Source organism: Panthera tigris, chromosome C1 (assembly GCF_018350195.1).
Source record: "Panthera tigris isolate Pti1 chromosome C1, P.tigris_Pti1_mat1.1, whole genome shotgun sequence".
In the NCBI taxonomy this organism is placed as follows: domain Eukaryota; kingdom Metazoa; phylum Chordata; class Mammalia; order Carnivora; family Felidae; genus Panthera; species Panthera tigris.
This window is the reverse complement of record NC_056667.1, coordinates 192,225,555-192,369,733: the sequence shown is the minus strand read 5'-3', so window position 1 is coordinate 192,369,733 and position 144,179 is coordinate 192,225,555. Positions and strand designations below refer to the sequence as shown.

The following is a 144,179-nucleotide window of genomic DNA, read 5'->3' as shown; positions in this document are numbered from 1 at the left end:
GCCTTTAAAAATATTTTTATAATTCACCCAGCTTCTTTTAGTTGTTGCAGTGGGAACTTTGGCCTGTCACAACCTATTCTATCCTACCTGGAACCGTAAGATCTGCCCTGTTTTTAAGTTCAAAATAAACTAAGCAACACAAGTTTCTATTTTTCCTTGTACTTTTTTAATATACTGCTTGGCTGTAATTCCTAGAATTCTTATGATCTACTGATAGTGAGGAGAATGTCGTAAAAGCTATAGAAGCACAACACTAATGAGAACAATACCTCATTTACTTCATGTCTGTTGCATACACAGCTGTGCCCGCTTCGTTAGAAAAGGGACAACGTAAAACTGCCATCCTTCTGTCAGCCATTTTTCTTCTCTTCTATTTTAGCCACATGTTAGTTTACTGGAAGAGTATTGCTAGACGGGTTGACTCCTACATAGAAACAAATCATGTTTTTTTTTAAATATACTTTTTAAAGTTTATTTATTTTTGAGAGAGAGAGAGAGAGAGAAAGAGAGAGAGAGAGCACGAGTAGGAGAGGGCAGAGAGAGAATGGGGGGAGAGAATCCAAGCAGGCTCCACACTGTCAGCACAGAGTCTGGAAACAAATCATGGTTAAACAAAAGCTGAATCATGGAGATTTCATGAAAGTTGATCATTGTAATGAATACAACTTTGAGGTGAAAATCAGGAACCAAGTTTTAAAACTTAGACATGATAACTAACACACATCATATCGTATTTTGATATTATTTGATACTTCACTTTTACAACGTGAAGAATTTAAGAATTTCTATAAGATAGCTTCCATAATGTATAGGCTTTTATAAATAAGATAAGAAATTCTCATTATATTCCAAAAGCTAAATAACCAAATATAATTCAGCATTTAAAACGCCCCAGTTATCATTCTACCTATGAAGCAAAGCTTCATTAGTCATCAAAAGTAGTTAATAATCTTAATAATTTACTAGTAAATTTTGTGTATCTTTCTGCAAAGTAATTTAATTATCATGCAAAAACAGAATGCAAAAGTTAAACACATGAAAAAATTAACCAAGGCGTGGGAAAAACATCTGTAGAATAATAAACTTATTTAATAAGTATACCTGAATCATGTTTAAATACTCAGCTTCAAGAATTTATCTCAGCACTGGTGTAAACATGGAAACACAGAGTTTCCTTGTTTTGAATTAGGTCCCTGAAATTATGAGTGTCATCAAGCACTGAGATGCTGGGACAATCTCCACTCCCCGACTCACAAAACACATTTTCAGCTTGGTTCTTGACCTGATGTGAGAGCATTTGGATAAAGATCGCAAATTTTCTTCTCATTTGTACTTTTGAACATCTCTTCTTTATGGCATAGTTGGAAAACATTTGCTGTGGACTGAGTTGTGCCCCTCTCCACCCCCAATTCGTATGTTGAAACCCTAATCCCAATGTGGTGGTATTTGGAGATGGAGCCTTTGGGAGATAATTAGGTTTAGATGAGGTCTTGAGAGTAAGGGCCTTATTAGATGGGATTAGTGACCTTATAAGAATAAATACCAGAGAGCTTGTGCTCTCTGCTCTGTGAGGACACAATGAGAAGACAGCCGTCTACAAGCCAGGAAGAGAGCTCTTCACCCAAACCCGATCATTCTACCACCCTGATCTCACACTTCCAGCCTCCAGAACTGTGAGAAAATAAATTTCTGTTGCTTAAAACACTCAGTCCATGGTGTTTTGTTATGGCAGCCTGAGCTAAGACAACTGTGAAACAAAGTATTTATGCCATGATAGGTGAGTAGGTTGAGTAGAAAATATTGGCCGACTTGCTCTCTCAGGCACCTTCTGCTCTCCATCTTAGAACCCAACCATTCTGCCTATGCCCTTGCTCTCTATGCTTTTTCTCTCTGGCCTGCTTGTGACATTATCAGACAGTACTGAATTTTCCCTACTGTCTACTTCCTCTTTTTTTATCAAACTTTTGATGGTCTCTGAATGTGTCAAAATTGCAGCCAATGACAGGTGTTATTGTTCCCTTTATGCTAAAAAGCCATCTGCCCAAATCACTCAGTAGGTAAAACAGATGACAAATAGGACTAGGGATGACTATGAGGAATGAATAACCTAAAGAGAGAGAGAGAGAGAGAGAGAGAGAGAGAACCTGGAGAAAAGAAGAAGAAGAAAAGAAAAGAAAAGAAAAGAAAAGAAAAGAAAAGAAAAGAAAAGAAAAGGAAAGAAAAGAAAAGAAAAGAAAAGAAAAGAAAAGAAAAGAAAAGAAAAGAAAAGAAAAAAGAAGGAGGAGGAGGAGGAAGTAGAGAAGAAAGCTAGCAGGAATATAAAATGTTTTCCATTTTCTTAATTCCAGGAGCAAAAGAAACCAAGAATTTATTTTATCCTAGGGAGGGCTCAATGTCTAAATCAAAGTGACCTTTTACACTCTCTACTCCCAGTTAACCTCCTTGAGGAATGAGTTTATATATAGAAAAATTACATGCACAGGAAATATGCACTGATTAGAGAAAGGGCTACATGTGGTATCAATACTCAAGCCTGCGGAAACATCTGAAGAAATTAGGGAGATATTTGTTCCACATGCAAAATGACATTATAAAGAGAAACATTATGACTAATGGATATAAATGATAACTTGACTTTGGTGCTTAAGAGAACTTTGTGTCTTCTTCCATAGACTTTTTTTGGAGTCAGCGTTGTTTCAAGTCAGGTAATTCTAGAACCTCCTTGTTTCACCTGATCTTCTCCAGCATCATAACTGGGCAGAAAGCCCTAAAAAGTAGAATCTCTAGATAAGTAAAAAACAGATTCTCTCTCTCCTAGGGCCCTGGGTAAGGATGCATAGTCACCCAGGCCATCTTCTGCTCGCATTGCCTTCCTTGCCTGGATTATTGGACCCACTCTGGGTTCAGGAAGAGGCACAGAGGAAAAAGTGAGTAATTTCTAAGTATGCAAACACTTTAGTATGGAATGCATCAAAGGTTTGGGGGGAGGACTTCAATTTCTCAGTATAACACTGTTTTCCTATTTTATCAATCATTGATTCTCAGTGAGTATAAGAATTTAGGTGAAATCAAACTTCCAAACTGTTTACTTCTGGCAATCTTACGTGCTGCTGAATAAAGAAAATTTGTTGTATCTGTTCTATAAATAGATAACATTGCATATGCATGATCTCTATAAAAAACGCTGTAAATACATTACTACATTATTTAAGATATGGTTTTATTACCCAGACATTCTAGGATTCATTTACTATTCCATTCCTCTCATTAATATTCTTCCTTCCCTGAAAGAACTGAGTTGCAGTCTAGTTTGTTCTTCTACTTTGTTACTTTAAAGTTTCTCTCACCTGTAAACTGAGGTTATTCAAAAACATTATTTGGAAGCACTAAGCACTTTATTTAACTATAACCACCAAGCTTCAATCTGTGAGACGTTAAGGACAAGGTCATTTCTAGCAACAGCTACAGCAACGCAGGGCGATCACTGAGAATACACTAATACCTGCCTAGATTATTCATAGTTCAATAACCATTCAGCCACCTTGACCCATACCTTTCTACCTTTTTGGGTTTTTTGCTTTAGTAATTTCTTCACACTAATTTGGGGTTCCATTCAACCTTACTGACTCATGAAAAAATATGGTATGGCAACTATCACAAAGCACAAAATTCCAAGTAAGTCTTATAGTTATTTATTTATTTTTTCATTCCTCATTTCATTGTCAACTTTCACATGGACACTGTTACTGGCTGATTCAACTTCAAAGTGTTCTCCCAAGCTTTCCTGTCTGAGAATGATATGCACATGGGAGACCTGAAGTTATGGTTCATCTACCTACACTATTAAAGTCCAATTAAAAAAAAGAGAGATTAGAGAGGGAGGGAGCCAAAACATAAGAGACTCTTAAAAACTGAGAACAAACTGAGGGTTGATGGGGGTGGGAGGGAGAGGAGGGTGGGTGATGGGTATTGAGGAGGGCACCTGTTGGAATGAGCACTGGGTGTTGTATGGAAACCAATTTGAAAATAAATTTCATATTTAAAAAAATTTAAAAAATAAGTTTAAAAAAATAAAATAAATAAATAAATAAATAAAAATAAAGTCCGATAGTTCACAGAGTCCAAAAGCAGCTAATCAAACACTGCTCTCTGCCTAAACTCTGTGCATATGCATATGAAACCAAAACATGTTTTAATCATCACATAGCCAGTTATCTCACTTCTCGCCCCTTTGCTGGTATTTTTAATTGGAATTCATATGTGTGCTTTCCCCTCCATGTCACACACCTGAATTTCTAATATCTTAAATGCAAACTGGATGAAACTAATAAAGTGCCAAAATAAGAATCAGGATGCAAAATTTTTCGTGAATTTCAAATTTCCCAAAAGGCTATTACTCAGCCCTCATATGCAGAGAGGACTAATTTATTTAATCATAGGTTGGTAGAACCCTGCTATAGAAATAGTTGCTTGGAAACATGAATGCTATGATGGGCCATTTTGAAGCACGTTATTGAACTACTGTTAAACTATAACCACTGAGCTTTAAATTGCTATGCTGGTAAGAAAAAGGCAATTTCCATCAGCGGCTACAGTAGCCGGGGTGATCATTGAATACACATTAATATCTGCCTAAATTATTCTTTATCGTCACTTTCAGATGGCAGCATTCTATGCGCTAATCAAGAGCTGTTTGGCCACCTGGACCCATGCATCTCTACCTTTTTTTTCCCCTGCTGTTTGTTCCTTTTCTGAATATGTTTTCTGCATAACATTTACTCAAGATACAGAGGAGCATGTGTTGCAGAACAAAGGCAACAGCTGTCTAAGTGCTCATGCCTAAACTATCGATGCCCTCTAGGAGTCCTCTGAATGTCACTCAGGGGCCATCCTCTGATCCAAAAGCTACTACAGGTGCTGTTGGGAACTGGTGTCTCATTATGTTAATATTTACACTAGAACAGCAGTTGTAATTTTTATTTTTGGCTTAAGTACATAATTTACATATAAATTTACAAATTAGAGGAGCCATCTTGAATTAACACATCTAAAGATAGGCTGTGTCAACCAGAAGCAGTGGGTCAGAAGGCTGGTAATTTTCAGAATGGTCAGTTTCAGTCAAAAAAGTATCAAACACATCCCCAGAGCTTCCTTCATTAGCAGTGTTAGCAAGTGTCAATGTGTGCTCTGGAAGAGTCTTTGTGTGTTTTCTATCTTCTTTTCCAAATGGAGATTTCACACACTTAACCTATTACCACCAACATGTTGGGAGCAGAGTATGAAGAGTTGATTTTTCAACTTAAGGTTGAAAGGTTCTAAACAGCAATAACTACAATGTGCTTCCACTCAACATTATGCAACCATCCCACATACAAATGCAAATTGTTTACTATCTCCCAAAGAGGGGAGACCTAAATTCCTAACAATTTCTGCCTTTATTTCCAAGTGATTGTCATGCTTCTTGTAATTTAGTAATGATTACACACTGATAATGAGAAATGTACAAAGTTATAAAGATAACCAGTACTGACACCAGCTGAAGAGTATATAAAATGTTAGAGGAAAGAAAGACATTAAATAAATTGGTTAATATATATATGTGTATATACATATATATATATATATATACACACACACACACACACACACATATACATATACACCTAAGAATAAAGAAGAAATTATAGATAAGTATAAATCCTAGCTCCATTGTGCTGTATGCATTGATTTCCTGTCACTATTCTTTAACCTTTATGATTGGTTGAGACAGTACTAGGAGATGCCCAAGGGGATCTTTTTGATGTGATATGAATTTCCCTCCAATCTCATTTGTGGCAGCCATATTTCCCTACAATTTTCAGGATCAAACAATCCAGCCAACACAGTAACCCTTTGCTCTTTTTTTTTTTTTTTTTTTTGGACTTATAGTTCAATGCCATGAAAAATTGAAAAATTACCAGCTATTCTCAATTGCCAATTCAACAGAAACATTATTGTATCTCCTTGTGCAAACAGTGTCCCTTGGGCACTAAGACTACATCAATCAGCATAGCCCAAAGTTCTCGATTTAGAAACAGAAATAAATTCTGTTAGAGGTTATTAAATGCAACTGTGAAATGCATGAGTCCTGCTGCTCTTTTTTCCAGACTTGTTTGCAAGAACACAAGGCTAAAACATAGCAGAGCCAGAGAAAAACCCATGGAAAATGCCTTCTCATTCCATAGCTTTGGGTAATCATGAATACCAAAGGTTTTTGGATGAGCTTTTAAAGACATAAAGTGCAAAACATGTATTCTAAAGATGCATTCTAAGATATAGTCTAAACTCTCTTTTGTATTCTTTCAAGGATTTTGTTTTATATAAAATGTTATTATTAATGGGGTAAGTGACGGAAATCATTTTTATTTCTCCATGTGAACAAAGATTTTGAAATGAACAAAAAGGATGTAGTTAAGGATTTTGATTTAAAATAGAATAATTAGGGATAGAGCTAGAATAAGTAATGGGAGCCAAATCAGAATCTTTCATCATTGTTACATGTTCATTGAAGTAAAAAATTTTTCTGGGCACCTGGGTGGCTCAGTCAGTTAAGCATCTGATTTCTGCTCAGGTCATGATCTCACTACTCTTGAGTTTGAGCCCCATGTGGGCTCCTGCCGACAGCTCAGAGCCTGGAGCCTGCTTCGGATTCTGTGTCTCCCTCTCTCTCTGCCCCTCCCCTGCTCTCTCGTTCTCTCTCTCTCAAAAATAAATAAACATTAAAAAATGTTTTAATTATTTCTGACACATTCAATTCTTCTTTATGAAAGCTACTTTTTTTCATTTTGGAAATTTCATTTGTTCTTGTTGGTATTACTTTTTCTTGACTGAGTAAATCGAGAGAGACGGGAAAAGAAGACACAAACAACCATCGCTAGAAATCCACAAGTTCAATGAGCCATCTCTGGCATGAAATTTTTGTTTTAGTTCTATGGACATTCAGTTATTAGACACCTTTCAGAGACAGTGGCAAGTATCTATTTGTATATTATAAATTGGGTACAAAGCACCATAATCATTAAGAATAATAGGAGAAAATACTTTCTGAGGATTAGAAAAAGCTTTCTGAGTTAAATCCTCGGGCTAACAGATTCAGGGAATTTTCCAAACATTTGAAAATTAAGCAACCCACTTCTATATAATTAGATCAACAAAGCAATCATAATGGAATTTAGAATATATTTAAAACTAAGCGATGATAAATAGATGGTATTATCATAAAATGCAGTTAAAACAGCATTTAGAGATTTTTTAGATTTTTTGGTATTTTAGTTCTTAATGTATGTGTTAAAAAGAAGAAAAGTTGAAAAATCAATGATTTAAGCTTCTATCTCATAAGCTAGAAAAAGCAGAGCAAATTAAACCCAAAGTATATAAAGGGAAAGAGATATTTTAAAAACTGAACAGAGACCAATAAGATAGAAAGCATATATGCAATAGAAAAAAATCTAGATATACAATAAAAAAGATAAACTCAATAAAAATGTGGTCCTTTGAAAAATTTAACAAAATACGTAAGTGCTAGCAAACCAAAGGAGAAAAATGAGAGAAAATACAAATTACCAATAGCAGAAATATAAAAGGCATCATCATTACTGATCCAACAGACATGAAAAAGTCTTTAAAAGGAATGAATAAAACGCTATTTATCAACAAATTCAGCTATTTAGATGAAAGGAAAATTACCTTGAAAAATAAATTTCTAAAACTGCCAAAAAAGATACAAACATATAAATATTCTTAATCTACTAAAGAATTTGAGTTTATAATTTCAAAACTTTTCCACAAAGTAAACTTCAGCCCCAGACAGTTTCTCATTCACAGAGGAATCTCTTCAAATATATAAAAAAGAAATAATTTCACATAGTCCTACGCAAATTCTCCCGGAGAATCGAAAAAGGGAAAATACTTCCTCATTTGTTTTATGAGACCACATTAACTCTCACACACCCAACCTGGAAGATGGACCTGTGAGGTAAAGAGCAGTGAGTTATGTGGATATGTATAGCTAAGTAGAGGCCTTAATAGCCTATATTTTACCAGGATTGAGAATCATTTGCTAGGAGAAGGCAGCATGTGGCTAGAATTTGGAACTTGCTTTCTGTCTGTTGATTTCCCTTACTGTTTGAAAAGCTTCAAGGATAAAAGAAAAGAAGAATTCAATATAATATTGTTTAGTGTAGGACAGTACTCAAAGAGCTAAACATTGCCCTGTGAATTGATAAGATTTACCTATTTTGAATGTTGAATCTGTAATTATAGCTTTTTGACATTAATCAGAATCAATTTTCATAAACATGTTGTAAATATTGCATCCAATTTTAGGGTTGTACCTAGTTAATCTGATCTATTCTATAGCTTTATTTTGCTGATTACAATAACTTAATAGAATCTGTCATTTTAAACTCATTAGCAAAGCCTCAATATTTTTTATGATCAATCATGATCTACTTTTTTATCATTTTATTTCCATCTGCTTTCACATTTTAAGATATGTTAATTTCTAATAATTAATTAACATAAAATGATATACTGTCCCTGGAAAATGGTTTAATGGCTTAAATAATTATAATTTGATTGGAGAGTTGGTAGGATTTAAGGAAATCTTGGTGAAAAGTTGTAGTTATAAACAGGAATTTACTTTTCTGAAAATAGTGCTCCCATTAATTTTGTGAATGGCATTGGAGAAAAAAGGTTGAAGCACTGACCAATGATTCATTTCTTGAATACTGAGGGGATTTCTTGAGAAAAAAAGATTGCAGATGGCCTAGTGTAGTTTCTTTATAAACATGCTGATAATTGACATCATAGCAGTTAGACTAATTATGTTAACATTATTAGCATAACCAGAGAAACAATTAAAAGAGCCTGATAAAATATATCTTAGTTGCAGGTCCCAACTTTAGGATCATTTATGATAAATAAAACTAAGAGGTGTGGATTTATGGGCATGACACCTTAGAAAATGTCATAAAAGCTAGCTGACTAGGGTATAAAATAGGTAAGTTTCAAAAACTAAATGTTCCCACTATATGAGATAATAAATTTTACCTTACATTGAGACACCACCACCAGTGAGTGGGTGTCTAATCAAGGAAGATAAGATCTGGAGAGCTGCTCTTGAATTCTCTGCCAATGCCTTTTGATTGTATCCCTGAAATTATTAGTAAACCTTAATGCTAGGTAAGATCTGACTTGAGTGAATCAAATCTGACAGTTAGTATTGTGTTGGATATGACTCCCTCAAAAATCAATTTAAGAAAATAAATTCACTATTACAAACATTCCATTGTGAAAAGAAAGCTAAATTGGATAAGACATCACACAGCATGGTGAGGCTGGTGTTAAAAAAAGTATGATAGGCAAATAGGTGTATATATACATACACAATAGGAGATGGAAATTCTCATCCAAAGTAATACTCAAATAAATTTTTAACCACTAAGTTTTATTTTTTCCATCTTTAAGTATTTTTTTTCTAGAACAAAAATTGTAGATAAGGATAAAAATAATGATCTAGATCTCAGTTCTGGGCACGGGGGACACTTCTGGTTTAATGCTAGTTTGTTGTGTTATTGCTATAGTGATAACCAAGTGTGGGACTAGAGACTGATGAGTGCCTTTTCTGTTACTGACGTGATAAAACTGCCATGAGTATTATGATTTTTGTTTGGCATATTTATACAGATGGTGATTTGTGCATGGTACCTCTATTAAATCCCACTTCGCCTATAAAAAATATCAATGATCACTATTACATAATCTACAGGAAGATGATAGAAATTAAATTTAACAAAGGTAAAAACTATAACTTATTAATTCTATGCCTGTGCAACTCAAAACTCTCCATATTAATATATATACAAATGCTCAAAATTTTTCTATATAATACATACACTATTAGTCAAACTATGGCTTGTTAAGCCACATGTAATGTTTTATTTCATTTCTTTTAATTAAACTCCAGACTGTATTCAAATTTTATTAGTGTTTCCCCTAATGTCCTATTTCTATTCTACAAGCCCATTAGGATAACACATTATTATAGGTATCATGTCTCTTCAGTTTCTTCTGGCCTACTATAGTTTCTCAGTCCTCCTTGTTCTTCATGATCTTGAGAGTTTTGAGGAGTACTGGTTGGGTATTCTGTTGAATCACCTTCAACTTGGGCTTATCTGATTTTTTATGGTTACAGTAGGGTTATAGGTTTTTTAAAGAGATACCACAGAGGTGAGGCAACCTTCTTATCACATTATATGAAGATACTATCAACATGACTTATGACTGATGATGTTAACCTTTATCTCTTGACCAAAGCAATGTTTGTCGGGTTTTTCTACTGTAAAATTACTTTTTTTCCTCTTTACACATTCTAGGTTTTTTGAAGGAAGTCACAGATTCCAGCTTGCACTCAAGGGGGTTGAGAAAAATTAGAGTATCTAAATAAATTATTTGGAATTCTTCTGTAAGGAAGATTTATCCATTCTCCCGTATCTATTTATATAGTGATTTATGTATTTATACCAACATGGATTCATATATATTTATTTCATACTTTGAGATATAACTCAGTACTATAGTATTTATTTTTTGCTCAAATTATTCCAGCTTGGCTATTGATAGTTCTTTCAGGTGGTCCCTTTGTCCCTTTGACATAGCCCTATCTTTTTGTTTTATGAGAGCTTCTTTATTTTATGGCACCATTTATTTTGCTGTTTAAGTGCCTCTTTCATTTGTAATTCATTATTACAGGAAATCAAAATCTATGAAAGAACCTTTCATTAGAGTCTTATTTTCACATGGTAGAGACAAAGTATAAGCTTAACAATACTCCCGCTTATCTCTCTTATAAGTACAATAAGTCCAGTGTTCATAAATCAATAAACATTTGAAAACTTCTTAGTAAGAAGGTGATTAACTATTTATATAGATCTTTGGATGAGAAACGGCAATTGTGTCTATAGAACAGTTTACAAATGGAACAGTGACACCTAGAGGTCCCACTTGACATTAACTGAAAGATCTTGAATGTTCACATTAATTGAAGTCACATCTTTTTCAGCCCAGATTCCCTGATGAGGAAGGAGCAAAAAAGACAGAAATCCTATCTCATTATGAACTTGAAGACATTATTCTCATACTTATTGGCAAGTGTAAAATTGTGAAGAGTTGGCATTCTTCACAAAAACAGTAAATCATGAAAAAAAGCAAAGACAAGTTGCTTTAGAGTGATCAAAAGATAACATTATATTGACTGAAATATAATGTGAGACACTAGTAACATATCTATCTCCCAAAGAACAAATTTAGAGTGTGCACATTATCTCATCTCTTTAAAAACAAGGACATGTCAGACTATCTAATTGTACTTAAAGATACCGAAGTAGAAGACGTTCAAGATATAAATGGCTTGGAAATCAAAAAATCACTGAAGCAATTATACTTCTACCAATGTTCAGATATTTTAAAGATCTTTCCTAAACAATTAGCAGCTGTGACAAGAGGAAATCATCAGCCCACAGCATTAACAGGAAAAAAAAAAAAACATGTTTTTTTTTAAATCTATTGCATAAGTAGGCACAAAGGCAATGAAAATTTCATTAAAAGAAGTGCAATCCGTGGAGATCTAACTCATGGAGACAACAAAATCTTTAAAAGAACACACATGCTTTTATAGCTCTAAGAAACCGTGCACTTTAGTGAAGGTTGATTTGCATAATCTAATTTAACAAAAACTTATCAGTTGTTTGATGTGTTCACTTCATGTTTATAAGGTGCCATCATAAACTACTAGCTGGAGAAGATATTTTGAAATATTCTTATTTCAAATTGTTTTGTTCTTTTTAAAATAGGATACGAAAGCACCACTCAAGGCTATGATAAAGTGGCCATAGTACACCTTCCTTGGATGACAACTAGAAAAAAGGCAAAAAAAGAAGAAGAAGAAAGGAAAGCAAAGCAAAGCAAAGCAAAGGAGAGGGAAAGAAAGGAAAGGAAAGAGAAGGAAAGGAAAGAGAAGGAAAGGAAAGGAAAGGAAAGGAAAGGAAAGGAAAGGAAAGGAAAGGAAAGGAAAGGAAAAGCTAGGTGCTTGAAGGGATGAGAGAATTGTTGAGATGACCAGAACTTCGAATGAGAAAGTCATGCAGATGATTGAATTGCACAGAGAGGAAAGCCAACATTCTGAAGTGGCTGTGTTCTTTCAGTATTTGCAGATACTGGGCTGAGGTCAAGAGGCTGAGGACGCAGCAAACAAGTCAGGTAATTTCCACTATGAAACACCAGAAAACTGGCAGAAATTATGGAAGTTTTTTGAGTCTGAAAATATAAAAACTGGAGACATGAAGGTTAAATAAGGAGGAATATTGGAGAATCGATCTCTCTGCTGGTTTAACTGTGACAAAATGATGTATTCTAAAGCCGGGCAGAAAGCAGTTTAAATAGAAGCCAAGCTAAACATTCAGAAGAGCAGGATGTAGTTTTAAGCAACATCATACTACTCAGGAGAACAGGTGCATGGTAGAGTGGCCACTGTGACTTCCCTAGGGTTTGCAATCCTTGGAAGGCTACACCCTAGAGAAAGGGAGGTGAGGGACAAACTACAAGTGGACAAATCCTTATCAAACTTTAATGCAAGTTGGAGTCTTGTGGATTCTTGGTTAGATTAAGGGGACCCACCTCCATTCTATCTCCCTAATGAAGAGGGAAAGTAATGTTACCCACCACTGCTAAATTATTAAATGGTATATAGTTTTTAATTCACAGTTATGACAAGGGATTGAAGAAATAATTAAAACCCAGGACATAATAGAGAAAATGGAAGTAATAAAGAATATAAATGACCCAGATATTGGGGTTATCATAATAAAACTTACATTTAAGGGGCGCCTGGGTGGCTCAGTCGGTTGAGCGTCTGACTTCGGCTCAGGTCATGATCTCACAGTTGACGAGTTCAAGCCCTGCATCGGGCTCTGTGTTGACAGCTCAGAGCCTGGAGCCTGCTTCACATTCTGTGTCTCCCTCTCTCTCTGCCCCTTCCCTGCTCATGCTCTGTCTCTCTCTGTCTCAAAAATAAACATTAAAAAAAAACCCTTACATTTAACTATGGTTTTCATCATCAAAACAGCCAAAAGATATATAAGATATGAGTTGGAAAGTATTCAGAGTCAAAGAAATTAAGAATAAAATGGAAATGACATAATTTAAAATTACCATAAGTTACAATTTTTAATAGATAGGGTCAAGGAAAATTAGACACAGTAAAAGAGAGTATAGTTAACTGAAAGACAGGTCAACAGAAAATGTTTAGATGAAGAAGACAGAAAAAAGACTAAAATACGAAGAAATGAAATATTTTTTTCAAAAAGAAAAACAGTTAAAATGTCAACCACCTATGTAATTGCAGCTCTAAAAAGAGAAGACTTAGGAGACACTGAAAAGAAGCCATATTAGTATACATTTAGGTACATGATATTTAAACAGAGGAAAATGAAAAACAAATAATATATAAAAGTAGCTACAGAAGGGAAGACACATTCTCTCCAAGGAAGCACCATAACATTTATAGTAGACTTTTAACACAAATGATGTAAGTCAAAGGACCACAGAATAGCATCTTTTAGTGATAAACTAAAATAAGTCTCAACCTCTATTTCAATATTCAGTGAAAACAAACTGGAAAACGACAGGAAATTAAGATACTTTCTATCAAAAAATACTGAGATAATTAAAAGTAATACTCATGGAAAAGTTTCAAGCAGAAAAAAAAACAGTGCTAGACTGAAGCACATATATACATAAAGAATAAAGAGGAATGGAAAGAGAAAATGTGTTGGTATACATAAGTGCCTATTAACTGTATATAGCAAAACTAACAAATTGTGTCTAATGTAAAACATATGAAGAATTAAATGCACAAGAATATTAGCACAAAAATTAGGTGGTAGTGAAAGTGAATTAGAGTTATAAAATCCCGACATTGTTTATGAGGTGGTAAAATTATTTATATTAAACTTTAATAGCCATGGATGCATGAGGCAATCTTTAGAATGACCACTAATATATAGTAAGGTAATAAATAACTTGTGATTATTATAATAAAAAGGAAAACATAATGATAAAGTTAATGATGGATTATTTGATTATTCAGTAAAATATAAGGATGGAGGTAAAATGTAAAAGAAACAAGTGAAACAAATAGAAAAAATAATAAAATGATAGCTCTAAGAGAAAAGATGTTATCAATTGCATTGGTATGAACAGACTCATTTTGCTCATCAAAATGGCAAAATAGCTTATATTGGATTTGCCCTCCTGCAGATATTGATTGTAGTCTCTGGGAAAAAAAATAATTGATGGTACTGGAGAATGATGAATGCAGGTAGAAATGGAAGTAAATTTTACCCTTTAAACAAGAAACTGCACTTTGTAAGATTGAGATTTGTGTAGCTTTTCACTGGTATACACTCTTTAAACTTCACACTGTGGAAATGCTCAGAAATATTTAATGCCTTGAAGAGTCAGAAAGATAGAGCTCGGGGCTGCCAAAACAATTGCAAGTCAACTAAGGGGAGAATTTCCAGTGGGAAGTAGCCACAGTAAAAGGAACCACAAAATCAGTTTTTAAACTGTATCCAAATTCGGGGCTGATTCCTGAATTATATACCTGCATAGAGTAAACTGACAACCTGTAAGTAATAAATGAAAGGATAAAGAACCTGAGTTGAAATCTCGCCTGCTACTCACCACAGGGAGACTGTTTAGAGTTTGAACTGAGCCACATTAACTGCCAGAATGAATAGAACTATGTAGAAGGTAGCAGACTCTGGAGTCTTGGTAACCTTCATACACACTACATGAGCAGTTAAAAATTTCTAGATATGAGAAGCAACAGGAAAATATGACCCATGTGCAAAAGAAAATAATAGAAATCAACCACAAGATGACCCTGGTGAGGAAATCATCACACAGGTCTTCAAAACTATTAAAATTTGAATGTTTAGGGATTTAGAGAAAAAGGTGGTCATAATGATAGCACTGGTAAATTTTAGCAGAAAAAAATAGAAACAACTTTTAAACACCAAATAAATATTATAGAAATGAAAAGGAGACTATCTGAAATATAAAATACAGTTAGAGGTCTTAAGACATTAGAGATGATAGAATAAATGTGAAATTGAAGACAGGGAGAGAGAGGGAGAGAGGGAGAGGGAGGGAGGAAGAGAGAGGGAGGGAGAAAGTAATTATTGAGTCTAAAAAGCAAAGAGAGAAAATGTTGAGAAAAATCAAGGTTCAATAGACTCTAGGATAGTATCAAGCAGTTTACTATACGTGTAACTGGAGAGAGCTGTACTTCAGAGCTGCTACAGACTACATCTTGTGTCATGCAAATCCACTCCTTCTTACACATTGGGTAGCAACTTCTGTGATCCTTATTTCTTGAGAGGAACTTGGAAAAGGGAGGGTAGTGGAAAGAAGTAAAGCTCTCATGATTGCAGATCGTCCCGGACTACACCTAATACTCATCCTCTCCCTCCTGCGTTATCATTCTGAGTTCGTCTAATTCTGACCTTTCACCTCTACAGTTCTTGTCTTACCTGGGAGAGCTACTTAAACCCTCATTTCTGAGGACATCTGGGCCATTGGTTAATATACTCTTTTGCGGGAAGGTTTGTTATTTATGTCCACTCACAGTCAGGCAAGGGAGTAGTAGGAGTTCCATGCATACCCCTCCCTGCCTCCATTGTATAACAAAACCTGCCTTCTCCTCATGTTCAGAGTCATTTATCTTGTCAAGTCAGCAAGGCTGATTGGACCACAACCTGCTTCACTGCCCTTTCCTATGCCAGGCTCTTCTCAAATATGAGTCTTCTATTTCACCCCACATATAAGAAGTATTACTAGATGTTGAATGTGCTTTTTCTAGAACCTGAAGAAGTTTGGAAAGCATCATGCTTCTTACTTTATAGTAGGGATTGCAAAATGCAGCAATTTGCTTTTTGCTTTGGAAGAGATATCTTTATATGCCCCTACTGCTGGATTTCTAAAATCTTCACTGAAAGGGCAGGTGTCTGGATCTTTGAACCATTTATCTCTCATCCTCTGGAGCACATGTGTCTTACTGAGCATGTTAGCCACCTCTTAATAATCCTGCCCCATCAAAATAATGTCATCAACATTATAAATCAGTGCGATACTCTGTAAGAAATCTGAAGACAGTCCAAACTGCTTCACACTTCCTCCAGAAAACAGAGGCCAAAGCAGAGTTAGAAATGCAAGACATTTATTGGGGCTAATACATGATAAAGTGGAGAATTAGCAGGAATAAGGAAGAAAGATCTCAGACCATGATATATGTCTATCGTCTGTGAAAGGAGAGGGGGAAGAAAGGAAGATCGGGTAGAAAAAGACTCAAACCATGTTACCACACTTCAGAAAATCACAGTCAGCTGAACGTGGGAATTCAGAGCAAAGATTTTCCTTTAGAAAGTCTAGTGGGGGGCATAAATGGCCAGACCCTACTATTCCTGCCATGCTCAATGAGTCGCTGGAGCTACTCAAAGGGAGTGTGTCCTTTGCCAGAATTCTGCATCAGATGCTAAAGGTACTGCAGCTGGAGAGTATCCACAATTTCATTCCTCTTGGCAGGTTCTGTCTTGAAAGGAGATTTGAGTAGTGTACCCCCATGGCTGTCACAGTGCTGTGCTCACAACCTGCAGACCTTATACATTGTATGTATCCTAGGTTGGTTCCCAACTACCAGCATAGACATCTCTCTCTCTGAAGTTTTTCTTCAGGACTATGGGGGCTGCTTTGTCTATGGGGACAGACAGATAGAGGTGCTGAGGAATTAACAGCTCCTAGAAGCAGCCCCCAACCAGTGACACTTGGAAGATTGTATCTAAGTATCTCAGCCTCCTTATCTTGGGTGAGATGATTCTGAGGCATGTATCTAAATGACATCCTTGAGTTTCTCTACAGAAATTACATTGCAGTTGCCTACTTTGGTTATTGCCTTAATAATATGCTCTTTGTTGGCTGCCTTCCCTTCCTTTATGACTTGTCAACTTCCTTTCCAGTTGTATTCATCACACTTTCCAACTACACAGAAATAGCTAGATTGATAGATTGATTGATCCATTGATAGAGATAGATAGATAGATAGATAGATAGACACTTTAAGGAACTAGCTCACGTGAGTGCGGGGGGAGGGGGTAACAAGTCCAAAATTTTCAAGGCAGGCTGGCAGCCTCAAAATTGTGGCAAGAGTTGATGTTGGAGTCTTGAGTCCAAAGGCTGGAAAACTCATGCAGAATTTCTATGTTGTAACATGGAAACAGAATTGCTTCCCCTTCCTGGATCCTCTGACTGCTTTCAAGGCCTTCAACTACTTGGATGAGGCCCACCCATGTTAAGGAGGGCAATTATTCAAAATCTACTGATTTTAATGTTAATCACATCTTTCAAATATTTTCACAGCAATATCTAGACTGTGTTTGAACAAACAACATCAGCATTATAACCTAGCCAAATTAACTCATAAAACTAATTATCAACCCTTGTCCTACACTCTTCCAAAAAAAAAAAAAAAAAAAAAACACAAACAAAACCAAAAACAAAACAAAAACTTTGCATTCAAATCCTGGTCTCAGGGTTTTCTTTCTAGAAGATATAACAAAAGCTTTATGTTGGCAATACCTGCAAGTGAATTCTGGGTTTCTGAAAATATTGACAAAAAATAGAAATCCATAACTTTAGATTTCCGTTAATAAAATACATAAATATGGATAATATAAAATGTTAATAAAAACAAAAATATGAATAAAGTTGGCCTCTGTATATTTTATAATGCAAATAAAATTATACTATGACACTTTTGAATTTTAAGCCTTACTCACATCCAAATTCAGCAGCTGATTATTTCAGTATGTTGCTTCTCAGCATTTAGGTATTATTTACAACTTAACTTTTGAAAATAATATTCTGGTGAAGAATAAACCATAGAATTTATATTTCACTTTTGTGGCTTTTTTTGGTCAGGGATTTAAAAACCTATACCATGAAATTATAAATGTAAAAATTATAATGTCAAATACATATCCTCGAAGCTAAATCTGATGACCTACTGTAAATTAAGTAGTAAAATTGAAACTCACTGGGTAAAATGTCTAGGAAACACCTCACACAGCATAATAAATAAACAGAAAATAACTTTCCTGCATGAAAAGCTGGAGAAAAATTCAGGTTTAATGTGCTCAAAGTGTCGAGTGATCTGAGATTGTGGGGTCATGCCTTTAGACTTAATGTTTCTATTCCACTTTTAACCATTAGTGCAATGTTTGCCCAGTGGTTGATCTGAAATTGGTCACTGGTCATATTCTTTTCAATGTTGCAAAAACAAAACTTAAAAGAACACTCTTTCCTTCTGTAAATATTGACAATGGGCTTAAAAAAGTACAAAAGTCAGGGCACTGGGTGGCTCAGTCAGTTAAGTGTCTGACTCTTGATTGAAGTTCAAGTCATGATCTCACGGTTCATGAGTTCAAGCCCCACGCCAGGTTTTGTGTAGAGCAGAGAGCCTGCTTGAGATTCTCTCTCTCCCTTCTTTCTCTCTCTCTGTCCCTCCCCAACTCATGCTATCTCTCTCTCTCTCTCTCTCAAAAATAAACTTTTTTTTAAAAAAAAGGTGCAAAAGTCAGTGTGTCCAGCTAGAATATAAATTAAAAAATAATTATAAAGACTTACCTCAACCCAATATACTGTAAATGATTCCTTATAGTCACATCCATAGGTCATTCAACCTTACAAGTACTGTTTCTTATTTCTTATATATTCAGTGAAAGTTATACAAAAGTATACCATCATATTTATTTCAGTAAAAGAGGAAATAAATGGTGGGAAAGGTAGCATGTTGAGGAAAGATATAGGAAAAGAATATGCTATAGTTAATTCTTCAATTAGGTGTATTTTCACAAGACTACCTGATAAATGTACTAATTCAATAGAAATTCCAGCAATTGAACTAAATCATGTTTTCAATTTTAACAATTATTTATTTTACTCATTTTTTGGTCCAACCATTACCATCAACTACTTACTTTTCATCTCATAGACAGCCATTGGCCATAACATAAAATTATGTATTATAAGAAGAATCATTCACATTCAGAATATAATGGACTTGACTATTATTGTAAAGAATAATTCTTACTGATACTAATCTCATATCTGATATTAAATCAAATTGTGCTAACGCTCCTTTGCTCCTTTCTGCCTATGTGGGTACTATTCTATTTTTAAAGCCTGCCCCCTCCAGTTTAAGTCCCCTCCTTGATGTAAAATACTTAAATGGTGTTTGCACACAGTACATGATGCATACAATTTCTTTAGTGGGTCTAAGTTCATTTCTAGTTTAAAATATAATTATCATCTGACAGCTTACTCTTCTCTTTATTTTCTCTATTTCTTAAACACACACACACACACACACAATTATTGTCAATACATGCACCAAAAAAAGCATGTTACGTAGACTAGATGCATCTTCTATGGAAAGAAATCATATGCTTTACTATTTTTGTCATTATTAGTTACATCCTATAAGTTCTCACAAAAGCCCACTTTTTGGTTGCATAATCCCTTACACTGTCTGTAAATATTGCTCATGATATGATCAAATGTGCTGTCAATGTTAAGAAAATCAAGAGCTTCCATGCCCATGTAAATCTTTTAATATGAAATGGAAGTCCAGGGCCTTGTCTTCTGTAGGTACTTGATAAACTTAACAAGATTTGATTGAATGTATGAATAAGATGCAGGAAGACAATTTCATAATCCAATGCAAAAGCCTATTCTCAATAGCGATGCTGATTCTTTCTCATGCTGCTCCTTCCCTTTTCCCCCTCTCTCAAGGAATTTTTCACTTGTATTCTCCCCTCTCTGTGTCCTTGGAGGCTGTACATACAGGCTCCCTTGCTGGCTGGCTTGAGACTGGGTTCTACCAATGTAAGCTATGTACAAAACAACCAGAGAGAGACAAAGCTAGGGGCATTTTGTTGTTGTCGTTCCATGCCTTGTCTCAGGGAGCTTCTCTGAACACAACTACATTCTTCTGTGATTGTAGCTCCTGCAGGGCAGACTGTCTTCCATGGTTGGTGATTTGACAAGGTAATTGTAGCTCCATTTCCTCCCCTGAAAGGTCTAGTCCCAGGAGTGCTAAGAGAGGACACCATTGCTAATTCCTGCATGTATCAACATCTCTTTCTTTTTCCTTAGCCCTGTGTACTCTTCTGTAAGTAGTCCCTTTATTAAACTCTCTCCATTTAAATAAATTACCTGACTTTTTTACCTCCTGAGACCCTGACTGGTGAAAAAATAAATCACACTTCTTTCTTTTATACCTTTTTAGTGATACCTTAACCATATTAAATACCAATCTGTCCTCGAATTTAAAGAATTAAGTCTCAATTATCCCTCCGGATTTCATTTGACAAAATGGAGATTTGGGACAGCTCTAGTATTGTTGTTTAGATTTCATGAGATGTTATTTCTTATCACACAGTGTCTTCCCCAAGATGTTTCATTTAGCCTTCAAGTAGTTATATTGTAAGTGCTCAGTGTTATAATGTACAATGGCCAACAGGAGACAAAAATTTCTGCTTAATATGTCTTTCCTAAGATTAAATGGTTATTTTGCTGTGATTAATAGCATTTCTACTGTATAATAAAGCAATATGCTTTCTCATTTATGATTCAATGTGTACAATTTAACATTTTTAGAATGGTTAAAATTCTATATTTTTTTAGATTGAAAATTCTGAATGGTCCTTCATAGATGTGGTGTATATATATACATATATATATGTGTGTGTGTGTGTATATGTGTATATATATGTGTGTATATATATATATACAATACATACATATATATATATATATATACAATACATACATATATATATATATATATATATATATATATATACACAATGGAATATTACTCAGCCATCAAAGAGAATGAAATCTTGCCATTTGCAACAACATGGGTGGAGCTAGAGTGCCTTATGCTAAGTGAAACCAGTCAGTCAGAGAAAGACAAATACCATATGCTTTCACTTATATGTGGAATTTAAGAAGCAAAACATAAATATATGGGGAGGAAAAAAAGAGAGAGGGAAGCAAACCATAAGAAACACTTAACTATAGAGAACAAACTGAGGGTTGCTGGAGGGGCGGTGGGTGGGGGATGGGCTAAATGGGTGATGGGTATTAAGGAAGGCACATGTGATGAGCACTGCATGTTGTATGTAGATGATGAATCAGTAAATTCTACTCCTAAAACCAATATTACACTACATGTTAACTAACCAGAATTTAAATAAAAACTTGAAACAAAAAAAGATCACAATAAAAAATAAAATTATTTTAGACATTCATAAAAATGCTCCTTCATAGTCTAAGTATAAATGTACATTCATATAACAAAATTTTCTGCTTAAGACCAGGACCACAAAATCTCGGGGAAGAAGTTTGTAAATTAATAAATTTTTGTTTCCATTTGATGTCATTACTTTAAATCCTGTAACTAATTGTCTTCCAACTGAACTACATGTTGTGTCTATTTCTAAAGTTTGTTTTCTATTCCATTTTTCAGACATAAAAATTCTTCCTTTAAATTAAAAAAAAATGTAAAACATAAATTTTTAAAATGTATTATATGATCCTATATGCCATATAATCTATTTTTCTCTCTCCTATTTGTTCAGTTTTTCTTAACTTTTTTGGTCTATTTCTCTTGCTGCCTTTTCCCTTCATTTTTACTTCAAAGATATTTTTATGATTTTTTTTGAAGCTACAATGTCAGAAATGCTTTTTGTGACATTTACCTGTCAAGGATTTTGTATGTAGCAATTTCTTCAAGAAGGTTCTAATACCATTTCTAAAAAAAAAAAAAATGAGCATAAGAACACTTAAGGGGTTTAATTCACATTTCAAGTGCAGAATTATCAGTTTAAAATATAAAAATATAACTGAAAAATGGAAGAAATCACATGTTCTATAATAATCATAATAATCATAATAATCTATAATCATTAATAATAATCTATTGATAATCTATTAATATTAATAATCATGTTCTATTAAAAATCATTAATTTATTTATAATAATTAATAGAGAGGGTACTGTCTAGGAGCAATAAAATGCTAATACCCCTGAGTTGGGTGAATAATTAAATTCAACTAATCTAAAACAGAGACGTAGGATATCTTATGTTAGACCTCTAGTCAAACTTTAACACCACAAATGGGTATCACCTGTATGAAATCAAATGTCTCTGAGTAACTGAGTGACTTTTTTCCATTTTACTTTGAATTCCTGATCTTACTGTGCAAATAATGATTGTCTCAATCACTGGGACACCATTAGGTGTCAAAAGCAAAAAATCAGAAACCAATGTGAGCTTTACCAAATTGAAAAATGCATTTTTTTCATTAAAGGTATTAACAGACTGATGGTGGGCATAGGAGCACATCACATGGGGAAGTAAAAACCAGTCCAAAATAATTCAAAGAATAGAGTCCATAAGTCTACATTCTTAAGACATTAATATGATTGAGATGCTGTGCTAGATAACATGAGATACCAAAATTGTATGCTCTGCTACCAAGTGAAACATCAATTTAAAGAGATGCTTCAGGGACGCCTGGGTGGCTCAGTTGGTTACACGTCTGACTTCGGTTCAGCCTACGATTTAGGCTTACATTATAAGGGCTCTGTGCTGACAGCTCAGGGCCTGGAGTCTGCTTTGGATTCTGTTTCTGTCTCTCCCATACTCACGCTCTGTCTCTCTCTCTCAAATATAAAAAAACATTTTTAAAGAAATGATTCAGATAAAGGTTTCCCCTTTATAATCATACTATTTAAATTTTTTTAACGTTTATTCATTTTTGAGAGACAAGAAAGACAGAGCATGAGCGGGGGAGGGGCAGAGAGAGAGGGAGCCACAGAATACAAAGCAGGCTCCAGGCTCTGAGCTGTCAGCACAGAGTCGGGGCTCAAACTCACAGATCTAGAGTTCATGACCTGAGCCAAAGTAAGATGCCTAATCAACTGAGCCACCCAGGCGCCCCTATAGTCATACTATTTAATTACCTCTGTGGGTTGGGGAACAAGTGCAAAAACAACAGCTAAAACCTCAAAAATTCCCCCCAAATAAATTTGCATAACGTAAATTTGCTTCTGGTGATTCATGTGATAACATAAAATTTCAAATGCACACAACCAAGTTTTACAAAAATATCCAATCTCCAATAATTTAGACCCCATCTAGCAAAAATCATGTTTGTTTCTATAGTTTTATTGGAATTTATAAATTCCAATTTATAATAAAATAAAAGCAATAAAAGCAGATGTTTTCATTTAAACTCTAACTTTTCTAAGAGCATCTGTATTATAAAAGTCCTTCTAATTGGTTAGGCTTCTTTGTAATGCATTTTTACATTATCAGCTTACATAAAGAAGCACAGAATTTCAACCAATAGCACATAATGCTTTGCATATTATTTGGCAAAAGTATAATCATTGCTGATGGGAAAGTACTAGAAGAAGCATAAAGCTATATGTTAATAATATGGTGTAAGGTTGGCCTGTTGTTCCAATGCGTGAGACAACAGTAGAGTGTCCATTCAATTCTAAATAGTGCATAAATATTGCATTAGGCATTTTCAAGTTGTAAGGAACAGGACGTGGCCAGGTAAACTGTTTGGCACTTATTATCTGAACACAACGAACTAAGAAAATCCAAACATCTTTTGATGCCTTGGAGAACTGAAACAACAATTGAAACCATTCCAGTTACTATGACTACCCTTGTGACCCAAAAGAAACCCTGGACACCTGCCTGCCATCTTTTTAGAAGCCAGTTTTTGATTCCTCCCACTCTATTGATTTCCCAGTAATTATGACCAAGTTTCTTTCCTGTTTTTGACTCTACCATTATCCTTGATTCTGTAATACAGTTCCTTATTCTACTCCTCTCTCCTGAAGTCAAAAGAGAGGTATGAATGAGTATCCTTATAGTCTCCATTTCATACGAGCAGAGTTCTCAAACTCAGTCACCTCACCGTCTATGGGCTCTGGATATCTAGCCTATATAGACAATGTCTGTTGGCTAAAGAGTTTGGTCAATCAGCTGTGCCCATGAAAGCCAAAACACATGACAAACTTTTGGTGAATTGTAAAGAAACTGCTTGGGGCCACATTATTCAGATGGGAGCACAACTCCAGCAGGCACTTAGTGTTTTGTGGGTTTGTTTCCTGCACAGTTATGCAAGGTTCTGTATTACACAGATTATAAAAATGATCAAGGAAAATTCCTGTTTTTCAAGGAGATTTCGGTCTTGACCCATTATTCAGAGTCTTCAGTGTAGGATCTCACACTGTCTTCATAAGAGCTCTAGGTTTTCCTTCCTCTGTAGGTTTATAAAATTTCCCTTCCTGAAATAATCGGAGTTTGATTTATCATAGGGCATACAAATTTTTTAAAATGGGTAACCACCTGACTTCTTAAAATGACATGTATCACTTTACCTAGGAAACTGTGTGTTATCTATTTATTTATCTATATCTATACAAATACAAATACACTAAATATTACAGAATTCTCGACCATGTGTCATATGGATTTAAGCATTTGAAAGATAATAATCAGGTTTTAACAAACTATGAGAGAATTCTAGAAGGTGTAACACGTGCATTTCCATGGCATAGAAAAACAGTTATTTGGAGAATTAAACAACTTGCCTTAATTTTTTTAAAGTGTGATGCTGTTATTTGCTTATGTTAAACAGTTACTGAATTGAAAATTCATGGTTTATATCTAAGAAATCAAAGTTTTTGTAAATAATATCATTTTCCAGGTCTAACATATCTCTTAAGTTCCAATAAATTATGGAATTCTTTACATTAGAAAATATTCATGTTCCTATATAAGTAAACATTCTTGATTAGCATATAACGAGTATCGTGCCTCTGTCAAGAAAATAAACCTTTATGAGTTGTTACCTTACATTTCATGCTTGTTTCATGTCCATTGTCCTCACTGAACTCTAAGTTCCTTCAGTCAATGAGCAGTATCTTTATAACACCAGTGCCCAGAGTACTTAAGACATGCTACTTTCTAAATTTAGTTGCTTTTGGGCTTCTGGGTGGCTCAGTTAAGCATCTGAATTCGGCTCAGGTCATGATCTCACAGTTTGTGCGTTCGAGTCCCGCATCAGGCTCCATGCTGACAGCTCAGAGCCTGGAGCCTGCTTCAGATTCTGTGTCTCCCTCTCTCTCTCTGCCCCTCCCCGGCTTGCACTCTGTCCCTCTCTTTCTCAAAAATAAATAAACATTAAAAAAAATTTTTTTAAATTTAGTTGCTTTGAAAAATAAATGACTTCAGTAATAAGCAGAGTTAATATGCATTTGAGATTATTGGATTTCACAGTTGTGTTAAGTCAAAGGTTATAGGTAATCTTTGAAAAGTCAGTGGAGTCTGATGGGGCCAGGAAGCAGTGGGTGAAAAACACTTAGTCAAAGTAGCAAAGACCTTCTCAAAGTTCTATAATGAAAAGAAGAGAGAGCGAGCTGATTTAGTGTAAGATTGAAGGAGACTTTGTTTGAGGAAAAGGTAACTGAAATCTGTGTATATAGCGAGGAATGAGCAGATAAAGCAGGAGAATTTGAAGGTATGAAAAAAATAAGACCTATTACTTTGGGGAAAAAATAAAATCCAGCAGGAGATGAGAGAGAAAAGGATCAAGAGCAAAAGAAAACACAGGATAGATTCTTCCTCCTTTGGAACGGGACTAAAGATAATAAGAATATATTACGAATGAGTGTATCCACTTCATATGTTGAATAAAATATTATATGAATATAATTTCTTAATTATATTTTGTCTTGTTTCACTGGCTAATCTGAAAAGTAGAAATGAAAATACAATTCTGAAATCTTTTCTCCCTGACAACCAACAAATTCTTAATTCTTACATATAAATTATATATGTATATACATGTGTATATATGTATATATACATACATATATATGTATATACATATATATACACATGTATATACATATATAATAAACATGTGTTATATATATTCGTGTATATATAAACCTTTCTTCTGGAAAAATATTATGTAAATATTTTAGTATGCAACTTTAAAAATCTGTGAATATGACAGCTAATACGATTAAAATTAAAATGTGTAAACCTTTCTATAAGATCATTTAAGCATGAAGTCTTCTGAGTCAGCAGCTTACTCACACTGTTACATAAATGAATAAGCTCAGAAACAGAAATAGCTTCTTTACACACAATTTTAGCTTTCCTTTTTGCTTAATGGATCTTGGTTAAGAAAAGACAAACAAGTTAAAAACCATTTCAGCGTGAATTACCCAGAAATATATCGATGAATATATACGTGTGTACTCACATACACACACATGGCCATCACAGATAATTTTGAAGACTTTTTTTAAAAAATGAGGAAAGCCTTTGACATTAAGCAAATAAACCGTGGTTGATTCATTCCAGAGTAACTCTATATTCACTCAGTAGTTTTTAGTGGCAATCTAGTGCAGAAAGCTGTTGTGAAATACTGTAGTGAAAGGCACACACCGTGCTGAAGAGAAGCAGCCGACAAAACCCTGCTCCCGTGGGGGAATGAGGCATGCCACCAGAAGCAACACTCAGCCCTAGACTAACCCGGAAGGCTCTGAGCATGTCCACCATGGCTGGAGAGCTCATATTTCTCAAGGATATTTTACCCGCTTTCTTTGTGCCACTTACGCTTGCATTCAACTTCAAATGCACAAAGAGATTTTTTCTCTCTCTTTTTGCTCTTTTTCTTGTGTCTTTCTGAGATGCTGGATGCTAACTGAATCTACTGCAGTGACTGCTTCACAATACATGTAAGTCAAACCATTATGCTGTATACCTTAAATTTATGCAAAGATGTGTGTCAATTGTATCATACTAAAACTAGGGGGAAAAGAATAAAACTAATTATCCCTCAACAGCAGTAATAATAAATGCACAAAGAGACACAGTGACCATGAGATCCTGCCACGTAGTCTGTCCATTAGCATTAGAACGAGGCTTGATATGCCTGCTGCCTACGGAGCTTAGGCAGAAGCACAGGAAATGTCCAGCAAAGCCCCGACACAACAGTGGCAGGGCCAGCCAAAGTGGGACGTGAATAAACAGGGTTACCAAGACACTAACAAGGCGTCCCCTTCTTTCAACTGCATGTCCTGGAGACTCCTGAGGAGACCTTTGTGCAGCACCCTGCTGTTGTCCTTTGGCACGTGGAGTGATACTGCTGGAGGTGATCATGGCTGTCAGATTGTGTGGGACAGAGGCCAATGTCAGCAAAAAAAGGAGCTAAGAATGGGCTCCTTCTAAGCGGGCTCTGTGCTGACAGCTCAGACCCTAGAGCCTGTTTCAAATCTTGTGTCTCCTTCTCTCTCTGCCCCTCCCCTGCTCACAGGGGAAAGCTCTCACTTTCAAAAACAAACATTAAAAAGAATTAAAATTGGAGTGTTTTCTTGTATGAAAACCATACTTCCATAAATGTCACTTAAAAACGCTCTAATCCTTTTATTTTCTTTTTTTAATTTTTTTTCATGTTTATTTATTTTTGAGAGAAAGAGGGAGACACACAGAGAGTGCAAGCAGCAGAGGGACAGAGAGAGAGGGAGACACAGAATCCGAAGCAGGCTCCAGGCTCCGAGCTGTCAGCACAGAGCCAGATGTGAGGCTGGAACCCACGAACCGCGAGATCATGACCTGAGCTGAAGTCTGACACTTAACCAATTGAGCCACTCAGGTGCCTCCCCAAAAAATGCCCTTATCCTTTTAAACATTACTGTGTGATTTCAAGGGGAGCTGAAAAGAAGTAGCTTAATAGGAAAAATAGAATTATTCAATTAGGAAATGTTCAGTTTAATGAACAATGCCACTCCAATAACTTTTGTTCTAAGTTTTTCGTATCATAATTTTCTAAAATATGGAAAGCTCTGCCTCCTGGAGAGGTAAAACAGATGGCTAGTGCAAATAAGAAAAATGCGTAACTCTGTACTAGGTTGAATCATATCTTTCATGGGACAAAATATGTTTTTAAGACGCGTATTTCTTAAATGGTTTTATATGAAAAATCATTACCGGTGGGAAGATTTTTGTTACAAAGCACTTTATCATCATGAAGTTCTGCGTTTTACTTAAACCAATAGTATTTATTTCTTCTGAACAAATCATTGACTTTAACTGAAGGATGAAGAAAGTCACAGTATTCCAAAGCCTGGGAAGAACTGGCTTCTTTAAAAATCAACTTATTTCCAGAACAGTAGCTGAAGAAGTAACTGTAAATGATCCACTGAATTCTTTTCACTCAGCATGTTTGTACCTTCAAAAAGTTATTTATAATTTCTATGATGTTCATAATCCAGACACATAAAAGACATTATCATCTTCAAATATCATCAGCTTTAAAGATGACTAAATCAGAGGAAATATATATTTAAGGACAAATATAAATAAAAATCATTAGTGTAGATTGCCATATGATCCCATAATTCCACTACTGGGTATTTACCCAAAGACAATGAAAACGCTAATTTAAAAAGATATATGTATCCCTATGTTTATCACAGCATTATCTACAACAGCCAAATTATGGAAACAACCCTGGTGTCCATCAACAGATGAATGGATAAAGAAGATGTGGTAGATAGATAGATAGATGATAGACAGATAGATAGATAGATAGATAAATAGATACGGTATACATATGGTGTAGATAGGTAGATGTAGTATATACATGATGTGGAATATTACTCCGCCATAAAAAAAGAATGAGATCTTGCCATTTGTGACAACATGGACAGACCTAGAGGATATCATGCTAAGTGAAATAAGTCATACAAAGACAAATACAATGATTTCACTGATATGTGGAATTTAAAAAAGAAAACAAACAAGCAAACAGAATGCAGAACCAACCCTATAATACAGAGAATAAACTGACGGTTGCCAGAGGGGTGGGGGGGGGGTGGGAGGATAGGCAAAATGGGTGAAAGAGAGGGAGATACAGACTTCCAGTTAAGGACTGAATCAGTCATGGGAATATAAGGTAGAGCACTGGGAATATAGTCAATGGGATTGTAATAGTGTCGTATGGCGGCAGATGGTAGCTACAGTTGTGGTGAACAGGGAATAATGTATAGACTTGTAGAATCACTGTTATATGCCTGAAGCGAATGTAACATTGTGTCATTATACTCAAATCAAGAAAAAATAGCATATAAATACAGAAGCTACAACTTACAATACCTAAAATGATATTTCCTACCCCTCTGGATTTCAGCCCATACCAAACTGTTTCCAGGGTGTATTATGATCAAGAAGAGGAATTCTAAACTGTTACTCTGATTACTATTTAGATTCATACATAAAAATTCTTTTTATTAGATGTACCTTAGGATGGAGAATGAAAGGAGCACATATTTGAAAAGCACAGAACAGTGTTTTAGCGTGTATGGCCAACTGGAAAATGATAGATAACTAGTAAATAATAAATAGTAAGTAATAATTACTAGTAATAACAAATAACGAATAAATATTGGCATATCTCAAATTAAAAAACAATCTTTATTCAAAGGAATAAGTAGAAAAGATTGTGTGGTTCTTTACTATCCGGTAACTGTAGATGACAACAGAATTCTGCTGCAATTGTCTCCCATTTATAAAAATAGGCATTGATATAGATGACATAGATTAGCTCTAGATGATGATAGATACAGCTAAGATATAAATATAAGCTTCAGATGAAAAGTTTTTTCCTGAAAAAAAGTCAAACTGATTTTAAACATTTTAAATCGTCTTTTTTTTTTTTAACATTTATTTATTTTTGAGACAGAGAGAGACAGAGCATGAACGGGAGAGGGGCAGAGAGAGAGGGAAACACAGAATCAGAAGCAGGCTCCAGGCTCTGAGCCATCAGCCCAGAGCCCGACGCGGAGCTCAAACTCCGGACCGCGAGATCGTGACCTGAGCTGAAGTCGGACGCTTAACCGACTGAGCCACCCAGGCGCCCCTAAACATTTTAAATCTGGAACCCATATGTAAGTGAAATTTGTAGAAACTCTCCCAAAAGAAATAACAATGTTAGAATAAAGGAATCTCAAAATAAGTTTAGAGGAAATTGCATTATTTGGAAAGAGAAAATACAGCAGAAGTAATGCCCATAAATACCTACAAGGGCCAAGTGATTTAAAGGAGTCAAGTGAACAAGGTACAAAAAAACAACCATAAAAAAATCTTTGGAAGCAGAGCCAACAGAAGCAAGAATGTATCCCAAGAGGGCGGTCGTCATTGAATTCTGCAACACTGGCCAGTGTTTTCTTTGGTAATACAGTCCTTTGCTCCCAGAGTTTCTGAGTTTTCATTAGAAATCCAAAATCTGGGTTTATTGTGTGAAATTGCCTCACTTTTTAAAATGGTAGCAGTTATTGCCTACTCAGATTCCACTTCACTCCGTCCTTCTATGCAAAACTGAGACATAAGCCCAGATAGGACATAGGATTCTCCAGCTTACAATTGTTGGTCTACGCATAGTCACATAACTTAAGGACATTAAATACCTAAAGAAATCAGTGACAGGAAGGATAAAAACAGACGTCTAAGAAAAGGGTAAACAAATAAAAATCCCTACAGAAAGATAAGCAATAAGGAGAATATGTAAACAGATATTTTGGAAAGAAAAAGAAAGAGAATGAGTAGACTGACAGATTTCAAATAATCACCAGAGTTAAAGCAAGACCTGTGCCTTCAAACTGAGTTGATTCATAGGTTTAAACATGGGAAAAAATGACGAAATAAATCCGTACCTAGACAAAAGTTTTGGCAATATATTTGCACTATAAAGATTATAAGGATAAAAAAACAACAACAAAAGTACAAATAAACAAACAAAATCAGTATTCTAAAAAGAATTACAAAATGTAAATATCATGATGTTCTAAGATATTTTTTCTGCAGTATTAGATGCCAAAATACAATGGGAAAATTATTACAAAACTTTTCATTTAAACGTTGCCACTAGGGGCGCCTGGGCAGCTCCGTCGGTTTGAGCGTCTGACTGACTTAGACTCAGAGCATGATCTCATGGTTCATGAGTTCGAGCCCCACGTTGGGCTCTATGCTGATGGCTCGGAGTCTGAAGCCTGCTTCAGATTCCGTTCTCCCTCTCTCTCTGCCCTTCCTCCGCTCATGCTCTGTCTCTCTCTCTCTCAAAAATAAGTAAACATTAAAATAAATAAATAAAAATTTTTAAAAGTTGCAACTAAAGAATTTTATAAACAAATTCCAACAGTAACACATTTTACTATTAACAGATTTACACAAGATAATGCTTATTTAAAAAAAAATTACTTGAAGATGTTCAAAGGTACAGAGTTTCTTAGCAGTATAATAACTATCATAAGATCAAAAACAAGATGGAGACAACAAGCAACCATTGGATGAGTGGAAAATATAAACAAGTATGTGGTTACATGAAGGTAGAAGAGATAAAATGTGACAGGAGAAATGATGTATATCAGGGGACCCTACTAGTTCAAATATTTGGAACTGATAACACAGGTCAAGCAAAGACTAGGGAATAATGTCTCAGTAAAACAAAATGCGGAATGACCCTTGCTAAGTTATGTAACTCTTTAATAGGCATTTATAGTAAAATGAATAATTATATCTACAAGATCCATGAAGCTCTTCTTAACTAAATACCATATATATATGACATAGTATAGAAGTGGCTCAAAAGCACAGACTGAGTATGCATGCATATCTCCCTTCTATCTATATTTCCCAGCTGACTTAAATTTGCTGTTGATCGTTTCTATGGTGAATAGTATTTTAAATGTTCTAACTGACCACTGCTGAAACACAGAAAGGTTATTGACTTTTGCTATTGATTTTTAATCTAGCCAAGTTACCGAATTCTTTTATTAGTTATATACACGTATAGTAGATTCTACTGGCTGTCCTATGTCACAATCATATTACCTGTAAACAGTATTTCCTTTAAGTTATTAAATTTACATTACCTATGAATTATTATTGTCAAATAACATTTTTTCAGGAACATATTTACAGTTTTCAAGGCCTAAATTTATACACTCAATTGATTTCACTGTTGAACCCATCATTCTTGAGAATTAGATTTTTTTTAAACTTTGGTTTTGATTCAAAAGTCAGTCAGCTGAGGTGAATATTTCTGTTTGCTTTTTTTTAAAGAAAGATAAATTTGGAGGTCTACATGTCTGAGGCTGCCTTCTTATTGTTATTTGCTCTCATACATGAATGGCAATTAGGCTAATTATAGAATTTTTATAGTGAATAATTCGACATCTGAAATGAAGGGTTATCAAATAAATACAAAGTGAGTAAAAATGATTGTATTTTGCATAGGTATTTTCTCTGTACTGTGTAAGGGAGTTAAAACTTAGATCATAGTTTTCCAGAAATAAGTCTCAAGGAAATCATTTTGAATCTTTGAAGACAGTTTTGAAAACTATGAGCCCAAAATGGTGAATCTCATTTTCATAAATGACCTCTAGAGAATTGAAAGAAAGTTCATTTATATTAGCAAACTCTGCCCAATTTTTGTCAAATCTAACATTTTCAGAACATATATATAAATATACATATTTGTAGTTATATAAACGAGAACAATAGTTTGGTTCAATAAAGGACCAGTATTCTTGGTGAATACCAAATGACATTATTTCATGGAAAATGCCCTTTTTAATACACTTATGTGGGTCATCATACTATTGGAAGTCAGATTTTGAATGTGTGTAATACATGTTGGCCCATATTTTATCTAATGGTCATAGTTTATTTGTAGTATTTGTAGTATTTTCAGAAAGGGAAGGTTTACCATCACTGAAAATGCATGCAGTTTCCTCTTTGAAGGAATTTAATTATTATTTCTAAGTTTTTTACTTGTTTCCATGAATTTCCTAGGGAAACGCTTATATAGAATCTAAATTATGGCATTTTTCTTTTTCTTTTTAATTGTTTTTTTAATGTTTATTTATTTTTGAGAGCAAGAGAGAGAGACAAAGTGTGAGTGGGGGAGGGGCAGAAAGAAAGGGAGACATAGAATCCAAAGTAGGTTCTAGGCTCCAAACTGTCAGCACAGAGTTTGAGGCGGGGCTCCAGCTCATGAACTGTGAGATAATGACCTGAGCCACAGTTGGATGCTTACCCGACTGAGCCACCGAGGTGCCCCAATCTTTTTCTTTTTAATATTGACGCCTCTTATTCACTATCCTTGGCTTATTACGTTGGCTAGAGCGTCAAGCTAAATAGAAGTGGAGATTAGAGGAATTGCTAATTTATTCCTGAATTTGATGACTTACTTCACATGGTTCACATTTATCTGGTTTGTCAGATTTCTGTTACATACAATTTACAAGGTGATAGAAGTGTTCTATTTTTGGTCTGCTTAGAGTTTTAATAATTTCTTTGGCATTATATTTATCATGCAATAATAGATTTTCTCACATTGAATTTCTCTTTTGTCATTTTTGGAATGAATCTAATTTGTTCAAAATGAATTAATATTTTAATACAGTATTTAATTTTTTAATATTTTATAGTTTTTACATCGACATTCATAATTGGTATAGTTGTTTAATTTTTGCATATGAGTGTTCTAGTTTCCTGTAATGAATTGAGAGATTTTCATCTTCCTATTTCTCTTTTTGTTGTTTTTCTTGTTTTTCTCCTAGTCACACTATTGATCAAAGTTCTTTTCAGGGGATCTAATTTTTCTTTGTCTCTGGATGGGAAGTTTGTCATTTCTTTTTTGTTTGTTTTTCATTTTTTCACTTAAAATTTGTAAGATAACATACACACAAGTGTGTACATATTTAAAAATCATTTTAAAGCAAATAGTCATGGAAACAACCAGATCAAGGAAAAGAACATTTACATATTCCTAAGGTCCTACTAATCAATATTCATTTTTTCCTTCTCTGGTCTTTCTACTCAAGGTAATCACCATCCTAACTTTGTGACTATTAATTTTACTGATTTTCCTTTAGAGTTCTGTCAATTATAGATGCTTATCTAAAAAATACATTATGCCTGTCTTTGAAATTAATATAAATGAAATATCCTGTAGAAATACACTTTGTGTAATGCCCTTTAAGTCAGCATTTTGAGGAGCACCATTCATATATATAACTGTACTTCATTCATTTTCATCACTATATAAAATTGATTGTATGAATGTACAATTCATAGGTCCATTCTCCTCTTGATAGATACTTAGAATAATTTCAGTTTGGGGCTACAATAGTTGTGAGCTATTTTTAGTTATGTGCTCTTGAAACAATACTTTCAGAGCTTTTTTTTTTTTGCATGTATCTTGGTATAATTATGCAAGCGTTCCTTTAATATACACACACATATCCTACAAGTGAAATAGCTGGTTTATAAAAAATGCAAATCTTCAAACTTACTAAATAATGCCAAATTTTTTTCTAAAACCTGCTATATCAATTTATTGAATTGAAGAGCCCAACCCAGGACTCGATGCCATGACCCTGGAATCATGATCTGAGCCATAATCAAGAGCTGGATGTTCAACTGACTGAGACACCCAGGCACCCCATTAGTCATATCTGATTTTAATTCTCTGTACATAATCATCAATGTTATTGAAGGCCTTTTTCATATGTTTTGTTTTTCATATCTCCTAAAGAAATCAAAGATATATCACACATTAGCTTTCTGTCCTTGTAGTAAAAAAAAAAAAAAAAAAAAAAAAAACAGCATGAACTTTGAAATTTGACAAGTTTTGTTTCACATGCTGGCATTGATTTTTATTAAATGGAACTACATTTTTGTTTTCAATGAGGTTTTAGGGCTAAAATTATGCTGAGGGAAAAAAAGGACACAAAAGAGTGCATTCTGTATGGTTCTATTTTTATGATGCTCTGGAAAAACTGAATGCATCAAATATATGACCTTGAACTAGTCATGTTAATTCACTGAGCCTAATTACTTTCATTTAAAATGGGACAAATAACCACTTCAAGGGTTATTTTGGGAATTAAGATGTATAATGTATATAATAGCATCAAACACAAAACCTAATCCATATTAGAAGATGAATCAATGCCCCTCTATGTCTTTTGCTTTCTTTTATTTTTCTGTTGCTTTACATGACAAATATCAGACATCAGTGCAGTTAATGTCTCTTATTACTTGTTATCTGGATGACTCAGATATGAAAGAAGACTTCATTTAAATGTGTTATTTTACATGGATTTTTTTATTTTTTTTAATTTTTTTTTCAACGTTTTTTATTTATTTTTGGGACAGAGAGAGACAGAGCATGAACAGGGGAGGGGCAGAGAGAGAGGGAGACACAGAATCGGAAACAGGCTCCAGGCTCCGAGCCATCAGCCCAGAGCCTGACGCGGGGCTCGAACTCACGGACCGCGAGATCGTGACCTGGCTGAAGTCAGACGCTTAACCGACTGCGCCACCCAGGCGCCCCTTACATGGATTTTTTAAACTGTAGGTTGATTTTGTACAAGAAAACATCTTTGAAAACAGCATGTCTCTTGGTACTATTTACATACCTGAAAAACATTATTTTTTGCTGAAAATATAAATTTTTACATTTTTTGATAATATGTTTACATTGTAGTTTCTCAGGATTATGCAAAACTGGGCCAAACCAGCCATTCAACTGCCTTCTAGTTCTAATTATACATGAATTCCCATCAAATTTCCAATTTTCCTGGATTTTAGGGACAGCTGCTGTGATGTATAGAATATCCCTAGGTTACTGCTTATGCCAATCAAACACACATGCACTCATATGATCAAGAGAGCTTAGAGAAAAAAAAAACAGTAACTCTGAAAGCTGGAGATACCCTCTTGCCTTTCTCCATTTCATATGCATGAGTTACAAACAGAACCTGGCTAGCTGCTTTAGAACTTTGTACTACTAGTGGTGGAAATATCGTTAGGGAATAAGAAGCATCAAATCATGTAAAGGTGCTTCTGAAAACCTGCACTCATTCTGAGATTTAGATAACAATTTTTAAAGCTAAATAACACAGAGTTGTTAAGCATTGTTTGGTTGAATATATAAATCCTATCATTTTTTTTAAATTATAAATTATATAATGGAAATACAGAGCACTTATTTTGAATTTCTACCTTCAGAAAATCATTTTCACTATGTTGTAAATAAGAACTCAGAAATGCATCTGGTGGCTGTGTCCACACAAATGGAAAACTGAAACTACTTCCTTACCTGTGAAGAAAAAATGTTCTGATAAATAAAAATAGTCCATGTCACTAAAACTATTTCAAAATAAGTCAGGTTCTTTATTATTATCTTCCAGGAAACATAGACATGGCCACAGTAATACTAATTCATTCACCCTTTCCTTTCTCTCCTTCCAATATCCATCTTTATCTTCTCTACTCTAGCTCCCATCTCCAACTCCAGAAAGTCCTCAGTCCTCATGCCTTTGACTCCTTTTTTAATGTGTTTCCCCCACATGTTTCCCCCACTGTGGAAGACCTACGGACATGTTCTGTGTCATGTCATCCTCATGACAACCTTATGTCATGACATCTCAGGACATCTCTACTTTACAGATAAGGAAATTGAGGCTTTCTGAATTGCCCAAGTGGAGAGTAAAAACTAAAATTCAATTTATTGACTCCCAAGCCTATATTCAGTGCCATTCTGCTCTTTTCCTTTTCTAATGAAATGTACCTATGGGCCCTTACACTTTCAAGGCATTCACATTAGTATAAATAATTATAATAGAGACAGATGTGAAGGCGAATCTGGTTCTGGAAAAGAGTCAAATCTTGTTGGAGCCATGGTTATAAAATTAAGTAAATCAGAACACTGAATGCTATGCTATTGGGTAAGAACTCCCTTTTATGTACCCAAAATAATGAGGCAGAATTTCCATGTGATTCATAAAATGGTTCTAAAGATGTCTCAAGGTCATGATGTATTTGTATTCACGTTTGGAGGCATTAAAACACTAGTTCAAATATAGATTCTAAAGTATACATGTCAGGGTGCTGGGTGGCTCAGTCAGTTGAGCGTTCAACTCTTGGTCTTGGCTCAGGTCATGATCTCAAGGTTCATAAGTTCAAGCTCCACATTGGGCTCTGCACTGATGGTGCAGAGACTGCTTGGGATTCTCTCTCTCTCTCTCTCTCTCTCCCTCTGTCTTGCTGCCCCTCCTGTCTCTCTCTCTTTCTCTGAAAATAAATAAGTAAACATAAAAAATTCATTCACTCCTTGCATATAAAATATACAAATCAATAGTGTGTGTATTTGGTTTTTGTAGGTTAATAATTGTGACATTAAAAGTGATCATCCAGGGGAGGGGACCAAGATGGTGCAGCAGCATGGAAATTCTCTGCTCCTCTCATCCCTGAAATGCAGCTAGATCAGCACCAAACCATTTCGCACACCTTGAAGATTGATCTGAGGACTAACACAACAATCTGCATCATTTGAGCCACAGAACTCAGCAGGTACATGGTGCCAAGAGGTGAACTGGGGAAGAGAGAAGCCACAGAGGGTAGGGAGCTGGAAGGAGGTGTTGCTTGGCAGACTGACAGCATGGTCACAGACAGTGTAGAAGCCGGGAGTGGATGGAAGCTGGAGACAAAGGAGGGGTGCTTGATTACAGGTTGGCAAGAGCACAGAGTTCTGATGCTAGAGGCTGAGAAGCTGGATGATGCCATTTTCACCTCTCCCAGACACGTGCATACAGGCTTACACACACCACAACAATCTACCCCAGTAAGCTAAGCAGTGCCGCCTAGTGGAGAACAGAGCCATTACACCAAGACTAATCCAACTATGCCAACCAAGCCCTAGAGGACCACCATAAGTCTCTCCACCTGCTTAGTTTACAGACTATAAAGTGCTTCATAGTTTGACCTCTAGGGGAAACTACATGTAATTTCATTTAGATTTTATTCTATTTGCTGGTCCGTCTATTATTTTTTTTTCTTTTCTTATTCTTTGATACAGAAGGAGAAAAAAATATTTTTATTTTCCATATTTATGAAAAAGATTTTTAATTTCTTTTCTACTGTTTTTTAATTATTTTTATAATTTCTTAGCCTATTTTACTTTCTTCATTTCATTTTATTCTATTTTATTGTATATATTTTAAAAATTTTTAAACTTTTTCTTACATTTTTCCCCTTTTTTTCTTTTCTTTCCTTTCCCTTTTTTTCTCTATTCTATCAAGATTCTTTCAACAACCAGACCAAAACACATCTAGGATCTAGCTTCCTTTATTTGATTTTTTGGGGGTATTGTTTTTAATATTTTTTATTTTATTTTTTATTTTGTTAATTCTATTTCTTCCTCCAAAATGACAAACAAAGGAATTCACCCCAAAAGAAAGAACAGGAAGAAATGATAGGAACTCAATCAACACTGATATAAGCAAGATGTCTGACCAGAATTTAGAATCACGATAATAAGAATACCAGAAGGGGTTGAAAAAAAGCATAGAATCCCTTTCTGTGGAGATAAAAGAAGTAAAATCTAGTCAGGACAAAATTAAAAATTCATAACAGAGATGCAATCTCAAAAGGATGCCATGGTGGCAAGGATGGATGAAGCACAGCAACAAATCAGCTATATAGAAGACAAACTTATGGAGGATAATGAAGCAGGGAAAAAAAGGAAAACAAAGGCAAAAAATCATGATACAAGAATTAGAGAACTCAATGACTCATTAAAAAGGAATAACATCCAAATCATGGGGGTCCCAGAAGATGAAGAGAGAGAAATAGGGGTAGAGGTTTATGTGAGCAAATCATAGCAGAAAACTTTCCTAACCTGGGGAAAGACACAGACATCATAATCCAGGAATCACAGAAAACTCCAATTAGATTCAACAAAAACCGACCATCAACAAGGTGTATTATCATCAAATTCACAAAATACACAAACAAGGAAAGAATTATGAAAGCAGCAAGGGAAAAAAGCCCTTTACCCATAAGGGAAGACAGATCAGGTTTGCAGCAGACCTAGCCACAGAAACTTGGCTGGCCAGAAAGGAGTGGCAGGATATAGTCAATGTGATGAATCAGAAAAATATGCAGCCAAGAATTCTTTATCCAGCAAGGCTGTCATTCTTCAAAGGAGGGAGAGTGTCCCAGAAAAACAAAAACTAAAGGACTTCATGACCACTAAACCTACCCTGCAAGAAATTTTAAGGGGGACTCTCTGAGGGGAGAAAAAATGTAACAAAACAAAAAGACCAAAAGAAACAAAGACTATAAGGGGCCAGAAACACCACTAGAAATTCCAACTCTACAAGAAACATAATGGCAATAAACTCATATCTTTCAGTACTCACTCTAAATGTCAATGGATTAAATGCTCCAATCAAAAGACATAGGATACCAGAATGGATAAGAAAACAAGATCCATTTAAATTCTGTTTGCAACAGACCCATTTTAGACCTAAAGGCACTTTCATATTGAAATTAAGGGGATGAAGAACCATCTATCATGCTAATGGTCATGAAAAGAAAGCTGTAATAGCCATATTTATATCAGACACACTAGATTTTATTTTATTTTTATTTTTTTTAATGTTTATTTTTGAGAGAGAGAGAGAGACAGAACACAAGCAGGGGAGGGGCAGAAAGAGAGGGAGACACAGAATCTGAAGCAGTCTCCAGGCTCTGAGCTGTCAGCACAAAGTGTGATGCAGGTCTTGAATTCATAAGCCATGAGATCATGACCTGAGCAGAAACCAAGAGTCAGACACTTAACTGACTGAGCCACCCAGGCACCCTGAGACAAAGTAGATTTTAAAACAAAGACTGCAACAAGAGATGAAGAAGGGCAATTATTTCATCATTAGGGGTCTATCCACCAGGAAGATCTAACAATTGTAAACATTTATGCCCCCAAAATAGAAAACCCAGATATATAAATCAATTAGTTACAAACATAAAAAAAAACTCATTGACAATAATATCATAATAGTAGAGGACTTCAATACCCCACTTACAACAATGGACGGATCATCTAAGCAGAAAATCCATAAGGAAACAATAGCTTTGAATGACACACTGGACCAGATGGACTTAACAGATATTATCAGAACATTTCATCCTAAAGCAGCAGAATACACATTCTTCTCTAGTGCACATGGAACATACTTTAGAATAGATCACATGCTAGGACACAAATCATACCTCAAAAAGTAAAAAAAGATAAAGATCATACCGTGCATATTTTCATACCACAACACTATGAAACTCAAAGTCAACCACAAGAAAAAATTTGGAAAGACAAAAATACTTAGAGACTAAAGAACATCCTACTAAAGAATGAATGGATTAACCAAGAAGTTAAAGAGGAAATTTAAAAGTACATGAAAGCCAATGAAAATGATAACACCACATCCAAAACCTCTCAGATGCAGCAAAGGTCAACTTAAGAGAGAAGTATATAATAATCTAGGCCTTCCTAATGAAAGAAGAAAGGTCTCAGATACACAACCTAACCTTACAGCCTAAAGAGCTGGGAAAATAACAGCAAACAAAACCCCCAAACAGCAGAAGACAGTAAATAAAAAAGATTAGAGCAGAAATCAATACTATCGAAATAAAAAAAAAAAAACAGAACAGATCAATGAAACCAGGAGCTGGTTCTTTGAAAGAATTAACAAAATTGATAAACTCCTAGACAGTTTGATCAAAAAGAAAAAGGAAAGGACCCAAAGAAATAAAATCAAGAATGAAAGAGGAGAGATTACAACCAACACAACAGAAATAAAAACAATAAGAGAATATTATGAGCAATTATATGCCAATAAACTGGGCAGACTGGAAGAAATGGACAAATTCCTAGAAACATATACACTACCAAAACTGAAACAGGAAGAAATAGAAAATTTGAACAGACCCAAAACCAGTAAGGAAATTGAATTAGTAATAAAAAATCTGCCAAAAATCAAAAGTCCAGGGCCAGATGGCTTTCCAGGGGAATTCTACCAAACATTTAAGGAAGAGTTAATACCTATTCTCTTGAAACTGTTCCAAAAAGTAGAAATGGAAGGAAAACTCCCAAACTCTTTCTATGAAGCCAGCATTACCTTGATTCCAAAACCAGACAGAGACCACACTAAAAAGGAGAACTATAGCCCAATTTTCCTGATGAACATGGATGCAAAAATCTTCAACAAGATATTAGCCAACTGGATCCAACAATACATTAAAAAAATTATTCACCACGAAAAGTGGGATTTATACCTGGGATGCAGGGCTGGTTCAATATCGGCAAATCAATCAATGTGATACATCATGTTAATAAAAGAAAGGAAAAGAACCACATGATTTTCTCAATTGGTGCAGAGAAAGCATTTGATAAAATACAGCATTTCTTAATAATGATAATAATAATAATAATAATAATAATAAAAACCTTAAGAAAGCAGGGATAGAAGCATCATACCTTGAGATCATAAATGCCATATATTAGAGACTCACCACTAATATTATTCTCTATGGGGAAAAACTGAGAGCTTTCCCCCTAAGATCAGGAATACGACAAGGATGTCCACTCTCACCACTGTTATTCGACATAATATTGGAAGTCCTAGCCTTAGCAATTAGACAACACAAAGGAATAAAAGACATCCAAATCAGCAAAGAGGAAGTCAAACTTTCACTCTTCACAGATGACACAATATTCTATATGGAAAACCCAAAAGATTTCCACCAAAAAACTGCTAGAACTAGTTCATGAATTCAGCAAAGTCACAGGATATAAAATCAATGCACAGAAAACAGTTGCATTTCAACACACCAATACTGAAGCAACAGAAAGAGAAATCAAGGAATCAATCCCACTGACAATTGCACCAAAACCCATAAAACACTAGGAATAAACCTAACCAAAGAGGTGAAAAAATTATACACTGAAAACTATAGAAAGCTTATGAAAGAAATTGAAGACACAAAAAAATGGAAAAATATTCCATGCTCCTGGATAGGAAGAACAAATATTGTTAAAGTGTCGATATTACCCAAAGCAATCTACCTATTTAATGCAATCCCTATCAAATTAACACCAGCATTCTTCATAGAGCTAGAACAATCCTAAAATTTGTATTGAACCAGAAAAGACCCCAAATAGCAAAAGGAATCCTGAAAAAGAAAACCAAAGCAGGAGGCATCACAATCCCAGACTTCAAGCTATACTACAAAGCTGTAACCATCAAGACAGTATGGTACTGGCACAAGAACAGACACTCAGATCAATGGAACAGAATAGAGAACCCAGAAATGGACCCACAAACATATGGCCAACATATGTTGGCCAGATCTAATGGAAATCTAATTTTGACAAAGCAGGAAAGAATATCTAATGGAATAAAGGCAGTCTCTTCAGCAAGTGGTGCTGGGAAAACTGGACAGCGACATGCAGAAGAATGAACCTGGACCACTTTCTTACACCATACACAAAAATAAACTCAAAGTGGATGAAAGACCTAAATGTAAGACAAGAAGCCTTCAAAGTCCTCGAGGGGAGAGTAGGAAAAAACCTCTGACGGCCGCCACAACTTCCTACTCAGCACGTCTCCAGAGGCAATGGAAACAAAAGCAAAAATGAACTACTGGGACCTCATCAAGATAAAAAGCTTCTGTACAGTGAAGGAAACAGTCAGCAAAACTAAAAGACAACCGAAGGAATGGGAGAAGATATTTGCAAATGACATATCAGATAAAGGATTAGTATCCAAAATCTATAAAGAATTTATTGAACTCAACACCCAAAAAACAAATAATCCAGTGAAGAAATGGGCAAAACATGTGATTAGACACTTTTCCAAAGAAGACATCCAGATGGCTAAGAGACACATGAAAAAATGCTCAACATCACTCATCATCTGGGAAATACAAATCAAAATCATAATGATATACCACCTCACACCAGTCAGAATGGCTAAAATTAACAACTCAGGCAACAACGACAAATGATGCCGAAAAAGGGATACTCTTTTGCATTGCTGGTGGGAATGCAAACTGGTGCAGCCACTCTGGAAAACAGTACAGAAGTTCCTCAAAAAATTAAAAATAAAAATACCCTATGGCTTAGCAGTTGCACTTCTAGGTATTTATCCAAATAATACAGGTGTGCTCTTTCAAAGGGGCACATTCGCCTCAATGTTTATAGCAGTTATATCGACAATAGCCAAAGTATGGAAAGAGCCCAAATGTCCATCAACAGATGAACGGATAAAGATGATGTGGTATATATATATACAGTGGAGTATTACTCAGTAATCCAAAGAAATGAAATCTTGCCATTTCCAACTACGTGGATGGAACTAGAGGGTATTATGCTAAGAGAAATTAGTCAGAAGAAGACAAATATCATATGACTTCACTCATATGTGGAATTTAGGATACAAAACAGATGAACGTAGGGGAAGGGAAGCAAAAATAATATAAAAACAGAGAGGCTCTTAAATATAGAGAACAAACTGAGGGTTGCTGGAGGGGTTGTGGGTGAGGGCATGGTTAAATGGGTAGATGGCATTAAGGAAGACACTTGTTGGGATGGGCATTATGTATAGGGAATGAATCACTGAACTCTACCCCTGAAATCATTATTGCACTACATGCTAACTAACTTGGATGTAAATTTAAAAAAAAGGAAAGTATTATTTCTAAAACAGTGTCAACTTTACATCGATATAGTGGCATTAATATGTACTCAATTGTGATACTTATTAGAAAATCTAAGACCCTCTTTAAAAAACGTGATCATCCATACAATGTGCTTAGCAGGATATTAAAGTACTATGAATATAGTAAATACTTCATACATGCTTCCATTGGCATTAATAATAATTACAACCAATTAATTACTTTGAAATCATGAATTATATATCTGTATCTGCAGCTAAGTAAGAATTAAAAAAGTAAAATCAGACTACTTTAACAAGAAATAAATAAAATAACATAAATAACATAGATGGATAATATTAAACCAGAAACCAATGGTTTTCTTAGAACCATTATAGAAGAAAGCAACATAGGAACTACAAATACTCAGCCACATATGAACTTAAACTATCAATAGATCTGAAGCAACTTCTTGTATCTGAACGTGGAAAGATGTTTATCTTCCAGACAGAATTAAGCAATCAGTGGTTTAATAAAAAATCTTGATAATTAATAGGTGATTAGGAGAGATAAAAAAGATTAACATGTTTTAAAAAAGAAAGAAAATAAATGTGTTCATTAGTGATGGATAGGTTAAATATGGATGAGCTAATGGGGTCTTAATGAATCCATATGCCATGGATTTCCCACTAATTAAGAAATCAACAAAGATGACCAAACAAAATGTGTGACATTTACAAACCATCTTTCAAAATTACTTCAGAAGTGTTAAGTTACTAGAGAAAATTTTTTCTGAATTATACCAAAATATACATGTACCTCACTAGGGTAGTCTTCTCCCATTGGCTTATGGCTCTTTTGTGATGGTGTCCAGAGCAGTGGTTCTCAAACTTTAGTATGTGTAAGAATCCCATGGAAGGCTGGATAAAACATAGTTCCTGAGCCTCACTCCCATGTTCCTGGTTCAGTGGGGCTGGGATAGGGCCAAGATTTGCCTTTCTAACAAGTTCCAGGTGATGTTGATAACTGCTAGTCTTGGGACTAGGTTTGAGGACCACAGTTTTGGAGTCTTTGTATAAACAAAGTACATGCCCTTCAGAACAAGAACACAAAGAACATAAACATAAAGCAGGGTTGAGGTCACAATAATCTAAAGAAATTTGATACGAGAATGGCAGAAACACTCCTTCAAGGAAATTTTTTCCACTCCAATGTCACCTTGCAGTTACAAATACATCTTGTGAAAAACACTTATGCAGAACTTGGTTTATGATCTTGCTCTAACAAGCTATAATGTTTATTTTTTGAACAATTAAAAATATGATTTTGCTGTCAAGCAGTCTTCCTAAGGTATATGAAACACAACAGGTTTTACAGGTTTTTTGTGTCCTACATTTTGGCTCTCATTGTGGGCAGAGGGAAATAAGCTGATGTAAGCCAAAAACACTTCTAACCTGTCAAGTTATTTTTTAAGAACTTACATGTTTATAAGAGAAAAATAACAATCTTGGAAGGATGATTTTCTGCTCTATAAATAAATATGATTACTGGCTTTTTCACTCTTTTTATAGTTTTATTAGTTATATTTTTATTGTTCTTTGGAGATATTTTAATGACAACTTGGGAGTAAAGGCAGTATGAAAACCTCTTCCTGATGAAGTATTCATTATTATTAACAGAAGGCAAATGTTAATGTATTGAAACAGAATGAGACAAAAGGACTCAAGTTCCTGGTCAGATGCTTTGGTTCTAACTAATGAAATAAACGCATGTTACACAGAATGGCTTCTGGCTACCTTATCAGATTTTCCCTCTTGTTTCAGCCTATTTCAACTGAATTGAGCCCATGTTAGCACTATGCACTTAAAAAGATGGAGAAGACTCTTTTAGGTGAGTTGTATCAAGGTAAGAACAGAAGTGGCACCAACTGCCCTTTTCCCTATGCTCTGTCCTCAGGATAGGGCACTTGTCTGGCCCAGTCATTTTCACTGGGAATGAATATGGCTGTGTACAGATCACATGTTAGTAAGCATTCTTGGATTACAAATGGTTGTTTCAGGGAGTCTCACTGGGTTCTAATTAGACTTCAAAAAATAGTCATTCTGTCCTCTGAATTAGTCCTTAGTGTTACAGAAGATTGGGCTCACTTATTTCCTATATCTGGTCTCTCAAAGGCCCAAAAGACCTTTGTTTATGAGAAGCAGATTTTCTCATAAATGTTAAATCTGAAGTGGGAGTTTTTCTTTCATTAACTCACTTTCTATTAAGAACGAGTTAGTGGGGTATTAATGGCTCAACTACTTTATCTGTTTATATGATCCTTGTAGCCTGGCTTTCGTATTCATTTTAAAGGAAAAAGTACTCAATATCTAACATATTCAACATCGAGTTTAATTCTCATTATCTAAAGTTTGATAACCGTAAGAGATATTCTGTGGAAAAGTCCTCATAATAAACATGATCAGAGCCTCATAGGCTTCATTTCTGTTTTCTATTTTCTTTATTTCACCAATATTAAATAATCACAGTCAGAACTTTTTTGTAGTTTTTATTTACATTCCAGTTAGTTAACATACAGTGTAAAATTAGCTTCAAGTGTACAATTTAGTGATTCAACACTTCCATACATCAGCTGGTGCTCATCACAAGTACACTTCTTAATCCCCATTACTAATTTCACTCATCCCATCACCCACCTCCCCTCTGGTAACCATCAGTTCATTCTCCATAGTTAAGAGTCTGTTTCTTGGTTTGCCTCTCTTTTTTTCCACTATGATCAATTGTTTTGTTTTGTAAATTCAACATATGAGTGAAATCACATGAAATTTGTCTTTCTCTGACTGACATATTTCACTTAACCTAATACTCTCTAGCTCCATCCATGTCATTGCAAAAGGCAAGATCTCATTCTTTTTTTATGGCTGAGTAGTATTCTAGTGTGTCCACATCTTTATCCATCAGTCAATGGACATTTGGGCTCTCTCCAGAGTTTGCCTATTGTTGATAGTATTGCTATAAATATCAGGGTGCATGTATCCCTTTAAATTAGTATTTTTGTATCCTTAGGGTAAATATCTAGTAGTGTAATTGCTAGATCATTGGGTATTTCTATTTTTAACTTTTTGAGGACCCTCCACACTGTTTTCTAGAGTGTCTGCTCAGGTTTGCATTCCCACCAACAATGCACAAGTGTTCCCCTTTCTCCACATCCTCACCAACACCCGTTGTCTCTTGTGTTGTTAATTTTAGCCATTCTAACTTATGTGAGGTGATATCTCATTATAGTTTTGATTTGCATTTCCTTGATGATGAGTGACATTGAGCATCTTTTCATATGTCTGTTGGTCATCTGTATGTTTTCTTTGGAAAAATATCTATTCGTGTCTTCTGTCCCCTTTTTAACTGGATTATTTGTTTTTCTGGGTGTTGAGTTTTATAAGTTCTTTATATATTTTGGATACTAACCCTTTATCAGACATGTCATTTGCAAATATCTTCTCCCATTCCATAGGTTGCCTGTCAGTTTTGTTGATTGTTTCCTTTGCTGTGTAGAAGCTTTCTATTTTGATGATGTCCCAACACTTTATTTTGCTTTTGCTTCCCTTGCCTCAGGAGACATATCTACTAAGAAGTTGCTGTGGCTATTGTCAAAGAGGTTACTGCCTGTGTTCTCCTCTAGGATTTTAATGATTCCATGTCTCACATTTAGGTCTTTAATCCATTTTGAGTTTATTTTTGTGTATGGAGTAAGAAAGTGGTCCAGGTTCATTATTTTGCATGTTGCTGTCCAATTTTCCCAACACCATTTGTTGAAGAGACTGTCTGATATTCTTTCCTGCTTTATTGAAGATTAACTGACCATATAGTTGTGGATTCATTTCTGGGTTTTCTAATCTGTTCTTTTGATCTATGTGTCTATTTTTGTGCCAATACCATACTGTATTGATTACTATAGCTTTGTAACATAAATTAAAGTTCAGAATTGTGATACCTCCAGCTTTGATTTTTCTTTTTCAGGATTTCTTTCACTATTCAGGGTCTTTTGTGGTTCCATACAGATTTTAGAATAGTTTGTTCTAGCTCTGGAAAATGCTGGTGTATTTTAATAGGGGTTACATTAAATGTGTAGATTGCTTTGGGTAATATAGATATTTTACCAATATTTGTTCTTCCAATTCACGAGCATGGAATGTTTTTTTTTTCCATTTCCTTTTGTCCTCTTCAATTTCTTTCATAAGTGTTCTATAGTTTTTAGAGTACAGATCTTTTACCACTTTTGTTAGGTTTATTCCTGGGTATCTTATGGTTTTTGGTGCAATTGTAAATGGGATCAATTCCTTGATTTCCCTTTCTACTGCTTCACTATTGGTATATAGAAATGCAACAGATTTCTGCATGTTGATTTTGTATCCTGTGACTTTATCAGTAAAACATCACATATCAGTTCATGCCATAGTTTGGTGGAGTCTTTTGGGTTTTCTACATAGAGTATTACGTCATTTGCAAAAAGTGAAAGTTTGACTTCTCCTTTGCTGATTTAGATGACTTTTATTTATTTGTATTGTCTGATTGCTGTGGGTAGAACCTCCAGTACTATGTTAAATAACAATAGTGATAGTGGGGCATCCCTGTCTTGTTTCTGACCATAAAGGAAAACCTCTCAGTTTTTTCCCATTGAGGATGATATCACCTGCAAGTTTTTCATATATGGCCTTTATTATGTTGAAGTATGTTTTCTCTAATCCCACTTTGTTGAGTATTTTATCATGAATGGATGTTGTACTTTGTCAAATGCTTTTTCTGCATCTGTTAAAAGGATCATATAGTTTCTATCTTTTTATTAATGTGGAGTATCATGCTGATCGATTGGTGGATATTGAACCATCATTGCAGTCCAGGAATAAATCCCACTTGATAGTCATGAATGATTCTCTTCATGTACTGAAAATTTTTGCATCCACATTCATCAGGGATATTGCCCTGTAGATCTTTTTTTTCTTAGTGGAGTCTTTATGTGGTTTTGGTATCAGTAATGCTGGCCTCGTAGAATGAATTTGGAAGTTTTCCTTCATTTCTATTTTTTGGAATAGTTTGAGAAGAATAGGTATTAACTCTTCTTTAGATGTTTGGTAAAATTCACCTGTGAAGGCATCCAGTCCTAAAGTTTTGTTTGTTGGGAGTTTTTTGATTACTGATTCCATTTCTTTGCTGGTTATTGGTCTGTTCAAGTTTTCTATTTCTTCTTGTTTCAGTGTTGATAGTTTATATGTTTCTACGAATTTATCCGTTTCTTCCAGATTGTCTAGTTTGTTGCCATATAGTTTTTCATAATGCTCTCTTATAATTGTTTGTATTTCTGTGGTATTCTGTTCTCCTTTCTCATTCGTGATTTTATTTATTTGGGCTCTTTCTCTTTTCTTTTTGATAAGTCTGCCTCGGGGGTTATCAATTTATTTTATTTTTTCAAAAAACCAGCCCCTGGTTTCATTTATCTGTTCTACTGGTATTTTTTGGTTTCTACATCATTTCTTTCTGCTCTAATCCTCATTATTTCTCATCTCCTGGCTTTAGGCTTTGTTTTTTTTTCTCTTTTCCTAGCTCCTTTAGGTGTAATGTTAGGTTGTTTATTTGAGATTTTTCCTGCTTCTTAAGGTAGACCTGTATTGCTACATACTTTCCTCTTAGGACCGCTTTTGCTGCATCCCAACGGTTTTGGAACACCATGTTTTCATGATCGTTTGTTTCCATGTATTTTTTATTTCTTCTTTGATTTCCTGGTTGACCCATTCATTATTTAGTAGCATGTTGTTTAACTTCCATATATTTGTGGTCTTTCCAATTTTTTTCTTGTGGTTGACTTCAAGTTTTATAGTTTTGTGGTCAGAAAATATGCATGGTATGATCTCAATCTTTTTGTACTTGCTGGGGCCTGACTTGTGACCTAGTGATCTATTCTGGAGAATGTTCTGTGAATAACAGTCAGAATTTTGAAAGACATTCTTTGCAGCACATCTTCAGAACTAATGCATTTCAAACATGTTATGAGCAGAATTCAGTATATCTTACTCTCTTCCAGATTCCTTTTTCTGGAATTTCTTGCCATATATTTTTACTTCTATTCTTGTATTTTTCATTATTTAATAAAATTGTGAACAGCTAGCAGACTACTTTGAGTGTATATATTTCTTATTTTCCAGTACATTTTGTTCTTGAATTAATTGAAATAAATTCCCTTTTAATTCTTTAGCATGAAGCTGAGCCAGAATCCTGGTTATTGATACAGCAATTCCACAGAAATCCTAGCTAATAGATATCTTTTATTAATTACTTAGAGTATTCAGAAACCATGTCAAGTACTTTACATGCATTACCTCATGTAACTCTCATAGCAACTCCATGAACTAGGTATTATTATATACTCATATTTTAAAGATAATACTACAGTAAGTAACTTGCTCAAAGTCTCAAAACTCTTAATGACTGACCCATGACTCAAACCCAAATTATTTTTATTCTGAAACACATGTTTCAATGAATACCATGTACTAGGGCTATTTTCAGGAATTTGAGGCTGTACATATATTTTTGAAGTGAGCAGTTATCTCTGGAGTATGATAGAAGACCTCTCACTGTCAAATATCTCTTCCATGAGTCTATGGTAATTCAAAAATTTATCCTTCAAAATGCATTATTTTAATTAAAGCTTTTCCCTTCTGTTTATGCCTATTACTGGCAATAAATTACATCTTATATATTAATCTGTTCTCTATTATCACCTCTTTCTCTTTCCTCTGACAGATTTTTTCCCCTTGTTTAAGGAAGCCTTCTAGCTGGACTTTTGTTTCCACATTTCCCTGTTTTCCTCTCCTTATCTCAGGATATCAGGATATCTTATATCTTCATGGGAGGCCTCTGAGCAGAGAAATCAGCCCAGAGAAGGTAGGTTTCTGAACTTGCAGCCAACTCTCACCCAGAGAAGTCCTGCCTTTACCTGCTTCAGGTATTGAGTAACAGTACTTGGCATACTAAACCTCTCCCCTTCTACTACCTCCTTCTTCTCTGTTTAAACGGCTAGAGATAACTTGATGTTACTTTGTTCAAAACTTGGAATCTTCTAAAAGGACCAGAATCCATTGGCTGAGCAGTCCTATGCACTAATAAACCATATAACTGAGCCTCTGGGCTTTTTCTCTGAGACATTTTCTCCAATGGCTTTGCTAATCATAACGCTCATCACCTTGTCTCTTGAACCAAGAAAGATATGCTCATACTCCACAAGGGGACCAAAATTTATCTTACAATGAACCTGTGTAATTTATAACAAAATCTAAGGTTTTATTAACATTCTTTTCCAGAAGTGGCTTTCTTCAATATTACCATTTCCATAGTTACTGCTTTTCCCTAACAATTAAACTTTAGACAACTAATAATTCTTTAATATCTGCTCTGTGTTATAATTTAACTTTTAAAACAACTTTGAAAGGTAGACCTTACCATACTCATTTTTCAAATAAAGTACTTGAAGTTAAGAGAGTTTAGATAATTTCCCCAAGAGAACACATACAGAGCTTTGATAACAACCATAAAAGCTGGACTAGACCATAGTGACTTTAGATCCTATATACTTTCTCCTACATCATGCTTAAAGTTGTTTTGCAAATAACAGCTTCATTAAGATTTTGATCCCAAAACTTGCAGATTATTACTTAAGGATGTCTACATGCAAAATAGGTTGTGTTTTAAATGAAAATTATGATTTAAAATATTTAAACTGGAGAAATATTAACTGAATAAGAGCCCCAAGAAAAATCATATGAATTTCTAAATAAATAGTTAGCAAAAGAAAAGATGGATTAAACACAAGGAAATGAAAACTTATAAGTCAGAGCAAGAAACACTTTATTTATGATTCATCTCCTGACTCACTCTCAAGTAGGGTAAAAAACATCTTCTAACCCGATATGTATAAAAGGCACAGTGTATTCATTTGGGAAAAGTAATTTTGAAATCTCAAAAAAACTTAAAATACTTCAAAATATATAGCACAAAATAAATTGGAAAATAAGTTTGCTAAGTTTCCAGTCTTTGAAAAAACTTTAGAAAAATTGATCCACATATGTCTAAGAATAGAAAAAAAATTATTGCCATTTAATTTAAAAATTTGAAAAACAGAGATATCTGGGTGGCTCAGTGGGTTAAGCATCCAACTTTGGCTCAGGTCATGATCTCACAGTTCGTGAGTTTGAGCCCCACATTGGACTCTGTGCTGACAACTTGGAGCTTGGAGCTGGCTTCAGATTCTGTGTCTCCCTCTTTCTTTCTGCCCCTCCCCCATTCATGCTCTGTCTCTCTCTTTCAAAAATAAACGTTAAAAAAATGAAAAACATTTGATAACTGAATGACAAATCTAAGCAAAACATTTATTGAAAATTATTAGGAGATTAGAATAAGAAATGTTTCTACATGGACATTATATCATCATTGTCCTCCACTTGGTAATACATATCTTTGACAAACTTATTTTGCAATAAACCAATTGTTAGAGTTCTTAGTGTCATCAGACATTAGGTTTACCAATAATGCTTCGCAATAGTCCCATATTCTAAAATGTGGTCTACATGGACTAAATTTTATTGTTTCAACTTTCAAGATATTAATTGACATAAATATATCTTTAGAGTTTTGGAAACAGTTTCTAACTCTTATATAAAGACAAGGAAGATAAAACAACCTCATTCAAGTGATGTAATTATAAGAAGGCAGGATGTGTTATAGATTTAGCAAGTCAGCATCCTGTATATCCACATACTTCTCACTGAAGGCTGGTGTCTGGGCTTCCATTATTACAGATGGTTTATATGGTATGAGTTGTCCCTGGGTGATGTTATATTAGTTACGATTCTTGGGCTTTGGCTAAAATTTTTAAAATTGTATTTAGAAAGATATACAGGGTTTAGACAACTGATAGAACAGGCATGAAAAGTTAGTCAAACACTTCACAGTTCAGAAGGATCAACTAGCAAAGCAAATCTCTTTCGTCAGGAATAAGGCTCGTCTGGATATATCCGCTATCACCGGACTTTGATGTTTCTGCCACTGGCCACGTCTCTGCTGCTGTCACCAGTGAATTATCCACTTGAGCTTCACCTCCCAGCAATGAGCCAAGTGTGGGACTTAAGCCTTAGCTCCCTCAGAAAAGCAGTGGGAGGACTCTGCTTTTCTGGATCCCATAGTGAAGGGTAGGCCATTTCCTATGTATCAGTCAGGACTGAGGCAGAAAAAGAGAACCCTCTCTGAGTGTTTCAATTGGAAGAGGTTTAATTTTTAAAAAAGAAGAAGAACTAGATGCTTATGAATAATGAGAAGAGTTTCTAGTCCTCAGATTTTTGCTAGCCTTTCAACATGCTGGAGGTAGATAATGTGGCTTTGGCCATAATCTTATGAGATTGTTTATTATCAGTCGCTTGCGTTTCAGCACCCACATGTAGGATTTGAGGGGTTATGCCTAGAGACTGCTGTAAAATCTCGTATTTGACAAAGGCTGTGAATTTGCCAGCTGCTGCTAGAGGAAGGGATAATGACCTTTGCTTCACGTCTACCTTTCAGATGTGGTGTGAATGCCTAATTAGCGGGGTTTAAACACAACTCTGCTGACAAAAAAAAGTCTCCAAAATGTAGCTCCCAAGTGTTCTCTGATTTGGGGATAGGCACAGAAGGGAGCGAGTGTATTGTCAACCCATAGTTCTATATTCCTTCACAGAGACTAGACATATATACATAGAATCATCTCCAAATAGAAAGACAGATCTCACACTGGAGGAAAAGACTACAGAAATACACATCACAATGTAATGCTCACATGTTCTTCATCTCATGTGTATTTTCTGAACAGATGATAATATCCAATAAAAATTTATTTTTTAAATTACCAGTTAATCTCTCTATTCCAGCCATTTTCAGATACAATCTTATGGCACAGATACCACAGCTCTATGGAAGCTCTATTTTTTACTAATATGATTGCTATGTGTTAGTATAACTAGGGAAAACAATACTGAAAAATACAAACGTACACACCCACTCTCTCTTGTCCTCTTCCGTCCATTATATACAAAGATTGCTCTTGGATCTTTGGCTGCGCCTTCAGATAGTATTCTTATATTTGTTACATTTTGGACATGTGGTCTGCCAGAGATAAGCTATTTATTTCATGGTTTTCCTTAGGCAATCTTAGTTTAATTATTTAAACTCACTCTAGGCTATACATGAATTCATTATTCTTTGTCTGCTAGATTAACCATTCTAGACAACCACGGTTTTTCAGAAATTCATTTATAATACACAGCCAATCCAAGGGACCCTAGTTGCCTTAAACCTCATTGTGAGCTCCTTGTGAAATGTAAAACTATTTTAATTCAACCTTTCACCAACATAGAAACTGGCACATAGTAGGCACTTAATAAATATTTGATGAATGAATGAATCAGTAACAGTAAACTAGCCATAGCCAGGACTTAATCATTGGTTGATCTATATTTATTGTTTTATGTAACATAACTCCAGATATAAAAACATGTGACACATGACATAAATCCAAAAAAAATTTCTTTTTAAGTTTTTTTTTTTTAATGTTTATTTTTGAGAGAGAGAGACACATACACACAGAGTGCAGGGGGAGGCGGGGGGGAGGGTCAGAGAGAGCAGAAGACACAGAATCTGAAGCGGGCTCCAGGCTCTGAGCTGTCAGCACAGAGCCCAGTGCGGGGCTTGAACTCATAAACGGTGAAATCAGATGCGAGCTGAAGTCGGACACTTAACCAACTGAGTCACTCAGGCACCTCCCCCAAAAATTTCTTTTTAAGATAAGTATCCTTTCAAATTTTTGCTTTCAGTAACTTTCTATTGTACGTTAAATTATTTTGACTTATATATTTTCATACCAGTATGAATTATTCTTTTTAATTCTTCAGTTCCTCACAAATGTTATTGCTACTTTGGCAACCACCTTCTATGACAAATTGTAAACACTAAAACTCAAATTACTTCTCAAATTATCTAATCTTTAATCTGAAGGCCCAGGGAGACATTTATTATTTTAGAGTGAATCATTTCCAAGACGAAACTCCCTTGTTGCCTCCCAGATTCTAAGATCTAAACAAATCATTAATTCAATAAAATGCAAAATAAAATTACAAATTAAAGGATAAGAGCATTTTTTTTCTTGAATCTAAGTCAGTTTTATAATACAAACAATAAGAGCCTTTCGCTTAGCTAATGATGATCATTTTTTAAGTGATAATAAATAAGTAACTTTCCCTAAGAAGTAACTTTATTTCCAAGTTGGCTAGCACTTAATAAATCTGACCAATCACCAGATAGTCTTAACATGAAAAAAAGTGAAACTATAGGGCACAGATGAGGCTCAGTCAGTTAAGCATCCAATTCTTGATTTCAGCTCAGGCCATGATCTCAGGGTTGTGAGATGGAGCTCAGTGTGATGAGCGCTAAGCTTGCTGAAGATTCTCCCTCCCTCTCTGCCCCTCCCCTGCTCTCATGCTCTCTTTCTCAAAAAAAAAAAAAAAAAATTATATATAAGAAATAAATGAAACTATATATTCCATAAATTCTTCAGCTGAATTGTCTAACAAACATCTTATCTTATAAATTTATCAACAATAGAAATTGAATGATGATAAAAACAAATAGTTATTAAAAAATGGAGTATACAGTCCCAATAAAAACTCCAACAGGAAAGAAATTGCCAAACCAATTCAAAAATCTATATGGAAATGCCAAGGAAATACGTTTGTCACGTTAATAATAATGCTACCTTCCGGGGCGCCTGGGTGGCTCAGTCAGTTGAGCGTCCGACTTCGGCTTGGGTCATGATCTCACCGCTCCTGGGTGTGAGCCCCGCGTCAGGTTCTGTCCAGCTCTGTCCGGCTCTGTCGGGCTCTGTGCTGACAGCTCAGAGCCTGGAGCCTGCTTTGGATTCTATGTCTCCCTCTGCCTCTAACCCACTCACAGTCTGTCTCTGTCTCTCTCAAAAATAAATAAACATTAAAAAAAATTAAATAATAATAATAATGCTGCCTTCCTATCCATGGAAATGGTATAATTCTCCAGTTACATCTTCTTTAACATCTCAGCAATATTTAATAGTTTTCAATTTATAAGTATTAAATATTTTTGTCAAATTATCACTATTTCATATTTACTGATGCTACTGTGTTTTTGTTATTTTTATTTCTATTTCTAAATGCTTTTATCTAATTTATAGTAATAGAATTAACTTTTGTTTATTGATTTTACACCCTCCAATCTTGCTAAACTCCTCTATTAGTTCTAGGAACTTTTTTGTAGTTTCCATAGAATTTCAGCATAGATGATTAAGTCTCTCTGAGTCCAGTTTTATTCACATTCTTTCTTTTACTTGCCTTATTGCTCTGGCTAAAACCATTTCTAGAACATTAACTACACGTGGTGACAGCACATATTTTTGCCTTGCTTCTAATCTTCAGGAAAGTATTTAATCTTGCACCATTAAATAGGATACTAGCTATGTGGGTTTTTATAGATGTCCTTTATCATATTGAGGAAGTTCCTTCCTGTTCTTATTTACTGAGTTTTTGCATTTTTGTTTTTGTTTTTCCTCATAAATGATATGGGGTTTTGACAATTACTATCTCTGTGTTTCATGAGATGACCATATTCTACTTTTCAGCTTTTTTTTTTTTGTCTGTTAATATGATGGATTAAATTGATTGATTTTTAAATGCTAACACAACCTTATGTTCTTGGGTTAAATGTCATTTATTTAGTCATGAGGTATTATATAAAATACCAGAAGAAAGTGTTTTCCTCTGAAAATGTTGACACCAAACGATTTTTTTTAACTTAGTAACTTCAAAGAAATGTTATTGCAATATGACTATATTAGACATTTTGGCCTGCTGTAACATAATAAGAGAGATAGTTTGCTTATACACAACACAGAAATTTATTGCTCACAGTTTTGGAGGCTGGGAGGTCTAAGATCAAATCACCAACAGATTCAGTGTCTGGGGAGAGCTCCCTTTTTTGGTTCATAGATAGCACCTTCTCATTGTGTCCCCACATGGCCAAAAGGGCAAGGGAACTCTTTGGGATTTGGGATTTCCTTTATAAAGGCACTAATCCACTAATACCATTCATGAGGGCTCTGCCTTTATAACCTAATCACCTTCCAAAGATCCCACCCCCAAATGCCATTGCACTGAGGATTTGATTTCAACGTATGAATTTAGGAGGGGGCACAAACTTTAAGGCTATAGCAACGACAATGGCCATCCTACAGCTTTATCCATGATGTATAATACCTTGTATAATATGGCTGGAAGAGAATTCTCAACTCTCTTAATTAACTATGTCCAGAATCTTCCCTTTTCTATTATATCTGCTTTAGGCTTACCAAAGAAGGTAAATTAAAATTAAAAGCAAAACAGAAAACTTTTGAAGTTAAAATTAACTTTTAAGTTTGCTTCCATGAAATATATTTCTATGGTGTTGATAATGGCCTAGTCAGTTAACTCAAAATATAAATGCATAAAATATTTTCTTTAAATGGGAATTCTTGGCTAAAGAATCTGAATGCCTAGACTAACCCTTCAATCACCACTAAAAAAAAGAAAAAGCAAAACATATTTTCCTGCACATCAATGAGTAATATCACCACATAACCTTTAGAGATAAAAACTAATATACACCATATACAGAAGCATGTATGGGAGGTTAAGAGTAACATAAGTTAGGGATCATGCAATGTTACTACTTTTAACCCCAAATTGTGATTTAGCAGATACTGATGCAGCTTTATACAGGGAATATCTACAGAGAACTAGCTGTTTTAAAAATGAAAGTGATTCCCTTCTGAATGGTAGAAAAGAAGGCAGACAACTTCTTTTGATGGAAGGAATACAATGGTAAAAAATAGATGACACCCATGCAAATTGCCTTATCAAGGCTGTGAAAAAACTTCTTTAATTTTTTAATTAAGTTTATTTATTTATTTTCAGAGAGAGAAAGAGCAAGTGGGGTAGGGGCACGGCAGGGGGTGGGGGGTGGGGGGGTGGTAGAGAGAGAATCCCAAGCAGGCTCTACAATGTCAGCACAGAGACCAATGCAGGGCTCAAACTCAAACCATGAGATCATGACCTGAGCCAAAATCAAGAGTGGGATGCTTAACCAACTGAGCCACCCAGGCACCCCAAAGAAACTTTAATAATAGTGAAACTTATCTTCTTTACTTTTCCATTGTTTCTTTCCCTGACTAAATTTCCTTAACATGGAAGGATGCCCTCAGCCAGCTATGTAAGCCAGCATCTGGTCCTACCCTCTACCCTTGTCAAGCACCTTAACCCAGTTTACATGGCACTAAATGGCAATGTTAAGTGGATAAGAACCCTCTTCCTACTTCTCCATTGCTTCAGCAGCCTCTGGGGAGCCAGTTAGGGAAAACCACTTTCAAGGAGGCTATGACTAAATATGCTTAGTAGAAAGAGAAAGGGAGAGATGCACAAGCAAAGGAGAAAATTGTTGTGAGTAATTGCAATATGGTGATAAGATCTCTATTCTGTTCATACTTCCTGTGTGGGGTTGTTCACTATAAATTGGTAGCTTCAATGCATAAAGCTACCCCGTACCTAAGACAGAATACTGGGAATGGAACAGAGGAAAGCCAGTTCATTTGAGAGGGTGGGTATGATGCTGCTGATCATCCCTCTCTTTTCTGGACTTGGAGATAAAGTTTTCAGTTTGCCTTTTCTTTGATTCTGGTACTGTCTTAAGAAAACAACAGCTGAGTGTCAACATGGTCCCATGTCTTTGGGAGAAAAGGGAGGGTGGTTGTATGGACAGTGCCTTCACTTATAGGCACCATAGCAACAGTTTTGTTTGAAAGTAGAAGTTACTCAGGAGTGCATTCAGGGCTGCCTAGGGGGCGTCCAACTCTTGATTTTTGCCTCAGGTCATGATCTCAGGGTTGTGGGATCGAGCTCCAACTTGGGTTCTGACCTGGGTGTGGAGTCTGCTTAAGATTCTCCCTCTCTCCCTCTCTCTGCCCCTCTCCCATACTCAAACTCTCTCTCTCTCTCTCTCTCTCTCTCTCTCTCTCTCTCTCAAATAATAATAATAACAAAAGAAAGTAGAAGTTACTCATAAAAGAATTTCCTTTATTTTCCCTGCAATGGGTAGAAGGGTAAAATAAAATTTGGAAACCATGGGTTTGATTCATATATATCTGAGTTTGCTGAATCAGTTGGTAAAGGAGGCTTATCGATACTGTATTTGTAGGGAAGTCTGAGGAGCTCCCTTGGAAAGAACTCATCCATGAGCAAAGAAGTAACTGGCCTAGGAAGAAAACTGAGTTTATTTGCCAGAGGTGAGAAACTATTACAAAGTCATTCCTAGCTATGGTACTGGGAATTGCCTTACATGACCTAAAGGGACTTCTGTCTGAATCCAGTAGAGAGCAAAGATGCTGTGAGTGAAAAGGAAACAGACTTCCATTAAAAACTCTCTCGGGCACCATATTGCCGGCAGCCATGCCAGAGTATCCTACTAACAGAATGTGGTGGACCCAGGAAAGAGCATAATGACTGACTGAGGAACTCAGAAAGCCTGGGTGCCCACAAGGAATCTCAGAAATGATTGGTAGAGGTGGGAGACTTTAAGAACATCCGTTCTGAGCAAGATGAATTGAATTATTATTTAAATTAATCTATTATAAAAATAGAGAAGGCAGGACCTCTGACTATAGATGCAAGTAGGTGGGAGGCATGACTGTGGGCATCTATGGAAATCCTCTCCTGCTTGCCTTCATTTCCCAGGGAAGATTAGAAATTAGGTCATCATCTGAGAGGGGGTTGTGGTGCTGGAGGAATAAGGAGAGAATAATGAAATCATCACTTAGGAGAAAAGGAGAATGAATCTATCAGGAAAATGTATGTCAGGAAAATGTAGTCTGATTTCTGGGTAGCACTAAGGGCCCACATGAGGCTAGTGAGCATGAATGAAAAGTTAACCTACCAGCAGGTTGTGAGTGTTTCCACCAGCTCTGGGTTCCTCTGTACCCCTGCTGAGAAAAGGGTTGAAGTGAAGGGCAGAGGCGGTTCCAAAAGTACATGGAGCTCAGGGACCTCTCTTCACACCTAGTAGGATTCCACAGTAGGTCACCTTGTTTGCAAGCATCAGTTCAACACTTCCAGAGTAATAGCATGGCCAGTCTCTACAATTCTGTCGGTTGGTCTTAGTATGACTGTTATCTCTCCAGCTCTTGTATCTGAGTTCAAAGTAAGAGGAAGGAAAAATGCACATGGCAAAAAAAATGCCTGTCTGCCAGGGCGCCTGGGTGGCTCAGTCGGTTAAGCGTCCGACGTCAGCTCGGGTCACGATCTCGCGGTCAGTGAGTTCGAGCTGCGCGTCGGGCTCTGGGATGATGGCTGGGAGCCTGGAGCCTGCTTCCAATTCTGTGTGTGTGTCTCTCTCTCTCTCTCTGCCCCTCCCCTGTTCATGTCTGTCTCTCTCTCTGTCAAAAATAAATAAACATTAAAAAAAAAAATGCCTGTCTACCAATAAGGGGGAAAAGTAGGTACTTAATGAAAAAAAATCTCATGAGAGTCCCTGGATAAAATAAGTGGCCTACAGGGAATGAATAGGCAGTCTTAGGGAAAAGCTTCTTTGACACCATGAATTATAAGAGTCTCACCAAGGACAGGAAAATCTCCCAGGGCTTCCTTTTTATTAGCACCTGCTGCTAAGACATACAGGAAAGAGAATAATACTCAGGGCCAATGGTCTCCAACAACAGAGTTACTGTGATTTATCAGGATGGAAGAGAAACAGCCAACTACAGGAACAACTAATGGGGGCACAGGAAAGGACTGACCTTTCCTCCTTCCATGTGGATCACTAATGCTGTGGACACAGAACATGTTAGGTCCAGGTTTTCTCTTGTGCACCTGGAGCAGGATGAATAGGGCTTCCAAAGACAGGCTGTTGACATGTGTGGTAAGGGCAGAATAAACACTAAATGCCTACTGTTTTGATTACGTTAGTAAAGTCTCACCCAAATTTGAGAGTTGCTTGAAAATCTGTGAGCAACCCCAGGGGGATAAGAATAGATGGCAGAAGAGAAAAACATAAACTCTGAAAAATAACTTTTAAAAAATTATGGGAAAAATATATAGCAGAAACCAAACCTATTCAATTATGATTGTGTGCAACCCCAGCTAAATTCTGAGGAGGAAAAATAACAGGGAATGAATATAACCCACAAAAGAGATAGAGAATCCACTATAACAGCAGCAACACCCTATGTGATAAGGGTGGAATTTGCCATAAACATGCCATTTGGAGAAAATTGAAAAGAACATTAAATCTATGAAAAAAGGGATGATAGATAATTAAATAAAAGAATGAGATGAGTGGGATTGTAGATACACCAAAAAAGAAAAGAAAAGAAAAAAAAACCAAATGTGTATTTCTCAAAGGAGGGAGTTAAAAAGTAGAACTTAACTACCTGCCTCATACAAATGCTGCATTTAAAGCCCCAAAGGATGGAAGTCAAAGAATGAAAAAATATGCTTGGCAAATGCTAAGGAAATCAAAGCCCAACTCACCAGGACAATGTCAGGTAAGTTCGAGCTCAAGGGGGGAAAAAAGTTAAATAAGGGGGAAAAAAAGTCATTGAAAATGATAAAAAAAAAAAAAAGAGCAATTCACAATGACAATGCACCAGTCAGACATAATAGTGGACAAAAGGGAAAAAATGCCATAGTGAATATCAAAATAAATCTCGGGGTAGTAGGAGACAATACCTCTCACTTATTAGCCTGTAGCAAATCAAGTAGGAAAAGATTTATGAAAGGTGTAGAAAATCTGAATATGATTATCCTGGCTAGTTTAAGTTGAACACAAAGAACATACTGTTTTTGAAGGATATGAGAAAGGGAAACTGACCCCTCAGTTTCTGACTTCATTTTTAGGAAGGCTCCATCTCTGCTGTTTTTCTGCTAGGCCCCATTTATTCATGTTCTACATTTCACCTTGATTCTGAATAAACCATAAAAATGATTTCCCCCTCCAAGGGGGAAACAAGAAAGTTAATCTGAGTTTCATCCTGGGCCCCCAACACCGGATCCAACTGGATCCCAAACATGGGATCTTTAGCTTAAAACTTTAGGACTTCAGCTTCAAACAAACCTTGGCCCATGCTGGCATCAATAGACCCTACCTTCAGTGATTTATGAAATAGCACCTACTACTCACTTGTCACTTGCCTTTGATCGGACATTACCCTGGATTCCTGAAGGATCACATACCCTAGACCCCTTTCCAATATAAACTCCAAACCCCAAGCGATGACAAGACTTACTCTCTTTTTTTTTTCTGAGTCTCCCAGACACTCCATGTACTAATATCTATCACTTACCCTATTCAATAAACTCTGCTTTCACTTCCTTCTGGCTCATCTTTGATTTTTATCCTACGGGAAGCCAAGGTCCTCGGGGTCCTTGGACGGGCCCACCTACTTCAGATCCACAGGGTTTAGAGAAAAAAATGATCATACACTGAATCAAAAGAAAAAAGTCACTGAATTCAAAAGGTAGAAATATGAGAAATTGTGTTCTCAGATACAAGGCAATAAAATGATCAAAATATTTTAAGAATCATTAGAAACAAACTCGAATTTAGAAAATAATCTCTGAACATTGAGGTCAAGAAAAAAAATACAAAATTCAGGATTTTTATAATATATACTAAAAACCACTTGTACTTGATAGTCTTAAATCTTGCTTGATAAATAAGAAATAATAAAAATATATAAACTATTGATCTCAAAAAATTAAGAAAAATCACAAGTAAATCTATGGAAAGTAAAAGCAAATCGTAAACATAAAAAAAGCAAATTGTAAAGGATACATAAAAATAAGTAACTTTAAAATAAAAAAAGAATTAGGACAGATATATAAAACTAACATTTTGTGTCTGAAAACAAAAAGAAAAAAAAGTAGCAAAATACAATGATCACCAGCCAGCCACATGAAGTAAAAAAGAGTAAAAACCAAAGTATACTAAATAAAAAAAGTAATGGGAAATAACCAAATACATGGGGAATATTAAAAAATAATAATAAAAGTACCATGCAAATTGCAAAGCAAATGAATTTTACCATTTGGATAATACAAATTATTTCTAAGAATCAATAGTGGTAGGAATCAACTTTAATGAAGCCCATTAGAGTTGACTAACTGTTCCTTACCAAAAAAAATCTAAAGCCCCAAATTGTTTCAAAGAGAAATTTTCCTAAGCCTTCAAGAAACACTATATGGCCATACAGTTTAAACATTTTAAGTGGTAAAAAGTAAAAGAAATCCCCCAATGTTTTATAAAGCCAGAATAACACAGACACCCAAAGCTGAAAATTACCACAAAGACAGAAACCTATAGGTAAATCACATTTATGAACATAGAGAGAGCAAATCTGAATAAAGTATTAGGAGATATCTCTTAGCAGTATTTTGGAACTAGAATGTACCATGATGAGGATGAACAAATTCCGAGAATACAAAGAAAGTTTATTTTGTTAAGAAATATTTTCATTTAATTCAATTCAATAGCTAAATGTGGGGGCGCCTGGGTGGTTCGGTTGGTTTAGCGTCCTACTTCAACTCAGGTCATGATCTCGCGGTCCGCGAGATGGAGCCCCGCCTCGGGCTCTGGGCTGATGGCTCGGAGCCTGGAGCCTGCTTCGGATTCTGGGTCTCCCTCTTTCTCTGCCCCTCCCCCATTCATGCTCTGTCTCTCTCTGTCTCAAAAATAAATAAACGTTAAAAAAAATAGCTAAATATGTACTCAGAAAACATGAACAAATTTAGAAATAAAATGTTTCATGTCTCTTAATTACAAAAGTAATGCATAAGAATCAATAGACCTCTTCAAGACAAGCAAGTACTCTTCAAGTTATTGCAGGAAAAAAATCCATTAAATTCCTATAGCAACGTAGCATAAAACTCTCGGCAAAGTAGATGGCCGGGTCCACCGCCTGAGGTTCTGCTGATTGGAACACCACATCTCTATGGTTTTTTTAAGGGCCATTCTTTTAAAAACCTCTTTTTAAAACCCACGTATAAATCAGGAATCAAGCAAACATTTTCATTTTAATGACTCCTATTCAACAACATACTGGAAGTTGTAGTTAGTGCCAAGGGCAAAAAAGGCATCAAGGTTGACAAAGTTATGCGGAAAACATTCATGGTTGGGTTTGTTTTCAACATCTGAAACAGGGCTGAGACGGACTCTGGAAGTCGGCCTGACATGCAAGCAGGCAGAAGGAGCGCCTTCCTTTTGAAATGTGGTTCCTGTCATCACAAATACTGAGCTAGTGTTGAGGAACAGTCAGTAACTAGATAAGAAAGTGTTGGGACATCTGCAGTGGGCACCTGTGCCTTACCCATCAGGGACTACAATCTGGCAGGGGAGGCACTGTCCTCAGGGGAAAAATGTAAAAGAACACCAAAAACCTCAGAAAGCAACATAAAAAATATGAATGTGAAAATCCACAGTAAACAAAACAGCAAGTTTCAAATGAAGGCTATGTCCAACAAAGGACTCCTGTGACACTTCACTCACCTCACCCCATCCCAGTTCTGTTGGATGAGAAGGTTCTGGGAATGTAGGAACACAAGGAGGAGAGTTCCTGCAGTCAGAGTCTGAAGGTATGGAATGTGATGCCCAAACATGGCTTGAAGGTGTTGCCCAACTGCTGCTGGTTCTCTTGATTAGAGGAGGGGCCCATTTTGGGGGGTTCAGGCCTCTGAAGAGAAACGATGCCCGGCTAGTGACGGTATCGTGAGGGAGCATCAATGAGACTTTTTCTGGTGATATGTGGCAAAAATTTTTTAAACTAAACACTGGAGCCAACTGCCGTTGTCAGGGTGAAGAAACTTTCCTGGGGAGGAGTGTCAGGAACAAGAAAACAGGGGAATGAGTATCTCTTCTCCAGTCTTCAAATCCCCTCTGGTAATTCCAGTTAATGAGCCCAGGCTGGGAGCCATCTGACAAAGTAGAAAAATGGCCCCAGATCCAGCAACATAAATCAGAGTATAGAAAGGTAGGTTTGGAGCGCAGAATCGGTAATTTAATGACAAACACTATGAGCTTGGCAGTGATCAGTGGAAGGTGGGGATAGGAACAGGGCACTGTTCCAAACTGAGGCCTTCCAGATAATGTGTTTTTCTGCTTACTCTCATGTACTTCTGCCAACGGCTGTGAGAAGATGTTTCAGGAAAACAGACCTGAGCCTGACAAGCAGTCTGGGACTCGCCCAGCTGAAGCAGCCAAACTCCGTTGAACCCACAGACTTATGAGTAAGGAAAATAAATTTCTTTTGGTCATAAACCATTTTGTGACAGTCTGTTACACTTCAAAAGTCAACTAGAATGCTCAGTCTCTTATCTATAAAATGGGCTTAACGATTACACTTACTTTTCAGGCTTAGTGGGACATCTGCTAAAACAATCTAATACAAAAGAGGGCATGAGGGGCATCTGGGTGGCTCAGTCGGTTAAGTGGCCAGCTTCATCTCAGGTCATGAACTCACAGCTCGTGAGTTTGAGCCCCCCATCCCCACATCGGGCTCTCTGCTGTCAGCGTGCAGCCCACCTTGGATCCTCTGTCTCTCTCTCTCTCTCTCTCTCTCTGCCCCTCCCCTGCTTGCACTCTCTTTCTCTCAAAAATAAATGAACATTTTTTTTAAAAAAGGGGGACATGAATTACAGAAATAGAATAAGTAGCTCACAAAATGCAAGGGAGCCTCATTTTCAGGCTTTGGGCCATCTCCTTGCTTGTTCTTTTTTCTTTCCTTTTTTTATTGTGGCAAAATACACATATCATAAAATTTACCATCTTAATAGTTTGTAAGCATACAGTTCAGTGGTAGTAAATACATTCACAATGTTGGATAAATTACTCAATCTCCCTCAACATCACCATCTCTTCTCTCAGAAGCTTAGTTTTCTGGTCTGCAATTAGTGTGCAGATACACAAAGCTTTATGAAATCTAAAACAACACACATGGAAGGCGTTATTGAGCACAGCTTCAAAATTTAGACTTATTAACAAGAAGAAAATTTTTAAAGAAAGATCCATGTCTCAGTTTTAGCAAATGTAGTTGTTGTCTCACTCTATTTAACTGAACATTGTTTTCCAAGCAGTTTTCTGCTTAAATAAGCCTTTCTTCTTCAGGGCAGAGGCATTTAATAACTTCATTTAGCAGCTGCCTTCTCATTTCCAACTTTGACCCCTGCATTTGTATTATTTTACCCCATTCAGTAGTAATTTTCTGAAGTGTCTTCTTTTCCTGAGATTAATTTGAATCTGTGTAAACCTGTCACATCTATGTTCAGTTGTTAATATTACAAAACAAAGCTCTGAAGTAACAACAGAATACTTTATATGTGGGATTAAAAGCACTTTTTATATTTCACCTTTTGCTCAAAACTGACACAAAATAATATTATCCACAAATGAAATGAAGGCTTTCAGCAGCTTAAAGGATGTTTCATGAATATGAATTATGTTCTTCCATTGTTATCATAGATACTGGTGATTTGGGGCAAAAACACAACTTGTTCTTGCATAATCATTCCATATACTTTACATAAATGAGTTGATTAGGTTTTATAGAATTATGTAGTTTTGTTTTGTATCAACTTTAATAGCACTTAAAGAAGCAAACGCTGCAACAGCATTATAAAAGGTCTAAACACTAAAATTTCCGTAAAATCACCAAAAAAGACACAAAAATAGACACATAGATCAATGGAACAAGATAGAGAGCTCAGAAATAAACCCATACGTATATGGCCAATTAATCTACAACAAAGAAAGCAAGAGTATACAATGGGGAAACAGCAGTCTCTCCAACAAACGGTGCTGGAAAAACTGGACTACTTTCTCTTTTTTGTCTTTCTCTTTTTCTTTCTGTCTTTCTGTCTTTCTTTCTGTCTTTCTTCTCAGTATAGTTAACATGCAGTATTCTATTAGTCTCAGGTTTACAATATAGTGTTTCAACAATGCTGTACTGAAACTCGGCCACTTTCTTGCACTATACACAAAAATAAACTCAAAATGGATTAAAGACCTAAATTTGAGACCTGAAACCATAAATCCCCTAGAAGAAAACATAGGCAGTAATCTCTTATTCATTGGCTTTAACAACATTATTTATGGATATGTCTCCTTAGGCAAGGGAAACAAAAGCAAAAGTAAACTATTTGGACTACACTAAAATAAAAAAAACTCTTGCACAGTAAAGGAAATCATCAACAAAACAAAAAGGCAACCTACTGAATGAGAGAAGATATTTGCAAATGATATATCTGATAATGGGTTAATGTCCAAAATATATAAAAAACCTATACAACTCAACACCAAAAAAAATAAAATAAAATAAAATCCAATTGAAAACTGGAGAGAGGCCCTGAATAAATATTTTTCCAAAGAATACATACAGATAGCTGATTGACACATGAAAAGATGCTCAATATCACTAAATACCAAGAAAATGCACATCAAAACCACAAGATATCATCACTTCACACCAGTTAGAATGGCTAATATGAAAAAGACAGGAAATAACAAATGTTGGCAAGGATGCAAAGAAAGGGTAACCCTGATAGTGGGAATATAAATTGATGAAAATACTGTGGAGAACAATATGGAGGTTCTTCAAAAATTAAAAATAAAAATATCATATGATTTAATAATTCCACTATTGGGTATTTATCCAAAGAAAATAAAAACACTAATTCAAAAAGATATATGCACCCCTGCATTTACTGCATTATTTACAATAGCCAAGACATGGAAGCAACCCAAATATCCATCAATAGATAACTAGATAAAGAAGATGTGTTATATATGTGATATATAATGGAATATTACTCAGCTATAAAAAGGAATGAGGTCTTGCCATATGTAACAAATGGATAGATCTGGGGGTGGGGGGCAGAGACCTAAGTGAAATACATCAGAGAAAGGCAAATACCATATGATTTCACTTATATGTGGAATCTAAACTACAAAACAAAGAAACAAACAAAAACAGGAACAGACTCATAAACACAGAGAACAAACTGGTGGTTGTCAGAGCAGAGGAGTGGAGAGATGGGCCAAACAGGTGAATGATGCATATTAAATATGTAATATGAATTGGATTACAGATGCAAAAGTACTCATCCCTATAAAAATGTAAGCAGAACTCTGGATAATACAGTTTGATTATCCTATGCTAAAGTCAAGGTGGCGACTGTTCTCAACTCGGAAGGCAAATGAGCAGCAAAGACTTTCTGAGCCCATCCCCTTCCTCAGAGTCTTTGGCACACCCTGCAGAATAATTGAAGCAAGTTGTAGCATAGATGTATCAGTAGAATATTTGCCACAGGAAAGAAGTTTAGAGTATCAAATATATCAGTGTAAAAGTATATTTTGTACCTGCTTTCCAGCCAGCTGGAAAAATTTATAGAAATCAGTATGGGAAAAAACCCACATACCTTTGGAGATAAGCTTATCTTGGTTTCCAAAAGTGTAGACTGGCCCTTTAGGGAAATTTCTGGAGATGGCGGTTCATAGAGAGAGGAATGATTGCTAGCTCTTTCCCCATTTCTGTGGCCTCTTTTGGAGGTAGTGAAAGACAAAGTACAGCTAGGATTCTGTTTGAATTGAAACTGTAGTTGGAAGGGAAAAAAGATTAATTTAGAAGGAAACAACATTCACATGTGCGCGCGCGCGCACACACACACACACACACACACACACACACACACACACACATCCAGGTCTGGGTAATTGGTAATTGGGGTATCTGATTAGAATCCGCTTTACCTGTGGGTTGCTTCAGATGCTGTATTTAAACTCAAACAGGCATTCAGACTCTTTCAGCCTCTCCTTTTAAGCTTGAATGCCTTTGTGTATATAAAGATGTTGCACCTTGAAAATGGAAAGGAAGCATTCATGCTTGTTTCTTTAGCAAAGTCAAATTTTAAAGAGCATCGTCTCTTGAGAAGAGAATGATTCTATTTCCTAATTCTGTTTGCTTGATTAAAACGTTTGGTTTATTTTCTCTCATTCTTGGGAAACATATTTCTGTTCTTTTCTCTGCTCCAGAGGTTATGGAGGTAGAAGCAAAGAAAGGCGAGTCCACTCTTGCACTCTCTCCCCATGCTGTAGCAAATTACCTGAGAGCTGCTTTAGAGCTAAGCTACAAAGAGAGATGCCCCTGGAGCAAGCTGAACAGGCAAGGAATAGGCTTTCTCCTGTGGGAAGTCTCCAGGGATGGAACTTCCTTAGGGTCCTTAATAACCATCCTCCTACACTACAATCAGCTAAAATCTCTGACCTGTGTTTGAACTGTCCTTTAATTCAATCAAGCACTTTTATTTCAAAACTACATGCAAGCTTAATGAAATCTGCAGCATAGTGATTAGGGGTCAAATAATTTCATCAATTTGGCACTAAGCCTATGAAAAAGCCCTTAAATCTTTATATTTTTGTACTTAAATTTCACAAAATGGAAGTCTTATAATTTTGCCAATAATGATGGTCTTGATTTAATTCTAGCCACTTTATAATCTTATTGCTTTTTACACTTAAACTGTGTTCCAAATGAACACACACCACTCTTCCTTTCACTGGGACATATAGCGAATAAATTTACATCCATGATTGGGGAATAAAGAAATATTGAGTGTAACCTCCCTTTCAGGAAGGTTAACGGACTTTTTTAACCTGGATGTATGTATGGATGCCTGGGTGGCTCAGCCAGTTAAGCATCTGACTTGGGCTCAGGTCAAGATCTCACAACTCATGGACTGGAGCCCGCATTGGGCTCTGTGCTGACAGCTCAGAGCCTGGAGCCTGCTTCAGATTCTGTGTCTCTGGCTCTCTCTGTTCCTCCCCCATTCTCTCTCTCTCTCTCTCTCAAAAATAAATAAACATTAAAATAATTTTTTAACCTGAATGTTCTTGGAGCCACAGTATAGGGAAAATGTGTGCTATGGGAGAAAATTATGCATTACTTATAGCTCACCCGTTTGCTCTTTATGACTGTGACTCTATGGGAGCCATTTTGCACCTTTGTAAATTATCAATAACTGATAACAGTGCAAAATAATTCTTGTCTACAAACACGCAAGTTCTTTTCTGTTCAATAGACTTTCCTAGCTAGTTTTGTCCTCATTTGCATACTCACTTCAGTATTCCTTTACTCTAAATAAGTTTGTACTTTCTGAACTTTTACTTGGAACTGGTTATAATACCTTACAGATCTCCTCATTAATGAGTTAAAGAAAATCTTTAACTTGCGTTCATTAATCTGTACAAGATGTGTACAAGAGTCCTGATTTTACCCTATTTTAAAAATGGTCTTTTAGCAATAGGAAGATACTAAACAAATAACATAAAAGTCAAAGGAGCTTACTTTGACAAAATTTAAGCAAAACGGTCTCATGTAAATGTGGACCCCTCCCATGCATATTCGTTTGACTTTAGAACACGTGCTACACTCTGTCCACCGGGGGTTGGGGTTATCTGCACACTCGACTACTGCCCTCAACCGGGATAGGGTAGTGGACATGTTTTAGTTGCCAGTCTAGCCCCATCATCAACCCTCCCTTCCCCTTTGCCTACAGCGCCCAGATTTTCCTTTAAGAACCTGCCCTCCTCCGTTGTGTAACAGCCAGGACACATGGCTGCATGGTCCCCATTCAGAACTTCAGGTGTGAGCCCTGACTGATCTAAGACACGTCGCACATTCCCATCCTCTTTGCCATAAGCAGTTGGTTCATGGATGGACAAATGAACCACAGTTAGCTTATGAAGGCAAAACTCAGGTCTTCCTTCAACGTCTGGAGACAGAACAAGTTGTTTGGAGAGCTTTTGGCACAAAAGCAGCTGGTCCAGGAGGAAAGACATTTTTACAATGAAGGTGACATTACGAAAGTTGAAGTGAAGAAAATAAAAACAAATAAACCAAATAGTCCCCAGATTCTTATTGATTTTGCTGAGCCACTGTGTCAAACCACCTTGGCATTTGCTTTTCTTCTTGGCTTTGCAGACACGAGTGAATAAATTTCCTTATTCTTTTAGGAAGTGTGAGTTGGTTTCTATTTACTTATACCATTAACATTTCTTATGTTAATCAAATTGTGAGGTTTCTGAGATTAGAACCTCTGATTTTCTTAATGCCTCCTATAGCATAATGTGTGATAAGGAGACACTCAGAATCATACCATCCTTTTTTTTTTCAAATGTTTAAAACACTGCTTTTTCCAATTTTTACATTCTGTTCCATTCCAGGTGTCTTTTAATATTTTAAAGCCCGTTTATTATCTCTTGCCTGTATCTCATTTCTCATTTCCTCTCATACTTGTTCCATTAATTGTGTATAAAGTATCTTTATTCCTTTGGCTCTTACTCCAGGCATTTTGGGTTTTACTATTTAAAAAAGTATTTATGCTATTTCCAACTGGATTATGAAATCCCATCCTAACTGCCAATGCTCTTCTTTAGTACAACACAGAAGTAGTAAATGGAAAATAGCCAAACTGACCTAATCCATTTATCACTTTATTGATGCTTTATGTGATCCCTAATTTCTTTTTCACTTGTAAATTATCTCATTAGATTTAATGTCAATAGAATATGTCTAACTCAATCTTCATCAATCAGTGTTTTAGAAGAGAAGAGCATTCTCAAACTCATCTATTTGAAACGAAGCTTCACAATTGTATAATTAGGTAAATTAGAAGGGCAGTTTTGAGGGCCAGATAAAAGTATCTGTTGAAACAAAGGAATTTGCATATCTGTTGATTGAGACACTCATTTAATTTCATCAAGTTGAAATACCCGCATTACTTATAATAGAGCATAAAAAAAAAAACACGGAAATTTTCATCAAAAGGACGATGGCTCAATATATTATACCAGACATCGAATACATAAATGGACAATGGCCAGACTATATATGACAACAGACCTCTGACGCAAGCAGCAACCTCTGCAGGCATCAGCCCCAAATGATCAGGACTTAGTGACTGCTAGCTTCCTTAATTTTTTGTCCATGCTTGCAACTCAGGATCAACCAGAGAAAGCCAATGTGCTCCCAAACAAATCCCATAACCCTTCTCATTAATCTGCCTCCAGCTTCTCCATGTATGCAACCTCCAATCAGAGTATACGTGAGATCTTCCTTTTTGTCACTATAAAACTTTCCCTCACCCCTGCTTGCCTTTGAGGCTCCACCAAACACAAGTGATGGCAGCTAACTCCCTTGCTCTAGAAAACTCTGAATAGATTGTGTTGGTTCTCATTTGGCCCTAAATAGAGTTGTTTGTCCCCATGACAGTAAACCAAGACTTAATTGCAGTTTCAACCTTGCCCAGAGATGTCACCTTTAAACAGTCAATCTTCAATTTCTTGATCAGTACTAGTGAGGTCATCTGCATAATAAAACCCCCTCCCATTCCCACCTTCCCAAAAAGATTACGTGGCCTGAAAAAAATCTTTCCTTTTGCTAACAACCTCCTTGACCCATCCCCCTCCTTCTGCCTATTAAAAAACGTTCACTTTGTATAGCTCCTCTGAGTACCTATCCATTTATTAGAAGGGACACTGCCCACTCCCCCCACTCATGAATCATTGAATAAAGGAAATTTGATCTTCAAATTCATTCTGCGAATGTTTGTTCTTTAACAGACAACAAAGGTAGTTTTCTAAAACTGAAAAAAATCAGGTGACATAATGAGCAAGTTCTTTAGAATAAGCCTTTCCAAAGCCTTGAGCTTTCAACTGCGCCATTTTCTTCAAGATTTTATCTTTTTAGGTAATCTCTACACCCAGTGTGAGGCTCGAACTCACAACCCCAAGATTAAGAGCTGCACGCTTCACAAACTGAGCCAACTAGGTTCCCCATCAAACGAACCATTTTTTGGTACATGGTAGGCAAGTTCATTTTAAATTACACTGATGCCTTTGTACCTACCTTTCAGTGACAAAAACAAAAAAAGCAAACAAAAAACAAAAAAAACCACACTGATTCCTAATGGACAGGTTCTCTGTGAGAGGAAAGCCAATACCAGGAAGGTCCTCAGACTTCAAACAACATATAATATGCACAAAACAAAATAGTATCAAACAACTTCTATAAGAATTTGTGATTTTGTTTTTCTTAGATTTACTTATGATTGTGCCCTTTCTTTTACAAAGTTGTCGTAGACTCTAGGTCTAAATTTCTCTTTTGGCCAGCAAAAGACCACATGCAGGATTAAAACAAGAGATGGCTAATGTCTGGGGAAAAGACAAGAGCCCCAAATAAGTGTCCTTGCCTGGTATTTACTCAAATCAGAAGGCTTACAAATGTGATGGGTGTGCACAAAGAAACAAAAGAAACTGTGAACATTAACTTGAGGATGTGAGGGGGAAAAGGGGGCTTTGAAGATATACAATGTTTGGGGTTTGGGTCGATATAAAACAAATTCCAGACACTGGGCAGATGGGTATATGTTTGTTAACAGAAGACAGGAGGTGCCATGCCTGTTTATCTTTGCCAGCCTTGGGGATGAGACAGACCGGGAGAATAACCTCAGGGTTGATAAGACACCTTTTCTTTTGTTAACCATCTCCACTCCGGACTGCTTTGCCAGCAGCGCAGTGGTCCATAGTCCAATTCACCAACCTGGCCCTATTCTCCTATGAAAGCAGCTTTCTGCTATAGTACTAAACTTGGGGTGCTTTCACCCAGAATATCTAATCTTGTTATTCCTATGTATTGAGCACCTTTGCACTGTTTCTATTTCAGGACTTTGCCTCTCTCTATACATTTTTGGGGGCTCTGCACCTCCTATTTTGGGGTGCCTTTGCACCTCCCTATTCCTGGCACCTTTGTGCCTCCCTATTCTCTAGGTGTCTTTGCACCCCCCCATTCTTGGGGTGCCAATCTGGCTTACCCAAACTCGGGTGTGAGCATTTTATGGCTTTGTATTTCTTTATGCCTTGTTAACCCATTAGTGTAAGCCCGGGGGATTCCTAAGCTTATCCCCCACAGAAAGTAAAATTCATATGATTTTTCTTTCATGGTGGAGAGCTGGAAAACAGATCATTGATTTAGCACTAAATTTCCTAGCATATGACTTACATTTAAACAATAAGATGACCCTGTTTTGAAGATAATATGTGACCTCTGTGGGTGGGAGTTCAGAGGAGGGTGAACATAAGCAATTCTCCTTCTTGGCTTATGAAGAGGCAATGATTAGCATTGCAGGCAGAATGAAGGATCAGAATAACAGGGTTCTTTTCTTGGGTTTTAATCTCTTAGTCTTGAAATGAATAAAAGGTCTTCTGGGGTGTCTACCATATCCAGTTTCTCTCAAGTCCACAAGGACAAATTATCCCAACAACCAGGAAAAGGGATAATATTTTGTGTAAATCACAAATGCACAAAGTATTACATAGATGTTGATGAAGAATAATCAAAAAACTGAGAAGAACCTAGAAAACTTTGCTCTGAAAATCACAGAACCAGAGGTAGGGCAGCTCCTATGGGCCTGTAAGTTTAGTGGGTTAGAGAGAGAAAGGGATGCACAGGGAGACAAAAAAGCCTAGAAGCAATAAATTGAAGGTCAAAGTTTTTAAAGCTTGCCTTGTGGATTCATCCTGGTGGCAAAAACTTCCCAAGCATTTAACAAAATTCAAAATCAGAAATGGCAAATGTTTTGCTCTCTGAATCACTTTATGTTCTAATTTTTTTTTTTTTTCAGACAAGACATGATCTTGAGAAAACTTGTCATATGCCAGCCGGATTCTTGGATTTTAACCGTAGACTTGGCAGTTTGGTCAGAACATCACCACTACACTGACATTTGAGAAGATGTGTAGCTCTTCGAAGACAGAAACCTGAATCTCCTCCAGTATTACCAGTCGGTGGAGTCTGAGGCAACAAACAACTGTATGCCTTTCACCTCACTGAGAGATCAGAAAATGTATCATTTTTACCTGTAGGAATTAATAAGGAACCAAAATTTAAAAAAAAAAAAAAAGAAATTATTTGGAGAATGCTATTATACCAGTGAATCCCAAAGACTTCCAAAGAAATGACAGGTTTGGTGGAAATTTTCTAGAGCTCACTGCACAAAAAATTTAATTACAGTACCCATGACCTCTACATGATATGACTCACTACACAAAGTGCCATAAAACAATTTTAGAGGGTTTCGGCGCTTCAAAAAAAAAATTGAAAACTGGTTTATTATTTGGGTCTTTATTGAAGAAAACTGAGATACTGTTCCTTTAATATTGTTTACACTGTGGTCTTTAAGGTATGAGAGTGGGGGAAGATGAGAGAATGAATGAGGAAGAAAGGACACATTTTTGTGGGTAAAATATGAAATAGTTGGCTGACATTTTCATCTGATAGACTTTCTTCTTCTGACTTTTCTCTCCCTTAGGACATGAACTTTCAAACAAAAACAAAAACAAAAACCTTTATCTCTTAACCTACTGAAGATAAAATTTGCTTCCTTTAGAGAGTGTCTCATAAGGAAATAGAAGCTAACATTTAAGTGGTTTTGGAACAATTGACTCACCACTTAGAAAAATAAATTTTATGCCTGTCCTACAAAAAAAATGCCTTTTGCTCTGAGGAGAAAGATTTGTAAAGTTAGGATCTGCCTAAATATATTGACAAGTGGGTTTCATTTTAGGCAAAAACATCTGTAAGCAGTGTTAATTACCTAAGGCCACAAGTGCCTATAGAAGTAAAACAAGTACAGAAATACACTCAGAACACTTTTTTCCCCACTCAAAGTACACAGCAAATCATATTAACAACTATTTATTGAAATGCACTCTGCTTTCCCTGACAGTTTATACCAAATAAAACTAACATTGAGAAAAAATTAGAAAAGTTTTAATGAAGTGGAAATATGACAATATCATGGGTAACAATAATATTTGTATTCATAAATAAATGCCATATTAGTTTCTAGAACTGCCATAACCTGATGCCACAAACTAGGTAGCTTAGGGGCACCTGGCTGGGTCAGTCAGTGGAACACGCAACTCTTGATCTTAGGGTCATGAGTTGGAGCCCCACATTGGGCGTGGTGCCTACTTAAAAAAATATATATCACTCCTCATCAGGAAAATACAAATCAAAGCCCCATTGAGATACCATCTCGCACCAGTCAGTGTAGCTAAAATGAACAACTCAGGAAACAACAGATGCTGGTGAGGATGTGGAGAAACGGGAACCCTCTTGTACTGCTGGTGGGAATGCAAACTGGTGCAGCCACTCTGGAAAACAGTGTGGAGGTTCCTCAAAAAAAGTAAAAATAGAACTACCCTACAACCCAGCAATAGCACTACTAGGAATTTATCCAAAGGATACAAAAGTGCTGATTCATAGGGGTACATGTACCCCCATGTTTATAGCAGCACTTTCAACAATAGCCAAAGTATGGAAAGAGCCTAAATGTCCATCAACTGATGAATGGATAAAGAAGATGTGGTTTATATATACAATGGAATACTATGTGGCAATGAGAAAGAGTGAAATTTTGTAGCAACGTGGATGGAACTGGAGGGTATTATGCTAAGTGAGATAAGTCAGAGAACACAGATATCATATGTTTTCACTCATATGTGGAACTTGAGAAACTTAACAGAAGACCATGGAGGAAGGGAAGGAGAAAAAACAGTTACAGAGAGGGAGGGAGGCAAACCATAAGAGACTCTCATATACGGAGAACAAATGTCCCTATCTTAATTTGATTGTCTAAAAAGAGCCTATTTTCAAATAAATACATTCATAAGTACTGAAAGTTAGGACTTCAACATCTTTTGGGGAAACATAATCCAACCAAGATGTATTATTGCTTATTTATAGTGACTCATTCTAAGAGTCAGCCAATTTGCTAATTAGGTTGATTAATAATTAATTGATTATTAATTATTAATGATCTCCCAGCAGACCTTCAGGTGGTCAGGGAAAGAACCTTGAGTGACAAGAAGACTTTTCAACTGAAACCCCTTCAGCATTGGATTATTGGGGGGTTGGGGGGTGGGGCGGTGTTTGTCCGGGCTTGCCAGCAAAGCTGCAGATTTTCTCTCTTCAGGCAGGGCATCAGAGAGGATCATGAGCTCTTAGAAACCACAAGCTGCCACACAGAGAGCAGGCATGTCGTGTGCCTCCATGTGTTCAACAGAGCACAGGGGAGCCAATATAACTTGGGAAATGATTGAATCTATGAGTTGTCTGCACTGCATAATAAAAACTCCTGAAGGAAGCACAAAAATGTCCAGGGTCCTCCTTTTTAAGATTTTTTGGGGAAAAAAAAATCTATGTTCTTTTGTTGTTTCAGTTCTTTCTCCCAGAAGGAAATAGTGAACATTTTACAAAATATAGATGAATCACAAGTAAATTTCATCCCAAGACTGTCAGTAGTCCTCTGTCTACCTGACAGCTGAGAGAGACTTTTGTCACCATTCTCCAATAGGAATCTATCCTCACGTTTTGGCTAGGGCAGTGTTCTCACAGTGTGGTCCCTCACCAGCAGCATCGGTATCACCTGGAAACTGGTTCGTAATGCAAATTCCTGGGCATTGCCCAAGACCAGGTGAATCAGGAACTCTGGCCATGAGCTGCAACTATCTATTTTAACAAGCCTCCAGGAGATGTTTGAAGCTCCCTCAAATTTGAGAACCATTGGTCTTCACTAAAGTGAATGCCCTGCCAGTCAATATGGTTTAAATAAAAACTATTGGATTTTTTGTCATAATCAGCGTTTAGGGTTTACTTTAAATATATGTTTGGTGTTATTGGCTACTGTTGCTCTCCTGAAATATGGCTTTGTTAATAAAACTTTAGAATTGCTTTCTGATTTAAAAATCAGTAAGTGCCAAAATATTTTAGTGTCAAGTGTTCAAACTTACTCTGAGGGGAGAGAACATTTTCAAATGCAGCCTTGAAAATTTCAGACGGGGCATCAGTGTTTTTCATCTGACTCCAGATTAGAGAAACCTCACAGGAGCTGAGAATTGATTTGCTCTGAGTATCTTGCTTTAAATTGTTTCTGAAACACAAATGCCATCCCACACCTGCTGAATCACAATCCTTTTTGTTAGGGCCTCGGGTAGTCCATCTCAAAAATATCCTCGGATGACTCTATCGGACACACGTTATGAACTATATAACAGGCCTCACAAATTCTACCCTTGACATCTTTTGAGAAGCGATTACTTTTAACATGAAGACATCTGTCCTACTACAGCCACTTGAGAGAGTAAGTTACCATTTATAAATAAACAAAGCCCTTTAGTGGCTTATTCATATCATAAAGAATAAGCCACGGAGAAAGAAGCAGTCCCAGCTGAAGGCCCTGGGAAGGAGCCTGACGTAGATGGAAAGGTACAGCATCTGGAGGGTTTAGCCACATGCTGAGAAGTAGCAGCTCCAACTTATTGAGCACTGACCATATGCCACAGGCTCAACTTACATTATCTTCATATTCCCCGCCTCCAATACTTTTAACAACCCTAAGAGACCATGACGATTAGCCCCACTTCCAGACAAGGAAACTGAAAAGGAAAGCGATTTGCCCAATCGCAAAGCCAGGAAGCAGCAGACGTGAGTTTGGAGTCAGATCTCTCTTGACTTCTTCTACTTCTTCTGTACAGCTGCCGTTCAAGAACGTGGCAGGCATTGGGCATTTGATACACATTTGCCAAGTGTTCTGACAAGACACCCTGACAAAAGGGCCACAAGAAGTCCAGAAGCAGCCAACCAGCTGGCATCGGTGATGCAGGTCAAAAGGCATCACAAGTTGGATGCAACTAAACCATTCAACAGGAGGAGAACAAAGGAAGAAGAAAAATTAGTTAACATTCATTGAAACTTTTACTATGTGCTAGGCTCTATTTCAAACACTTCACCTGTGTTAATTTATGTAATCCTTACAACAAACCTATGTGACAAACATTATTAGTCTCTCAATTTCACAGAGAGGTAAAGAAACTTGCAGAAAGTCACCGGGATAAAACTCAGGCAGTCTGGTTCTAGAGAATGCACTCTTAATCATTATGAAAATTCAGATGTATCTTAATGATATTACCACATGGCCAGTAAACTTATAAACATGTAGACTATACAGACAGATGTGTATGGGAAATATTATATGCCAGTTCAAAAATATTGAATAATTAGCTTGTTCACTTGCACGCCATAATAAATATAAAACATTTGGGGCACCTGGGTGGCTCAGTCAGTTGAGGTCTGACTTCAGCTCAGGTCATGATCTCACAGCTCATGAGTTCAAGCCCTGCGTTGGGCTCTGTGGTGACAGTTCAGCGCTGGAGGCTGCTTCAGATTCTGTGTTTCCCTCTCTCTCTGCCCCTAACCCACTCACATTGTCTCCATCTCTCTCAAAGATAAATAAACATTAAAAAAAATTTTTATATAAGTATAAAACATTTAACATTTATTTTATGCATTATATATAAAGTGTAATTTTTCACCAGGCCATATGAATAATCTTGCTATGTAACAAACTGACCAAAATTTAGCAGCTTTTAAGGACAAACATTTATAATTACATAGTTTCTGTGGATCCAGAATCTTGACATGACATCTAGGTTCTCTCACTCAGCGTCTCTCCTAGGCTGCATTCAAGGCATCGGCCAGGATTTCAACCATCTCAAGGCTCAACTCAGGGAGGATCTACTCTCAAGCTCATTCATGTGGTTGTTGAGTGACCTCAGGTCCTCAGTGAGTATTAGTCAAAGACATCAGTTCCTTGATGTGTGGGCCTCTCTATGGAAGTGCTCACAACATAGCTGCTTGCTCCCCAGACAGGGAAAGAGAGAAAGAGAGAACATAGCCTTTCCATGACCTAATCTCATGACATATATATGACTTTTGCTATATTCTATGTGTTAGAAGTGAGTCACTTCTAGTCACCAGCCCACCCTCAGGGGGAGGGAATTACATGAGAAAGGCCTGAATACTAGGAGGTGGAGGTCACTGTGGGCCATCTTAGAGGTTGCCTACAACAAACATTGGTATGTTTCATCATTTCCAGCCTCTTATGAATATCTTTCTTCAAACTATTTTGGGCCATATTTCCCAAAATGCAACTCCTTAAACAAAACCTTTGAGGAGTTTCAAAACTCTTGAAAATAAAAACTAATATATACCAATACATGACTTACAGCACTCTACAGTGGAAACACTGTTCACATATATAACTCACTTTAGTGCTTGGAAGAGTTTTTAAATTCCGGGTCTCACACTATTGTTTTTTAAATGCCAGAATACCTCTCTTGTTACTTATTATGGGAACACATAAAAAGAAGGAAAATGTACGATTTCACAGATTGGCCCGGCACTGAGCACAGGGTCTGTTATAATAGGAGAAATAAAGATGAAAGGAGGCTTAATGGAGTTGGTGGGAAGCAAAGCTAATTTGAGAGAACAGGCATGTTTGTGAATTCTGATAAGCCCGGGGGAGGCATCTCATCGTCTCTTGGAAATACAGAACTGAAGGCCAGGGAAGAGGGGAGGACGGGAGAGTTTTTCCTTACTTTAATTCCTGATTATAGAAGTAACATGCGCCCATTGCAAAATAGATAATTTGAAGCATAAAGAACATAAAAATCTTACAGTCACACAGCCTAGAGACATAAGCTCTATTTAATATTCTCTAAATATTTCTAAGTATTTCTAAATTCAATATTTTCTAAAGCTCTTTATAGAAATATATATTTGTATATACAAAAATGATATGATATGCCAAGACTGTAACTCTGTCTTCTACAGGATGTTGCAGATTCACATTAGTAGGAGTAGGTGGGTAAATCTCTTTAACATCAGTGAGGGTAGGAATCAGGAAAGATGAAAATCCCTGCATCATCGGTTCTGGACCACAGGAGGGCACATGGTCTGCAGGGCCCAGGAGAGGGTCTACATGGGCAGGAGTAGTTCCTGGAGCAGAGAAGAGACTGTGGAGTTAAAGAGCTTTGTCTCATAAAGGGCGAGAAATTGAATTTGACCAGGAGCCTAAGGAAGGGGTACCTGGAAATACAGAAGTAGGGAGTTTTAGAAACCAGGGAAGGCTGAAGGACTTTCAAGAACTTATATAACCAAGATTCATTTATTTCCTTATTTCTCTGATAAAGAGAAAATAATAGAAAATGTAAGTGATTGTAGATGTGTGATTGAAAGGGTCTGCTTTCCATGTTTCAGGTGACACAGTATAGGACAGGGATACCACAAAGAACCCAGAGAACTAAGGCTTTGCAAATTTTAATAAAATACCAACGCTACAGGGATAGTAGGTTGAAGAATGAGGATTTAAAGGAAGACATCTCTCTACACAACCTCTCTTTTTAGCAACCATATTTTTTTCCTTATTCCATACTATTTCTCCACTGATCCAGACGAATAAACTGGATACACCGAAGGCCAACATTCAGAGGAGGTGAAACCATTGAGAGAAGTTCCCACAGTGAGGCATTTGGAAATATCCACAGTAAAGATATGATGAAAAATATAGGGCAGAGTGCGGGGCGGTGGGGGGTGGGCGGGGGAGATAGGCAAAAAAAAAAGAAAGAAAAAGTGAGTATTATATAAATGACGGATGAAGAGTTTCAGAAGTTAGAAAGTCAATAGTGTTAAGAACTGTCAGGGCATTTAAACAAATGAAGATAAAAACAAATCCCCTGAAATTGCCATGAAGGAGGTCACAGATGATCTTAGAATGAAAGCAATATACAGGGAGGGAGGCAAGGTGTCCTGGCTGGAACCCAGACACCAAAGAGACAAATGAAAAAGGAGTGGAGGTAAACAAACAAACAAACAAACAAAAACTGATATTTGATAAAGAAGAGAATATTTACATGGCAGTCTTGAAATAACTCACTACAAATTAATTAGCAATTATAGAGGGGGAAGATAATAATTTTACTGCAGAGAAACCTGGAGAACACCCGGTCATCAAAGTCCACCTCAACTAATGGAACTAACCAGCATCATGTGGCTTCTGATGTGATACAGAGAAAGACACATTTTGTGATATTCCATCTGTAAATGAATATGCTGAATCCAACTGTGAGGAAATATCAGACAAGCCAAATTTGAGAAACATGATATAAAATTACTTGACACATAAAACTGTCAAGATCAAGAAAGGGAAAGAAAGGCTGAAGAAATGTTCCAGATCAAAAGACTCAGGAAAGATCATAGCTAAATGTGATTCATGATTGATGCTGGACTTGGAAAAAGCAAACTAGAATAATAGAGTTGATTATTGGATCAATTGTCAACATTTGAACATTTACTTGTATTAATAGTATTGTACCAATGTAGATTTCCTCATTTTAATAATTGAACTGTAATTTTGCAAGGGAATATCCTTAGGAAATACACTGTGAAAAATTGAGGAGGAAAAAACCATCATTTCAGCAATTCAATCTCAAATGTCTCAAAAAAAAAAAAAAACAATGAAGGAAAGAGAGAATGACGAAAAATTAGGGAAAATGTTAACAAAGGGTGAATTTTGGAAAAGCTATATTGAGTTCTTTGTCCTATTCTTGCAACTTTTCTGTAAGTTTAACATTACACTAAAATATATATTTCCAAAATAGTATGTTGCACTATTTGCTAAAGACCTGAAAAAAAATCATAGTTTGACAAATTAACTAAATAGGAAATTTTGGAATATCAGGCATAAAATAATGTTGTAAGTAAAATAGTAAAACAAAATAAAAAGACTTAGGTAGTTAAAAACTATATACTAAGATGAAAGTAGGGGTATTTGTTCTGCTTAGAAGTAACTTTCTCACTTTAACCAGACCTTTTTCTTTTTTTTTTTTTTTTTTTAATTTTTTTTTTCAACGTTTTTTATTTATTTTTGGGACAGAGAGAGACAGAGCATGAACGGGGGAGGGGCAGAGAGAGAGGGAGACACAGAATCGGAAACAGGCTCCAGGCTCCGAGCCATCAGCCCAGAGCCTGACGCGGGGCTCGAACTCACGGACCGCGAGATCGTGACCTGGCTGAAGTCGGACGCTTAACCGACTGCGCCACCCAGGCGCCCCCAGACCTTTTTCTTAATATCGCATAAGTTTATGAGTGAGAGCTTGGATATCAGATTGCGTCTGTTTGAATTCTGACCCTCCCATTTTCCATGTGGTTGACTGTGAGTAAGCTAACCTCTCTCTGCCTTAATTTCCCAATCTATGAAATGGAAATAATAATAGGTTTTCATGTAATCACGAGGATTAACTAATCTAATAAACTGTTATTTAAAACAGTGTCTGGCTCATGGTATTAGCTCTTCTCTGTATTATTGGATCTTTGATTTATACGTTTTCAGGGTTTTGAAGAATCACAAGCAATCCCCAGTGACACTAAGAGAGGTTTTCTAGAGAGAAAAATGATGGTGGCTAGAGTTTCGGTACATAGAGCCTGGGCATTGAGTGGTGAGAAGTGGTATGAACCCAGGACTGCGGTCAACCCTGGTGTTTAGTGATCAGGTGAGCAAGGGACTATACCTGTACTTTTTACCATTACAAATTTAAGTAGAAAGCGGAATTTATGAGTTGTCAGCATTTTATCCTCCAGTGACTTTCCACTTTGTGTCCTTTTGGTGCTAGGTTTCAATTACTTTTCTGCAACTATAAAAAACAAAAAAGAACATAAATTTGAGCATCTCAGGTGATGCAGAGGGACACAATATATTTTACATTTTCATAATGAGATAGAAACGTGGAATTTAAGAAAAAAATCTATTATTTCCATATATGCTAACAGGCTTAGTATTTTTTTAATTTTTTAATGTTTATTTAATTATTTGAGAGAGAGAGATAGGGAGCTAGCAGGGGAGGGGCAGAGAGGGGGGAGGGTAACAGAATCCCAAGCAGGATCCACAGCATGGACCCAAGACAGGGCTCAAATTTACAATCCCAGGGATCGTGACCTGAGCCAAAATCAAGAGTCGGATCCTTAAACAATTGAGTCATCCAGGTGTCCCAGGCTTAGTATTAGTATACATAGCCTCCAATCTCACATGATAGCTGATTCATATCATATGGCTTCTACTTACATTCTCTGGGGTTAGGTAGATCTAATTAAATGAAAAATAAATATTAAGAGTCTTAATTCTCAGACAACACAAACCACATAAATAAAACCTTAACTATGTTGAATGCATTTGGATCCTAACTATTTTTTGATGTTAATAATTAAATTTGACATTAGGAAGATCGGTGTAACTCAGGATGGCCAAATATATAACTCATGATAACCAAAATAACCAATGTCGGATGTTTCAAAATCTTACATGGTTGAAAGATCTATTTGAAGTACAAGATAAAACAGCATATTTTAATGTAACATAGTTCAGTGATATGAAATACCTTTTCCAACTATACATATCTGATAAAGCAGGATTTTCTTCATAAATAAATAGTCTTTAAGCTTCATAGTTTTAAACTTCTCAGTTTCAATTTGTAATATAATAAATATTATAAATATAATCCACATGAACAAAAGTCTTCAATAATCTTTAAGAGTACAAAGTCATCCAGCAACTAAAAAGACATGTTGACTTTTTTGATGTGGTCATCTGATTCAATTTTGAGGATACTTTCTGAGTAATTTTTTAACTAAACTAGCATAGTTGGTTCTGAAGCTGTATGTCTTTTTCCATTCATCAGAAGTGAAATGACTGGCAACAGAAGGTTTGCTGTTTCATGGAGCTTCTTTGGAGGATAAAAGATAAAAATGTATAATTGCAGTCTGAATTTATGTTTGAAAATCTACAGCTTTTCAAATGCATCCCATTTGATCAGAACCTTGTATGCCAACACTAACTGAATCAAAACATATTTACAATTTTATGTTTTAGATTTTTTCTAAAAGAAGCTATGCCACATTAGGTTAAAATGTCATTTCTAAATGTCTGGTTATTAGAAATAATCATACTGTAGTTATCTCAGTGAATTCATTTCTGCAGAGAAGAATTGATAGGTGATAAACAATAGTATAACTGAATGATGCGAGACTCTTGTTCTTTAGAAAAAAGAAACTATCCCAAAATAGCTATAAAGTTTACGGGCACAAATTTCATAATGCCACACACCAGTGTAGCAAAATTTGGGATGAGTATTCGTCATTGCAAGGTAAAAATAATAAATAAAATAAAATAGAATAAAATAAAATAAAATAAAATAAAATAATAAAATAAAATAAAAACATCTGTCACAAGTTAGGAGTTAAGATTAAAGGGTCCCTAAGCAATATAAAGAAAGAAAGAAAGAAAGAAAGAAAGAAAGAAAGAAAGAAAGAAAGAAAGAAAGAAAGAAAGAAGCAAACTCCTTATTTTTATTATCATGAAATTGCATAAATTAGAATGAAAATGTAAAAGACATTATTTAGTCAAATAAGAAAAATTCACCTTTTATTTAGGACACGAAGATGTGTGGAATAAAGTTGAGAGAAATTTAACACCTCTGAGAATCTGACCATCAAATATACTGAATGTTTGATAGTCGAGCTAAGAAGACGTTGTCCAAGGTCACCTAAATATGTCTGACAATAAACACGTTTTTCTCTCATAGTACTCACGTAGGACCTACGTGAGTGTTTCTTGATAGTGGGTTATCACTATGTAGGGCAGTCTTTTGAGGACCTCAATCCTTTCCACTTTGTCATTATTTGGTGCACAAAATTTTCTTACATTAGTTGAATAACAGCCCATCAGACAGCGTCAGAGCTTTTTATTCTGCAGTCACCATTGATCTAAGCATGTGGTCTGTCTGGTAGAATCTGTTGACACCATTCAGTGTCATTCTGTCCATTCTTTTATAAATGGCTTCTTTGTCCAAATCCTAAATTATTCTCTTCTTGTATTTTCTCCAACTTCCTGAAACTATTCAAACTCCAATAGAGTTTTCTCTGTAGTAGGGTCTATCAAATAGTTAAGAGGCATAAATCTATTATACATGAAAATCATCTGACTTTGTTGGATTTCAGTTTCCAAGATCATCCCAATGAACTTAATAAAAGAATCTCAGGGCTACCTATTTTTTGAAAATAGGTGAAAAAGCAGACTGAGGAACAGTTGGCCTTTAAAACAAATTTAAACATTTAAAATGAAATCATACACATTTATTTTCTTCCCCTGATTTTCCAGAATCTCCTATACCTGCCTCCAGAATCATTGTCCCAATGCTCTATGAATAATCTTCATAAGTCCTTTCGCCAAAGTTCACAGCATCTCCTGGGTTGTGGAGTTAGGAAATAAGGAACAGCAAGAGTAGCATCTCACCAGCAGCTGAAAGTCAATGTAACGTCAGCAAAGAGAAGAGAAGAGACAACTGGTGATCTCAGATTATAAAATTAATTGAGACGCAAGGAGACTAAATCAAGATGGGGGACAGAGCAGAATGGTACAGGCAGAAGCTAGCTGGCAGACATACCGGGAAGTGGTAGAGATCAGTAGCACTCACTATATCCATGCCTTCTCCTCTTCCTGGGCACACAGCTAGTCCTATGCTCCTCAGTGTGTGGTGCTTGGCACTGTTCTATGAACTCTATAACTCATAATGCTGTGAAGAGATAAGACCAGGGGCACCTGGGTGGTTCAGTCAATTAACCTACTGACTCTAGATTTCAGTTCAGGTCATGATCGTTCATGAGATCAAGTCCCAAGATGGCCACTGCACAGACAGCATAGAGCCTGCTTGGGATACTCTCTTTCTCTCTGCCCCTACCCGACTCAGGCGCAAGCACAAGCACATTCACATGCACTCTCTCTCTCTCTCTCAAAATAAACACATAAACAAAAATAAAGAACTAAGAGCAGATTATGAATCAACTACATCACTAAGCACACAGTTAAGTTCAGCTAACATTTTTTCCCCAGAAAAACTTTCCCAATGAAGGAAGTAATGTGTTGACTTATATTTTCATTTAAGTCTCAAGGATTTAGTAGAACAGTTTACTTTGAGCAGCACTGTTGTAGACAGCACTCCCCCAACTCCTCAGAGCTTGCCGGGGACATGTGACTAGATCTCACTACTGCAATGTGAGAAGTGATACAAGTCAACTCCAGCCAAGATATTTGTAGTGAACACTGTTGTGCCACTCAGATCTCCCTTTTCAGGACTGAAGCCCTCACTCTGCTACCTGCTGTCAGTGTTGACAGTTCAATGCTCACAGCTAAATAGCCTCTTCCAGTGATGGCTCTCACCTGAAGAGAGCTGCACTTCCTCCAAGGACTGCATTTGCTTCTTGGGGACAACCACATTCAGTGATATTGCTGTATGGGTATAAAGTCCTGGCCTTTTACCCTAAATTCTGGACAAATCTGAGTTCCAGGGTTCCCTGTGGGTCAGCAGAAGCCTTTGTTTTGATGGCATCACAGCTTAAGTCTTCTTTCTGCCCAGTTATACTTCCTTCATTCTTTTCCAGGTTTTGATTCCAAAAGCACTCCCCAGGAAACTTCTTGAACACAGACCTTCATCTCCGAGGGTTCTTCCTAAGGAACCCATCCTGCCACCATAATGGAAAGCAGATCTGATTTCCTCTCTTTCTCTTCTCTGGGCTGACAGACTTATGTAGAGGATTTGCTGGAGATCTTAGTAGGTGGAGTAGTCACATAATGAATCCTTGGTACCTAAGGGCCTCCCTGGAGCCTAAGCCTACCCATCAACTAATCAGCTAATATCGGACGAGAATACAGTAAGGTTTGCCCTGTTTGTTAAGTAACTGAGATTTATGGTTATGTATTGCAATAGTTAATAAACAAACACTAATATAGAGCATAGATTATGGACTTATTAGTAGCTAAGTATTAAGTAGATATTTCCACCCACCTCAAAACTGGAGTGTTTCCCTTTTTTTTTTTTTTTTTTTGCCAGCCAATTGGGACTACTGGTAAAAGAAGACTTTCCTTGGATTTTTAAGTGTTCTTGCTTCTCCATCTTTACTTTTAGCTTTTCAGTTGTGTAATGGTAACTCTTGAAGATATTTTCTAAATTTATTTAAAGAAATTCAAGCAAGCAAAAAGACAATTCCTTCCTTTGGGAATTTTTAAATGATTAGATAAATTCTTAACGGAATAGCTGACATAGGAATCATACACAAAAATGGTACACCCAGACTCAGTCTTAGATTTTAAAGTAATTATAAACCTATTACAGTCTAGGTAGGTAAAACAAGTTGAAATACAACTAAACTGTGCTAATACCCTAACCTATTGTTTTTCTGATAAAATGGCAACTTGAATAAATGATTTGCTATCACTGAAAAGGAACAAAAGATACAGTTCATTGAATATCAGACAAGACAAGTAAGAGTAAACTAAGATAAGAAAGAAAGAAAGAAAGAAAGAAAGAAAGAAAGAAAGCAAGCAAAAGGAAGCCCTATGCTTTAGCCAAAGAGTACATAGCCATGTACTATATGTGCTTTTTGTCAACTCATTGAAAGAAGGTACTAAGATATATCCTAAGGAGTAATTAAACTTTATCAAGAGCTGTGAATAGTTTAAATATATGATTTTATGGACATTGATAGAAGACACAAGACTTCTGAAATAGAGACAAGAAACAGTTTATTACTCAGCAATAATGGAAGTCAACTTATCAGCATTTTTTGCAGTGATTCCTTGAGACTAATTCCCACAGAGGGAAATGAAGACTGCCAGATGGTAACTGAACACATGATAGATTGTGTTACAGGAGAGGAACCCAGAGCTTAGGGAACTCAAAATGGGCAGTAAGCATGCCTGCCCTTTGCTCAGAGAGAAACTATCTCCATTATCCAAGGCTATAATCAAACCCTCTCCTGGTCCCAGGAAAGAAACTATCTATGTTACCCAAGCTATGGACTATACAAGCATTCTTGAAAGATAGTCTAGAACAAAGGGCAGTCAGTACAACTGCTCAGAAACTATATAGAAATTTGGGAGACCTGTGGAGAATTGTCTCCCAAAAACCCCATGAGAAAGCCTTTTCTATGTTTTCTCATTACACAACAACATGAAAACATAAAACTAATGATTTACATAATCAGTGTTTTTACATGCTTATGTAAAAAAAAAATACAGAAAAGCATAAAAAATAAAATATCAGTGTTTTACTTTTCATATTATATTTAATCTCAGCTAGAACCATTCTTTGATTTTAAACTCTCTTGATCCTTTTTAGAGGATAGAATATGTTCCTAAAGAGCTATGAAGATCTGCACGGTTTTCCAAATCTTCCTTTAATTTCTCCCATGCCAATCTGGCCTCCTTTGTGTATAGTTTACCTATGTGTTGAACATTTACCCTTCTGTTTTCTCTCCCTTTGTTACTGACTGATTCAACCACATTTTTGTGTTTTGTGCCTGGAGGAGGATCTCAACTGTCATCATGAATACCCAATTAGGCAATTTTATTGTCTTCCTGCTATTACTTTTCTCCCTGATGCACCCATGAGGTCACAGTGATTGTTTAATGGACCAGAAAACATCTGATGATAACACAGGACCTCTGGACTCCTGGATTCCTGTGAATGTCTCTGAAGGTTCTTTCATTTGGCTTCAGCTGTGGAACTGCCACTCTGTGAGATTAATAGGCTGACCTAATTGAGGCCACTAATGAGCTATTCTTCTCTCTTCAAAGAACATTTTATCTAATTCCTACACATACATAGTACAGCATCAGGGATGTTCATTTTTCTAGCTCCTTTGTTTTATGATAGCATTGAGTATCCTGGGAATTATTAAAAGCTTCATCATAAATACACAGACAGGTCATCTGCTTGGCCTCTGTAGGCATTTGAATTTGAGACTCACTATTTAAAAGATAGTAGTAAGGGGAGCCTGGGTGGCTCAGTAGGTTAAATATCCAACTTCAGCTCAAGTCATAATCTCATGGTTGGTGAGTTCAAGCCCCACATCAGGCTCTGTGCTGTCAGCTCAGAACCTGGAGCCTGCTTCAGATTCTGTCTCCCTCTCTCTCTGCCCCTCCCCCACTCACACTCTGTCTCTCAAAAATGAATAAACGTTAACAAAAATTTTTTTTAAAGATAGCAGTGAGAAAGAAACATGAAATTGCTAACCTGTAGGCTTTGACCTATGGCTTATAGTAGATATGGAACCAAATCCTAAAATTCTAACCAAATTCTCGCTAATTCTTTTCTTAAGGAGAATTGAGGAAGAAGTGATCAATTTAATGGATGCAAAGATTATAGGGCATGAGAACACTGATATATTTTACTTGATAAATAAAATGCCTGGTATCCATTATATTAAGAACTAGGAAACATACAATGTAGGAAGAGTTATGATTCTTTCATTTAAAAAAAATTTTTTTAACGTTTATTTATTTTTGAGACAGAGAGAGACAGAGCATGAATGGGGGAGGGTCAGAGAGAGAGGGAGACAGAGAATCTGAAACAGGCTCCAGGCTCTGAGCGGTCAGCACAGAGCCTGACGCGGGGCTTGAACTCATGGACCATGAGATCATGACCTGAGCCGAAGTCGGATGCTCAACCGACTGAGCCACCCAGGTGCCCCAATTCTTTCATTTTAATAGTGTGTAACTTATGAGGAGAATAAAAAAGATATGCATGTGTGAAAATGTTATGCAGCAAATAAGACAAAATAAAAAAGATGATAATGAAAGAAAACATATGTCATGGGGAACAGCAGAAAGCGATCAGTTATCAACTGGCAAAGATTTAAGAGTGTCAGTGTTCCCAAGGAGATAGGGCTTCAGGCTGGGGGGTGATCAAAGAAAGCCCTTATCTCAGTTACACATGGCAGCTGGTTGTCAATGTTGAGAATGCATGTGTCCCAAGTGAAAAGACATTAAAAGGGAGAAAAACTACAGTCATTGTCTCCATTTAGTCTTTCTCCTGGATATCTGGAATTTAAATAGCAACCTGAGTACCTTTGGGAGTAATGGCAAAAAAAGAGAGAAAGTAATTATATGAAAACTGGACATTATTCAAATAGTCCAGGAAATATTAGACTGCATGTCAGACTACATAAATGCAAACTCATTCATATAGAAAAAATTGTTTTAGAATGTAATGTAATATTTAATGTTGAAATTAATATATGTAATATTAGGCATGGCTTTGGGGAAATGGGAGATAGAAATGATTAATAGTAATGTTACAGGTGAAGCATGTGAGATTTAGAGTAATTACATTGCAAGAGGTGTTATGAGGACAGTCAGTGAAAATCCACAACAGTGGTTCTTAAACTTTTTGCCAAAAATGTCTTCGATATTATAAAGAAAGCTCTATTTCCTCTCTTTCAATATCTCCAAGTTCATGCAAACAACATTTTTGTCCAGTTTGAGGTATCCATTTGTCCCCTGGATCTTATACACATACTCAGGATTAAAGAATCCTGCTCACCAAGATCTATTAAGCCACCATCCATCACCACAGAGATCCCTATTGACTATTGTTTGTCAGTAGCCCTGAGTCCTACTTCACAAAGTGAGAGATGGGGCTAGGACAGATCCTGGACACCCTGGTCAGATTCTATTTATGAAAGGCTTTATTGCCAAGCTATTTACATACTCATTCTATCTTTTAAATAGAGAAGAGAAATGCTCATCAGGCAGCACCATTAAAAATGCTCAGCTTTGCCACCTTTGAGCTATGCTTCCATTTCTCATGCCCAAATTTGCCCATTGTAGTTTACACTCATTTCTGTGATTATTTAAATCTCCAGTGACCAGCAAAGATCATACCTTGAGATGAGCAGTATTTGACCTTTATATTTTTACTATTAATATGAGTGAAGTGCTCATATCAAGATATTCTGTTTGAATAATCTTGATATTAGTATTGTTCAAGCCCAAACTGAGCCTTTAAGTTGTTAATAACAACTCTCCGTGTCATGTATTCTGGAATGGTTAGGGTCTCTGCATCCTAGTCATCTTTCTTTTTGTATTCTTTTTTTCTACATTATGGTCACTTGATTTCTGGACCACAACCATGTGAAAAGCTCTCAATATACTTTCCCAAGGAAAATCTTGATCTATGTTTCTATGAATGACTGATTAAACTTTTGTCTTCAGTCTAGGAAATGTGTGTGTGTATGTGTGTGTGTGTGTGTGTGTGTGTGTGTGCGTGTTTTGTTAATATAGAGCATGAATCAATGGCATTGTAACTTTGCTGACTTCACTCATCTGCTTTTTCACATTTTCCTACTTTTCAGGGCTTTTATTTATTTTCAGATGTCCTGGGATCTCATGCTGCAATATACTACCCATAATGGAGAAGAAACATGGGACAAACCCAATCCATTATAGAACAAGAATATTTAGCTTTTCTACTGGCTTAAATACTTATTAGCTGTGCACCCACAGTAATCTGTCTTAAATTCACTGTACCTCATCTGCAATATAAAAATTATAACAACTGCTCTGAGAAACTTATTGGACTTCTGGTTTTTGGTCCACACGTAAGGAGCTTAGAAATTACCATTCTGTCCTAACAACAAGCAAAAGCTGAACAGACTGAAAATTCAATAACTCTTCTTGGATCTATAAGAGAAGGGGGTGGGGAGAGGGATGCAAGGCAAACCACTGCCTCCAAAACTGGAAAGACAGGTGAATACCACAAGTCACAGCTCACTGGAGCAGAGACTTACAAGAAAAAACTGTCACAGAAACCAGAGCTAGAGGAAGAAAGAAAACCTGACTCGTAATTGGCAAAATACTGGAAGCTCAGTGCAGACAATTCTGAGAGTTATAAAGTCCAGGGAGACCCAGTTGTAGAGGGTGCCCTACAATACTGTGAGATTTACCTCCAGGAGTTCAGCCAGGTTCCCACAGTTTTTAACTGGAGAAAAATGCCTTAGGTCTTCTGGCAATAAGAGGGAATAAGGAAAAACTTTGAAATATGCCAGAGCAAGCACTCTGTTCTTAACAGGGCCTGCCCTCAGGGGAAACTAGCTAACCAAAGCCTAATCTGCAGGAGGTATGATCAGAGCCTAGCTGACTTGGGGAAAGAGAAGTACCAAACTTCAACCCACCCTACCCATCCTGTCCCACCTAACCAGGGAGGAAAAAAACTGAGAAACACTTGTGAAATTCACAGTTCAGAAGCTTAGGCTCACGAAACAACTGAGACCTACTGTAGAACACTTCCCCTCCCCGCACACCTTACCACCATATCACTAAGGGCCTATTTGCAACAGTGTTTGTTTGTTTGTTTGTTTGTTTGTTTGTTTAAAGTAAGCCTCACACCCAATGCAGAACCCAATGTGGGGTTTCAACTCAAGAGCCTGAGATCCAGACCTGAGCTGTGATCAACAGTCTGATGCTTAACCTACTAAGGGCCCCAGCAGTTCTTTTTACCCAGTACATCATGCCTGGCTATAAAGAAAAATAACAAGGCATACTAAAAGGAAAAAGAAAATATTAAAGAGAACACGCATCAAAACCGGACCAGGCAGAGATGTTGGAATTATCAGATTAGGAATTTAAAACAACTTTAATTAATATGCCAAGGGCTTTAATGGATAAAAGAAACAGCCTATGAGAACAGATAAATAATGTAAGCAGAAAGATGGAAATCCTAAGAAAGAACCAAAAAGAAATGCTAAGGATAAAAATATACTGTAACAAATGAAAAATGCCTTTGATGGGCTTATTAGTAGACTGGACACAGCTAAGAAAGAATCTCTGAACTACAGGATACACTAATTGAATTCTTGAAAATCCAAAAAGCAGAGATCAAAGACTGAGAAAAAAGGAAAAAAAAAACAGAACAGAATATCCAAGGACTGTGGGGCAACTACAAAAGGCATCATATATACATAATGAGAATACCAGAAGGAGAAGAAAGAGAGAAAGGAACGGAAGAAATATTTGAAACAACAATGACTGAGAATTTCCCCAATGTCAGACATCAAACCACAGATCCAGGAAGCTCAGAGAATACCAAACAGGAAAAATACAAAACAAACAAACAAACAAACACCACTGTGCCTAGGTATATCATTTTCAAACTACAGAAAATCAAAGATAAAGAAACTAATTGTTTCAGACCAAAAAAGCTAATGGTAGTAAAGGTTCCTTGAAAAAAATATGAAGTACCATACAAATTTAAGGGCTTTCTATTCTCATTTACAACAATAAGAATGAAATCTTTGATACTAAAATATTGGCGTCATAAATTCTGAAACAAGACTGACAGGCCTCTTTCTCCCATTTTAGTCATGACACTGATGGTAATTAAAATAAACTTTGCATTGGTGTGTGTTAGTCGGAATTTCCTAGAATGTTGTATAAATAGAATCCTCTTTTATATACAAAAAAATTTAAAAAAACTTTGCCTTTTTAAAAATTATTTATTTTGGCATTTATATATTTATTCAACAAGCACATCAGAACCTACTGTCAGAGGCTGGGCTAAACACCCATTGTACGTAGATGAATAGCCAGATTCCCTACTTTGGAAACATTCTTGGCATAGTGAAGAAGACATATGGGTCAGCAGAAATCAGAATACAATGGGGTAGAAGTATATACAGAGATTGTTATAGATGCACAGAGAGTACAAAGAAGCTCCAGCCTCTCTGCTCTCCACCTAGGGCAACAACTCTTTTTCTACCTTTCCTTAAGGCTGGAACTGGCTGCTGTAGCACCAGTTATGCAAAATGTGCTCTCCCAATTTACAGATCATAACGTAATGTTTCACCCACCGGGAAAGGAGGGATAGTTCAAGGGTAGGAGAAGTGGGCGTTTGTAGAGACCTCCAGCTTTGCCAGTCTAATATTCCTTTTCCATTTTGTTGGTAACATACTCTTTATTTCATGAGGGTATTTTGAGCAGGCAGGATAGTCTGACCTCTGTTCTTCTGCCCACATGACCCAATCCAGATCAAATAGAATCTTGTTTTGCATTTTCCTTCAGAGCTAGCAGAGTAGAAGCTCTTTTCCTCCCCATGTTACTAAACAGTAAATGTAAGAGCCTGGAGCTATGAGAGACTCCTTTTCCACCATGGGAGTGCCTGTCTGAAAACGACATCAATACAGATGAAGGACAGCTGAAAGATGAAGACATAAAGACTTGATGACATTGTTTGAACACTAAGATCCAGCCACATCTGAATAGCTGCCTCCTTTGGGGTTTCCACTTATATGAGTTAATAAATCCCTTTCTTTGCCTAAGCTGATTTAAATTAGGTTTTGATCACTTGCAGATGAGGATTATTAATACAATCTGAAATACAACTGTGAATCATCCATTATTTTCTCTTTCCAGAAGTTCAGACTGAAGAGAAAGCTGGAATAGTCCTGCTCAGCCACGTGTCTGTGATAAATCAGAAATTACCAATTCAATGGAAAAGTCATTACTAGTTTTACATATGGCTTTCTTTCTTAATATGGTCATTTCCTTCCCCTTCGTCTTATCTATCTACTATATATACCCTATAGCAAAATGAGTTTGTTACTGATTCTGTAGGAGTGTTCTGCTCAGTGTTGACAAGAATGACTGCCTTCAGCTGACAGGCCACTTGTTCAATTTTATGTTACTTCACATCGTTCAACTTGGTGGTTGGTGGTGTTGGATGGGAGGGTTGGGACGGAACCTATTTTATATGTTGGATACACAGATTTGGAAGGTTGAAGATAAAAATAGAAGAGAATTTACTTTCCACAGAGTTAAGTAGAATTATTCTGCTTTAAATGACATGGATTCCTTTTTTTTTTAATGTTTATTTATTTTGAGAGAGAATATGAACAGGGAGGGGCAGAGAGAGAGGGAGACAGAGAATCCCAAGAAGTCTCCACAGTTATCAGCACAGAGCCTGACACAGGAATTGAAACCATGAACTGTGAGATTATGACCTGAGCTGAAACCAAAAGTTGAGTGCTTAACCTACTGAGCCACCCAGGTGCCCCATGACAAGGCTTCCTTAACATCAAAAGTGTTTCATATTAATGGCTACTTTCAAATGCAAATACTTTCTCTGCTGGGGAAAAATAACCATCTTAACATAAATATCTTAGTATTTTTTAATAATTAAATGTGGAATAAAAAAGGAAATCCCGCCTGGGTGGCTCAGTTGGTTAAGTGTCTGACTTCCACTCAGGTCACGATCTCATAGTTTGTGAGTTTGAGCAGTGCGTTGGGTTCTGTGCTGATAGGTCAGAGCCTGGAGCCTGCTTCAGGTTCTGTGTCTCCCTCTCTCTAGGCTCCTCCCCTGCTTATGCTCTGTCTCAATCTCTCAAAAAAAATTTTTTAATAAAACTAAAAAAAAAAAGAAATGGTCTTGAAAGGAGGATTAGCAACAATTCTGCCTTAAGCACTCACTTAAGTGTTAGCTATAAAATAGAAACTTGTTAAGCAACGTTAAATCCAATAAATTAAGTAATCAATATATAAAAATCATTACCCAAGGCCAAAGCCAAAGTTATTCAACTCTTAAAATGACAAAGCAAAAAGTACCTGAGTACAATGGCAAATAAAGAAGGATCAAGAAGATAAAAAAGGAGAAAATCATTCTTGTTATTGTCCTGCTATCCCAGAGATTTTGAAAAGTGCAGTAAAGTGAAATAAAAATAAATCCTTAGTTTGGATAGAACCATGCTTGCTATTTTGGCATAGATATTATAATTTTATTCATAATAAATAAATATAAAGAAATGAGACAAACAGTGGTAAGAGCCACGTATCAAAACATATGCAGACTTGGAAATTTCCATTACCACTGTATTCCCAGTAGTAAACAAGAGCCAATTGCTACCCAGTATGTAAGTGCAGAATTAAAAACTGTGGTTGTCAGTACAATGAAAACTTAAATTAATAAGCATCAGAGCTCTGTGATTCAAAGACATGAGAACAGCTTCACAGGAAAAACTGAAGTGAATTGTTTATTAATTAAATTTCAATATGCTTAACAGCCAACTGACTGATGAAATGGGAGAAACCTGGATAAATAAAGGCATAACTGTAGCAGGGAGTATGGCCGGAGTCGCAAAAGATGAGTCTGCAAACAAAGTGCAGTTAAGTGAAGGTCCTCATACTCAAGTAGGAATGAGCTCCAGAATGAAGCTTCTTTTTATTAGGATAATTGCTAAAGACTATGTACATAAAGTCAGTTAAGCAAGTATGTTAATCAATCTAATGGTTTAGCTTTTCAAGGTTGAATTTCCAGTTAACTGGTTTCTATATCACTAGGAAGGGTCAGGTGTGAAGGAGAATCTGATCTTGGACAATGTTAATGGCTCTAGGCATTCCTTAGGAGCTGCAGCCATGCAAACATGTCCTAAGGCCTTGCACCTTCTCCAGCCCTTCCCTTTTGAAGTCTTTTCCTTTGATGCTTCTCTCCTGCATCTCCCACATCAAACATCTAATGAAATATCATGAGGGGCTCACATGGTTAGTAATATGATGAAAGGGACACATTGTAAGGATATTGATTAATATCCTTTTTATCCAATAACAGTAACCTCACAGCTCCCTTCTGTTTTTCTTTTGATATGCAAATTAAGCAGTACTCTTGTTAACTGTCCATCTATTTCTTCTAGGAAGGCCATGTTCCATTTACCATCTCCATGTTCCTCTGAAGGTCAAGACCATTGATCTTGCTTGTCATTGCAATGATGAAAACACCTTGCATTGGGTGGTTAAGAGCCATTAACTGCGTCCTCTCTTCATACTCCTTTCCATTAACAAACCAAACCCCATGAATCTTGTCAGACCAACAGTGCTGGCCCAACCAGCTACAACTGAATATGCTGGTGACTCTCTTACCAGTGCAAATGGATGTCTTCTGGGAAATGTAACACTTGAATATGTCCTTTGTTCTCACATAATTTATCCACTTCAGCATTCTCACTTCCCTGGCCCTTTTAGTCTCTTCATCACTTTCTCCCGCAGGAATTTAAGCATTGCAACATCACTTTGGATGAGCCATTACTATCTCCAGGCCCCCAGGGGCAGCAAGTTGGAACCATCTACTGGAATGTTTGCTAGGTATTCAGTACTGTGTCCTGAGAAAGTGCCCTCAAGCCCATAATATCTCCCTTTCTCAACCTTATGCCCCCTGAATTAATCAACAAAAATGCCCAGTCCTCCAGGTACCCCTTTAGCTTATGTTGTTACATGCTGGTTAATATTTGCAGTTCACTCATTTTATAGCAATTCTATCAGGCCCACCTAGGTACGGACAGATCCAGAGGGGGCCTTCTGATGCTTTGCAATGGAAAGGCCACAGAAAGAATGCTGTTTTTTAAGGATCAACCACATCATAGGCCCTGACACCAAATCTTACAGAAAATAACCAGTATAAGGAAAAAGGAGGAAGTATCACTACAAAGATCCTGCAAATATCTAAAGAATAATAAAAGAATGTTATAATACTTGATGACGATACACTTAAAACTGGAAGAAATGGACAAAGTCCTTCATAAGCACAAGTTACTAAAAAAAAAAAAAAAAGAAATAGAATGTCTGAATGGCTCTTAGGAAGTTGAATTCATAACCAAAACCTTCACACCAAGGGAACTCCAAACCCAGATAATTTCATTGGTGAATTCTATCAAATAATTAAGGGGGAAATAATATCAAATATGCAAAAATATTCCTTTAGAAAGCAGAGAAGTTATACTTCTTGACCTGTTCAATGAGGCAAGTATAAACTAACAGAACAATAAACTTCATGAATACAACAGTCCTTGATCAAATATTAGCAAATTAAATCTAGCAATATGTGAAAAGGATAATACATCATGACCAAGTGGAGTTTATCTCTGTAATGCAAGGTCTATCATTTCAAATAAAATCAGTATAATTCACCATGATATAAAAAAAGAGAGAGAACCATGTGATTATCTCAAGAAATGTGGAAAAACCATTTGAAACAATTCAAACTAATCATGAAAAAAATTCTCAGCAAGCTAAGGACAGAAAAAAACTCATTCTGATATGAGTCATCCATAAAAATGTGTAGCTAACAGCATAGTGAATTAATGAATACTCCCCCTCCAAATCTCTGTGCAATATTTCACTAGCCAGTGAAATATAGTACAAAGAAGAAAGAAAAAAAAGGCATAAAACTTAGAAACAAAAAAGTAAAACAGTCTCTATTTGCAGATATCATAGTTGCATCAATAGAAATTCCTAGAATATCTAATAAAACTAAAAGTTACTTAAAACAGTTGTAGGATTCAGGATTAAAAAAAATTTTTGTACATTAGAAACGATTATAAAATGAAATAAAAATGAGGAACTAATTTTCATTAGTAAGCAAAAATATAAAATACTTAGGAAAAAATTTAAAAAAATATGAAAGACTACCATACTGAAAACTGTAAAACATTGCTGAGAGAAAATACAGATCTAATTAAATGGAGAGCTAAACTATGTTCATAGATGACAAGACTTAATATCGTTAAGATAACAATATGCAAATACCTCCTCAAAGAAAGTCTTAACAGGGACACCTGGGTGGCTCAGTCAGTTAGCGTCCAACTCTTGGTTTTTGTTAAAGTCATGATCTCACCGTTCCTGAGTTTGAGCCCCACATCGGGCTCCCGTGCTAACAGCACGAAGCCTGCTTGGTATCTTCTTTCTCTCCCTCTCTTTCTGCCCCTCCTCTACTCACACTCTCTCTCCCAAAATAAATAAATAATCATTTAAAAAGACAAAAAGAAAAGAAAATCTCAACAGATTTCTTGGTAGAAGTTGAAAAGTTGATTACATGATTTATACTGAAATTAAAATGACCTACAATAGCAAAACAATCTTTAAAAGAGAGATCAAAGTTGGAATGCCTATATTATCAGAATTTCACATTTACGATAAAGTTAAATCAGTGAGGTATTAGTGTAAAGATAGACAAATAGATCAATGGAACCACAGACACACTCATATTTGATCAATATATTCTCAACAGTATAAAATAAATTATCAGCAATGTTACCATGCAATTCAATGAGTAAAGAAAAAGAAAAACGTTTTCCACAAATGGCGCAGGAATGACTTCAAATCCTTGTTTTAGAAAGAAAAATAAAAGCTCAATCCTACCCCACATGATACACAAAAATTATTTTGACATGGATCATAGACCTAAACATAAGTCAACACTGTAAAGCTCATAAAAGAAACATAGGAGAATATTTTTGTAACCTTGAAGCAAGCAAAAATTTCCTAGGCCACAGAAAGTATACCCATAAAAGAAAAATTGATAAAGTAGACTTCATTAAAATTAAGAATTTTAACAACTCTATTTATGGAATGTGTAAAAGAGATATTTCACAAAAGAAGATAATCAGATTGGCTGTTTTGCACATATACAGTTGCTCAATGGAATTAGTCATCAATAAAATGCAAATTAGAACCACACTGAGATATCACTACATATTCACTAGAGTTGCTGCTGTTAGAAAGACTGGAAATACCAAATGGTGAGCCTGTAGAACAAATGGATCTCTTACATCATTTGTAAGACAAAAAATGACAAACTTGATTTTTGAAAATTACTTGTCATTTTCTTGTATAATTAAACCTATTCTCAAAAGGAATTGTCCAAAGATATTAGTAGCCACTTGTTGGGAGTTTAGCTGAACTACATAATATTGCTGCCTCCGCATCCATTTCATCCATTTCCTGTGGCCAAGGAACCATGCAGGAGCTTTGAACTGGCAGCTAGACCCTCCAGGAGGTGCATGACCTAGGGAACAGCCTGCAGGGTCACAAGTAAATATAAGTTCCTGATACAACTACCTCAATGACCCTTGTCAATGCCCTTCCCTTAGAAGAGACACCCCACTCCACCGCACCCAAAGCTTACCAAAATCCCGCTTAGTGTTTTAAATTGTCAAATTCTGCCTTAGCTTGGGAACTCTAAAGCACTTCACCCTCAAGACACCAGTGAAGACATGGGGCCCAGGTCCTGCCCTGCTCTCTCTCCCTGGACCCTGTCTTGATCTCCCCAAATGGCTTGCCTGTGTACCTCCTTCCCTTCCTGTGAGTAATACACTCTATTTCACTTTCCCTTGCTGTTGTCTGGTAAAACCTGGCTCACCCTTTCACACCCTGGGGCTCTACTTAACACATGGTAATTTAACAAAGTCACAACCCCACTGTATTCACAATGGCTAAAATTGGAACAACCTAAAATTTTCAACCACAGGAAAATAAATAAATTGTGGTATATTCATATGTACCACATATATTGCTGGAGTATTTCTCAGCAACGAAACGGAATGAATCACTGAAATGCACAACATGGGTGAATTGCTCAATATTATATTAAGCAAAAGAAGCCAGCCACAAAATAATGCATAATGATTCCATTTATATGATGTTTTAGAATAGGCAAAATTGATCTATAGTGATAGAAATCCAAAAAATGATTCCTGAGGTCAGAGAGAAGGGGATATTGACTGGAAAGGGGCACGGGGACCTTCTATGGTGGTAGAAATGTTCCCTATTCTTTTTTTTCTTTTTTTTTTAGTTTTAATTTTTTTTTTAACATTTTATTTATTTTTGAGACACAGAGAGACAGAGCATGAACAGGGGAGGAGCAGAGAGAGAGGGAGACACAGAATCCGAAGCAGGCTCCATGCTCTGAGCTGTCAGCACAGAGCCCGATGCAGGGCTCTAACTCACGGACCTGAGATCATGACCTGAGCCGAAGTCGGATGCTTAACCGACCAAGCCACCCAGGTGCCCCGAAATGTTCCCTATTCTTAATCCTCTTGCACTGTTGGTGGGAATGCAAACTGGTGCAGCCGCTCTGGAAAACAGTGTGGAGGTTCCTCAAAAAATTAAAAATAGACCTATCCTATGACCCAGCAGTAGCACTGCTAGGAATTTACCCAAGGGATACAGGAGTACTGATGCATAGGGGCACTTGCACCCCAATGTTTATAGCAGCACTCTCAACAATAGCCAAATTAAGGAAAGAGCCTAAATGTCCATCAACTGATGAATGGATAAAGAAATTGTGGTTTATATACACAATGGAGTACTACATGGCAATGAGAAAGAATGAAATATGGCCTTTTGTAGCAACATGGATGGAACTGGAGAGTGTTATCCTAAGTGAAATAAGCCATACAGAGAAAGACAGATACCATATGTGTTCACTCTTATGTGGATCCTGAGAAACTTAACAGGAACCCATGGGGGTGGGGAAGGAAAAAAAAAAAAAAAAGAGGTTAGAGTGGGAGAGAGCCAAAGCATAAGAGACTCTTAAAAACTGAGAATAAACTGAGGGCTGATACGGGCTGGGAGGGAGGGGAGGGTGGGTAATGGGTATTGAGGAGGGCACCTGTTGGGATGAGCACTGGGTGCTGTATGGAAACCAATTTGACAATAAATTTCATATATTAAATAAATAAATAAATAAATAAATAAATAAATAAATAAATATAAAAAATAAATTAAAAAAAAAAGAAATGTTCCCTATTCTTAACTGTTGTTGTTTTAGATGAGCATATATGTTTGCCAAAATCCATCAAAGGGCATGCTTATATTTCATAGTAAATAAATTAAATGTCAGTAAGTTAAGGAAAAAATGTATATTTTTCTCTATGCTGGATCTGCCTCAGAATCTCTGATTCCATGATGTTTATCTCAAATATAAATCTGAAGTATGAGTGAGGGTAAATATTTAATTTCAACCATAATTCTTGTGTTATAGAGTTAACAGTGGTCACAGGGTCTAGAAAATGTCCTATCCTTTATGTTAAGAATCTAATGTAAAGAATTCAGAAGATGCAACCTAACTTACTTTAGTTTTGGCATCTCTCTTCAGGTACCAATCAGCAGTAGATAAGACAGCTTCCAATTCATATCTTCTCCCCTACAAATTCATTTTCTCACTAGTATTTGACATTTGTATTTTTAATTACAAATGAAATGATAGTTGCTGCATTAATGGAACCTACTCCCTGCTTACCAAATCTCTCACATACTCATATCCAACAAACTTGTCTTCTCTGTTGCATCACAATGTGCTGACTTAACAGGTGATACAGCTTTTAGGTTAAAATGAAAAAGGTACTTTGACTCAAAAATATAGGTTCTGTTCCCCAAATGGAAAAAAAAAAGACAATGTCATTTTCTCTGGTGACTCAAGAGTTGTTTGTGTTGGGAAAATATAAACAGTGAAATGCTAAAACCAGGTGCATTGTCAAACCCTCAGATCTGACAGTGTTGAGCCCTAGGTGGCATTGGGCCATACACTGCCTTCTATGTGGGTCTCTGGCTCATTCTTCTAGAATCACCCTTGCTGCCTTGGTGTCTATGCCCATTACCATATTCATCTTGTAGTTTGCAAGGTCTGTGCCTTCTCCTTTCCATTGGGAGGTACTTTCAAGCAGTGGATACAACTTCTAATTCCATTTGGATTTCTTTTCTAATAACCTAGGATCTAGTGGTCCACACCTGGTCATTCAAAATGCATCTTGTATATACATATAAAAAACTACACCAAACCTTCCTTAGATTTGTCTATATTCCTTCACAATGCATTTATATTTAAAAATGAAGAGTTTCAAAAGTAAATTTTACACCACATATAAAGAATGGGATTTCACTTAATTTCTAGTTGAAGGGTTGAGTCCCAAAGTCCTTGGAGATCATTGCTAGGAAATGGCACACATACCATTGACTCTTGAATCTACTTTAAGGGAAGGTAAATTTTAACATTTCATTAGCGCATATCTCAACATAGGTTGTAGTAGAGATCTAATAATAAGTGTCTGTGTTGGCCAATTTAAGAGAGACACTTGGGAGAGAAAAATATTCTCCCCCATAGATCAATTGAAACCTCTGTCACTTGGAATTTTTCTGAAAATAGGCCTTTCAAGTTTGTTTTTTTTTTAAATCACTCATTCACTATAAGTTTGTGAGACTGAATTTATTATTTTTGTACTTGAGAGAATTCAAATCAAGTGTCTTTGAGATTTTCCTATGATTCATGACAGCCTTTAGAGATGGTTTGTTTACTGTTGACATTCATTTAATTAAATCTTAACAGTAGCTAGAAAATAAGCAAAAATAATATATTTTAGCTTTAAATGTCTGTGAAAAGTAATACATATGACTGCTTAATAAAAATTAATTCTTTTAAATTATAACCATATTTTCCAATTTGCCTTTATTTTATATGAAAAAAAGAGTAATGACAGGCCACTGCAATTATTTTCAAAGCAAGACAATAATTTGCATTTTGCAAAGCCTCATCTTTGAAGGTTATCTTTTCAAATACTATATTGCATCACTTTACAGAAACTTCCTTTAGAATGATTTAGTCATCCAGGGGGCATATTAATACAGAATACCTCAGAAAAATCTGGCAAGTAAGTTGACATTCTAAAGGAGTTTTCTTAATTAGCACATAGTTTACCTAATTAGCACATAGATAGTTATCAGAATTTTTTAAAAATCTTCTTCAATTGTGAAATATTTCCAGAAGAAGAGAGATGGATAGAGGTAGGTAGGTAGATAGATAGATAGATAGATAGATGTTAGATAGATTAGTGATAGATGAACAGATGAATAGATACATGTATATATGGATGGATGGATGGATAGATACATAGACAAATAGATAAATAAAATAATCATCGGATGAATCCCCTGCTATCATTACCTTGGTTATAAAACACAACATCACTAAGATTTTATTTTTTTATTATTTTAAAATTTTATGTATGTATGTATGTATGTATGTATGTATGTATGTATGTATGTTAGAAAGGGAGAGAGTGCCAGCCAGAAAGAGGGGCAGAGGAAGAGAGAGAGAGAATCTTAAGCCAGCTCTAGTGCAGAGCTGGATCCACGACCCTGGGATCATGACCTGAGCCAAAATTAAGACTCAGATGTTCAATCTACTGAGCCACCCAGGTGCTCCAACATTACTAATATTTTAGAAGCCACCCCCACTGCCTACCTTTCCTAGATTATATCCCATTTTCCATCCTATAAAGGTAACCACTATTCTTTTTGTATAAGAAGGTCCTTATTTTTCTTTATGGTTTACCACACATTACTAAACAATACAATTTAATGTTGTCTGATTTTAAAATTTGTTTATGTATGAATTCTGATTACATGCTTCCTTTTGTAACTTGTTACTTTTAGCCTCCATTTTGTTTGTGAGCTTAATCTAAGTTAGTGAGCAGCTATAGTTTTATTTGCAGTGCCATATGGTATTTTGCTGTATGAATGTATCCTAAACTATTTATCTGGTTACCATCAATAGACAAATGGGTTGTTTTCATCTTGGGACTTTTATAAACATTTTTATATTTTTTTCTTGGTGCACACGTAAGAAACCTTCTCATGGACTGGAATTACCAGGTCAGAGATTATGCATATTTTCAACTTTTCTAAGTAAACTCTTTTCCACTGTGGTTGTACCAGCACTGTGGGAGAAATCTCTTTGATGCGTATCTTCAACAACACATGATGGTCAGTATTTTTTGTGTAACCGCTGGGTGTTTTTATTTTGCATCTCTCTAATCACTACTAAAGTAATGCCTTCTTTCCATAAGATTATTACTGAGTTGGATTTCTTCTTTTGTGGAGGATTTGCTCAAAACTAACAAGTTTTCTGATAGTTTGTCTTTTTATTATCACACTGTATTGATCTTATTTTGTATATTATTGACCTTGAACATCTGTCCTTATATTTATTCTTGGTACTATTTTAAGTGTTTACCTTTTTAAAAAACTATATTTTCTAAACCTTTATAATTGGTTTGTAGAAATATATCACATGCAACAAATTTCTCAAACTGAATTTTGTGCCCAACTACTTTGTAAAACTCTCTTATTGATTCCAATATTTTGTACAAAATTGTGTTATCTGTAAAGCAAAAATGATAGCTTTTCACCTTTCTTTTTTAATCCTATATTTTTTATGTCTTTTTCTTTAACTTAATGTATGGCTGAGATTACCAGTTCAAGAGTGAATAGAAGTGGAGTAGAGGTAGCAGACTTTCTTGTCTTGTCCCTGATCTCAAAAGGAAACTTTTCAATGCCTCATGATCGACTTTTGCTTTTTTTTTTTTTGTATAGTCTCTTGACCGTATTAATGACTTTCCTTTCTAATTCTAGTTTGCTAAGAGATTTCATCATGAATGTATGTTGGTTTTATTAAATGCCTTTTGCATCTAGTAAAATATTAATGCAGTTCACTCCATTTACATATTCCTAGGGAAACTGCATTACTTATTTATACGATACTAAATCTACTTTACATTCTTAGAATAAACCCCACTTCATTGATAACATAAGATCATTTTTTCATTCAGTACTGGATCCATTGTTTGTTTAGGATCTTTATATCTCTGTTCTTGAATGATATTAAATTCTATTTACCAAATTTTGGTATCGAGGTTTTGCAAGCTAATAAGTTACAGTGTTTCCTTTTTCTATTCTCTATTCTCTGTAAGTAATTATGTAAGATTAAAATGTAATATCTTTCTTGAATGTTTGGTGGCATTCTTGGCTTCCATCAGGGGTGGGGTGAAATTATTCCAAGAATGTGGCCTTTATCTAGCACTCAGCAGATTACTTGTAAGCTTATCAATTCATTTAAAACGGCAATTTAAAAATGTTTTTATTGAGCATTTTTTGACATCAGGTACCAGGAACTTTTCATAATATTTAGTGTGCCATATTGTTAACAACAAAAATCTCTAAATTTAGTTTAAAATATGTTTTGGAGGGGCACCTGGGTGGCTCAGTTTGTTGAGTGACTGTCTTCGGCTCAGGTCACTATCTCATAGTTCGTGAGTTCGAGCCCTGTGTCGGGCTCTTTGCTGACAGCTCAGAGCCTGGAGCCTGCTTCGGATTCTGTTTCTCTCTCTTTCTGCCCCTTCCCCACTCATGCTTTGTCTCTCTCTGTCTCTCAAAAAATGAATAAACGTTTAAAAAAATTTAAAATATGTTTTGGATAATCGTAGGACCTCTAACTGGGACTACCTGTAGGTAGTTGATTTAAAGTCATTCTTGTGGAGTTGAAGTCACACAGTAACCAGGTTTTTTTGGTGTATACATGTGCAAAGAAGAGCAAAAGGTAGCGATTAACTGTCTTCATAGATGAGGAATTAGCTGGGGATCTAATGAGTTTGGAGAAGGTTTGATGAGAAGTGTTCGATGACAGTAGTTAGCACTGTAATATAACATCACATTTACCCAGCATCAAAAGGAAATAATAATATTTGCATATACTTATATAGTGCTTATCATTATGTAGAAAATGTTTTAAGTTCTTTACATGTATAAATTAATCTACAATGCACAATGGTGTAAAATAGGATTAATAAGGTAAGTAAGATAGGCCAGTAAAATATCAGCACCAGAATTTGTAACTGGCAAGTCTGGCTATTGAAGTCATGCCGTTCATTAACCTCTACTCTATACTGCCTCTAGATGCTTCAGTGGACAACATTTTATAATAATTATGTATAGAGGATTGCAACTGACTTCCTTTACTAAATAAGTTTTGATTTCACATTAACATGAAATACATTTCTTATTTTGATAAAAGAACATCCATCAGCAGGGTGCATGATGAAGACAACATATGGAGTGAATTCATCCCAACCCTACTGGGGTCCAAAATGACCCTACACTGGCCTAAGAACACGGCTCCCCCAGACCTTCCACCCTCATTAGAAAAGGAGAGGATGCCCAAGCACTTGGAGTTTCAACTCTGTCATGGGAATTCAGTTCAGTACCAGAACACTTGATATAAGCTCAGCCTTCCCCAGGAAGTAAATACAACCATCCTTTGGTTCTACTTTCAGAGCATGATCAATATCTGACTATTGCTCATGACTTCTGTGCTATCATGTTGTTCTGAGCCACCATCATTTTATCCTTAGATTACTGCCGTTGCCTCCTGACTGGGCTCCTTGATTCTGCCCTTGCCACTTCATTCAATCCATTATCAATACAACCAACAAAAATTTGATCCTTTTAAATGCAAGTCAGATCTTATTACTTTTTTGTTCAAATTTTCCAAAGGCCCCATGTTTCACTCAGAACAAAAGCCAAGTCTTTACAATGCTTTTCAAAGACTCTTCCTTCCCTGTTATCTATCGGATCCTTATTCTTACCATTCTTTGCTTTGCTTGCCAGCCCCAATGTTCTTTTTTGCTGTTCCTCCCATGAACCAGACTCATTTGCAGCTTGCAAGCACTGCTTGCACTCCATCAGGAATGCTCCTCTCCCTATAAGCCCTCATGACTAACTCTTTGATCTCTAAAGTGTTTGTTCAGATGTCTGTGCAATGTGGGCTTCCCTGAGCATTCCATTTAAATCTGAAACTGATTCTCTCCTCTCTGCCCCTCCCCCTGCTTTACTGATCACCCTCCCCTGTTTTGTACTTTCTTTTTTCTATAGTACTAATCACCTTTAACATACTATATAATATACACATTTATTTTGTTAAAGTAACTATTAAAGAATTTTGTTTTTCATCACTTCATATTCCTTATGGAGACTTCACTCTTCTTTCTAAATTTTAATAATCAAGAATAATTCATTGTCTCCACTTTTAACTTTTACTGTTAAAGAATTTATAATCATGGTGATTTAACTCTGATATAGATAAACAAGTCTCGTGTTTTCAGGTAGAAGCTATTTAAGGAAAATATTGGGGCAATATTTGAGAAAAATTTTGGACATTAGAGTTAACTATGGTGGAACTTGGAAAGGAGATATTCACAAAGAGCAAAATATTAATCATGAAGTTACTTCATTTCCCTGATAGAGTAGGTAGAATAATTATTTTGAGATCCATTAAAATGATGTAAGGCTTTTGAAACACCTTTTTCTAAGGAACAATACTTTTCTGTTAATGAGATCTTCATCAGAATGATGAGTTAATTTGCCTGTTAAAATCAGAGGTAATCTGAGAAACATCCCATGTAAAAAGGTAGCCCAATACAACCACTCCAAGTGTATATTCATATGGATGCTGGATTTCGGGGTTTTTTTTCAAGTTTTTTTAAATTTATTTTGAGAGGGACAGAGACAGTGCGAGTGAGGGAGGGGCAGAGAGAAAGAGATAGAGAATCCCAAGTAGGCTCTGTGCTGCCAACACAGAGCCCAACGCAGGACTCAAATTCACAAAACTGTGAGATCATGACCTGAGCCTGAGTCAGAAGGTTAACCCACTGAGCCATTCAGGCACCCCTGGCTGATAAATTTTAAATCTTCCCCTATGATAAAATGAAATAATAGATTTTTATATCTTGAAGATGTTCTGTAAGCTTAAATAGCTTGAACTTTTTATTTTGTAGGAAGGAAAATGTGAGCCTTGACTTGAGCTACCTAGAGTCATTCAGCTAATTAACAACATAATTCTGACTCATGTTAAATATTCTCTGCCACAGTATCTTTGGCCAAAATCATACTAGTTATGTTCTCACTTTTTTACATGATAAAATTTCTTGTATTTTATTTGGATTCTAAGCTAACTGTAACCTCAATTCAGTATTTTCATTTTCCTTCTTCAAAAACACAGACTTCAATTTTTTAGGAGTCTGCTTTACACAAAATTACCTATTTAATTTAACATACAAGAGAATCACAGATTAAAAACAAGTTAATTGATCGGCACACATTTCTCTAGGTTTTAAAAATACTTTGATGTTCTTGCTGACATCTGTGTCATGGGATGATTCTACTAAGGATATTAATGCTGGTAATTCAAAGAAGTTGAGTGTCAGATGAGAACTTGACTTCCACTGAAATTCTTTTTTAGTCACATCTTTCCTTCTGATTAACTTCTTTAAGGACCAAGTTTGTTAAAATGAGTATGTTAATAGTAAGCCCCTCCCCCCAAAAAAATCTACAATCACTAATCCTGTTCCCTGGGTTTTGGATTTACTTTTCATTCTGTAAAATAATATGAAATAAGATAGTTGAAATTTATTATATTTTGGTCCTTTGGTTAAAATAGCTCAGCAATTATAAAATAGAATTAAAATCCATAAACTTTAATTTTTTCTTCTTTTATTCTCTCTATTCACCCCCATCTGCCTTAACATCAGAATTTCTTTTTGGTGAATGCATTTTTTATCACAGCTGCAACTTGTGTTTTCAAAGACTAGAGATCCATATGATCCAATGCCCTCATCCAGATAATTGTTTTTCAGTGCTTCACAAAGAAATACTTTGTTTTGGAAGTGTAAGATATTTTATACATTTTTGGCTACTATATGCTTCATGTTATTGCTTATAAATAAACTCAAGGATGAGTTTGATGGCTAACCCATAAACAGGTCAGAGATGTTCAAGGAGAGTGTGGGATGAACAAGGGGGGAGTTTACAGATAAGGGAGGCTCCTGGTGAGCTAATGGAAGTAAATTGATGAAAAAAATGAAATGGCAATCAACTAAAAATAAACATGGAGAAGAAGCTACACAGTCTGGTAATCATTAAAAGTTTTAATACCATAGTGAATGAAGACATCAGTTGCAAATGGTTAAAAAAAACTCAAAGTCACTGTAAAATGCAGCCTCCTGGGGTACCTAGTGGCTCATCCGGTTAAGAATCCTACTATGGCTTAGGTCATGATCTCATGGTTCATGACTTCCAGCCCCACATCGGGCTCTGTGCGGATAACTCAGAGCCTGGAGCCTGCCTGGGATTCTGTGTCTCCCTCTCTCTCTCTCTCTGATCTCCTCACTCATGCCCTGTCTCTCTCTCTCTCAAAAAATAAACATTAAAAAATTTTTAATACAGCTGCCTTGCTGTCTGCTCACTGCACTCATTCACCTACCAAAACAGGTCAGATAATCTCAAGCCCAATTAATGACTCTCTGGAACTGTTATAATATTCAGTGTTGTGAGTCTAGAAGGATAACTTGGCAAACTGGAAACACAAAATGCTTTCTACTTTATTGACTGGTCAACACATCTATAGGCCTTTGCTCAGTCCTCAGAATAAATTCGCATTCCAAAAATGGGATACAACAGAATCCTGCTCCTCAGCCCCAAGAGGGATGCCAGGGGAGAGATTTTTTCCCTCTTAAATATATGACACTTCTGATATTTTATGGCAACTTGTGTGGTTGGAAATATTTGTCAAATAGTTGGATGAGAGCAGCTCTTCATGAAATTTGAGATATGAGAATAGGGTTATTTTGAAAAAATCTATGGACAATCTATGTTCAGGATAAGAGCTAAACTTTTGGATGTGTGGTGTCTTAATAAACAGTAGCAGTTTATGTTTTACACAAAGTGCTGATATAACAAAGGCAAAGAAAAAAAGACATGTCAAAAAGGGAAAACCATATTGTTTTACATCAACTGCTCGTTTCTAAAACTCACTTCAAGTAGTTTATTTAACAAGATGTGGGCTGTAGAAAAGTTGGAGAATGTTTACTCTGAACTTGCAATTATTTTCTTCCTGTAACATTTGTACCCCTAGGGAGATGCTGTCAGTCTTACTGATTGAAGAAACTTTCCCTCAGCCAAGAAAACTTGAATTTTGATGAGTATTTCTGGAATGCTGCTAAGTTGTTTACGGCACCTGAGATGTAAATAGCTTACCTCTAGGAGACAAGACATTATCCTCTGACAAGAACTTGATTATGGGGTTCAGTTTCTATTTCATTTATTTCTAATTTTGTGTGTATCTGGTCATGAAAAAAGGAATCATGTCCACTTTTTCCTCTTTATTATGAAACGGTTGATACACATGTGAAAGTAGAGAGAAAAACTAATCAACAATGTTGAACTCCTATCACTTATTTCCCCTGTACTCTTGCCCAATATGCCATTGAGTAGGTCCACTATATTTTATTGAGCAAATTGACTATCAATGGACTGTTGGGCTGTTTTCTGTCTTCTTCTAGAAGACAAAAACAGTGTTCCAATAAACAGTTTTATACATATGACTTTTTCATGTTTCCTATGAAGTAAATGCCTAGACTTGGGATTTCTTTGTCAAAGGGTAAAGGCAATTGTCATTTTACTGGATGTGGTACACTATTTGCAAAAATGAACTCAACTATTCTCCTATGTATAGCATTTATACACTCTTGTCTTGAGATTTTTCAAATCTTCCCTTCAACAAATAGAGGCTATCTCCCTACTGGTTGAATCAGGACTGGCTTTGTACCTTGCTTTGGCCGGTATAATGTGGTGAAAGTGAACTACATGAAATTTTGATTCCAGTCCTCAAAAGGTTTTGTGACACTTCTGCTCACTTTCTTGGGATCATTGCCTCCGTCAGGTGAACAAGCTTAGTCAAGTCTATTGAAGTCTAAAAGACCACCTAGGACAGAACCATGTCAACTTGCTTTTCTCAGCCAGTGCTCCAGATATGTGAGATGTGTCGGTCATGATCAGCAAAGCTGGTCCTCAGCTGATGACAGACGTGTGAGAGCTAAGCCATGATTAGAGTGCAGCCTAAATCTCCAACCCACAGAACTGTAAGCTGAATAAATGTGTTGTTTGAAACTACAAAGTTTCAGTGTAGTTTGCTAGCCATCACTAATCAATTTATACACCACATAACTGCCAAATCCTCCCCCACTGGTATTGCACCATTTTGCAATCTCAACACCAACATATTATAGTATCTATTTATTCTTTCCCATAGAGTGTGTTGTTGAAATGCTGCATTTTCCCGTATAAAAGGAAAAGCTAATGTATCGGTATTGTTTTATTTTACATCTCTCTTATTATGAATGAGGTGGCGTATCTTTTCAGATGGCTAGGTATCCTCCTATTTGTGACTTCATCGAAAACTTTGCTTTCCTGTCCACCATGAGCATGTTTATTAGAATACTTGAGCACATCCAACAAAGACATGGAGATAACTTAAATCCTGATTTAAGGTAAGCTTCCCCAAATTTTGACCTATTTATTAACTCCTTTACATCCTCACTCTCTTAATGAACTGTTTTTGTAACAGCTAATGAACATTATTGGTCTTGTAAAAACCCTTTGCTCTAATTTAAGACCTAAATAGCCCATTTACTGAACAATGGGAATGCTATAAATTGCAATGGTTCATTCTCCACAAATAGTAAACTGAAAATCAGCTTTATAGGATCAAATTATATATCTCCAGCTCAGGGATGCCTGGGTGGCTCAGTTGGTTGAGTGTCTGACTTCAGCTCAGGTCATGACCTCATGATTGGTGAGTTCAAGTCCCACGATGGGCTCTGTGCTGACAGCTCAGAGCCTGAAGCCTGCTTCAGATTCTGTGTCTCCCTCTCTCCCTCTCTGCCCCTCCCCCGCTCATGGTCTGTCTCTCTCTCTCTCTCAAAAATAAATAAACATTAAAAAAATTTATAAATCTCCAGATCAAATTTAATATACAATTCATATCACACATGTGGTGTATACTTAATGGTTATATTCATCTCAGTGTAATATTAGAAATACATCTTACTCAGAGTAACCCACATTAAAAACCACATTCTTCACCATGTTTTACACCTGAAAGTAAGGTAACATTGTGTTAACTGCAATTTTTTTAAGTTTATTTATTTATTGAGAGAGAGAGAGAGAGAGAGAGAGAGAGAGAGTGCATGAGCAGTGGAGGGGCAGAGAGATGGGTAGAGAGAATCCCAAGCAGGCTCTACACCATCAACACAAAGCCTGATGCAGGGCACAAACCCACGAACTGTGAGATCATGACCTGAGCTGCAACCAAGAGTCAGACACATAACCAACTGAGCCACCCAGGCACCCTTCAACTTCACTTTTTATAAAAGGGGGAAGAAAAGAAAAATACTAACACTTTACAGAATACTAAATAGGAGCTCAAAATTCAGGTCAGTTTCTGACCTGTATTAAGTATTTTCCTGATGTAACTAATCATTTATCATAAATTCTAAAAATAATTTTAAAAACCCACATTGTTCCCCCTTCTAAGTTAACTTACAAGTTATCTAAGAAAGACGCAAGCACGAAAATAATATATGCAAGGAAGCAGAACTTAGAACGCTCATGTCCTCTTTCACTAAGAGCCAAGAGCCACAGAGAGATCAGACCATGAACAAGTCTATGAATTCAGAATCTGAATCATCTGATCCAAGAAAGTCTACCAGCTGTATATTCCCACCTTCCTGTGCTCTCCTACATCTTTATCTTATCTCTACCCCAGCATGTGGGAACCATCTGTTTATCCATCTGTCTCCTTAAGGACAGCTGCACAGGTGCTGCTTTGCTTACCTAAACATCTCTAGCCATTAGTCTGGTACGTGAAACATGAAAGGTATCCAAAAATATTTGTTACGGTGGAATAAACTGAAAAGTAATTGTTAGAATAATTAAAATTGTCCACTCTCATAGTATGTGTTAGTATAGAAATATAGTCACATAACTTTCAGATCTTGCTATAAAAGACAAGACTCCCAATTCAAACATACTTAGGGTTTTCCTTATATGTGTGCAGTATCCACAGTAATGCTAAGGAAGGTGGGATGGCCTAATGCATTGTAAAGAAGACCCTAATTAATTCTTTCAAAGCTGCTATTTCACAATGAAAATGCCCTGATATTGACATCATATAAGAGAGGGAGAAGGAGCATGCATGGAGGAAAATGGATTCTTCCAACACGATTAATATTTTACTGAACTATATTGGATTTATGAACACAAGAGTATGGAGCATTTTCTAAACTGCTTTCACAGGACCCAACCTTTCTTGGCCTATCCGTATGTGGGGAGAGGACATGATATGTTTCTCAGTCTCTGAATTTCTACATACCTCTTCTTGGTCTTTATCATTACTTGCTCTTAAGTGCTTTGCAAATTTTACAAAATGATATTCAAGGATACTAATCACTTAGTCCCAGTAACAATGGTACATTGAAGTCTCAAACACTTTAACCCAAGGTGATGCCTCTTTTGCCCAGTGGAGGAAAGTGAGGTCAGAAGTATTTGGTTTTAGTTCCTTGCTCTTTACTCACACCCACGTGATTCTGGGCTCCCTACCTACTTTCTCAAACTATTAGTTTCATCATCTAGAAAGTAAATGTAAGATGCCGTATACAAATCTGCCCCCCTTGGTGAAATGTATATGCTGCCCCCCTTGGTGAAAACTGGCTGTTCAATATCTGGGGGGTGACTTTCTCATCTCCCTGAAAATGACTGCTCTATTAATGTGGGGGATTCACAATGAAACACATTTAAAGACACTGGAATATTCAGCTCAGCAGACTATAGAGGACTGACACTGGTGTGAACTTGGACAGTTTGCTTAACCTCTGTTGAGCCTCTGTTGTCTCATCAGTAAAATGGAGATATTGAGAGAAACACAGTGTCTGGCACAGAGTAAGGGCCCAAGAAATGTGAGGTTAATTTCTTTTCTTTATTTAGAGTTAGTGTACTTGAAACTTATAAAGTACTATATTAGTTTGATAGGATACTTAAAAAGTACAAATCAGCCTACCACAGTTGGTTTTCCCTGAAAACCTGAACTGACAATACTAACATAAAATAAGACAAGAATATCTTAGAACAGAAATTCGTGGTTCTATGAACTCTGGTAATGTCTCCTGACATATTGATAGGATTTCACCCAATGCATTTCTATTTTAAATTCACAGGTAAATTATTTCACAGTCCAGGAAATGCTCTCATAGTACAATAACTTCAGGATTTAGTATCTACTTTTAAAATGTCATTTATACTAGCCCCGTTCTTTTTCTTTTCTTTCTTTTAAACCAGAAGCATGATGAGCTAATCAGGGGAAGAAAGGGAAGGAAATAAACCCAAAGGATTCTGCAAGGAAAGGACAGTGAGTGGTTGAACTGAGAGCTGGTCTGATCTGAGTAAGCAAATTCTGGGTTACTTTGTCTTTTAGCCACAGCCACTATTGCCACTCAGTATGACGTAACACGGAACAGGTACTAGAGTGAATTGGAAATCTTTCTTTTATGAATCAGGGAATAAACACTGAAGAAATGACTGCATTCAGCAGAAAGAAGTGACCTCTTGCAGGACAAAAGGTATGACTGAACACAGAGGAGCTGGTTTATTCTAGAATGAATAAGTAAATAAATAAAATTTTCAAAAAAAAAGTGTAGATCCTTAGGATGCAGTAGTCATCCTACGTAGTAAATACATGTGTCAAAGTAAAAATAAATAAATAAATAATAATAAATAAAAAATTACTTCATCGGGGACTGTCAAATTCTGTTCCAATGACCCCTCTTAGGAACCTCCAAGGTCAAGGGGCGCCTGGGTGGCTCAGTCGGTTAAGCGTCCGACTTCAGCTCAGGTCACGATCTCACGCTCGGTGAGTTCGAGCCCCGTGTCGGGCTCTGGGCTGATGATGGCCCAGAGCCTGGAGCCTGCTTCCGATTCTGTGTCTCCCTCTCTCTCTGACCCTCCCCCGTCCATGCTCTGTCTCTCTCTGTCTCAAAAATAAATAAACGTTAAAAAAAAAAATTAAAAAAATAAAAAAATAGAAAAAAGGAAACTCCAAGAGCAAGAAGTGGCAGGTTGGAAAATGGTGGAAAGGTGCACCTTCCATGCAAGAAGCATGATTTTGGTCTAATATGTGTGCTCTCTCCATCACAGGAACCAAGACTAAAAAGAATATCATTTGTGAGAAAATGGTTTAGCCATCATAAAATCAGATAATAATGACAATAAGTACAATAATTTTAGAGATTAACCTGCACAGTTTATTACATGTCATTTATTTAATTTTTTCAAGTACCAGTTACATTTTCCTGCTTCTTTCTCTCACAAATGGTGTCAGATTGTCTTTGCATGTCCTAAGACTCAAACCAAAACTAGGCGAGCTGAGCCTTTCCTTTATAATGTAACTGAAATTGAAATCTATAGGTGTTTTGTTTTAGGAGTGATTAGTCCTCAGTTATCAAAATGTACTAAAGTCTAATTCATTTCATCAACAAAATTTGATAGGAAAACCCTACATTGTTGTAGGACCATTTGTTGTCAGTGCACCTGTTCGCATTCTTCCTTCCTTTCTAAATTTCCTGATGGGAGTTACTAGCAGTGTAAGAAATGTTATTATTGACAACTGTACAGCCATTTCCTCCATTTTGCTTCTCGTAGAAATCAAAATTCTGTTCTAGTATTTAATCCTCTCCTGTGTGGTCTTTAAGTCAGGGCTCTCCAGAAAAACAGAACTAATGATTGAGAGACAGAGAGACAGAGAGAGAGAGAGAGAGAGAGAGAGAGAGAGAGAGAGAGATTGATTTATTTTAAGGAACTGGCTCATACCACTGTGAGGGTTGACAAGTCAAAACTGTATGGCAGGCAGGCAGGCTGGAAATTCGAATTAGAGCTAATGTAGTCCTTGTGCATGAAATCTGAAGACCAGGCCAGCAGACTGGAAACCCAGGAAAGATTTCTAAGTTGCAAAGTTGAGGCAGAATTTCTCCTTTGAGAAACCTCAGTCCTTGGTCTTAAAGCCTTTAACTGATTGGATGAGGCCCATCCATATTATAGAGGGTAATCTACTTTATTCAAAGTTGACTGATGAAATGTTTAACCACACATAAAAGCTATCTTCACAAGACTGATGTGAAGACCAAACAACTGGGCACCACAGCCTAGCCAGGTTGACACATAAAAGTAACTATCGCCCTGTCCGTATGGCTCAGGGAAACTGATCTCATCACCAGCTCAAGGTCAGATTCTGATTGTTACAACTCAATCATAGTGGTCCTGTCCTCTTTTCCAGTGGTTACCTTAGAAGCCAGGTGTGAGCCAAACGAATATAGAATTCTCCTGTCAGCCCTTATTTGTTCAAGAATAGGTATATGATGGGGGCGCCTGGGTGGCGCAGTCGGTTAAGCGTCCGACTTCAGCCAGGTCACGATCTCGCGGTCCGTGAGTTCGAGCCCCGCGTCAGGCTCTGGGCCAGGCTCTGGGCTGATGGCTCGGAGCCTGGAGCCTGTTTCCGATTCTGTGTCTCCCTCTCTCTCTGACCCTCCCCCGTTCATGCTCTGTCTCTCTCTGTCCCAAAAATAAATAAAAAAAAAAAAAAAAAAAAAAAAAAAAAGAATAGGTATATGATGAGCATGTGGCCCAACTAGACTGAGGTGACTGTCTTTCATTCCATGGTTGGTTCTTATGCTTGGTATGAACGAAGGGAGCATTTTACCTCAGTTGCTACTGATAGACCTCTTGAAACCTCATGAGAAATAAGCCTGTTAATAAAGTTAATTGCTAGATAATTGTGAATAGATGGAGTTAATATGTGAACCATTCCCAGAACCCATGTTCTCTTTTTTTCTATTACACAAAGTCATAACTATCTTCATTTTTAAGCTAATTTGAGCTGCAGTTTCTCTCACATGTAGTCAAAAACAACCTATCCAGGGTTGCTAAGCAACAGATACAGGGAAGGACTATCTCTTTCAGCTCCAGGGATGCCCTCTTGGGTTTAAGCCAATAATTGTATCCAGACCCCAGCTATAGGGAGTAGGTCAAGATTGAGCATATCACCAGGGGGGGCCAATCACCGTTAAAGGGGTTTGAATCTGAACCTTAAACTTTGGGGGACATTGACTTTATTTTTATTTCTCAATGAATATAAATAAGAATACTCATTGCCCTAGGTTCTACTAACAGCTCTCTTGGAATTGTGATGGGATAACTTGCCAACAGAATGAGCCTACAGACCTCCTACCATACGAACACGACAGGGAACTTCAGGAGCTGCACTTTGAAACTCATTACTGGACTTGTGACAAGGTCTTGTGTACCAAGCACTGCTCCCCACTGGTGATTGAGCTCCTAGGAGACACAGAATATTTTTTGCTCATTGACTTTAGCTCAGGGACTCCCAGAAAGTTTTACTGAGACTTCCTTACATTGCAGATGTCTAGGACACTTCTACCAATTTTCTCTCTGTGTTTCTATCTCTGTCTCTCTGTCTCTCTCTCTTTGGCCTTCGCAGCATTGAAGTCTGATGGCTCTCTAGATACTCCCAGCTTTCCTCCCATTTCCATTCACATAGTCACTTCCCCTAATAATATCCTTGCACATTTAATCACATCTCAGAGTCATTTTCTAATAAAATCTTGACTGTCTGAACAGAGCAAGACACTGAGATAAAGAAAGAAACTGGAACTAGTTGCATTGATTAAATCATGGATTTAATCAGGATTTGGCTGATTAAACTTGGCTAAAGGTATATCTAGTCTTGGACTGTTGAATTACATAAAATTCACTTTTTTTTCTTTCAATTTAGATTGAGTATTCTGTGACTTGCAAATAAAAACTTCCTAAATGATACAGTCAGGTCTCCAGACAACACTAACTCAAGTATATATGTGAGTTTCCATTGTGGGTATGATCAACATCCTGATTGCAACTAGGTTTTGAATTAAGTCTTTACAAGTCTTGAAAGATCAGAAACAATCCCATTTTTAAAAGAAATCTTTACACAGGAAAATACAAGTGGCTTTACTTAAAATAATGTTACAGAATAATAATGCAAGAAATAATGCAAGAATAATGCAAGAAAATGGACAAAATTCCCTCTTTCTTTTAAAAATTTAAGTCAGAGTTAAGAATAGTCTGGAGTCCCTTCTTTGCACAACTCACAGTTGTAGAAGAGGGGGCTGGTCAGAGACAGGAATGGAACTCCCTCCACTGAATTTTCCAAAGGCCATCAGCAAACTTCAGAAGGTAAGAATTCAGATATGTTTTTCATGTATTATGTAGTCAGGCCTCAAGAGTTCATGCTCTACCTAAGAAAAATGTCAGAAGTTCACATCATATATATAGTATATGTCTCAGTGTTTAAACAAGTTAATTAAAAACATGTGTACTGGCTTTTCAAAGTAGCTCTGCTGGGTAGTTAAACAATGCTTATATGGTGCCTGGGGGGCTCAGTTAAACATCCTCTTGATTTCAGCTCAGGTCATGATCTCCTGTTTCCTGAAATCGAGCCCCAAGTCTGGCTCTGTGCTCTCTGCCCTTCCCCTGCCCTCTCTCTCTCTCTCACTCTCTCAAAAAATAAAAATAAACAATAAATAAATGAATGAATGAACGAATAAATAAATAAGTAAATAAATAAATAAAGTTTCCAATAATACTGCCGTTTTTCAGAAGGGCTTTGGGGATTACTTTCTTTTGGAAATGCCATTATAGCCTTTGATGCATTCTTTTGAGTACTGTCCATGAGAACAAATTTCTTACTTGACTTGGAATCATTGTATGGAAATAACCCAAATATACTCGGCACCAACCAAGACTTTTGAATAAGTTGAATAAGTTGCGTGGGGAACACCATTTTTAGTTAAAAAAATGAAATGAGACTATGGAGAAGCTATGTGTGAATGTATTTTCCCCCCTGTGATTTGAGTAGATACATGAAAATAACCTTCCTCCCATTCTTGGAAAACTTGTTAAAAACTGAAACAATAAATTGATAATTAACTTTTCCCCACTGTCTATCATAACGACAGCCTGACATGAGAGAAGATTTCCTTGGGTTTTGAAAGCTTTTGGATCTTTAATAATTTCCTGTGAAAATGTATCTGTATATAGGTGGGTTGTAAAGAGGATTAATCTATTGAATATTAATACTTTTTTAAAAATAACATGATGAAGGGGCGCCTGGGTTGAGTGGTTGAGTGTCCAACTTCGGCTCAGGTCATGATCTCTAAGTCTGAGTTCGAGCCCCGCTTCAGGCTCTGTGCTGACAGCTCAGAGCCTGGAGCCTGCTTTGGATTCTGTGTCTCCCCTCTCTCTGCCTCTCCCCTGCTCGCACTCTTCCTCTCTCTCTCAAAAATAAATAAAACATTATAAACAATAAGAAAAGAACATGATGAAGAAGTAGATGGTAGAAGGGATGGTATGAAAGAAGGAATTGTTGAAAGGGGAGGGGATAGTCAATGTGGAAAAAAAGTACACTAAATTTGAAGTTTCACATAAGATGCTTCTACGGTATAGGAAAAGAATAAATTTTTAGTGCTCTGGCTGGGCAATGGGAAGGGATTTCTTGCAAGTAATTGTAAGTAGATAATTGATTGAAATTCATTTTCATTAACGCAGAAGTTCTCTCTCCTTTTTGCCTTTTTGCATGCAGAAAATGAGGCTTCCCATTACAAACCTTCTTTATATTGGTGATGACAAATGCATCTTTTAAGTATTATATAACCTATGTAGTTCAGACTTCATTCTCAGAGAACACTGCACATTTTCTAGAGCCTAGGGGAGACAAAGAATGATTTTTCTTTCTGATAGGAAGCTGTAAGCATTTTTCTCAGATTTTTCAGTATATATTCCTGAAGTTATGTCAAGCCTCTTTTTGAAAGTAAAAGAGATTCCTAAAAGATTGGGATATTGTGAGATTTTCAAAAGAACAAACTTCTTGCTTTAAAATGGACTTGAGTCCATTTGACATAAAACAAAGATAGTAGAGTTGATTTAAAGCAGTTGAGGGGCGCCTGGGCTGCTCTGTCAGTTGAGCGTCAGACTTCGGCTTAGGTCATGATCTCCCGGTTTGTGAGTTCGAGCCCCGCGGCAGGCTCTGTGCTGACAGCTCAGAGCCTAGAGCCTGCTTTGGATTCTGTGTCCCCCTCTCTCTGCACCTCCCCCACTTGTGCTCTGTCTCTCAAAAATAAATAAATAAATGTAAAAAAAAAATAGAAAAATTAAAGCATTTGAGCAATGAGCTTGGTTTCATTGTACAACTTTCATTTTCTGACAAGTAAAAGCAGATTCAGTCATTTCTAGAGATAGACTTTTTTCTTAAAGTAAAACTCCAGCAGGAATTCAGCATGTGGCCTGTGTTGACAAACTGAAGGACAAACTGAAGGACTTCATTATAACTAGCCAAGAGTATATAGAACTTAGAAACTAGCTGGACGCTTACTTAGTCAAATAAAATTCTGTGCAGTGACTCAAATTTCCTAAACGGTACCTTGATCAAAATCAAAGAATGCTTTGAGAGTTTTTATCACATTTCTAAGGTCAAAGAGTTGGAAGTTTTCACACTTTGTAATCCAACACAAACTTATTCTTTATAATCTCTTTCATTTCCTACTCCAAATTGATTCTTAAATTTGATCTTTTAACTTCTTGATAATGCCAAGAAGATCTACTCCCTGAATAAATAGGGAGCAGAATATATATGTGGCTTATACAAGATCTTCCTCGATTTGTAACAGAAGTGAGAACAGAGTACACATTTTCTGATTTCTATCTTAAGCCTTGGTAACAGCAACTCTCCTTTGGGAAAATCAAGCCCTGTATCAGAGATGGAGTTACCTCTTCAGAAACATTCCTCTCTGTGAAATTAGCAGCTCTTGGTTGGCAAATTCCCTGGGTGGCCCTTTCAGATGTGTGAGATAATAGAAAATACATATTGTTTTCTGCCCACCAGTTCCTGGCACAGACCTCCTAAAACCCTTGGAATTTCCTAAGGGAGGAGAGCAATTTAAATGGATTTTGTAATGTTAATTAGGTGACTTTTGGACTGGCCCTGAGAATGGGGGCTGGCTGCCAGGGAACCAATCTTGTGATTAGAGAACTGGAAATTTAAGTTCCACCCCTCCAACCTCCAGGGCAAGAGAGGCTGGAGGTTGAATCAATTGCCAATGGCTACTGATTTAATAAATCATGACTGTATAGAGAAGCCACTATAAAAAAACAAAAGGACAGGGTTTGGAAACCTTCTGTGTTGGTGAACACAGGGGGTCCTGGAAAAGTGGTGCATCCAGAGGCCAGGGAAGCCCCGCATCCTTTCCCACATTCCTTGCCATACTCATCTCCATTCCATCTGGATGGGCAACTGTATCCTTTATCATATCCTCTTATAAAAACCTGGTCAAAGTAAATTAAATTTTCTCTGAGTTCTGTGGGCCTCTCTAGTAAATTAATCAAACCTGAGGAGGAATCTTTAGAACCTCTGATCTACAGCTGGTTGATCAGAAGCCGGCGTGATAATCTGGGCTTGTTATTGGCATCTGAAGTTGGGGGGCCAGGGGGAAGTCATGTGGGATGAGCCCTTAATCTGTGAAATCTGATGCCGTCTCCAGGTAGATAGTGTCAGAATTGAACTGATGTCTGCTGGTGTCTGAGAATTGCTGGTTTGTGTGGGGAAAAAAAAATCTCCACACATTTGGTAATCAGAAGTGTCAGAAGTGAAGTATTTATGTAAAAGTAAAGGAGATTCACAGGAAAGAAACATACAGGACATAGACTGAACTGAGGATTTTTTTTCTCCTACAATAGGAGGGAAAGACTGGGGTTTCCCTTTTTAAGATGAGACATTCAGAGGACACAGGTTGGGTGCAACATTCCTCTAGGTGGAAGTAAGGTTTACCCACAGACTTTTCTTCACCCCCACTGTGGTAGGCAGAATTCTAAAATGACCCCAAAATGACCCTTGCCCTTGAATAACTTTCTCTCCTTGAGTGTAGGTGGAACATGTGGTTATGGTGTGGTCCCCAATCATGTACGCCCCGTAAAAGCAAAGAGAGTATTTGCATCTGGTTGCAGAAGACAGAAAGATTTGAAGCACAAGAAGAAGGTGGCGCCCCTTTGCTGGCTTTGAAGATGGGGCAGGCTACATTAAAAGAACCTAAGAATGGTCTCCAGGAGCTGAGAGCAACCTTATGGGCCAACAGTTCATACAAAAACAGGAACCTCGGTTCTAAAGCCACAAGACGCTAAATTCCATCAACAACCTGAGTGAGCTCCTAAGACCCTACATGGAGAACCCAGCTGAGCCCCCCTGAATAGTGTCCTGAAGAACTTGAGATATTTTAACATTTTGTGCAATATTAACAAAACCGTGTTGCCTTGAACTACTAGTTTGTAGTAATTTGTCATGTAACAGTAGAAAATTAATGCACCCACTCTATCAGAGACACTAAATTTTAGAACAACAACAACAAAAATATTCCATGATGGAGCACAAATAATTAATAGAGAACTTGAAATTCAGAGTGGAAAACTACCTAATTAGAGGGAGTTCACACCCTACAGATCTAAAGGATTTTCACCTTACCACGTATTGCATTTTAATATTTGACAATAATGTTAATATGTATATGGAATGCCTATCTCTAAGGAAATGCATGAAGCATATTACTAACTTTCTTTAGCATCCTCTATACAAGTATTCCATAATGTATTTTGTAGTCTTTGAATCCTTTTCTTTAGTTCTGATACCTATCTATCTACAGGAAACTTCATTGATATAAGGAAATAACCAGATATCCTTATTAAATCATAGTAATTCAAATTAACCTGTAAGAGGCAAGCTCTCAAATCTTGTCATTATGAGCCAACATTATCTCTGTTGGAAAGCCATTAAAAAAAAAAGTGGCTTTCAGAGCCCTATGAATAGAACTTATTTTTGAAGCCTGTCATTTTCACTGGTTCCTGGGGAAAAAAAATTATTCACAAAGATAAAGCTCCCTCTTCATTCATTTATTCATCCAGGTAATTCATTCAATTGTTCAGTCAGCCCACAAATACAGTATTAACTTAAGCCCCCTTTCATTGCCTGCCAGATTCCTTCTAATAATTCTCAGAGCAACAGGAGCAAACTACATCTTCGCTTCTATGATCTTATAGCAGCTCTCATTGGCTAACTAGCATTCCAAATTCCTGTTTATGGCCTATCTCACCTGTTGGGAGGTCATTGAGCATCTTGTTGATGGTGCATTTCATGAACCTAGCCCAGCAGCAGGTACATAGTATTTGCTCAATAAATATTTGCTGAAAAAAATAAACATCAATTGCTGTGTTAGGCACTGGGAATTAGGGTGTAAAAGAGCATTCCATTGTCTTTAAATAGTTCAGTCTCCAAGCACACATACTGACAAGAAGAATATTATGATGAGGTATAATAGTGCCTTTGCCAGAACTATAAAAAAGGTGCTTTGGGGGCATCTAAGCAGTCTGGGAAATGATCAGAAATAGTGAGCAGAGGTTGGGCAGGTGAAGGAAAGAGATCTAGGCATTCCAGGTAGAGAAGATAATGTAAACAAATATGGGCAAGCAGGACACAACTGAGGTAATCCTAGAAATCCGTATAGGTGGTTCCCTGTGTCAAGAGGGTAGAATAAAGGGGTCACAGTGAGAGATAGAGCTAGAGAGGCATGTAGAAGGCAAATGAAAAAGGTTTTAGTAAGCAATGGTGAGCAGCTTGGACTTTGTTCTTAGAAAAACAGAAGCAATGAGGAATTTTGAAGTGGATTCTCACATGAATGTAATCTGGTGCTCATAGTGATCACCAAATGTGTGGAGGTTTTTTCCCCACACAAACAAGCAATTCTCAGACACCAGCACACATCAGCTCACTTCTGACATGATCGGTCTGGAGATAGCATCAGATTTCAATTCTCCACGTCTTTGCCATGACCTCAACATTAACAGAGTGTGTGCATTACAACCTTGTGCTTTTCTCCAGGAAATTGTGGAATCATGGTATTGACCCTTAACAAGACCTGAAGAGAATATACAAACAAATCATTAGCGTAGTCCTGTGCTAGAGTTCAGAACATACCAAACAGAAGCCTGCATGAACTTGTCAGTATTTTTTTTTATAGGAAATACATGCATTGGTGGTTTACTCCTGGCTTTGTTATGTTCTGTGAATTTCTCACATTGAGTTTGATCACACAGGTTGCCTTTAGCTATATGGCCAGTGGGGTATAAAAGACCTTTCTTCCTCAGATGAGACTATGACTTCTTTGAAATCAAGGTATCTCATGCATCTCCTAGTGGTTTATGATGCAAAAACCAAGTTTATCCCGAGCAACTTGGCCCTCTTTAATGTGTTTGTGCTTTCTTTCTCCTGCTTCACTGTACCCTTTTGTTACTAAAATGTTACAGGAACATATTCTGCAGAGTCTCAGAAGTCTTTTCCATAAATTTGGATATTTGTTACTAACGCCATTGGCATAATTGCTGCAAAAACTATGCTCCACCAGCTCTTGGCTTTGAGCTTAGACATGTAAGTTGCATTGGCCAGTGATATGTAGACAAAAGTACCAAGGTACCATTCTGAACCAGCATTTAAGAACCCTTGCATGTCTCTGTTTGCCCCCTTGTACTTCTGCCGCTGCCATAAGGAGAATTCCCCTCCAGCTAGGTAGCTTCTGCATCTTCCACAGAGAGCCAAGTTTGCACATACATGGCATAGAGTTGCCCAAGCCAAGCCCAGCTGGACAGATAACTTAAAACAGAACCACACTGGTTAGTCACACACAGCTTAGGTCAGCCAACCCCAGACAAACTGCAGATACATTAGAATAGGTGATTGTTGTTTTAAGCCCCTGAATTTTGGGGTGAATTATTAAGCAACATTTATAAAGAAAAAACTAACTGGTACGGATCTTAGTGTGGAAATTAAATACTACAAACTTGTTGGAAGAGCTGGAAAACCACTAAATCCAGATTCAGAAAACTTCAGGACACCACTTCTAGACACTCCCCAAAACCAGTATTAGGAGAGAAATGAGGAGGTTTGTTGCTACATAAATTCTGCCTGCCAAACCCACTGATGTTGGAGGAAAACTGACTGCTACCTCCCTTCTATCTTCCAAATTTTGTGTAATGCATCCAATTGGCACAACCCTTCTGACAAAGGAGTTGGGAAAATCCAGTTCTTGGACTTTTAGCCCCCACACAACAGGCACTAGAAGGTGCTGGGAATAAATGTGGAATGCCTGTGTACAATCTCCAGCAGAAGTATTATACTTATCCACAGCGTGGATATTATACTTATCCACTGAATTCTTAAGAATTCAGTAAACAGTATATATAAACTGTTTGTAATTTACAATCGTGTATATATGCCTGTAGGTAAAACAAAATGGCACCGTTTAAAATGGAACCCATCTTCAAACTGATTTCCTCATTTCAGTAAATACTGCTTTTAGTTTGGAAAGATCTGCTTGGGGTCATTTGGTGTGAAAGTGAAAGCCCAGAACAAATATGGACATAAGAGAATAAATTTTAAAAAGGAGTTGAATTTCTTGATTTGGATAAAACAGACTTGTAATGTGACTGATGAGGCGCTCAAGATAGAAGTTTTGGTTGCTTTGGGATTTGAAGAGGAAAACGTGTGAGAAAAATTGACAGAGTGAGAAAAGAGAGAAAGAAAGAAACTCAGTAAAGGAGTCCAGTAACCAGGGTAGCAGCCAGGGCAAAAAAAGGAAACCAATTTTCTGAAAAGGAACTGAATGGTGAAATTCAAGATATTTGATATTGTTTTCATTTGTTTCTTTGCTTTGCTTAAGTCTTCCTCTTATCTACTAATCTCCAGCAAAAGACTGTTACACAAGAGCCTTGTGTTAGTGGTACTATAAGTAATGAAGGTGAAGAGGACACTTGAAGAACAAAATAAAGTGGGACAGCAGCCTAGGAAGGTATCTTGACAGATAGGAATCAACTGAGTAAGAAAGAGAAATTCAAAGGAAGAAGTGATAGAAAACCACCAGGTAGAATCTTGAACAATATAAACAAAGGATTCTGCTTTCCATTTTTACATGACACAGAGTGTGAACTCTTTCATTAGGACATTAAAGCAAAGGGAGGCCCCAGAATACTATAATACTCGGGGAATATTGGACTATGTATGCAAGGTCTCTACATATGAGCAATACAGGAGAATAAACTCCAACAGGTCAGAAGCGGCTGAGAATGCATAGACCATTTCTTATCCTTCACTTCCTATTATTTAATTATATAGAAGAGAAAGGAGCACATAATTAATATTCAAGTAATACTTATCTTATCAATGATTTAGACATGAAAAGTACCAGGGATATCAGAAGGTATTTTAAATTTGTACCATGGGGTATCCTAGGCTAATCTAGGAGTCACATTACAGAATCTCCCCTTTTAGATTCTTGCCTTAATCTTATCTCATTTGATATACATGTTTTAAAATGTAAAGTGCTAAATGCCTTAGATAAGGTTTAAACAGGGAGAGGTAGATCTTATACGATTTCAGATCTTCAGCAACTAAAAAATACATCTTTTTATATGGAAAAAGGAGAAGAAATAAGGGCATTTTTAGCTTTCATTAAAGAGCTAAGAAACATAGCTAGAGGGGTGTGCTATTAAAATCCCAGATCTTTGAATAATACACTATAAAGGTCAGAGCTCGTTCAACCAAAAGTGAAAAGAATAATTCTTCACCCCAGTTTTTAATTTTAAAAAGTCTCACTTCCTCTTTCCTGAAAGAATGATTTCTTGGAAGTAGATAAAGCAGTTGGGTACTAGCCAGTTTTATTCTGGCTTCCATTCATTGATATTAAAATTATATTTGGGTGTTGAGTGCACTTTGGGTCCAAGAAATACTGATCAGAAATAAAAGGACCAAAAGCCAGAGTGCTCTCAAAACAGACAATAGGAACCAAAGGAAGAAGGGATCTTTTTGGAGAGATCCTTGTCCCATTTACAGTCATTTCAGTCAGTCCTTATACTTCTTAATACCCCAATTCCAAATAAGATTCTTAATGCCATCACTTTTCTGTAGAGGAGATGAAACTCCTTAATTAAATGAAGAAAAGGGAAAGAAAACGCTCCGTTTAAGTCTTCATCTAAGACTTACCACACAGTGATTTCTCATCTAAGACTTCCTCATTGTCTTCTACTTACATTCCTGTTGTTGTCACCCCTTAAAGGCACAAAGTTCTATTTTAGATCTTCTACCTCTCTGCCAGTGTTTCTCTATACAGTAGGGACTTAGAAAAACTCTGTTGTTCAAAGTGATGATCTTTGTTCTTTTGTGTCATGACTTCTATCTTTTCCTGGTCTCATCCTACTGGCCAATAAAATCTCAAAAATTTCGAAGTCCAACAGCTTGATGTCCTTCATTTCTTTCAATAGATCTTCGTATATCTGTACTAAAAACGTTACAATTCTATTTCAGGTCTATAGTTTGTTTTCTATTAAAATATGCTTTAAAAGAAGTATGTGATATAGTTCTTTTTATAGTTGACCCCACATGTTATGAATGATCATGAGGAGAAGGCATAAAAAGTCAGGTCATCAACAGGCAGCTAGACATTCAGGTTCTAGGGGAAAATGTGGAATGTGCTCTTATACTTTTTCAAAGATTTTGCACTGTGCACTTACCAAGCTCATTTGGCAGTTAGTAATACCAAGTTCTTTAGGATAAATATCAGTGACCTCTGGTGATTAGAAGAAAGAAAAATTTAGGCACCTCCTTCTCCAATAATCTCTCTGTTACATTATAGTAAAAGCAAATGACAAACTTATGAACATTTATTAGCAAGATACAAAAAAAAAAGCCATGCAGCCTGTTTTTTATGCTCAGCCACTAAGAAATTCCCATCCAGATTCACTCCAACAAGCCCACCACAGGATGCAGGAGATCCTCATTCTAAGATAGACAGACAGACAGACAGATAAAGACAGATATATCTTATAATTTTATATATAAAAAATATCCTGATAGGTCATCCAACATTTTGGGGACAAGCAACAGGCAACATGCAAGATACACACTACTAAATAAATCTCTAAGGTCTGCAACACTACACTGTATAAGTGTTAGGCAGCCAGGCTTAATGATCTTGTACTTGGATCATGGAAGGTAATAGTGCCTATACCACTGTTTTAGCCAGTCTTATATCTTGAACTTCACTCATTTCGCCAATTAAATTTTTAACATTCTTCATACTAATTAGTGAATCTTTTAGAGTAGATTGTTGTAATATTTAAAGAATATATGAAAACAAAATTGGAGTAAGATATTCTAGCTAAGATCTTCCAAATGCTACTATCCTACTGTAGTGTGTATACTACAATATATACAAGGTTATATATTAAAGGTAAAATACCTGGCCACTAGCATCATATAATTCAAATGGAGTATTTTAAAGTAAACTATCACATAAGCAATATAATAGTCTTAAACCCCAATCTGATTTTGATCACCTTAGTTTAGTATTCTTTGTGTTCAAATACCATGTTAATATGGATATGAAACTATTACTGACTCAAAATTTATTTGGCAGTGGAATAACAATGGAGGATAAGGAAGTTAAGAACACAATAAATGGGCTGGAGAAAGATCCAGACACAACAAAGCTTCCCATGACAGCAATAGTTGTTCAAAAAAAGTTTCTCTTGGCAGTAAATATGGTCAAGAACCTCTCCCTCTGACTCTCTTATCACTTTATTCTTATTTTTATGTTGCTTTATGAGATCTTTGTTTTTATTGTCTTAAAACAGTGGAAATAAGGAATAAATAAATTTAAAAACTTATTTTGGGTGACGTATCCTATAGTCAGAAACTATACACCTGGTTTCCCTAATCAAAGTTTTGAGCTAATTCACCTGCTGTTATTACTATTTAGAATGTCCTTCTTCCTTTATGTTGGCAAAATGTGTGCTCTTCTTCTTTCAGTTTACATCCTCCATGAACCTGACCCAAATTAACACTTCTCAAATATCTGTTGAACCCCAGCTCCATATCCCTATATTCTATCTTCATAAGCTGTGTTCAGTAAGTAAGGCACTCCTCAAGGAAGATACTAATATTACTTTGTTTTTTAATTTTATTATAGCACACTTGCAAGTATGTACTTTGCAAGTATATACACACTTACAAAACAAATAGTACTGAGTGGCATTATCTAAAAGTAAGTTATTTGATTTTCTGGTCTTTTCACCAAAATATCTGAAATCATATTTATCGAAGGTTTACAGTACACAGACCGATTGAGTGATATAATAATAGCTCGTGTAATTTTTCTATTTTACCTGATAAATAAAAGCAATAGTTTGGCCTTAACAGCTTTGGGGAAACTTAAGTTTATAAAGGTTAAATAATTTCCCTAAATCACAAAAACAGTACCGTGGTGGGGCCTTGATTCTAACTCAGGTTTGTTTCACTATATAGGCCATGCTATGAACCAACACTGGACAGTAGGTCTCTAAGAAAACTGATGGCTTGATCCTTGAAAAAATATATGTTTCTTAAATGAGAAATATCTAAGCACAACAAATACAGTTAAAAGAATACTTAGAAACAACAAGATTAAATGTACTGGAATCAAAGAGGTAAGACACAGTCAAGTTTAATGAAATTGGAAGTCAGAAGCCCATGACCAGCTATTTCTAAACAATTACGTAACCATGAGTAAATTGCTTAATCTTTTTTTTTTTTTAACGTTTTATTTATTTTTGAGACAGAGAGAGACAGAGCATGAACGGGGGAGGGGCAGAGAGAGAGGGAAACACAGAATCTGAAGCAAGCTCCAGGCTCTGAGCCATCAGCCCAGAGCCCGACGCGGGGCTCGAACTCACGGGCCGCGAGATTGTGACCTGAGCTGAAGTCGGCAGCTTAACCGACTGAGCCACCCAGGCGCTTCAATAAATTGCTTAATCTTTGAGTTTCAATAATTTTATCTGTTAAATGAGGTAGCTGAACTAGATGGATTATAAAACCAAAAGTCTACAGTTGAGATATGGGAAGTGAAAACTTTTCCTCAATGATTATTATCAATAACCATTTAGACTCAGCAAAACTATAAATCAGGCTGTCCTGGGATTTCTGTGTATATTTCTGTGATGTCAAAACTTAATGTTATTTTCCAACCTATATTTATTATTTTTATAGCTTACTTTCTTACATTGCTCTCCTGCATCACTGAGATAACCATTTCTTTCTTCTTGCTTGCATTTTTAGCTGAGAGACAAACAAAATAAGCTGAAGTTTAAAACACATAAATATTTGTCTTTTGCTAACATTGACTTTTGGAAATAAGAAAATGTTCCTTGGAATATCTATGACTTGATAAGTTATCAAAAATATGATTTCCCCTCAGAATGCTTTATCATACTGATTTAGAAGTTGACAGCTGGAGATAAATTTAAACACACACACACACAAAGTATTAGAAAGGACAAAAACAACAATCTTTTTCTGTGGAATAAAGGATTAACGTTCTGAAAAGAGGCATTTTATTCACATTTAAAGGACTAATTGGTATTATTTTAAGTTTTAAACTACAATAACAAATAAAACACTAAACCTATTCTTTCTAAATGAAATGACTATAACTATAATTAAAATAATTTAGCTTTGTTAAAAAATCAACCTAAGAGTGCCTGGGTGGCTCAGTCGATTAAGCCTCTGACTTCAGCTCAGGTCATGATCTCACAGTCTGTGGGTTCAAGCCCCACATCGGGTTCTGTGCTGACAGCTCAGAGCCTGGAGCCTGCTTTGGATTCTGTGTCTCTGAATGTGTGTCTCCACTCCTACTCTGTCTCTCTCTCTCTCAAAAATAGATAAACATAATTTTTTTAAATCAACCTAAGTTTCAATCAATAACATATCCAAAAAAATGCTATCTTTTAAATGGATTCTTATTTAAACCTTTATCTAACATTCCTGGTTAATAAAATGTTTTCTCAGTGAACAAAGATGTGTTGATAATATTTTGTAACTAATGGTGATTTTCTTCTTGAATTTAATCTAGATTTGTATAAGGTTTTTAGTTTATTTTAGATATCATATATCAATGACTTGATATATATTGTCTGAATGACAATACCATTATCTATGAATATTATGATGTACATTCATCAACTGCAACAAATATACCACTGTGGTGGGGGATGTTGATAATAGGAAAGGCTATACATGTGGGGTGGGGTGGGATGGGTAGGGAGTATTTGGGATATCTCTGTACCTTCCTCTCAATTTTAAAACCGCTCTTAAAAAAAGTAGTCATTAAAAAGAAGAAGAAGAAAACCCATGTAATCAATCTAATAGATGTCGTAAAAGCATATGATAAATTCCACTGTTAATTATGGTAAAAGTTGTCAGCAAATTAGGAATATCATGGATTTCCTCAACCAGTTAAGAATATCTACAAAATAAAATCTGTAGGTAACATCACACTCGGTACTGAAATTCCAGCTTTTTACCTTAGGTTAGGAGCAAGGCAAGGCTATTCATCTCATTATTTTAATTTATTATGACACTGAAGATCCTTGCTAGTGTAATAATATAAGAAAAAGAAAAAAGTCACAAAGATGAGAGAAGAAAATAAAACAATCACACAGATTTAATGATTACTTATGTAGAAAATCCTAACAAATCTGTAAGTTACTATAATTAAATTTAGCAAGATAACAGGATGCAAGGTAAATGTTTTTACAAATTTAGTTGTAATTGTGTATATTTGTAACAAACAGTAAGAAAATGAAATTTTAAATATGTTAAAATATAATTGATATACAAAAACTATACGTATTTGATGAGATTAGACATATGTACACACCCTTGAAAACCATCACCACAATCAAGATAATAGATATATCCATCACTTCCAAAAGTTTCTTTGTGTCTCCTTTTTTGTTTACTTGTCTCCTTTTTTGTGGTAAGAACACTAAACGTGAGACTTAGCTACCCTTATCAATTTTTTTTTATTTAAATTCAAGTTAGTTAACATATAGTGTAGCCTTGGCTTCAGGAATAGAATCCAATAATTCATCTCTTACATATGACACCCAGTGCTCATCCCAAAATGCCCTCCTTAATGTCCATCAACCATTTAACCCATCCCCCCACTGACATCCTTTCCAGCAGCCCTCAGTTTGTCCTCTGTATTTGAGAGTCTCTTTTTGTGATTTGCTTCCCTCTCTGTTTTTATCTTATTTTTCCTTCCCTTCCCCTATATTCATCTGTCAAGTTTCTCAAATTCCACATGTGAGTGAAATCATATGATATCTGTCTTTCTCTGACTAACTTATTTCACTTAGCATAATACACTCTTAGTTCCAACCATGTTGTTGCAATTGGCAAGATTTCGTTGTTTTTCATCACCAAGTAATATTCCATTGTGTAGATATATACCACATCTTCTTTATCCATTCATCAGTTGATGAACATTTGGGCTCTTTCCATAATTTGGCTATTGTTGATAGTGCTGCTATAAACACTGGGGTGCATGTGCCCCTTCGAATCAGCATTTTATCAAATTTTTAAGTGAACAAAATTGTTGAGTACAGTCACAATGCTATTCAACATATATCTCAGTACACAATGAAACTTTATACCAATTGAACAGCTTCCCATTTCTCAGTCACCTTAGCTCCTGGCAACCACCACTCTATTCTCTGCTTATATAAGTTTGACTATTTCAGGTGACTTATATAAGAGAAACCATGCAACTTGTTTGTTCTTCTATAACTACAGTATTTCACTCAGCCTAATGTTCTCCAGGTTCATCTATGTTGTTCCAAATGACAATATTTCTTTCTTTTTGAAGGCTGGACAATATTCTATTGTATGTATATACTACATTTTCTTTATCCATTCATCTATATATGGACATTTGGATTATTTCATAACTTGGTTGTTGTTAATAGTGTTGCATGAACTTAGGGGTGCAGATGTCTCTTCAAAATCCTAATTTCAATTGCTTTGAGTATATACCCAGAAATGGAATTGTTGGATCATATGGTAGTTCTATTTTTAATTTTTTTGAGGAAACTCCATACTGTTTTCCATAGCAACTGTACCATTTTACATCTCCACCAGCAGTGTAAAAGGTTTCCAGTTTCTCTGTGTCCCACCAATATTTCTTACCTTCTATTTTTTTGAGAATAGCCCTCCTAACTAGTATGAGATCATATCTCAGTGTGGTGTTGATTCACATTTCTCTGACAATTAGTCAGTGATGTTGAACACCTTTTCGTGTATCTCTTGGTATGATAGCATCAAAACTTTTTAGGAACATGTTTTTAAGAAGATATGTAAGATGAATACCCTAAGAACTACAAAGTATTTTAAAAAGTGATTGACTTAAATAAGTGGAAACATAAATAGAAGAGACAAGCTATAGTGAAAGAAAGCAAATCAGTAGATGCCTCAGGCCCAGTGCTAATGGACAGACAGGATCACCTACAATGGGCCATAAGGAGGGTTTTAGGGAGATAGAAATGTTCTCTATACTGCATGTCATATTAAAGAACAGACCAAGAATGCCAGCAGAGAAAGAAAACTCTGAAAAACAAACAAATGAAAATGCTAGATATGAAGTTATAATTTTCACATTGATCAGTAAACTCATTTGAAGGCATATCAGATTGGACACAGCAGAAAAAAAAAGCCTCAGTGACTTTGGAAAGAGGTCAACAGAAATTACACAAACTAATTGCCCCCTCTCCCCAAAGGGAACAAAAAATAGAAGTATCAAGTGGTGACTGGGTGGCTTAGTTGGTTAAGCATCCAACTTCGGCTCAGGTCATAATCTCACAGTTCGTGGGTTTGAGTCCCTCCTCGGGCTCTGTGCTGACAGCTCAGAGCCTGGAACCTGCTTCAGATTCTGTGTCTCCTCTCTCTTTGCCCCTCCCCCATTTGCATTCTCTGTCTCTTTCTCTCTCTCAAAAATAAACATTTATATATATACATATATGTATATATACATACATATATACATATATATATACACACACACACATATATATACATATATATATATATATATATCAAGATCTTTGGGACAGTATCAAAACAGAGAATAGCCAAGAATTTTCCAAGATTTATGAAAGATATCAATCAAAATATCTTAGAAAATCAGTAAGACCAAAGCAAAATATGTCTATAGCAATATTTTTAATATATAGTCAATGTATATACTCAGAATACAAATATATAATATTTTAACACATATTTTCTATATATAGTCAGAATTTATATTCATATTTTTAAAAGGCTATGCTCTGATTTAAAAATATATATATATAATAACAATATGTTGTGAAGTTTATTACATTTGAAAGTATCACAAAGGGCAAGGAGAGGAGAAAATGAAATCATACTGGTATCAAGTTCTGACATTGTTTATAAAGCACTGTAATATTAGTCAAAAATATATCATGATAAGTTAAAGATGCACACTTTATTATCATAACCACTAAAAAATAGCTTGCAACTTACCATGTGTATTTCATACTCTATGTTTGGGAAATAGGACAACACCCAAGCAGAACAAGCCAAATCCAAATATTAAGATTCTAAATCCGTCTTGTTCACTGAATTATATTAAAGCATATGAAAAAAACTATTTATTGAAAATTTACTATGTACCAGGTACTAACTGAACACCAAACTGTGTTATCTCATTTAATTTCCACAATTCAATGATGAAAACATTGAAATACTGTTACATCGCTAATTCCTTGAAGAGCCAGAACTCAGATTAATTTCAGACCATGCTCTTTAACCACTAAGGCAGGCAGCTTCTTATGCCTACATTAACACCTTTTTTTTTTCAAGCAGGCAAACAGGATTAGCACAGTGTATTGTCTGTGCCAAACCATGGTGTGTTGAATAACTTTTGTTATCTGCCTAATGAGTCACTGAGCAAAGTTTGTTTACTACTTTAAAACTTATATTTGAGTATATTACCCTGTATCAATAAATAGGCCCCTTCAGCCCAGGGGAAAATATGATCATATTAGCTGTAACTAACAGCATTTATGTTTCTTGTTCCTGCTCATTATTTCAAGCCCTGTAGCTCTTCCTGAAGTCATTTTTTGGTATCTCCAAGGCACATCTCACATGTGTTACAGATGTGACATTTTCCCCTTTGTTCCTCCCCTGTGGAATCTCCCCAGCCACATCTGTAACAGAGAATTCTATGCCTGGATGCTGTGTGAGCCATCTCAGTGTGGTCACCACTCCTGCTACTCACTGAAGTCCAGAACCCAGCTGGTCCTATCAAGGGCACTGTCGTCCAACATCCCTAAAGCCATGCTGGAGCCTACTGACCCTGGTACTGCCTGTTTCTTCTGTGGAACCTGGAAAGCCAGGTGCCCCTGTTGCTCCCAGTGTCTGGAGGGCTCCTCTGCCCAGGCACAGCCGAGCACTGGAGTCAGGCCATGTTACCCTGCGTTGCTAGTGCTCTTTCCCCAGTTTTCCTTCCATGAGCATTTTTCAGTGCAAGGATTCTCAATCTTGCCTCTCATTAGACATAGCTGGAACAGATGGACAAAATACCGACATTTGACACGTGCCCTGAGGTTCTAGGTTAATATGCACGGGTCCCAGGTGGGTCTAAGGTGCAGGTTAATTCGAAGAATCTCTGACTTAGGAGGCTACTGAAACAATCCTGCCTTCTTTCACAATGCGCAACAGGGATTTTAGTGAAAGGGATACATCAACCTCAGAGCTCATAAACCTTCGGTGGAGGGCATCCACTGAGCAAAGTATCTCATTTATAAGGCACTATTTTGCTGCTTAGTTGTGGGGCAGGATAAGCCAATCAGAGAACAAATTTGTCCTCTATGGCCTAACGCTAGTGATTCTACACATTAGGTATTAGTATACCAGGAACACAGTAAACCCGACCTTCCGCAGACCCCTCAGTAGTGGAAGTAGTCATTGCACTTGCACTAGCTCCCTCTCTCTCTCTCTCACTCGCTCTTTCTCTCTCATTCTCTCCCACCCCCTCTTCCAATGCTATACAACATTGATATTGACAGAATCTCCAAAGCCCACAGATCTATTTGCAGGTGAACAATGTAAATATAATCCATGCAGATAAAAAGGGAAGGAATGGGGTCTCTGGGGTCAAGTACAGGAATTCATTTTCTCACAGAAAAACCAAAACCACTTAAAATATTTGATCTGGCTCTGTAGATATGCCCTGTTTATCCACCTCTTTAAATGCCCTGTTTGTTCACCTGTGCTAGATTCAAGTTTTATAAAATTTATTTTAACTTGAACGTAGTAGAATTGTGTCTTTATATTGTTTCTATTTAAGCACAATATAAAATCAGTGGTCAATAAGTGAAAAAAAATTGCCTGTAACACATTCTCCACTCCACTTCAGCTTCTAAAATATTGAACAGAGGAGAGCAATCTATTGTGTCCGAATTCTCATCAATTGTCTTTCCAGCTGCCAGTAGGTCTCATTAACTAAGAAATATATATAGGATATAAGTAAGCAATTCATTTGAGTTCTGCTGAACACATCTGTTTTCATTCATTTCTGCACGTAGTTCCTCTGTTCAAGACTGGATATTTGCTAGTAAAAAGTGAACAATTAGGAAAATCACTTGGTTCTTTCATCAGTCATACGAAAGCATAGATAATAAAGTCAGAACTCCAGGTTGGAGAGAAAAGAAGGCTGGGAAAACTGTGTCTTTTATACAAGTGAGTTTATATTAGAGCTAGCACTCAACCAGATAGCAACGAAAACACACTTAGAATCACTCCCCCGAAAAACCCCAAGTGCTGTAATAGTCATCAGCTAACTTAGAAAGCCAGAATTTTCCATTTGCATTAGTGTTGCTTGAAGGGCCATAGCAATGGAAGAATACAAGAGTGCTTGATTCCTTCATTCCATGAGAAATAGTGTGCAAACATCTTTTTCCTTATGAGGTAATGCCAGCTTGGCATTTAATCCCTTGCTAACTATGCCAGTGGAATCAAAGAATGTACTGTGATATGTGATACTTTATGGATCATTTCATAAATCAGAATGTAGTTGAGCCAGAAGTAGAAGTCATCTTTCTAGAATTGGAATGTTAACTATGTTTGAAGCATAGAATGAAAACACCAGCAAGAACCTCTAAATAATCTGAATCATTCTTTATACATGTGGTTCAATCCAGCACAATTGACTATAAATCCAGTTTCTGGTAAACTTCTTATAGAGTAATGAAGGCCAAAGACCTTCTGCTCTCACAAATTCTGCTCTCTCAAATTCTAGGTATGCTTTTTTTTTCTTAATGTTTATTTATTTTTGAAGAGAGAGAAACAGAGCATGAGTCGGTGGGGGATGGGGTGGAGGGGGCAAGAGAGAGGGAGACAGAGAATCCCAAGCAGGCTCCAGGTTCTGAGCTGTCAGCACAGAGCCCAACACGGGGCTTGAACTCACAAACTGTGAGATCACGACCTGAGCCAAAGTCGGATGCCCAACCTACTGAGCAACCCAGGCACCCCTTAAATTCTAGGTATTCTTACCCATAAAATGTATAAGTGAGTGAGTGAATGAATGTGTGTGTGTGGTTGCATTCAAAAGGAAGACAGGTCCCAAAGCACAGTCTCAAGATAAAACTCATTTGGTTTATTCAGTTGAGAAGTCCTCAGAAAAGACCCAGACTTGTCTGCTCCATTGCCTTGGGTGAGAAATAGTTTGGCTAGGTACAATGTTCTATCAAATAGTCTATTTTTTATAAAAGTTTTATACTGTATTACCTAGCATTTCTCTGATTTTAAGCTAAAAACAGGGATTACTCCCATGAAATGGCAAAAAAAAAAAATCTGCTAGTTAAAAGTGACAGATTGACAAATGAGATGCTGCTAAAGGTCAGAATCCATTGCTCCCTGTCTTTGGTTCCCTCCATCTGTGATCAAGTTCTTTTAATTGCAGAGAATTTGGATGGGAATATCAACTCTATCTAGAATGAACCAAAGTTAGCTATTTCAAATATTTAAAAAGGTGCCTTTCAGACATTATCCACTTGTGGTGAAATCTGAAGACTTCAGAATTTTAAAAATTGTCAGAAATTATACCCTTAAGTAGTTGCTACACTATTTTTTTAGATTTCATTAGCCTTTGGTGTTTTGGAGTCTTGAACAAGAAAAAGAAAGCAATGGCTTACAGTTTTGCTCCAGGAGGTAAGATAATTTTATCATACCCCCACTTTTCCTTTATTATTCCTTCCCAGTGAAACCTAGGTCTTTATTTTTATTTCTGAAAGCCTTGAAAATATACACAAACAGTTTCATGGTAACACTAATATCAAACTGTTCCTTTGTATCTTGGTGTGGGATAGTATGTTACCCTGGTGATTGGTAAAATTTAGTACTTAGGAAGATTTAGATATAAAAAGAAAACTTTAAGTAAACAAACATTATGGTATCTCATTGGGGATTCCAGTTGAAAAAAAATAACCTTTATTTTTTAGATAATAATACATGTGTTTATACATGCACCATGCAAGTGTGTTTACCACAAATATTTTGGAAAACTTGTCATATGACAAGAAATTAGCCATTGCTTGCAGTCTCACCATTCAGCTCACCAACTAGAAATAGCCACTATTGACCTCTTAGTAAATATCCATCCTCTTTTTATTTGTTTTAGTTTTTCTCTGTATGAAACAATGTTTTATCATGTATGTTAAACTTACTATAACAGCATTTGACTTACTAAGGATAAGTTAGATTATGCTATAGAAGCAACCCCCAAATCCCAGTGATTTATGGTAACAAATCTTTATTTTTTTTTATCAAGCTAGATGCACCATACAGGACAGCAGGCACTCCTCTCCGAAAGCGTCTCCAGGATAGAGGCTGAGGGCCGCTGCATCATTAGCTGGGCCATCTGGAACATGAGGCCACAGCAGTAGTCATCACAGGAGAAGAAAGAATTAACCTCATACAAAGCCTTTTCAGTACCTCAATCTGGAAGTGAACTTATTTCTGCTTACTGTAAATGGCATGGAATAGTCACATGGCCCCTGGGAGGGGGGTGAGAAATGTGGAAAACATATGGAGTATATGGTGAACAGTATGATTTTTTTTGCCACAGACATTTTCTCATGTCAGTGAACATTCCTAAAATGCCTGATCTTTAGTGCTGGAGAAGGTACCATTTTTTGTGTATAATTGATTACATTTAAATTTACAATAATATCTACCATTTCTATCTGTTAGCAAAAACAAGACAAAACAAAAAACAACCAGGAACCGCTCCATGCCTCGTGTGAATGACAAATAAGTGGCCATCTATTCAAGTAAGGTCAAGTATTTCATGGTAGTACAAGGATTTGGGCAGGGAGAGAGTGTGTTTTCAACTGATGCATAATAAATTACCACAAATTTAATGGCTTGCAACCCTCATGTAGTATCTCTTGGGTTTCCTTGGGTCTGGAATCTGGGTATACTTAGCTGGGCTCTCCACTTCAGGATCTTACTACTCAAAATTAAGGTGTTAGCTGGGGCTATATTCTCATCCAGGGCTCTACTGGAAAGATCCACTCCCAGCCTTCCTCAGGTGATTGGAAGAATTCATCTCTTTGCACCTAGAGGAGTGAGGTCCCTGTGTTACTGCTGGCTATTCACCAAAAGCCACTCTCAATCCTTTCCACAGGCCCAGAGCACATGGCAGCTGACTTGTTCAAAGCCAGTAAGGAAAGTCTATTAATCTACTAAGAGGAAATCTTATATAGTATAACCTAATCTAGGGAGTGACATCCCATCACCTTTGCCCTATTCTATTGGTTAGAAGCAAGTCACAGGACCCAACCACACTCCAGTGGAGGATATTATACAAAAGTGTGACTCACTGGGGGGGGTCATGTTAGGATGTGGCCACCACAAGAACATGACCACTCATATCATCAATAGAAAGATGTGTATCATAGTTCTACGGCAAATTAATGACATCCCAACCTGAATGAACACACAGATATGGTAATTATTTTCCCTTCTAGGGAACTCAACCCAAGTCATGTTTCCTCTAATCTATCCACCTGAGTGTCTTGGGATACAGCCTCTCTCTTGCTCTCAGTTGCAGACATCATCTCAGAAACTTAACTGTAAGTTAATTGTGTGACATGGTAGGGACTGTCTACCAGCCTCCATTGTGACAACACCAAATACCCAAACACACTGCGAGATATTATTTATCTGTATGTTAGATGTGCTTCATTTATGGTTCCAGACATTTCTGAAACCTTACCACACACCCCCTTGGGCCCCACAAAAACAAACAAACAAAAACAAAACAAAAATAAGGTCTGAGAAGTCCAGCCTATATAGAAGACTAAAGCTTCTCATTTTGAAAAGGCTGAAAATTCTTTCTTTATTTTGTGTGCACGCTGTACGTACCATCAACCTTTCTATCCAAAAGGGACGCTGCTCTCTGAAAAGAGACTCAAACTCTCTTCATCAGGAATGCTGCTGAGGAGACCATGCTATGTTAAGAAATCATGTGGTGACTTTAACGTATGAAGGATCCTCAAAAAGTTAAAAATAGAACTACCCTGGGGTGCCTGGGTGGCTCAGTTGATTAAGTGTCCAACTCCTGATCTTGCATCAGGTCATGCTCTCGTGGTTCATGAGATCAAGCCCTGTATCAGCGGGCTCGGCGCTGACAGCATGGAGCTTACTTGGGATTCTCTCTCTCTCCCTCGCTCTCTGCCCCTCCCCCACTCATGTTCATTTTCTCTCTCTCTCAAAATAAACAAACAAACAATTTTTAAAAATAGAACTACCCTGCGACCCAGCAATTGCACTACTAGGCATTTATCCAAAGGATACAAAGTACAGATTTGAAGAGGTACATGCACCCCAATGTTCATAGCAGCACTATCAACAATAGCCAAGTGTCCATCAACTGATGAATGGATAAAGAAGATGTGGTATACATACACCACACAATGGAATATTTCTCAGCCATTAAAGAATGAAATTTTGCCATTTGCAATGGCACAGATGGAACTAGAGTGTATTGTGCTAAGCGAATAAGTCACTCAGAGAAAGACAGATACCACATGATTTCACTCATATGTGGAATTGAAGAAACACAGATGAACATAAGGGAAGGAAAGGAAAAGAAAGAGAAAAACAGAGAGGGAGGCAAACCATAAGAGACTCTTAAATACTGAGAACAAACTGAGGGTTGCTAGAGGGGGATGAGTTAGTGGGTGATGGGCATTAAGGAAGGCACTTGTGATGTGTTGTATGTAAGTGATGAATCACTAAATTCTACTCCTGAAACCAATGCTACGCTATATGTTAACTAACTTGAATTTAAATAAAATCTTGGGAGGAAAAAAAATGAGGAAGAAAAAAAAGAAATCATGTGGCTACATCAAAACATTGTCTGTCTACCACCAGGGTTGCCTAATTATCTGAAAGGCCAATAAACATTTCTGTGGCTATGACAGTTGTGAAGTCCTTCCCAAGATAATGAGATATACCTTCAATTTTACCATGTTTAAATGCAATTTTGGACAATCAGAAGAGTTGATTCTTATCTTTGAACAAGTTTAAAACAACTTAAAAATCACAGAAGTCTTGGAAAAAGAATTGTAAAAGATATAAAAGAAGAAATTAATATTTGAATCTTATTTCCAAATTATTGGGCTCTGAAGGCTTAGATATAGTATTGCATAAGGCCATGGGGGGTAACATATAATTGTGCAGAATTGCTTCTAACCCACTCACAGGATTGTAAGGGTTTAATTTGCAGATTGATAAAGGGAAAATCTTTTTCTCTGTTGGTTTGCATCTAAAGCATAACTTTTTGTTTTGGGGTTTGTTTGTTTGTTTCATTTTGTTTTAGTGTTCTTACTTTTACTTTGAAAACTATTAGTCACAAAGGTGTAAAATAGTACAAGAATATCTGTAGACCCTCCTTCAAGATTCTCCAAATATTAACATCTTATATAACTATAGTATAATTATCAAGATGAGGAAATTAATATTGATATAATAATATCAGCTGATCTAGAGACTTCCTTCAAAGTTTTCCAATAGCTCCACTAAATGACTTATTTCTGGTCTCGTATCCGACCTAGAACCAGCATTCTATTTATATGTCACCCCTCCCTCTTCTTTCGTCTAGAACAATTCCTTAGTCTTTGTTTTTCATGACCAATACACTTATGAAGGATACTGTCCTGTTATCTTATAGAATGTCCCTCAATGTGGATTTATCTATCATTTGATCGTTGTGAAATTCAGGTTATGCATTGTTGGCAAAATCCCACAGAAATGATGTTGTGTCTTTTTGGCACATTCTGTGGGGAAAACATAATGTCCATTTGTTGCACTACTGGTGATGTTAAATATGATCACTCAGTTAAGGCCGTGTACTCATTTGCTAGAGCTGCTATGACAAAGTACAGCACACTGAGTGGTTTCAATAACAGAAACTGATTGTCTCAGAGCTCTGAAAGCTAGCAGTCTGAGAGCAAGGTGTTGGCAGTGGTGGTTCCTACCAAGGGCAGTGAGAAATAACCTGTTCTGTGCCTCTTCCTAGCTTCTGATGGTTTGCTGGCAATTTTTGTCATTCTTTGGCATTTAGAGGCATCATCCTGATCCTGCCTACATCTTCACATGGCATCTCTGTGTATCTGTGTCCACATTTCTCTGTTTTATAAAGACACCAGTCACGTTGAATTAGGTGCCCATACTACTCCAGTGTGACCTCATTCTAACTCCATTTGCAATGACCCTGTTTCCAGTTAAGGTCAAATTCTGAGGCAGTGGGGATAAAGATTTCAACATATGAATTTGGAGAGGGGAACACAATTCAACCCACAACAGGTGCTGTCTAAT

The 144,179-nt window shown here is 36.5% G+C and overlaps 3 long non-coding RNA genes across 5 annotated transcripts in view; 1 reads left to right on the top strand and 2 right to left on the bottom strand.

Moving 5' to 3' along the window:
• LOC122241433 overlaps window positions 1–12,941 on the bottom strand; it is a 17,490-nt gene extending 4,549 nt beyond the window's left edge. Inside the window, exons 1-2 of the long non-coding RNA XR_006221573.1 lie at window positions 12,912–12,941; window positions 270–424 (exon numbers count right to left, since the gene is read on the bottom strand). This is a non-coding gene — a long non-coding RNA (uncharacterized LOC122241433). The remainder of the gene's footprint in view (window positions 1–269; window positions 425–12,911) is intronic.
• A 20,392-nt stretch (window positions 12,942–33,333) lies between these two features.
• On the top strand, window positions 33,334–75,936 carry LOC107180015. 2 transcript variants are annotated; one of them, XR_001510763.2, is made up of 7 exons: window positions 33,334–33,374; window positions 37,493–37,682; window positions 45,647–45,713; window positions 50,622–50,762; window positions 59,154–59,241; window positions 65,140–65,230; window positions 74,678–75,936. It is a non-coding gene; the product is annotated as an uncharacterized LOC107180015 (long non-coding RNA). The 2 variants fall into 2 exon arrangements; XR_006221569.1 differs by having other exon boundaries at window positions 45,647–45,728.
• A 2,114-nt stretch (window positions 75,937–78,050) lies between these two features.
• On the bottom strand, window positions 78,051–102,844 carry LOC122241431. 2 transcript variants are annotated; one of them, XR_006221571.1, is made up of 5 exons: window positions 102,678–102,844; window positions 86,394–86,522; window positions 86,120–86,248; window positions 83,466–83,588; window positions 78,051–78,749 (listed from the first exon to the last, which is right to left on the bottom strand). It is a non-coding gene; the product is annotated as an uncharacterized LOC122241431 (long non-coding RNA). The 2 variants fall into 2 exon arrangements; XR_006221570.1 differs by lacking the exons at window positions 86,120–86,248; window positions 86,394–86,522.
• Between the last annotated feature and the right edge of the window lie 41,335 nt (window positions 102,845–144,179).